General features: G+C 44.8%; 4 protein-coding genes across 6 annotated transcripts in view; all 4 read right to left on the bottom strand.

Moving 5' to 3' along the window:
• Positions 1–3874: 3874 nt before the first annotated feature.
• On the bottom strand, positions 3875–32766 carry SEC11C (SEC11 homolog C, signal peptidase complex subunit). The gene is given in 7 exon segments (XM_075262374.1): positions 3875–4189; positions 5859–5916; positions 18296–18415; positions 19807–19956; positions 20858–20967; positions 32580–32693; positions 32695–32766. Coding segments are annotated over 7 exon segments (678 nt in total). The 3' UTR covers positions 3875–4135.
• Positions 32767–43295: 10529 nt separating this feature from the next.
• Positions 43296–69153, bottom strand: LOC142196940 (O-acyltransferase like protein-like). The gene is made up of 15 exons (XM_075266945.1): positions 69006–69153; positions 58342–58481; positions 57992–58070; positions 57680–57818; positions 57394–57593; positions 53327–53497; positions 52986–53088; positions 49546–49647; positions 47911–48076; positions 47694–47773; positions 45941–46054; positions 45302–45428; positions 44916–45102; positions 43876–44018; positions 43296–43420 (listed from the first exon to the last, which is right to left on the bottom strand). Exons 1-15 carry the CDS (start codon positions 69151–69153, stop codon positions 43322–43324), a joined length of 1998 nt encoding a protein of 665 aa, XP_075123046.1. The 3' UTR covers positions 43296–43321.
• Positions 69154–74510: 5357 nt separating this feature from the next.
• On the bottom strand, positions 74511–118547 carry ZNF532 (zinc finger protein 532). 3 transcript variants are annotated; one of them, XM_075268394.1, is made up of 11 exons: positions 118487–118547; positions 111983–112490; positions 99197–99337; positions 94172–96501; positions 90131–90312; positions 87755–87931; positions 82809–82971; positions 82147–82431; positions 77527–77639; positions 76918–77065; positions 74511–75051 (listed from the first exon to the last, which is right to left on the bottom strand). In XM_075268394.1, the coding sequence occupies exons 4-11, from the start codon at positions 96473–96475 to the stop codon at positions 74557–74559; spliced, it is 3867 nt and encodes a 1288-aa protein (XP_075124495.1). In that variant the 5' UTR covers positions 96476–96501; positions 99197–99337; positions 111983–112490; positions 118487–118547; the 3' UTR covers positions 74511–74556. The 3 variants fall into 3 exon arrangements, with proteins under 3 accessions (XP_075124495.1, XP_075124489.1, XP_075124504.1); XM_075268388.1 differs by lacking the exon at positions 118487–118547 and adding an exon at positions 114371–114453; XM_075268403.1 differs by lacking the exons at positions 111983–112490; positions 118487–118547 and adding an exon at positions 111250–111490.
• Positions 118548–137148: 18601 nt separating this feature from the next.
• MALT1 (MALT1 paracaspase) overlaps positions 137149–144179 on the bottom strand; it is a 47651-nt gene continuing 40620 nt past the window's right edge. Inside the window, exons 12-17 of the mRNA XM_075262373.1 lie at positions 142825–142899; positions 142244–142371; positions 141618–141767; positions 139440–139597; positions 139109–139234; positions 137149–137739 (exon numbers count right to left, since the gene is read on the bottom strand). Of these exons, the coding sequence (XP_075118474.1) occupies positions 137155–137739; positions 139109–139234; positions 139440–139597; positions 141618–141767; positions 142244–142371; positions 142825–142899 (1222 nt within the window). The 3' untranslated portion in view covers positions 137149–137154. The remainder of the gene's footprint in view (positions 137740–139108; positions 139235–139439; positions 139598–141617; positions 141768–142243; positions 142372–142824; positions 142900–144179) is intronic.

Genomic DNA, 144179 nt, shown 5'->3' with positions numbered 1-144179 from the left:
ATTATAGTAGTTATATTCTTGTACATAGGAGGTAGTATTATAGTAGTTATATTCTTGTATATGGGAGTAGTATTATAGTAGTTATATTCTTGTACATAGGAGCAGTATTATAGTAGTTATATTCTTGTATATAGGAGTAGTATTATAGTAGTTATATTCTTGTACATAGGAGGTAGTATTATAGTAGCTATATTCTTGTACATAGGAGTAGTATTATAGTAGTTATATTCTTGTACATAGGAGCAGTATTATAGTAGTTATATTCTTGTACATAGGGGCAGTAGTATAGTAGTTATATTCTTGTACATAGGAGTAGTATTATAGTAGTTATATTCTTGTATATAGGAGTAGTATTATACTAGTTATATTCTTGTACATAGGATACAGTATTATAGTAGTTATATTCTTGTACATAGGGGGCAGTATTATAGTAGTTATATTCTTGTACATAGGAGCAGTATTATAGTAGTTATATTCTTGTACATAGGATACAGTTTTATAGTAGTTATATTCTTGTACATAGGAGCAGTATTATAGTAGTTATATTCTTGTACATAGGAGGTAGTATTATAGTAGTTATATTCTTGTACATACGAGCAGTATTATAGTATATTCTTGTACATAGGAGGTAGTATTATAGTAGTTATATTCTTATACATAGGAGTAGTATTATAGTAGTTATATTCCTGTACATAGGAGCAGTATTATAGTAGTAATATTCTGGTGCATAGGAGCGGTATTATAGTAGTTATATTCTGGTACATAGGAGCAGTATTATAGTAGTTATATTCTTGTACATAGGAGCGGTATTATAGTAGTTATATTCTTGTACATAGGAGCGGTATTATAGTAGTTATATTCTGGTACATAGGAGCGGTATTATAGTAGTTATATTCTGGTACATAGGAGCGGTATTATAGTAGTTATATTCTGGTACATAGGAGCAGTATTATAGTAGTTATATTCTTGTACATAGGAGCAGTATTATAGTAGTTATATTCTTGTACATAGGAGTAGTATTATAGTAGTTATAGTCTTGTACATAGGAGCAGTATTATAGTAGTTATATTCTTGTACATAGGAGCAGTATTATAGTAGATATATTCTTGTACATAGGGGCAGTATTATAGTAGTTATATTCTTGTACATAGGAGCGGTATTATAGTAGTTATATTCTTGTACATAGGAGCAGTATTATAGTAGTTATATTCTTGTACATAGGAGTAGTATTATATTAGTTATATTCTTGTACATAGGAGCGGTATTATAGTAGTTATATTCTCAACCATTTACCATATTGTATTCTATGTAACCCTCCACGTGTGTAAATGTTACTGACTCATCATAACTGACCTTGAGTTGTCTACCTGGAGATATCATAGACTTGGATAAACACTACAACTTCCACACAGCATGACCCTATATCCAGTTACGATAACATCTGTCGTACATAGAATCACACAATAACTTTGATATTTACCATTACATTGGTAGATTATTAACAGATAGACTATATTAGCTCCTGTGTAACAAATTGTACATGGCTGTTCTTGTTTTGACACCTGCCTCGGGTATCTAGGTGTCCCATTCATGACAAAGAGGAGGAGAGAGATATATTGGACATAGGGATGAAAGCTTTATGGTTGTACAAGGTCAGAATTCAACCACTGAATGACACCAATGAAAGATTGTGCCACAACCCTCCATTAAAGCCCCGGATATTGAGTGGTCATGGTTACCCACAAATATTTTTTTCATTAGTTACCATGTAGCGTTGCAAACTGTTGACATCGTACCGAGAATTCGGAAATACAGAGACGGCAGGTATATCAGTCCTTTCAGCAGAAACATTGTGCTTTGTTATCCAAATGTATTATGGAGAATTAGTTGAAGTTACAAGTACATAGATTATATAGTGGGATAGTAAAAAGTGGGGGCGCTAGAGAGCATTTCCTGGAGGCTTATCTCCATCTACTCAAGTTAAGTGCCTGTACTGGTCCTTGACCTAATGCTAATGGGAGCATCTATCCAAGGACTCCAAGGACCCTTAAGTGTATGTGCCAGTCCTTGAGCGAATGCTGATGTCAGCGTCTTTTCCTGGAATGTAAGGACCCTTAAGTGCACCTACCAGTTCTTGAGTTGTCCTGTATGGTCAAGCCATTTCATACTTCTATCAGCTTCTACCCTACTTTTCTAGAAATGTAATGCAATGTAAAAGTGCGTGAAAAATTTATTTTTATTTTTTTAAAACCAGAACAGTGCCACCCTTGGGCATGGCCGAGTCTGGTATTGCAGCTTAATACCAGAAGCTGGTCATGGACAACAAAAGTGGCTTATATATTAAGAAGCAGACCTGTTGCGATTCTGGCAAGGTAGGGGGCAGCCAATCTGATCAATCTCTGTAGCAAAATGGAGGCAATTCAGATTGATCAATGGATGGAGAGATAGAAAAAAAAATCTTCATTGTGTCCCATAAAAGGGTCCTTGACCAGACCTAACACTAACCTACCCCCTATGAAGTCCATATACTCTAAGGGGGTATATAGAATTGGGTTGTGTCTATGGGTCAACCTCACTTTCTAGGCTCCTACATGGCAAATCCATACACCTATATGAAAAGGTACGCAAAAAAAAAACCAAACCTCCAAAAAACAGGTATATTCACTCTATTCTGCTTTCAAGCTGTACACCACCTCTGTTCTACATTTTCTTCCTTCACACACAGCTGTACAACCTCCATGTTCCCTACATACAAAGCGCTGCAGTATCCATCTTCACACACTCAGCCATACTACATCCACATTTCTCCACCGTACACTCATTTCTGCTTCTTCCACCTTTCCCCCTATACACTGATATATCCACCTCTTCGTCCCACACACTCATTCAGCACTTCTACCATGTCTTTCTCTACAGACAGTCCTGGACAGCTTCCATACATGGAACTATTGTACATGTTCCGCTCCGACAAGTGACCGGTCATATGACTGTGACATCATTAAAGGGATCCCATCATTAAAACTCATTTTTTTCTGGGTACCACGTAGGAATAGCCTTAAGAAAGGCTATTCTTCTCCTACCTTTAGATGTCTTATCTGCGCTTCGGTATATAATCTGGTTTTCGCCGGTATGCAAATGAGTTCTCTCACAGCACTGGGGGCGGGCCCCAGAGCTCAAATAGCACTGGGTGTGTCCCCAATGCTGCGAGAGAACTCTCCAGCGCCACCTCCTTTATAAACGGGTCTTCTTAGTGTCTTCTTCCAGCGGTGGCTTCAAACTTCTAGGCCTCGGGCAAAGCCGACTGCGCATGCCCGCCGGCCACAAGTAAATGGCCGCTTACACAGTATTGTTAGCGGCCATTTTCTTATGGTCGGCAGGTATGCGCAGTCGGCTGCCCAAGTCCTAGAAGTTTAACGCCACCGCCGGAAGAAGACCCATTCCTGAAGAAGATGGAGGCGGCGCTGGAGATTTCTCTCGCAGCAGTGCTGCGAGAGGACTCATTTGCATACCGACAAAAACCAGGATTTCTACCAAACGGCGGCGCGGAGAAGACATCTAAGGGTAGGAGAAGAATAGCCTTTCTTAAGGCTATTCCTACGTGGTACCCAGAAAAAAAAAAAGAGTTTTAATGATAGGATCCCTTTAAAGGTCCTTAGTTTTGCTGGAAATTTGGAAGAAATTTCTCATCTTGGCTGGCAAATCCCTGGAGATGTTCCCCCATCTTCCCCCAGGAGTCATGTCCCACAGTTTTGGAAACAGGCGATGATAGAGGTAATGGAAATCATACGGTCAGTGACTCAGCTTTCCCAGACCCTGATAAAACGAAATGTCCCTGTTCTTTGCAGTACGACGCGGAGCAATAACCAGAGACATCTATTTTTGTCCATTTTATTAGGTCACATTTTTAGAAAAAAAGCATTGCATCATAAAATCTTGACATACAGCTCAATGAACCCTACAAATAAAATAAATACATAACAGGACTGTTGGGTTACTCTGCAGATATTTATTTGTACCGGTCGATGACTGTTCGCAGGTTTCGCTTTGCTTTGTGACAAAAATAAAAACCATGGAATATATTAAGATTTATTGGCTCGTTTCTCTCCTTCTTCCTCCTCGGAGTCTTCTCCACAGATTAGGATTCACGTTTTAAAAGTACAAAAGCTCCCATAATGGCCAAAACCGCATACTGGGAATAAAAAGGGAGGGGTATCAAGATCATGTGACAGTATACGGCACGAAACCCTACAGAATGCAGATAAAGGGAAAGGCCCAGGATGGCACATGCAATTCAGCGAGCCCCAACTAGGGTGCCATGGCCTCCAGTGGGAACATGGGCGCCACCATTCAGGCAGCTAGTGAGGTCTTCTCCATCAAGCTAGAGTACAGAATGTTCCATGGAAATGTGCCACTGGGGGGAATTATATAGTGTACTGGGCGACCCAGGAAGGTTATACTTTGTTGAGTTCACTGGGGAGCATTATACTGTATATAAGGGCCACGTAGAAGCATTATTGAGTGTGTGGGGCACTGAAGGGCCTCAAACTGTGTACAGTAGCCACTGAGAACCATTATACTATGTTAGGGCCCACAGGGGAGCGTTATACTGTGGAAGGGGCCAATGGCGAGCAATTTACCGTGTAAGGGGGCTACTGGGAAACATACTGTGTGAGTGAGTCACTTGGGAACATTGTACCGTATGAGTAAGTCACTGGGGAACATTATACTGTGTAAGGGGGCTACTGAGGAACATTATACTGTGTGAGTGAGTCCCTGGGGAACATTGTGCCGTGTGAGTGAGTCCCTGGGGAACATTGTGCCGTGTGAGTGAGTCCCTGGGGAACATTGTGCCGTGTGAGTGAGTCCCTGGGGAACATTATACTGTATCAGTGAGTCACTTGGGAACATTATACGGTGAGACGGGGCTACTGTCAAGCATTTTACTGTGTAAGGGGGCTACTGGGGAAGTGTGTGGGCAGAACAAAGAGGGGCATTTTACTTTGTTGTCCTTTGGGGAGCATTAGACTGCGCGTTGGGTGACTGGAGAGCTTTATACTATGTGAGGACCACTATACTGCAAGTGGAGGCCACTGGGGAACATTATACTGTGTAGGTGGGCCATTTATAAGCATTATAAAGTGTAGGGTATACTAATGAAGCATGGTGATAGCGAATTTACTGTGAGTGATGGGTGATGGTATAAGATGAATTTTGGTATGTGCTGGGTGGGTAGTACAGGGTGGTGTACCTTTGAGCGTACTTTAAGGGTATGTTGACACTGAGTCTTTTGGAGCGGATTTTGACGCGGAATCCGCTTCAAAATTCGCCTCCAAAAATGTCTCCCATTGACCATGTGAACATACCCTTACACAGCGCAGCCGCAATATGGTTTTCCAGTTTTACAACTGAAACATTGTTTCAGTTGTACATTCAAAAACTGTTCCGAAAATCCCAAGCCATCGGCCTGATGAATAGGAATTGTTTGCACCTGAGGAAGGGCGTAGTGGATGCCCGAAACGCGTTGCTCCTAGACCATTTAATAAAGCTATTCTCTATTACTAAGACTGACTTTCGGTAAAAATGATCTCACAGGTTGGGAAACACTGACCTAAAGTATCGGAATACCAGAGCTGCTCCTATTACAAGCAGGACCTGGTGAGCTGGGAAGAAACCGATTCTCTATTGCACCAGTATACGAATCCCTATAAGGGGTCAGAGCAGCGCCCTTCAGTAAACGGAGACCACATCTGTGTCAGCCGTCCGACTATCAATGAGAGATGGGGGCGAAACACAATCTTCCATAATCAGCTGGGTATAGCGATTACGGAAAATGACATACACATGTAATATTTAGTTACCTTGAATTTCGGATAATCGTTCATCACAATGGTTACCATTCCGACATACGGTAGAAATCTGAAATAAAAAGACAAAAACTGAGTATTAATAAGGCATTTTTACATATTGTGGTACTTTTTATTTTTGTGACACTATCCAGATTTTTTTTGAAATTCGGGAATTTTCACTCTGGCCAATGAGTCTTACAATAGTCTGATACTTCCTGTTCTGTGGAGATCACTTCTCAGCAGGTTTACAATGTCAGGTAATGTCTACCATTCACGATAGGTTGTGTCAGATCTCTCCTACTTCCTCTCCTTGCACAATGACCTCTGCATCACCGAGCACGCCCACAACAGTCTCCCAAGAGAGTCTTTACATCCCATGAATCGGTGGAGGCGCAACTTATTTATGGACAGGACAAGTCCTCGAAAATCAGGTGCACCCTCTGTCGGGTTGTGCAGGCTTGCAGCTGGCATAGATTTCAGGAACCACCACTCCTTCCAAGAAAGGGGGTACAAAGGTGGAAAAAAAATTGCAAATTTTTGCACAAAAAAAATAGTATAAAAAGTTATCTATTAATGTTTATTGCTTACGGTTTGACCCAAGGTGGTCCTCAGAGTCACAGAACCTCCTAAAAACACAAGCCCAGGATGTGTAGTTGCGTTTCGGAGGGGGGTATCACATGATCTTTTTGGTGCTTCCTACCGGCTAAGGCCAACCAAAGCAACAACCGGGTTAAAACACACGGTGCAAAGTAGACGTCGCCTTCCAGATGGATTTCAGCACAAATTATGTACGTCCCAAAGGAACGTCTCACAAAATAGTGTTTGGCGATGACTTAAAGACTCTGCTCCCGATTCTTCCTCCGAATACGGAGTTCTGTCTCTTTAGCTCACATGGCTGCTCCGCTCCGGGTGCGACATGTAAAGAGTTTCACAGGTTTCTCGAGAGAAGAGCTTTTTGTGTTTTCTCTTGGGCCCGTCACGTCATTTGCTCGGTAATTCGCGCAGGATTCGCTACGTCTTACAAATTGTCCTTTGGAAACCTCTAAAAGTTGTTTGGCGAGCCGTGATTTATACAGTCACTGGAGGCCAGGCGGCCAGCTCATTGCAGGCTCCATTAAAGGAGTAGGATTTCTAAATTCTTACCTTGGAAAGGGTTTACTTAGTGAAGCGCGGAGATAAGTGGATAGAAGGAATGTGGCAGAAGCAGAATTTAAAGGGGGGGGTAGGGAATCTGCTCTGTACCGCTGACAGTATGGTCTATAACATGTAGAATAACCGCACCGGGAACCAGACGCAACCAAGAAAAATCCCCACGGTCTGTGCTTGGCCAGTGGAGAAATCGTCACTCATAGCTACTATGACTCTGATGGGGGGCGCGTGTTGGGACTTATAGGGCATCCAGTTCATTTCCTATCAGTGGGGTCTGACAACTGGCACCCACGCTGATCAGCTGTTTGATGGGGCTTCAGATCTCTTTCGATTTTCTTATCCTATCCTCCCAATCACTTCTATAGAACGAGAAACATTGGTATGGGAACCACAAATAAATTCCAAAGACACGAGACCTCCCATTACCATCAGATGCAATGCTTGGTGGCAAAGAACCCCCTAAAAATATACCGCATGCACAGTAAGCACGGTCACTACTCCACATAGTCAAGGGCAAATGACCCTTCCCCCAATGGCATCTAGTGTAGAAAACCAGGAACCTGGACATTGAGAGACACAACCATCCATCCTCGAAGGAGTCAGCCCACCCTCATCCACACATCGCACATCTACGCTGTCCTGAGAGAAGTAGAAAACCCAAAGATTTACGCCTTGCCGTCTACGTATACAGAAGTTTTAGGAGCCAGGATAAGTGCAGAATATGGGGGAGACCCGAGTCACTCTTCATCTGTTCTTACTCATCATTCTTTCTCAAAGAACACTTGAAAAGGAGAAGACTTCTTTAGATATCAGGAGCAGGGACCCCCGTAATGGAGGGTGCATGGTAAATAGGACCCTACTGGTGCTGTACGGAGCAGGCCACATCGGAACAGCTCGATAAAAGGGAAAAACTGGGCAATAAATGGTTAATGGTATTTTCCTTACGATAGGTCATCAAATTGGTGGGGTCTAATAACCGGGAGCCGGCCGGTCAGATGGTTGAAGTGACCTCTTCACTATGTACCAAGCACATATTGTAGAGTGATTATGTTTGCTAGTGCCTGTGCATTCACTTGAATTGGGTCATGTGACCAATGAATGTGACATCACATGGAGCTGATCCGTGGGTGTATCAGACCCTGCTGATCTTCAGGTGATGACCTTATTGATGGGTTTATTTGTGTAAAACTGTTGTGTGGTGCGTGGGAAGAAAAACTCATTCAGGCGTCAGCTTCCCGTCTGACATTCCCACACACATGCACACTCGGCTCAGTCATGCACTGGTAGCAGCTTCTAATCCAAAGAGCAAATGAACCAAGCGGTCGAATTCCCACTCTTACCTCCCCGGAGTGCCAGAAGGCCCCTGTACACTTAGATGGTTGGACAAAATTGGTGGATTTGGCTCATACCCATCTAAAATGTATGACCACGTTGAAAAAAAAAAATCCATACATGCAGCAGGGCAGGTGCAGAAACTAAAAATGCACTTAACCCCTTAGAGACACAGCCCAAAAGTGCATTAACCCTTTCCCTGCCGAGGGCGTCAGCTCTACGTCCTCCTAGGGTGGCACTTCAGCAGCGGAGGACGTAGTTAATACGTCCTCACTACTAATGCCGATATCTCTGGACTGCCTGAACAAATCTTGATGCTTTATAATTCATTTTAAAGATGAGAATCTCATTTTAAAATGATATCAAGGACTTCATGATAGAATTTATAGTTTTAGAGCAATTCACTATTGAAAACGCTATTTGGCATTGAGATCCAACTGCAGATCTCAATTGCCGACTGCAATTCAACAGCGAATCGCTCCAAAATTTTAAGTTCTATCATCAAGTGCTTGGTATCATTTTAAAGATGAGATTCTCCTCTTTAAAATGAATTTTAAAGCATCAAGATAACTTAATGCAGCCCAGAGATATAGAGCTTTAAAGTGTCCCCCCCTCCTGTCTCGGAAGCATTAGTGAACTGTAGCAGAAGGGGAGGGGGGAGGAGCAGCTTGCAGCGTGCACAGTGATAATGAATGATGATCATTATCTGTGCTAACCTGTATATGACACCAGGAGGGGGGTGGCAGGGACTCTTCTGTCCCTAGTAACCCTTCTCCTGCCAATCAGAGAGCATACTATACTGTTGCTCTCTGATTGTCACATACAGGTATGATGTAATTTCCCCCGGAGCCTTAGTAGTGGGGTATTCTTATGTAATATCCTCTAAACACAACCAGGAAGTTTATTGGCGCTGTGACTCAGACGTTTACCATTGTCCAGGTCGCAGCACCAAAAAAAAGTCGCACCAAACACTTACACAACATATACACAAAGTCGCAAATAAAGTTTACATTTCACCCAATCCCTGTCCTGTCCATACCTGAGCTTTCTACAGTAAAATACGTCTCTAGTGATATCCGTTACACGCTAAAATAATAGTAATAATGATTATCACTAGAGATGAACGTATAGCTTGTTAAAATTTTCATAGGGGGATGGAAAATAATATTTTTATGTAAAGTTCTATTTAATTTGCATGCACAAAATGGGATGGCGCGTTTCTGAGATTTTGGCTTTATCACCCGCCCCTGTAAATATATACATGTGTGGTATGTATGAACTCCTCACATATTGCAGTTTTATGTACAGTACATTATGTTTGCAGAAAGGGATTGCTTGAGCCGCACTTTAGTGACAAATTTGAATTTTTGTGCAATTTTTGCTTGTAAACTCTGTTTGCTGCAAAGTTGCATGAAGGTGGTTGCATATATGAATTATTAAATTGTGTTTTTATATACGGTATGCTGTGCAATCTGAAAAAAGTTAGATTTTAGTATCACAGTCACAGTTTGGTAGGTGCAGTATAGATTTTTAACATAATAGTGAATAACAGCAAAATCCTGCCTGTCTTCTGTATTAGAGTTTTGGGAGTCTGAGCTCTTGTTGTAGTTGATGTTTGGGGTACATATAGTATATATAAACCTTAAGCTATTATTTTACATGTATTTTGTATATGAATGTGAGATTGAACATGAGTTTTAGGTGCAAATATGTGTTTTAGCGCATTTTTTCAAAAAATTTATTGTGTTTGTCACAAAGTTGCATGAAGGTGGATGTGGCTATCGATGACCCATTAAGACATTTGTAATCTTCAGGTTGTCTACTTTAAAAAAATATAAAGGGTTTAGGGTTTCACTTACTTTTCATGGTGTATAATCCCTACATTTTATAGGATGATACTTACGTAACATTTCCAACTTCAAAGCAGATTTTTGTTCTTTCTGGTGATTTTCTGAAGACACGTGCATGCGGGTGTAGGCCTTGGTGATATGTATGAGCTCTGCACATGTTGAACTCTTATTTTTAGGAGGTTTGGTGCATTTAATTTTTTGTTTGGTTTCCGCTTTTAGCAACTAATATACATTTATTTGCATGTTTTCATAAAACATTCACTTTAACCCCTTAGCGACCCTTGACGTAACTGTACGTCATGGGTCGCATGGGGATGTATGGAGCGAGCTCACACGCTGAGCTCGCTCCATACACGGCAGATGCCGGCTGTATCATACAGCCAGGACCTGCCACTAACAGCAGCGGTCGGTGCCCGAGCCGATCGCTGCTGTTAACCCTTTACACACTGCGGTCAAACGTGACCGCAGTGTGTAAACGGCGCCGGCGGCATGGGCACCGCCATGTTTCGCCGATCGCCGCCCTCCTGAACGTCACATGAGGGCGGTGTTCGGTTGCTATGACAGCCGGAAGCCTATTGAAGGCTTCCAGGCTTGTCTCTGCATGAGATCTATTACAGGATGCCAGAGGCAGCGTCTAATAGAAGTGCTGCGATTTTCCTATTCACTGCAATACTGTAGTATTGCAGTGAATAGTATGAGCGATCAGACTCCCTAGGTTTCAAGGTACCTAAGGGGTCTGATCATAAATGTAACAGAAGAAAAAAAAAAGTTTTTAAAAGTATTAAAAAAATAAAAAAAATATAAAAGTTCAAATCACCCCCCTTTCCCTAGATTAGCTATAAAAGTAATTAAAGAACATTAAACATAAACATATTAGGTATCCCCGCGCTCCAAAATGCCCGAACTATTAGAATATTAAAACATTTATCCCGTACTGCGAACGGCGTAGCGGCAAAAAAAATAAAAACCGCCAAAAAGCGTTTTTTTTCAACACTTTGCCTCCTATAAAAAATTGAATAAAAAGTGATCAAACAATCAGATCTTTCCCCAAATGGTATCAATAGAAACGTCATCTTGTCCCGCATAAAAAGACACCACAACCAGCTCCATACATGGAAATATGAAAAAGTTACAGGTGTTAGAACATGATGACACAAATTTTTTTTTCTATTTTGCAAAGTTTATCATTTTTTTAAAAGTATCAAAACATTTCAAATACTATATAAATTTGGTATCACCGCGTTCGTACTGACACGTAGAACACAGGTAACATGTCATTTGTACCAAACAGTGAACGCTGTAAAAATTAAACCCATAAGAAAATGGCGCAAATGCATTTTTTCTCCAATTGCACCTCATTCTGAATTTTTTTCCAGCTTCCCAGTACATTGCACAGCATATTGAATGATGCCATTACAAAGTACAATTTGTCCCGCAAACAATAAGCCATCATGTGACTCTGTGAACTGAAAAATGAAAAAGTTATGGCTCTTGAAATGTGAGGAGGGAAAAACGAAAATACGAAACCAAAAAATGGCCGGGTCCTTAAGGGGTTAAATCAAAATTGCATGAAGGTGCCTGTTCGTATACTGTACCAAGTGGCATTCTGACAGTGCTGCAGGTGTCTACTTTAAGAAAATATATAGCTATGGGGGGGGGGGGTTGGATGCTTTTTTAATATTAATTTAGGTTTGATTTGTCCGTCTCAAAACTGTGAAAATTGCTCCGGCTACTAGAGGTGCAAAATTTCCAGGGACCCTTGGCAGTGAAAGGGTTAAGGACCAAGCCTCTTTTTTCAAATCTGACACATGTCACTTTATACGGCAATAACTTTGAGACGCTTTAACTTACACAAGTGATTTTGAGATTGTTTTCTCGTAACACATTATACTTCATGTTAGTGGTAAACACTAATCAATATTTTTGTATTTATTTATAAATAAAATCGGAAAGTTCATGGAAATTTGGAAAAAATTGCAATTTTCAAAATGTGAAATTCTCTGCTTTTCAGGCAGATAGTCATACCACCCAAATACATGAATAAATATTATCTCCCATATCTCTGCTTCATATCTGCGCCATCTTTTGATTGCCTTTTAATTTATTTTGGATGTTACAAGGCTTACAAGTGTAACAGCGATTTTCCAAGAAAATTCCCCAAACTAATTTTTTAGGGACCACTTCAGTTCTGAAAGGAATTGTAAAGGCCTATATAATAGAAACCCCCATAAATCACCCCATTTTCAAAACTGCACCACTCAAATAATTCAAAACAGCATTTGGGATGTTTGTTAACCCTTTAAGCATTTCATAAGAATAAAAATAATATGGAGGTGAAATTTAGACATTTCATTTTTTTTCCACTAATACATTTATTTAGACCTAAAATTAACACATTTACAAAGGGTTAAAGGAGAAAATGCATCTGGGAGTTTATTATGCAATTTCTCCCGTTCACAGAAATACCCCACATGTGGGTGTAAACTGATTTCTGGGCGCACGGCAGCGCATGGAAGGGATTGAGCGACACTGGACATTTATAAAGCAGATTTTGCTGGAATAATTAATGCGCCATGTCTCATTTGCAGCGTGTCTAGAGTACCAAAACAATGGAAACACCCCCAAAAGTGACCCCATTTTGGAAACTACACCCCTCACAGAATTCATCAAGGGGTATAGTGAGTATTTTGACCCTACAGCTGTTTCACAGATTTTACTAAACTAAAACTAAACTAAAATGTCACTTTTTCCCCAAAGTTTTCATTTTCCACAAGGGGTTAAAGGAGTAAAAGCCCCCCACAGTTTGTTAAACAATTTCTCCTGAACACGGCAATACCACATATGTGGCCATAATCTGCTGTGTGGGTACATGGCGGCGCTCAGAATGGAAAGAGCGATATTTGGTTTTGCTGGAATAGTTTTCTGGTGCCATGTCGCATTTGCTGAGCCCCTAAAGTATCAATACAATAGAAACCCCTCAAAGGTGACCCCATTTTAGAAACTACATTCGTCAAGGAATGTATCAAGGGGTATTATGATTTTGAGACTAAAAATGCTTCCCAAAAATTGAAATTTGTAAAGAAATATGCCATTTTGGAGGCCAATACATTGCACCCACTTTGTGTTGTCAGAGACCTGCACTCCTAAAACTATTACGGGGCCATCCCGAGGGGCAAAAAATGATATATGTGGGTGTAAACTGCTGCTTGGGCACACAGCAGGGCTCAGAAGGGAAGGAGGACTGCGCTTTTTAGCTTTTGGGGTACAGAGTTAGAGGGACTTTCTGGGTGCCATGATGTTTTTGCAGAGTCCTGGAGGTGACAGTAAACTGGAATTCCCCAAGAAGTGACCTCATTTTGTAAGGGCAATTTTAGGGTCTCTGCAAAAGGGTCATGGCATCCAAAAACCAAACCGTCTAAGTCTGTGCTCCAAAAACCAAATAAGCCTTCTTTCCTTCTGTGTCCGGCTGTGCCCCAATATCAGTTTATACCCACATATGACATTACGAACGTTATCCGGGGTACACCAGTGTCATACATGTGTCATACATGTGGCATAAACTACAGTTTGGGCGCACAGCAGGGCGCAGAAGGGCAGGAGCGCTATGCGGCTTTTGGAGCACAGATTCAGATGTTTGGTATCTGAACGCCATGTCATGTTTGTAGAGCCTGTAAGGTACCAGAAAAGTGGATTCCCCAAAGGAGTGACCCCATTTTGAAAACTGCACCCCTCAAAGAATTTATCAGGGGGTGTAGTGAGTATTAGTATCCCAGACTGCACAGCGGATGGTGAAGAGGGAATATATAAGCCGTGCGGAGTACATTGGGAACACCACATTCCCTACTATGTCCCAGTAGCTCCTATGATTGGGGGAGTCACACTAGGGTCACTTTGGGGGTCACTTCTGGTATATTTTCCCTCGTAAACTCTAAATCTGGGGTGTCCCCTGATATCCGCTCACACAGCTTATATATTCCCTTCCTGCTGCAGCCAGTTGTGTTCTGATAATTTTGCGATTTTGGGGTTTTTTGTCTTCACATTGTTAGATACTATATTTTCTTTATTTTTCCAGTGATGCGGCCATATAAGGGCTTGTTGTTTGCGGGATGAGATGCATTTTGTAATGACACCAATATTGGGTGCCTACATGTTATTGAATACATTTTATTAACTTTTTTTTTTCTGGATTTAAAAAAATAAATAAATTAAAAAAAATCAATTCTGGTATTTTACATTTTTCGCCATGCAGTATACAGTATAAGTAACATGTGTCCTTTATTCTGCGGGTCGGTAAGGTTACGGTGTACAGCAGGCATGTCAAACATGCGGCCCGCGGGCCACATGCGGCCCTTTACAGGCATATCTGTGGCCCGCACAAGAGTCTCAAACTTTGTCTCTAAACTTTAGAGACAAAGTTTGAGACTTTTGTGCGGGCCGCAGATGTACAAGGAAAGTGAGCGGTGGATTGAGGCGGCCCTGCTGGACGCTCGAGCGGCCGCCCCTCACCCTTCGCAGACAGCAGGTCTCCCTGCCTGCTCTGCTCCGCTCTCTCCGCCCCCTCCTCCCCACACACCGGGTGACGTGGCCACGTAATCAGGCCCGCACCCGACATGTGCCTGCGTCCTACGGATAGGGGATAAATACTAGACTTATGATGATGTGTGGGGGGGGGGAGTGTTGTAGTGCTGGGGAAGGGTTGGGGTGCTGGGGGAGGGGGGCTTTTTGATGTCTGTCTGGCCCTTCCTTGGGCTTGAGGACTGTTTTTTTTCCCCACACACCTTGTAATTCTTTCACTTGGGGGTTAATTGGAGCATTACAGTCTGTAGTGCTCCTATTAACCCCCAAGTACAAGAATTGCAAGTGAGTGGGAAAAAACAGGGAGGGCCAGGCATCCAGAAGCCCCCCTCCCCCAGCCCCCCCCAACCCCCCCCCCCCAGCACTCCAAAACAATAATGGTGTCTGCCAGCTTTAACTGAGGTGCCATTTTACCGGCAATCGCAGGCACCCGGAGCAAGATTCAGGGCCTGCGTGCATTTTTATGGCAGCCGGGAGCCTTGTGAGGCTCCAGCCTGTCATTCTATACTTTCTATTGTAGGCTACTCTATGTAGCCTGCAATAGAAATGCTAGATTTTTGCGATGCATGGTATTAGTGATCAGTCCCCTAGGCCCTAGCCATTAGCTGCTGTGTGCGGCCCTCGCAACAACCTTTTGTTACTCATGTGGCCCTTGGGGTACCCTGAGTGTGACATGCCTGGCGTACAGCATACGTAACACATCTTTATTCTGTGGGTCGGTACGGTTACGGCGTACAGTATAAGTAACATGTGACCTTTATTCTGCAGGTCGGTACGGTTACGGCGTACAGCATACGTAACATATCTTTATTCTGTGGGTCAGTACAGTTACGGCATGCAGGGTACAGTATAAGTAACATGTGACCTTTATTCTGCGGGTCGGTACGGTTACGGCGATACCTCATTTATATTATTTTTTTTTATTTGATACTAATCCTGCAGAACAAAAACACATTTGAGGACATAAATCAATGTTTTTTGCATCGCCATTTTCTGAGAGGCGTAACATTTTTATTTTTCGGTTGACAGAGTTGGTTGAGGGCTTATTTTTTGCGGGACAACATGTGCTTTTTATTGGTACTGTTGTGTGGTGCATATGACTTTTTGACCACTTTTTATAGCATATTTTGTAAGGTGAGATGGCGAAAAATCATTACTTTCCTGTGATCACCGTGTACATTAAATATTATTTCAGTTTTATTGTACAGATTGTTACGGACGCGGCGATACCAAATATGTATTGTTTTTATTAATTTTTATGATATAATTCATTCTCTATAGAAAGAAGAGGATTTTGGGGGCTTTATAACTTTATTGTTTAAAAACACAATTTTTTTTCCCACTTTTTCACATGTCCCTATGGGACACTTGGATCAGTGATGATTTCATCACAATTATGCTCTGTGAGACACAGGCTGCACGTGTCTCACAGGGCATAACAGGAAGTTGAGCTGTGGCACAGCTCACTTCCAGAAGACCCAGCAGGATCAACCAGGTAACGGGAGCTCAGGGTAGCCTGGGGTCACTGGCCAGACCCCAGGTTGCATAGTTAAACATACCGGCACCCCCCACGGCGAGATCTCACCGTGGGGGGTGCCGGGGAGGATTGAACAGCGTAAAACCCTTTGTTTACGGTGGTCATGTTTGACCATCGCAATCAAAGGGTTAAAACCTCTGATAGGTAAAAGCACCGACCGGAGGTTATGGAAAAGGGTGAGAGCTGTCGGTAACAGCTCTCACCCGCTTCCGATTCCGACCGCTCAGCTAGTGAGCGGGCAGAATTACCATGACGTAGTATTACTTCATGGTGCACAAAGTACCTAGTAAGGGGTTAAAAGCACCTGCATCCTCAGAACTTGGTTTTGTATACAGAACTGAAGGGCCGAAGTGTCAAATCTTCAAATGCTTATTTGTAGGATTTAGACAAAGCTGCATGAAGGTGCCAATAAATAGAAAGTTTCCGTAAGGTGCCAGAAAATATCTGCATATGGAGGCATAACAGGAGTTTTGTATTCATCGCCCTGGCTGTAAAATTTTATAAGAGGGTGGCAGGTTAATATCAGCCTTGTTATAGGATCACAGACAGGACGGTATCCATATGACGCGTCCTTAGACTTGGCGTAGAACTTTAATCGCTTTCCTTTCATGTATCCAGACGATAAGCCAACTGCAAGTGAATCCCGAGCCGGAGCCCAGAGAATAGTTAATGCATCCTTGTAAAGGAGACGAGCGGCCACTTAAGGCAACGTTATTTTCATTGCTCCTTAAGAACAAGGCGACGCTGGCGATTGTTCAGCTTGGCGTCGGTGGAGCCACTAAAGCTGAAATGATGTTTTATTCTATTCAGGCTGGGAAGGATTTCTCCGCTTACATAATGCCTGCACGCAACGCTGAATAACATAAAAACGCAATTACCTTTATGGAGGCCACAATGAATGTTAAAAGAGCTGCAAGGACCTTTATTACGGTGACTGCACCAGACGGAGCGAGAAGGAGGAGAGGACTGTGAACAGCTTGACGGATTGATACAGGTATATCACAACAGGACAGGTGCCGCAGTCATGGAGGACTCTCTTAAAGGGAACACGTCCACTTAAAGAGTCAGTAACTCTGCAGCTAACTCAATCTCGTGTAATAGATCGCGTGATTCTAAAGCAAGTTGTAATGCACTTTATTAGGAAATATTGCAAAAAACTCCCGTCTAACATTCCTACAACTAAGTGTCTCGCTTCTTGCTAATTTGCTGTTCCCTCCCTGTTACCAGGGAAGTTCTGTCTTTAGAAACCAAGGCTGAACACAGGAAGTTGGGTGGGGAGGGACAGGTCTCTCATCAGACACTCTACATATCTATACACAGCTTTCCCTGCCTGTACACTACACAGTATGTGTAAGGAGAGTCTATCTACTTCTGACTAGCTGTTTGTGTTTTTGCTGATGGGATGTTAGTCAGCTGTCCCGAATGTACATAGATTTCTCACTTCTTCTGTGTCAGGGATCTTTTTAGCTGCAAAATAACCTGGATTTGCAAACCATTGTCCCTGAATCTCCTATGTTATGGTCATTTGGACTTTGTTTGCAAAGTTACAGTTACTCCAGGCAAAATGACATGCAAAGAAACCAGTAGTAGTAATAATGGATGGGGTACTAAGGAATAGTTTAAATAAACCTGCCCCCAAATTATCATGGAGGTCTATGATACTCTATAGTGCAGAACACATCAGAAGAGAACAAAACAAGTGCAATAGAAGTGATACAGTTGTCAACCAATCTGGTTGTGGCGTTTTTATTTTCTAAAGAGCCTCTAAAGAATAAGAGCTAGAATCTGATTGGTTTATACAGAAACCTACTCCAGCTTTTCTCTCCATTTTGGCTAGGGGTCATAGCAACCTCAAAATATTTCCCTGTAATGGAAATTAATACACAACACGTAAACCAGAGGAAAGTATAAAGGTCAGATGAGAACAGAGATAACCCGAGACCCGAGTAGTAGTTGCTGTGAAGTCGGAGAATGACAAAGATGAGAGGCAGCAGCCCACTACTCACCCTCGTGCTCTGCCCACAACGTCCTTCTTCTCCAACCAGTTCTGTCCTTCCTTATAGAGGCCTCGATCGTCAACTTCATTGTTATCTCCCTTAGTCAAGAACTTAATATCTCCATTCTCTCTAAAAATGTGAAGAATAATCTATGAGAAATTGTGTAATATGCAAATATCCTCTTAATATAATCTACAATCCAGAGTCACAGTAAAAAAAACATTACATTGCTGATCCTGTATTATACTCCAGAGCTGCGCTCACTATTCTGCTGGTACAGTCACTGTGTACATACATTACATTACTTATCCTGTACTGATCCTGAGTTACATCCTGTATTATACTCCAGAGCTGCGCTCACTATTCTGCTGGTACAGTCACAGTGTACATACATTACATTACTTATCCTGTACTGATCCTGAGTTACATCCTGTATTATACTCCAGAGCTGCGCTCACTATTTTGCTGGTAGAGTCACTGTGTACATACATTTCATTACTTATCCTGTATTATACTCCAGAGCTGCGCTCACTATTCTGCTGGTGCAGACACTGTGTACATACATTACATTACTTATCCTGTACTGATCCTGAGTTATATCCTGTATTATACTCCAGAGCTGCGCTCACTATTCTGCTGGTACAGTCACTGTGTACATACATTACATTACTTATCCTGTACTGATCCTGAGTTACATCCTGTATTATACCCCAGAGCTGCGCTTACTATTCTGCTGGTACAGTCACTGTGTACATACATTACTTATCCTGTACTGATCCTGAGTTACATCCTGTATTATACTCCAGAGCTGCTCTCACTATTCTGCTGGTACAGTCACTGTGTACATACATTACATTACTTATCCTGTACTGATCCTGAGTTACATCCTGTATTATACTCCAGAGCTGCGCTCACTATTCTGCTGGTGCAGTCACTGTGTACATACATTACATTACTTATCCTGTACTGATCCTGAGTTACATCCTGTATTATACTCCAGAGCTGCGCTTACTATTCTGCTGGTACAGTCACTGTGTACATACATTACTTATCCTGTACTGATCCTGAGTTACATCCTGTATTATACTCCAGAGCTGCGCTCACTATTCTGCTGGTACAGTCACTGTGTATATACATTACATTACTTATCCTGTACTGATCCTGAGTTACATCCTGTATTATACTACAGAGCTGCGCTCACTATTCTGCTGGTACAGTCACTCTGTACATACATTACATTACTTATCCTGTACTGATCCTGAGTTACATCCTGTATTATACTCCAGAGCAGCATTCACACTTCTGCTAGTGAAAAATCACTTTTCAAAATGCTAATCACTATGTCAAGCTCTGAACAGACATTGTATCAGCTGCAAATATTAGGACCTTTATGCAGTGAAGCTTGCAGTATTGTGAATGCAGCTCTGGAGTGTAATACAGGAATCAAAGGATAGACAACTGTATTCTGCCCTATATTTTCCAGATACCCAAGAGGCTAAAAACAAGGAGAGGCAGGTTACTTTTCATGAACTTTGATGACTCTGTGGACTATCGGGATATCTCTGCCTTCCACTTTAAAGACCACGATCTCTCCGGCACGGATTGGATCCTCCTGGAAGTTGGTGAGGAACAGCAGGTCTCCTCGGTGAAAGGCCGGCTCCATGCTGCCACTGTGGAGACACCAGAGAGGTCACCATCTAACAGAACGCACAGTAACGCAGACACAAGACCTGGCAGCTTCATATAATACAGATATAGCAGCGCCCAACTGGTGACTGAACGTTTTAGAAATGAGAATCTTGTACATTGTGCAGTTAAGGATAAAGATGATGTACTAGGGGCTCCGAGGTATGGCGGTATTATTAGTGCACTGAATGTTGGTACTTACAAAATATGGTTATTTATTTCTAAATTGTTAAGTGGTGCAGACTACATTGGCGCTATATAAATAAAGATCATTATAACTATTGTATGGTAGTATTATACACACTGTATGGGGGTATTATTTAGGCAATGTGTGGCATTATCTCCAAAACATATCACATATTATGGATATGTACAGTATTATGTATGCACCATATGGTATTTACAAACATGTGGCAGTATATTACTGTATTGTATGGTGATATTATATACATATGTATTTTTTATGCACAGTTTGGTGGTATTTATGAAACATTTAGTATATATATTATGGGTATTTATGGTAATATGTACACAACATTTGTAGCTATTATTTATAAACTATACTGTCATATTTATTAAACATTATGGTACAGTATGGTGGCATTATGTATGCACTGTATGAATGCATTATTTACAGACTATATGGTGATACTTACAAAACATATGGGGGGTTTATAGTGGTGTTATGTATGAACTGTATGGTGGTATTTAGGAAACCTATTACATATTATGGTATTATATGGTGGCATTATATATGCACCGTATGGTGGGATTATGGGATTATATACATATCTATATCTATCTATCTATATACTCATCCTATTGATGTACCTATTATTATATCACCCCTATATAGCCCATCCACAACACCCAGCCAGGACCTACCTCAATACAACAACAATGGGGCTCTCACTCCCTGTGACCACGATCAGACCTTTCCAAATCATTAGGGCGGACGATACAATCATGGCAAAGTTAAGGACTTGATAGTAAAGCTGGAGAAGAAAAAGAAAAAGAAATGAAACACAGAAATGAGATCCAGCGATTGATAAAATGTCAGAAAGGATCGGTAACTTCTATAGAAAAAAATGTGACCATTTCTACCTTCATCTATTTCTTTCCTTTGATCCTAAGTAGGCTCAAAATACAATGAAATCTGTGAGAAATATGTAAGAGAAGTAAGGTCAAACTGTCTGCAGCAGGAGCCTCCCCCCACTGTATACTACATGGGCAGGGCTGTAAATAGCACTGTATACTACATGGGCACTGCTGTATATAGCACTGTATACTACATGGGCAGGGCTGTAAATAGCACTGTATACTACATGGGCACTGCTGTAAATAGCACTGTATACTACATGGGCACTGCTGTATATAGCACTGTATATTACATGGGCACTGCTGTAAATAGCACTGTATACTACATGGACACTGCTGTAAATAGCACTGTATACTACATGGGCAGAGCTGTAAATAGCACTGTATACTACATGGGCACTGCTGTAAATAGCACTGTATACTACTTGGGCACTGCTGTAAATAGCACTGTATACTACATGGGCACGGCTGTAAATAACACCTATATACTACATGGGCACTGCTGTATATAGCACTGTATATTACATGGGCACTGCTGTAAATAGCACTGTATACTACATGGGCACTGCTGTAAATAGCACTGTATACTACATGGGCACTGCTGTAAATAGCACTGTATACTACATGGGCACGGCTGTAAATAACACCTATATACTACATGGGCACTGCTGTATATAGCACTGTATATTACATGGGCACTGCTGTAAATAGCACTGTATACTACATGGGCACTGCTGTAAATAGCACTGTATACTACTTGGGCACTGCTGTAAATAGCACTGTATACTACATGGGCACGGCTGTAAATAGCACTGTATACTACATGGGCACTGCTGTGAATAACACTGTATACTACATGGGCACTGCTGTAAATAACACCTATATACTACATGGGCACTGCTGTAAATAGCACTGTATACTACATGGGCACTGCTGTAAATAGCACTGTATACTACATGGGCACTGCTGTGAATAACACTGTATACTACATGGGCACTGCTGTAAATAACACCTATATACTACATGGGCACTGCTGTAAATAGCACTGTATACTACATGGGCACTGCTGTAAATAACACCTATATACTACATGGGCACTGCTGTAAATAGCACTGTATACTACATGGGCACTGCTGTAAATAGCACTGTATACTACATGGGCACTGCTGTAAATAGCACTGTATACTACTTGGGCACTGCTGTAAATAACACTGTATACTACATGGGCACTGCTGTGAATAACACTGTATACTACATGGGCACTGCTGTAAATAACACCTATATACTACATGGGCACTGCTGTAAATAGCACTGTATACTACATGGGCACTGCTGTAAATAACACCTATATACTACATGGGCACTGCTGTAAATAGCACTGTATACTACATGGGCATGGCTGTAAATAGCACTGTATACTACATGGGCACTGGTGTAAACAGCACTGTATACTACATGGGCACTGCTGTAAATAGCACTGTATACTACATGGGCACTGCTGTAAATAGCACTGTATACTACTTGGGCACTGCTGTAAATAGCACTGTATACTACATGGGCACGGCTGTAAATAGCACTGTATACTACATGGGCACTGCTGTAAATAACACCTATATACTACATGGGCACTGCTGTAAATAGCACTGTATACTACATGGGCATGGCTGTAAATAGCACTGTATACTACATGGGCACAGCTGTAAATAGCACTGTATACTACATGGGCATGGCTGTAAATAGCACTGTATACTACATGGGCACGGCTGTAAATAGCACTGTATACTACATGGGCACTGCTGTAAATAACACCTATATACTACATGGGCACTGCTGTAAATAGCACTGTATACTACATGGGCACTGCTGTAAATAGCACTGTATACTACATGGGCACTGGTGTAAACAGCACTGTATACTACATGGGCACTGCTGTAAATAACACCTATATACTACATGGGCACTGCTGTAAATAGCACTGTATACTACATGGGCACTGCTGTAAATAGCACTGTATACTACATGGGCACTGCTGTAAATAACACCTATATACTACATGGGCACTGCTGTAAATAGCACTGTATACTACATGGGCATGGCTGTAAATAGCACTGTATACTACATGGGCACTGGTGTAAACAGCACTGTATACTACATGGGCACTGCTGTAAATAACACTATATACTACATGGGCACTGCTGTGAATGGCCATTTATATATATTATATCAGCAGATACGAGTCCCTGACCTGACCAGCGGATACTCAGAGCCCGATATTCCTATCGAGTGTATTTTTACGTGATCAGCGATGGCTCTTTATGAGAAGTTGTTTTTCCGCAGCTGGCACCGCGCCCTCCGACTCCGCTACTGTTAATGAAAAGTCATTCAATAATTGGCGCCGGAATGAATCATTGAAGTTTGGCAGGAGCGGTGTGCGGATCTCAGGCTGAATGCTGATGAATGACTACAGTCCTACAATGGGCCGTGTGTCAGGCCTCACCACAGACACTCAGATTTCTATTCTGATATTATAGATCTGTAAACCCGATACAGCCAACGTGAGGACGGGAAAACCGCGCCAGCTCCAGAGTTACCCAGGAAACGGCCCTCATTACAGCCCGTCTGTGCCAGCGCAATTTATAGGACACGCTCAGGACAGCGCGGTCTACAGAGAGTAGCGGCACATACTAGTTTAACTCCTTGTAGCCTGCGTGTGAATAAACCTAATAGGGGTTTCCGTAGCTGGAGGATGGCGGTCTATGTGCCCTATTAGATTGTAGGGTTACGCAAGAGTACGATTAATAAGCCCCATTGTATATGAGGCCAAGCACGGGTGCAAACCCGCAGTGCAAGGCCAGGTCTCGGCTTCGGTTTTTATACAGGCGGGTTTATGGAGAGGATTTTGAAGCAGAAGACCATGACAAATTCCTTTCTAAATGCCACGTTGCGAACGTAAGCTAAGGGCGTGCGCTCACGTACCAATAGTCGTCCTCATAGCCTATGGTCCTGGAAGTCCATTTTAGTATTAGCTCTGCAGTGTTTCACAGGTGTGACATGGGTGCAAGTGCTAGAAATGGGTGACCGGATCGGCAATAGCAAATTTTTAACTGCAGTTGGTGCAGTTTCCAGGACCTTTGGTGAAATCATCCTCACAGGCTAAGGTCCTGGAAAGTCAATTTTAGTGTTTGCACTGCAGTGTTTTGCAGGTGTGATATGGGTACAGCTGCTAGACATAGGCACAAGTACTAGTTGGTGCAGATTCCAGGACCTTTGGTGAAATCATCCTCACAGTCTAGGGACCTGGAAGGTCAATTTTAGTATTATCACTGCAGTGTTTTCAGAAAAAGGTGCTAGACAGAGATGACATCAGCAATAGCAAATTTCAGAGAGCAAATGGTGCAGTTTCCAGGACCTTTGGTGAAATCATCCTCACAGTCTAGGGTCCCGGAAGGTCAATTTTAGCTCTGCAGTGTTTTCAGAAACAAGCTCTGGACATAGGTGGCCATGTCAATTTGCAAAAGCAAATTTTAGGGTGCAACTGCTGCAGTTTGCAGGACCTTTGCAGAAAGCATCCTCACCCTCTAGGATCCAGGAAGGTCAATTTTAATATTAGCTCTACAATGTTTTGCAGATGCGACATGGGTACAGCTGCTAGACAAGGTCAATTTTAGTATTAGCTCTGCAGTGCTTTGCAGAAACAGGTGCTAGACCAGAGGTGACAACATCAGCAATAGCAAATTTTAAACTGCAGTTGGTGCAGTTTCCAGGACCTTTGGTGAAATCATCCTCACAGACTAGGGTCCTGGAAAGTCAATTTTAGTGTTTGCACTGCAGTGTTTTGCAGGTGTGATATGGGTACAGCCACTAGACATAGGCACTAGAGGTAGTGGGTACAGCTGCTAGACATAGGCACAAGTACTAGTTGGTGCAGTTTCCAGGACCTTTGGTGAAATCATCCTCACAGTCTAGGGTCCTGGAAGGTCAATTTTAGCTCTGCAGTGTTTTCAGAAACAAGCTCTAGAAGACATAGGTGGCAATTCAATTTGCAAAAGCAAATTTTAGGGTGCAATTGCTGCAGTTTCCAGGACCTTTGCAGAAATCATCCTCACAATCTAGGGTCCAGGAAGGACAATTTTAATATTAGCTCTACAATGTTTTGCAGATGCGACATGGGTACAGCTGCTAGACAAGGTCAATTTTAGTTTTAGCTTTGCAGAAACAGGTGCTAGACCAGAGGTGACAACATCAGCAATAGCAAATTTTAAACCGCAGTTGGTGCAGTTTCCAGGACCTTTGGTGAAATCATCCTCACAGAGTAGGATCCTGGAAAGTCAATTTTAGTGTTTGCACTGCAGTGTTTTGCAGGTGTGATATGAGTACAGCTGCTAGACATAGGCACTAGAGGTAGTGGGTAAAGCTGCTAGACATAGGCGCAAGTACTAGTTGGTGCAGATCCAGGACCTTTGGTGAAACCCTCCTCACAGTCTAGGGTCCTGGAAGGTCAATTTTAGCTCTGCAGTGTTTTCAGAAACAAGCTCTAGACATAGGTGGCAATGTCAATTTGCAAAAGCAAATTTTAGGGTGCAATTGCTGCAGTTTGCAGGACCTTTGCAGAAAGCATCCTCACCCTCTACAGCTGCTAGACAAGGTCAATTTTCGTATTAGCTCTGCAGTGCTTTGCAGAAACAAGTGCTAGACCAGAGGTGACAACATCAGCAATAGCAAATTTTAAACTGTAGTTGGTGCAGTTTCCAGGACCTTTGGTAAAATCATGATCACTGTGTAAGGTCCTGTAAGCTCAATTTTAGAATGAGCTCCGTAGAGTTTTCAGGAAAACGGTGCTAGATAGCAATAGCAAATTTCAGAGAGCAAATGGTGCAGTTTCCAGGACCTTTGGCAAAATCATCCGTCAGTCTAGGGTCCGGGAAGGTCAATTTTAGTATTAGCTCTGCAGTGCTTTGCAGAAACAGATGCTAGACATGGGTACAGGTGCCAGACATGGGTAACAGCATCAGTAATAGCAGATTGTAAAGGCCGGAGTGTTGCTTTAACACTAGGGGTATTCAGGGCTTTCAGAGCTATTGGAAATGTTATGGAACTGAAACACAAAGTATATTAGACAGTCGATTCATGAAGACGTCGCCTTTAAGAAATGAAGCCAGTTGATCGTCCTATGACGGAATAAGTAGAAATGAATTATTACCTGGTGGACGCCCTGGGTCCAGGACAGGGCTATGATGTCCATCAGTCCTAGCAGAGCTTACAGACGGGGGTATTACTGGCATTTGTCTGGGTAAGGACACTGCAGTACAGGCTGAGATGACAAATCTCTAGTACACTGCAAAGGCTGATGCCAGATGAGGGATCTCCAACCTTCATCTGTCAGGTCGGGCAGCGGGAGACATTTACAACCGGCGGTCTTGGCTGCACTGCAGCTGTCAGACATTGAGCGTCGCTGAGAAATGCATCATTTACTGTCTGATATTATGTATTACATCTGCTTATTGTACAGCAAATGGACATCCCGTAATAGGATAGCACCCACTGGGCTCGTACGTCTGCAAAAAACTGAGATATACCAAATATTTCCCTGTAAAGCTATATACCATCCGCTCAGGTTCTCCTGCGGGTATATAGACATCAAGCACAATGTGACAGACCCTCTGTCGAAAATTATGCAGGTTACCCCAAGTCTCATGCCACAGCTCAAGGACACGGTAACCAACAAACTTTGCATAAATCAATAGTGTAAGTGAATATAAGAAACTTTGTATTAGATCTTATCCACTTATCAGACTCCATTCCCTCTTATGAATCCATCTTGGTCTTCCAAGACGGACTGTTAGTCCACTGAAGTCTTAGATTGCATGTGCCCTGCATGGTGAGACAAAGAGAGCAGAGACACATGCATAGATATGTTGCAGCTACTAATATGTTCTTCTCTCTCACCCCAAGTGCTTCATTCTAGTCTGTTGAATCTCATCGGACTCCTCTCTGGTGCTCCCGGTGCCTGCACAATTCTTATATACCCAGACTTTACTGCTCATGCGCTGGTGTGTTGCATGCCAACTGAAGCCAAGGTGTAGGCCCATCAGTATAAAGGTATATCTATTCCGGACACATATGGCTTTACTACAAGGCGATATGGGACGCTAAACCCCCCCCCGGTCCGTAATGTCCCAAATCGTCCCTTTAATACTGCTCAGGCCTGCTGTATAATGGCCCCCATGCTGCTGCTGTCTCTAAGTTTCTTCTCCATGTGCAGTCTATGGGAGACATCTTGGCAGCTAGCCTCCACCACCAGGTCTAGGAAAACCGAGAATTAGAGATAGGTCCTGCAGATGGGAAAACTGCGAATAAATGCAGAATATTCGTCATATAATGGAAAGACATCGTGTGATCTCGCACACATATGGCAGCGTTATTTGTACGTTTAGGTTCGCCCTATCCATCTGGCTTGGCACGAGGAATATTTATATGGCCATACATTAGGTTGGGCTGGCTATTATAAATGAACTAATGCATTGATAAAGTGACCCAACGGTCTGTGTGCCATATAATACCGCCCTCCATTCCTCATGCAGCGACACAGCCTCCCCAATGACAGTGACGGATGGCGGCTGCTTACCGCCAAGTTGCAGGTTGTTGCACAGATGATACAGATATTGATTGTTTGGAGGCTGAGCGGAGCGCCGCTCTGTGCCACGAATGACAAACACTCTCATTAAGACTTTGTCGTCTAGTCAAGTAGTGACATAATTGGGGTGACCCTCCCCGGCACCTCTTATATACTTTCTTCTAAGCCACGGACGGTGCCCCGAGCAGCTCAGGTCTGGCTTCTATAACCTCCGGTCCACGACAAGGGGCGCTGTGTTGTATTGAAATGTAGTCCCATCGACGGTCCCATGTGGAGGATACGGGCTGTCCAAAAGAGAGGTCACGTGTCCGACTATTTTAGGGCGCAATTTGGCGAAACATTGCGTGCGATTTTGGTTTCGCAACACCTATCAGATATCAAAAGAAATTTGCAGACGTATCAAGACCTTTACGTCGCCCCATTAAAAGTCGCCACCAGAGTCGCCATCTTGCGACAGCGAATGTACACGCGGATATTGTAGGATTCTTAATTAACCCTTCATTATCCATCTTCCCCTGCACTGACACCAAGCACAGGTCTTGCCCCCTGGCAATAAAACCTTGTGCAGCCGCCCTCGATGTCCCTGCCTGACCCTGGCCTGCCACGTCGTAGGGGGATACCGCTAAAGCAGCGCCGTAGCACGAGTTTGTTTTACTCCACGCTGACAGTCTCCTTTTCTTCATCCCGCAGTAACTAGGCAGGAATTATTTGTGTAAAAGCCTCTTTAGAGCAGCTCCGCGGGGAGAGCGGTTGAAAAGGCGCCGAAAACAATACAAAACACTCCGACGTTACCTGCATTGTAATGCGGCTAAATACATCAGAAAACGAGCGCCGGCCTGCTGAGACTTGAGGAACGGCTAAGAAGTCTGTGATAGATTGCTTAGTGCCAGGCGACTCACCGGGGGCTTTAATCATAGCTTACGGCAGAGGTCTGGGCCCACGTCGCTGCCGCCGCTGATATAGCCGCAGCGCTCTACGCCGTAACATTAACAGGGCTGTCCGACTGAAACACCCCCCTTTCCCAACCATTGGGAGGTTCGGCTACTCAAAACTGTGGCAAACAGCGGCCACAATTCCCCCGCAGCGTCAAAATACGGTATTATATGGTCGCCTGTCGACAGGTAAATGTTTAATGGGGGGGTGCAAAGGAAAACTCAGATTTTCCAGAACCGATTTATTATATTGCACGTTGAACATTTGCAAGATTTGGACTCTGTTCAGGTCCAAAGCTGCATTCAAAATTCTCCAGGGTTCTTTAGGATTTAGTCTCTGATCACACTCAAAGCTGCATTCAAATTTTTGCAGGTTTCGTAGGGATTTAGTGCACATGGCAAGCACACCGAGCCAATCATTTCACCAAACCCTGCATTTTCACGGCCCAATGCAAAACTCAGGACACCTTGTTCATCCATGTGTCATACATCACAGTCCGAAGACACGCAAGTGGTCGTGTGCATGTTCAGGACCAAAGCGGCATTCAACATTTTTGCTGGGTTCTTCAGGATTTATCCTCTGTTCACAGGCAAAGCTGCATTCAAAATTTTGCAGGTTTCTTCGGGATTTAGTCTCTGGTCAGGACCAAAGCTGCATTAAAAATTCTAAATTTACTTTGGGTGTGAATAGAGAAGACCCAACGTCAGTGCAAGATGACAGTCAGAGGATACTGAAACTGTATCATTGCATGTAATTATGGCACTGTTCATCCAGATCCTCCTGTAACATAATGCCTATAGTCAGACAGATTACAGAAGGTAGTAGGGGTGGAGGGGACTGCAGAAAGCTGGGTAATGACTTCCACATGCACGGGGTTCTGTGACATTTCTGGAGGATCCATTGTCTATAGGCATCATAATCAGTAGCCGAAGCTCAGAAAAAAAATGGCCGCACACCTTAAAGGGAGTGTGTCATCAGAATGCAGCCTATCAGCCCAACCCCGCAGATACATAGGTTGGGGTCACCTGAATCAAACCATGTTTTCCCCGTACGAATCGGTGTCTCCGCTGCCGAGATATGGCCGTTTTGTCAATATGCAAATGAGCTGTCAGGGGCAATGGCAGCCTCCGCGTTACTTCAAAGAGCTGACAAAAACAGCGATATCTCCGCAACGGAGGCAGCGATTCACAAGGGGAAAACACTGTCTGAATCAGGTGAGCCTAACCTATCTATCTACAGGGCTGGGAGATACGCTAGGGTCTGGTTACACACTCCCTTTAAGTAAGCTTAACTCAACACCAACGTCTACATGGGAAAAGGTGCCTGTGTGTACAGGTGTGTATATGAACAGGGAAAGTCAAGGACAAGGCTCCTCATTGTCCAGATCTCCACTTGCCACCGGCGAATGGAAACCGGTCCTGATGAAGGACAACTGACAAAAAGGCGCGGGCTCCATTGATCCATACGTGGCGGATTTTTCTGCTGCAAATCCGCAGGCTCACTAAAAATTGCTGCAAGTCTACCAGAAGTGTCGACCATGCCGCAGCGGGTGACACTACTGCACACATGGGCAGCACAGCTCATCCAGGGTCCGCCCCTTTATCGCGTCCACGTGGGGTTGTTTTTGTGACATTCCCCTTTAAGCAATCCGGTTTTCCTCGGCTGTTCGCACCCACAGACATCCCTGCCTCCTTGTTAAAAAAGAAAAACAGGCACAGATGACAGCAGGGGGGCGAAGTGGAGGAGAAGAGCTCCAGCAGAGACATTTTTGGATGTAGGGTAAAGCACACAATGCATAGACGATCGACTCCAATCACTCCACATGCTGCAGCATGTACTAGAATAATAAATGTCCGCTGTATAAGTTATGGCGGAATATTAGGCGGTTCTACCCTATAAACTATGAGGCGGTTCTACCCTATAAACTATCATGGCTTTTATGTGGCATGCTGGGAAAATTATAGACATTATGGATGATGCGTGCGCGGCGCAGGAGAAATCTACGGAACGACTCTAATGTTCCTGAAATTTAATAAGGCCAGACGCTGATACGATACAGGGCACTCAGTCATGGCGGGCGGAAAGGGGACGAACGCGGCGGGATATTTCCTATTAACCATCTGTACGAACAAGGGCGTACGCTGCTGTATATAAGGGAATTGCACAGGGCTCACGTATGGAATATCAGGCGCCATATGGTGCGATGACCACCATGCCCTGTGTGTATTGACACCTATCGCCATCAGGAATTTTTCAGCAATATGCTTTATGTGTGATTGGACCAAACAGGACAGCCTTCACTCCGAACACATCAGTGAACCCGGGCCGCCCGTGATGTCCTCATAACAATTAACTTGCATGGGACTGACCCCATGGAGTAACGCGCCGCTCATTCTGACACGTAAACACGTGTCAGAGCGAGGCAATTCCAAACAGATCCCATTGACTTCAATGGCTGCCGGCTTATGCGCGCTAAACACTGAACTCAATGGGAGGCTTTTTTACCTATTGCCTTCAATGTGATACACGCGTAAGCCGGCGCCCATTGAAGTCAATGGGATCTGTTTCAAAGCGCCGTGCTCTGACACGTGTTTACGTGTCAGAATGAGCGGCACGTTACTCCGTGGGAACGGGGCCTAACAGGTCATGTGATTGATGAACGTGACATCACTGACCTGTGAAGCTGAAGTGGCTTTCACTGGAGCAACGTGGACACTTTGATCAGCTGATCTGAATCGGACCCCACTATATATATATATATATATATATATATATATACCACTCTTGACAGGCAACATTGACAAAGATTTAGGCTATAATTAGGGTTGAGCCGATCTTGAGATTTCAGGATCGATTTTAAAATCTAATTTCTGATCATTTTCCAGCCGATCCCGATTGTGAAATTAACTCCATCACCGATCGGGATCCGATCTTTCCCGATCCCTCAACCCTAGTCAATGCTTCTCTATGGGAAAAGTCACTTTTAGGGTTGAGCCGATCTTGAGATTTCATAATCCGATTTCCGATCATGGTGGCTCAGTGGTCAGCACTGCAGCCTTGCAGCACTCGAGTCCTAGGTTCAAATCCTGCCAAGGGCAACATCTGCAAGGAGTTTGCGTGGGTTTCCTCCAGGTACTCCGGTTTCCTCCCACACACCAAAGACATACTGACAGGGAATGTAGATTGTGAGCCCTATATGGGACAGTGACTGTCAATATCTGTAAAGCGCTGCGGAATATGATGGCGCTATACAAGTAAGCATAATAAATACATAATTTTCCAGCGGATCGATCCGATCTTTTCCGAACCTGATCGCTCAACCCTAGCTATGACCACAAGGTCCAGGCCTGCGGTGACAGACGAACACATGATTTTGACGGTACTTACCCGGCCACTCCAGATGGGTGGGATTTAGGTAACATACAGGCACTGGATCATATATACTTACCCTTATGGTTCATATGTGTTTATAGGCACTATATATATATATATATATATATATATATATATATATATATATATATATATATATATATATATATATATATACACACGTATGAACCATAAGGCTAAGTATATATGATCCAGTGCCTGTAATATCTATATACATACATACATATATATTGTATTTGAGACAGATAGAGATATAAGGTGCAGACAGGAGTAATCTAAAATATATAACATTATAAGATCATACATATATAGACATAATATATATATATATATATATATATATATATATATATATATATAGAGGAGTGATCTATTACATGTAATAAGATGAAATATATCCCATACAATACAAGATACCAGTAATAATACTATACTATACTATATATATTCCAGCAGTGACCAGTGCCAATGATAAAAGTTACTGTTGTGTGAGTGTGGCTCCTGAGTGTGGCCCCTGGTGTGTGGCCCCCGGCCAGTCCTGTCCCTCACCTGCCGCTTGTTCATTCTCCGTAGATCCCCGAACACATCCATGTCTATGGCTTGCATGGATCTCCAGAGCCGGGGGGTTCGGTGGCAGCTGCTGCCACTATCCAGGAGCTGGCAGGAGGAGAGGAGGCGCCTGCCGCTGCCAACATCCCCTCCCCGGCACCCCCTGCTCCATGTGGTACTCGTTCATAGGCCGCTCGCAAGGCGTCACGGGAAGTGTAGTCTTGGCGGGCGGTGGCTGTGCGCTCTAGAGCCCGGGAAGAACTACACCTCCCATGATGCATTGCGCGGGTTTCACTACATAAAGGAACCAGCGAGGGGAGGGGGTGGGGGGAGAGAGAGGGGCAGGTGCAGCCCGGAGAGTTGTCATGGGAAGGCTTCTGGTGCCTGGGAAAGTTGTGTGGACTGTAAAACGACTCTCACAAGGCTGGGCACCCAGCTTTCCCAAGCTCAAGAACAGAATATTGGGCTAGACTGCTGTAGGCACAATGGCAGGTCAGGAGCCTGGGAATGTTGGGTGACCCCAGACTATAACACTGACATAAACATTCAGGGAGCCGTCACACGGAGTAAACACGCGTGTATTTTTGCAAAATACACGTGTAAAAATAAGACTCCCATTGACTTCAATGACATTTTACAGGCATATTTTTACACGTGTAAAAAATATCATTGAAGTCAATGGGAGTCTTATTTTTACACGTGTATTTTGCAACAATACACGCGCGTTTATTCCGTGTGAAGGCTCCGCAGTTTGTGGAAACAGACTAGGACCATGTTCACACATATTTTTTTTCAGTGCAGTTTTCAGCATGAATACCACAATGACAGCCATGGAGAAAACGCTCTTGCGCTGAGATCTGGAGGGGGACTAAAACAATGGCGTCCATGTGTGACCAGCATGAAAAACACGGCAAGGGCCACAGGGTGACATATATATATAATAATAAGAAGCCACGGCACTTTAAGGGCATCTTCACGCCGTGGAATTTGGTACAAAGGAGTCCAAATTTGTATTGTTCGGACCCCTCTGCCTCAAAAAACTGACCCGATCCTCCATGATAGACCTAAACTCTCGCATTGGAGGAAACGTGATGTGAACACGGTCTAAACTGCTGCAGAAATCCAAGGGTCAGCCGGGGCGGCAATCTCTGACAGTCCTATGGAAGTGAAACCAATTATGTGTGCCATGGGGCACTATAGCGCTCCCATCCAAGTTATTTCGGGGGGGGGGGGGGGGTAGTAGTCAGGTCCTCGGCGATCAGTCATTTACATTCTGTCTTGTGGATGTTATTAAAGGGATCCTATCATTCAGATCGAATTTTTTTGTCCCTAACACGTAGGTATAGCATTAAGAGAGGTGATTTTTCTCCTACCTTTCATTCCAGCACAGGCGGTGAAACTTTTTGGCCTCAGGCAGAGCCAACTGCGTATGCCTGCGGCCACAAAAAAAAATGGCCACTTACACAGTAAGTAAGCGGCCATTTTCTTGTGGCCTGTGGGCATGCGCAGTCGGCTCTGCCCAAGCCCTACAAGTTACACTGCCTGTGCTGGAAGAAGACGCGTGAAGAGGACGTTCCTGAAGAAGATGGAGGCGGCGCTGGAGAGTTCTCTCACATCATTGGGGACGCCCCCAGTGCTGCGAGAGAACTCATTTGCATACCGGTGAAAACCAGGATTTCTACAGAACGGCAGCGCGGAGAAGACATCTAAAGGTAGGAGACAAATAGCCTTTCTTAAGGCTATTCCTACGTGTTAGGGAGAAAAAATTTGATCTGAATGATAAAATGAGAATGCTGTAATACGTCATGCTTCCTGTGGTGGCGCTGCAGGGAAATTAGACACATGCTGCCAAGTTCTATCACAGATTACAGTGGTTGGTTTAGTGTTCCAACTTGCCCTGACAGGTTCCTTTTAAATGGGCTGTACCAAGTTTTCTTATCTATCAACAGGATAAGGGATAACATCATGATCGGTGAATGTCCATCCCTCTAGTTCCCAGTCCTGATGGCGCATCAGTCCGAGTGTGCACCTTACCATTGCATTTATTCTATATGGAGTACCAGGGATAGGCAAGTAGTGTACTCGGTCACCTGTCATGAAGTTATCCACTAACCTGTTGATACAAGTCGCCCGAAACTCAAAGTGTCCGGGTACAGAGGAGACAAAGTTGGCCAAAGCAGTCAGGGTGCGATGGTTGTTTTTGCATGCAGCATATAGTAAAGATGGTGGGGGAAAATGGAACATTAAATTTACTTCCATTTCAGCATATGTTTTTGTTTTTCCTTATATAGTTTTTCTTTCTTTCTTATTCTTACACAGATCGAATTGAAGGGTTATTCAACCGTAACATAGGATATCGCTAGTGTATGACATCGCTTCGTGATCGGTCATGGTCGTCTGGCAGAGGTTCTAGACATTGGTGAAAGTTTACACAGGTAGGACTTCAAAAGACGTCTTCCAGACACCGTTTCATTTCTAGGTACCTTACCTGTTAGAACTCAATTTAAGATAAGAGATAAGATAAGATAATCCTTTAATAGTCCCACAGTGGGGACATTTCAGAGGTATTTTAATAACTTTAAAAAAAATAGCTATACAAAAATCACTGTTGTTTTGATCATGTCTAAAACACCCACAAATGTGATCCAAATCTGTACCTACTCTGAAATGGTACCAATCACAACGCTAAGTTCTCCCACAAAAACCAAGTCCTCACACAGCTCCATCGACAAAAAAGCACAAATGTTCTGGTTCTTTTAATGCGGTTAATGTTTTTATTGTGCAATGGTAGGAAAAAAAAGTGTAGAAGACTACAGAAATGTGTTATGACCCAAGTAAGATAAAATAATCCTTTAATAGTCCCACAGTGGGGAAATTTCGGTATGTTACAGCAGCATAGTAATACAGATACAGAATAATACACAGTAATATATTACAGACGTAGGCACACAGATGCTGAGAAGAGAAGATATACTAGGAGTCCATAGCAGCTAAGGAGGAGAAGACAGAAGGAAGACTTCAGGATCATTTAGTTCTCTGTGCGGAGTGATCTTCGCTTGGTCTGATGTAGATTATACAGCCTGGTCGCTGTTGGAAGGAAGGACTTGCGATAGCTCCTTCTCACACTTGGGGTGAAGCAGACGGTCACTTACAGTGCTGCCAAGTCCCATCAAGGTCCCATACATGGGGTGGGATTTGTTCTCCCGCATGGAGGTCACCACAGACAGTATCCTTCTGTCACCCACCACCTGTACTGGGTCCAAGGGGCTCCCCAGGACAGAGCTGGCCCTCCTGATCAGCCTGTCAAGTCTATATCTGTCCCTGGTTGATATACTGCTCCCCCAGCAGGCCACACCGAAAAAGATGGCTGAGGCAACCACAGAGTTGAAAAAGGCCCTAAGAAGTGTCCCCTGGACTCCGAAGGCCCTCAGCCTCCTGAGCAGGTAGAGCCTGCTCTGGACCTTTCTGTGCAGCGCCTCCAGGTGGTCAGCCCAGTCTAGTTTATTATTGAGGAGCACGCCCAGGTACTTATAGGTCCTGACTATCTCAATGCATGTCCCTTGGATCTCCACCGGGGTTGGAGCACTTCTTTGTTTACTAAAGTACAGTGTATCAGTACAAGCTCCTCATACCATCTGCCCACCATAGTGGTGGAGGGGGGTGATTTGAGCTTGTTTTGAAGCGACAGGACGGGGTGGTATAAACACAGACTAGACATTCTGAAGATACGCCAGATTTATCATTCGGACTTGACTAAATAAATAACATATGTCAGCTCACCCACAGATCTTCTGATTTAAAAAGAAAAAAATGTCCATTACCTTATGAAGAAAGGAAGGTGCTCGGAAAATTCGGCCTCTCAGCCCAAGGTGTAAGTACAAGCGTCCATGAATTGAAAAAATCCAGCATCTATTCCTTTGTATAAAACGTAACTTTTATTATGAAAAAGTTTTCCGGAGCATGAGCCGCTCCATAAAATCAAATACAAGTATGCATGATGGCAGAGATGAAATGACGTCTGACTGACGCGTTTCGGGGCGTTATTGTAGCCCCTTAATCATAGTCTAATCAGACTATGATTAAGGGGCTGCAGGGCAGCTTGAACTTGTTTGGATGTTAGTCGATGGATGTTAGGGAGGTTAGCCACAGTGCCATGGGCTTTAAACTTCTTGATGACACTGCGCACGGTAGACACAGGAACATTCGGGTCTTTGGAGATGGACTTGTAGCCTTGAGATTGCTCATGCTTCCTCACAATTTTGCTTCTCAAGTCCTCAGTCTGTTCTTTGGTCTTCTTTCTTTTCTCCATGCTCAATGTGGTCACACACAAGGACACAGGACAGAGGTGGAGTCAACTTTAATCCATTTCAACTGGCTGCAAGTGTGATTTAGTTATTGCCACCACCTGTTATGTGCCTCAGGTAAGTAACAGGTGCTGTTAATTACACAAATTAGAGAAGCATCACATCCACCCCCTTTTTTATGTTTGGTATGGAATTATATCCAATTTGGCTTTTTGACAATTCTTTTTGTGGTTTTCCATTGAAGACAAATTAAATGAAGATAATAATACCAAAGAATTTGTGATTGTAATCATTTTCTGGAAGAAAATGAGTATTATATGACAGAATTGCAGGGGTGCCAATACTTTTAGCCAACACTGTAGTTTTTGTTACATACATGGTGACCCGGTGGAATCTGTTGTGCATCCTTCATCTGAGGTTGGATTTACCGAATTTTAAGACCTAACGACCAACGTTTTTATCCTATCCTGATACTTAAAACCATAGAATTCCAAGATGGTGGACTTTGTTTTAGCCGTGACTGTATATGTGTGGTTTTGTTGAAGGCCTCTTCTTGCACAGGGTCCTTGGAACGGGGCCAACCAGTTGCTGCTATTCTTCTATACCCCAAATACGGTAGACTTATCGAGGTTTCTTAATTACCAAATGGAACCTTGTACAACATAATATCCAGACAAGAAAATAAATCACCCCCAACCCTCGATGTCAAAGATAAGGAAGAATTCCGAAGACAGAAAAAACCCCACAAAAATAATACCTAAAGGTAAATGTGATATTAAGTGGAGTGAGAAGAATGAGTAATGTTCTGTTGATTCATAGAAAGGTTATAAAGTTTCCAATATTAAGTGTACACTTCGTCCAATTTCTCGGCTGTTTGACAAGATTTTAGCGCTAAACTATAATTACCGCCCCTGAAATCTGTCCCGGCTCTTTTGCGATAGAAAAAAGAAAGCTTAAAGGTCAGAGTAATATCAGTGTTATTGTAGTTAAGTATGTCTGACATCCTGAAATCCCTACAGAGGAGGTGGGGAGGGCCGCACTGATATTTGGTTGGTCTGGAGATCACATACTGATAGTGACGGAGAGATGGTTTCAGTGTAAAAATAAAGAACAGGAGGGAATGACCTTTTACGTTTTTATTATTATTTAGTGATATTGAATGGATTTTTATTAAAGTTTTATGTTGTATATGGAGAGGTAACGACGGGAAAAAGTTTGGAGTCATTGAGAAATTGTAGCGTGGGAGTAGGTGACCATGGGGGGCAGTCTGAGAGGGAGGAGGGGACTATGGGGGCAGTCTGAGATGGAGGAGGGGACTATGGGGGCTGTCTGTGAGGGAGGAGGGGACTATGGAGGTAGTCTGTGAGGGAGGAGGGGGCCATGGGGGCAGTCTGAGAGGGAGGAGGGGACCATAGGGCCAGTCTGCAAGGGAGGAGGGGACTATGGGAGTAGTCTGTGGGGAAGGAGGGGGCCTTGGGGGCAGTCTGCATAGGAGGACGGGACCATGGGGGCAGTCTGAGAGGGAGGAGGGGACTATGGGGGCAGTCTGTGAGGGAGGAGGGGACTATGAGGGCAGTCTGTGAGGGAGGAGGGGGCCATAGGGGCAGTCTGAGAGGGAGGAGGGGACCATGGGGCCAGTCTGCAAGGGAGGAGGGGACTATGGGTGTAGTCTGTGGGGGAGGAGGGGGCCTTGGGACCAGTCTGCAAGGGAGGAGGGGACTATGGGGGTAGTCTGTGGGGGAGGAGGGGGCTATGGGGGCAGTCTGAGAGGGAGGAGAGGACTATGGGGGCAGTCTGCAAGGAAGGAAGGGCCACGGAGCAGTCTGCGAGGAAGGAAGGACCACGGAGCAGTCTGCAAGGGAGGAGGAACCAAGGGGCAGTCTGCAAGGGAGGAGGGGACTATGGGGGCAGTCTGTGAGGTAGGAGGGGAGCAGCTTGCAAGGAATGAGTAGGCCAAGTGGAGCAGTCTGACAGAGAAGAGGACTATGCAGAGCAGCCTATGAGGTATGAGTGGGCCAAAGGGAGCAGTCGGTGAGGGAGAAGAGGATCATGGAGAACAGTTTGTGATGGATGAGTGGGCCATGGGGAGCAGTCTGTAATGTCTGAGTGAGCCAAAGAGAGAAGAGGATCATGGGGAGCAGTCTGTAAGGGATGAGTAGGCCAGAGGGAGCAGTTTGTGGGGGAGAGGAAGACCTTGAAAGATAGTCTGCAAGGGAGGAAAAGGCCATGGAGCCCATTGTGTGGGGTAGGAGAAGACCTTGAGGAGCTGTGTCTGAGAAAACAAGGAGGGCATAGGTGAGAAGTCTGTCAGGAAGGAGATGGCTAATGAGCTCAGGGTGTGAAGTGAGTGAAGGACTTGAGGAGCTGTGTCTGAGGAGCAGTCTGTGAGGAAGAAGATGGTCATCAACCCCATTCGGCAGGGTAAGAGAGGGCCATGGAGCCCAATGTGTGAGGTAGGAAATGACCATGACATCCCTTGTGAGAAATGAGGGGGTTATGACATCACAATCAGGTCACTGTGCTGAATTATGACATCGGTGTATCCGTGATAACTCAGTGTGATTATGACATCATGTTATTGGTAGAGCTGGTACATGTTCTTGTAACATATGGACTACATTGATGAGTATTATTGTGACTTCTTCGAAAGAGGATTTGATTGTGACATCATAATTGGGGTCACTGGGTATGATTGTGACATCATCAGTGTATCTGCTAAGTAGGTGGAACCATGACATCTTTACATTGATGGATTTTTTAGGTGTTTTTGTGATGTCTCGATTGCGGAAAGGGACATGATGGAGAGCAATTACATCATGGCTGAGTCACTGGGCATCGCTGTGACATCATCAGTAAGTGTAATTGTTAGGTCATAGTTTAGATTGTTGGACCTAATTTTAATTTCCTTGCTGGATCATGTAAATTTCAACTCATTGGAGTTGGCAGTCATGTCCCTCGATGGTGGTTCTTGCTTTTACTAAATCAGATTTCCAATTTTGGGATTGAAGATGATATATCTGTTGGCGTCTCCGAGGAGCGCCTGCTATGTATTACTTTCACCGTTGGTCGCTTTTTAGCTCCGAATTTGGCCGGTTCAGCAACATTTATCTAATTTGCATGGCAAGCTTAAGCGGGCAGACTGGAGATCTGCATTAACCCCTTAGACTACCCCTTATGTACCAAAACGGCAAGCTGTCTTCTATTTAATGTGGCCTTATGGTTATTTGTGTTTGTTACTATTGCTGCGTTACATTCCGTTTCCTTCCTTACAGGTTCCGTTCTCATTCTTATCATTCATTTTCGGCAAGCGTTCTTCTTGTTGTCAGAGCACCGCTTTATTGCTGTAGATTAAATGAAAGTGCTTTCTTGAGACAGTTTAGAGCGTCTGTAGTTTTGCTACGGTTACAGAAAAGCAGACCCTGGATATGCGTTTGATTAGCAATTCTGAATAATTGATAGTAAATGTGTCATTAAAAGGACATTATACCTTGAAATGAATGAGAAAAATGCAGATTTGATGGGCCGGATGACTAAAAGGTTGTGGGAGGAATCAGGTAGATATACAGACACCAGCCTTAGTACTACAGATCGTGCAGGAAGGGAAGCTTGCCTGATCTTTATAGCAGCGGGTGCAGGTTTATGCGGCAGTAAATGTCCCAATTTGTACATATTAGAGCTGAGAGGAAAGACTATCCGAGATACAGAAAGAACACAATGAGTCTGCATGTCTGTTTCCATATGTCTCAGAGACCATACTGGTGAAGAAATGTAAAAGCAGATGCTATGAAGGTTTCCAAAAGCTTTGATTTGTGAATGATATATATATATATATATATATATATATATATATATATATATATATATATATTATTTATTTTTGTGTGGTCTAATAGTTTAGGTTCTCCTAAAAAATGACCTTTTAATAAATATCTAGGAACCCTACAGTTATCTTAAATCTTAAAAAAATGTTACTTTTTTTTTATTAATGGTTTCTGTTCAGAAGACTGACTGTGTAGTCCTCCCCCTATAACAGCAGTCTGGTATGTAGTCTGGACCTCCCTATAACAGCAGTCTGTGTAGTCTGGACCTCCCCCTATAACAGCAGTCTGGTGTGTAGTCTGGACCTCCTCCTATAACAGCAGTCTGGTGTGTAGTCTGGACCATCCCCTATAACAGCAGTCTGTGTAGTCTGGACTGCCCCCTATGACAGCAGTCTGTGTAGTCTGGACTGCCCCCTAAAACAGCAGTCTAGTGTGTAGTCTGGACCTCCACCTATAACAACAGTTCTGGTGTGTAGTCTGGACCGCCCCCTATAACAGCAGTCTGGTGTGTAGTCTGGACCACCCCCTATAACAGCAGTCTGGTGTGTAGTCTGGACCACCCCCTATAACAGCAGTCTGGTGTGTAGTCTGGACCACCCCCTATAACAGCAGTCTGGTGTGTATTCTGGACCTCCCCCTGTAACAGCAGTCTGGTGTGTAGTCTGGACCGCCCCCTATAACAGAAGTCTGGTGTGTAGTCTGGACCACCCCCTATAACAGCAGTCTGTGTATCTGAACCTCCCCCTATAACAGCAGTCTGGTGTGTAGTCTGGACCTCCCCCTATTACAGGAGTCTGAGTAGTCTGGACCTCCACCTATAACAGCAGTCTGTGTATCTGGACCTCCCCCTATAACAGCAGTCTGGTTGTGTAGTCTGGACGTCCTCTATAACAGCAGTCTGGTGGGCAGTCCTCTATAACAGTAGTCTGGTGTGTAGTCTGGACTGCCCCCTATAACAGCAGTCTGGTGTGTAGTCTGGACCACCCCCTATTACAGCAGTCTGGTGTATTCTGGACCTCGCCCTATTACAGCAGTCTGTGTAGTCTGAACCACCTCCTATAAAAGCTGTCTGGTTGTTTAGTCTGAACCACCCCCTATAACAGCAGTCTGGTGTGTAGTCTGGACCTCCCCCTATTGCAGCAGTCTGGTGTGTAGTCTGAACCACCCTCTATAACAGCAGTCTGGTGTGTAGTCTGGACCATCCCCTATAATAGCAGTTTGTGTAGTCTGGACCTCCCCCTATAACAGCTGTAACATCCTCACCCATCCGGGCTTTGGCGCCATCCTCAAGCCACATGCTGCATCGCAGGAGGCATGTCCATCTATGATTCCTTCCTTTTGGTTCTTCTTGTATTGTCTGAACACTGTCTTATTGCCTCACCTCAGTAATTGATTTTCCAACCACACCCATCTCCTTCACCTTGGTTTCTCTCTGCTCCTCTAATAGTTAATTTTAGCCTATCTGTGTGATTGACAGTCTACCGTCCTATCGAGTCAGGGGCGAGTTCTTCTTTCCTATTTATCATTTGTTCACATTCACATTGGTGCTTGCTATTGCCTTGTGTGTGCTAGCTATTTACCATTGCTGTTTTGTTACCTGTATCCATATTCCTGACCTCTGGCTTTACCTTTGACGATTTTCTTGGATTCTGATTCTGTACTGTGTTGCTTAACTATTGGCTAGCTGACCTCCCTTTGTTGTTGTTTGTCTTGTCTGTGCTCTGTGTCATCATCTATATCTAGGAAGGGTTTTGATGCCAAGTTATCCTCTGCCGCCTAGGACAGTAAGGCAAGTAGGAAGGGAACTTCAGCTTAGGGCTCACTGTCTTGTCGTGACCAGCAGCTACTGGGGAATTGGTTTTCTAGCAATTCCCTTACAACAGCAGCCTGGCTTTGTAGTCTGGACCTTCCCTTATAACTGCAATCTTGCTGCATAGTTTGGTCCGCCCCCTATAATAGCAATCTGGTAAAGTAGATTGGACCTTCCACTATGACATCAGATTGGCCGTGTAGTCTGGACCTTCTCTATAGCAGCAGACTGACTGTTTAGTCAACCCCCCTATAACAACAGTTTAGTAGTGTAGTCTGGACCTCCCCCTTATATCAGAAGCCTGGTTATAATTGCAATTGTCCAACCCTTAACTTTCAATGAAAAATTCCTTTTGGCCATTGCAAATTTTCAAGATATTAGAAGATTATTATCAGGACTGAGATGTCAGGAATCACAAGGTGAGCAAAACTGTTGTAGAAAACCATCGTCTGATACTTTGAACTTCGAATGGTATGGTCACTCCTTTGAGGTTCTCTACTCGAGATGAGTTTACCTCTCGAGAACTTGAACATTGCGGTTGGGTGTCTAAATCTATTATGGGGGCGTCTTCAAATTTTTCCAGCAGAACATTGAAGAGCAGTGAACACCTGACAAGTCAGGGCACATTAGAAAAAACTTGTGGTGCACCAATTTTGGAATCTGTTGCATTATTGGTCTGATACTTTAGGTTCTTCACTAGATCTCAGTGATACTTGTATAGCTCGTCTCTCTTCTAAGGTGTATTCCAGAGACGTGTAGTTCGTCATGATCCTTCTGTACATTGTGGCGCGAACGTTTATCACTGAGCTAAACGTGCATCAATCTTTGGAACGGTCTTTCAACCAGAACTGTCAAAAGTAGACCAACGACGAAGGTCAATACGGAGTGTCCGATGAAGAGGTACAACTGGTGGAAGGAAAACGAGAGAAATCCTTGGGTTAATGATATTTTTGGGCTCGGAAGCTGCTTCATTGGAAAATACTTCAAAAAGTTGTAATGTGTTTGATCGACTTATCAAACATTTTGATCTGTGGGGATCAAAGGGATCCCTTAGCGGAGCGTTGTGACTATTTCTTTCTGCTTGGCTCTCCTCTGCCATATATTTGGCTGATCTCTGAATCCCGAACTGACTTGATCTTGGAAATTATTGGGACTCAATGGAGCCAGAGACCTATGACAAACATTTTTGGAAATCCCAAGTATGGGGCACACAGTACCAAGTTTATAATAGGGCTCTCTACGTGGCAAAGGCTCCGTTTGGATTGGTCTAGCACCAGGGCCTAGCTGCAACCTGCTACCTCTGCACCCCACAAGCCATGCCCCTATTCTCACTGATTTAAGGGAACCAAATAAACACTCACCATGTTAATATCCTGATAGTGGAAGAGCGACTCCTGCAGGCCGCAGTACAAGATGATAATGATAGGGTGGGTCAGATAACAGGCATAGCTTATTTTGGAAAGGAAACTCCATGCACGGCAAGACAGCAACGTGTTTAGGTGACCTGCGAACAGAAAGAGAGTGCTGTGATGATATTCACATATGTAATGAAACGCAGCTAAAAAACACATCGCGGTTCTTCCTCAGTATTTTTCATTGTGTCTTTTTCAGCATTTTTCAGACTGGATGGACCGTCCATGTTCAGCCTGTTTGCACCCAGCGTGAATGCGGAGTGCGAGAAAGGTCCTGATGACCCCTTTAAGATGGTTATGCACATGAGATGACCTTCCGCCGATTTTGAGGAGACGGGCTAACTATCTGATATACACAGTCCAGTTATATTAATGTGACCACCGCCTACTTTTGACATCAACGTTAAATACCCAATAGCAGAGGCCACGTGTCATCAGCCATCTGGGTGCACTCATCATTGTGGAAGGCACGATGGATCAACACAAGTATGCATCTATCCTTGCGGACCATGTTCACCCCTACATGTGAAATGTTTTTCCTCAGGATGATGGCATCTACCAGCAGGACAATGTGACGTGTCATAAAGCTCGCAGTGTACGTGCGTGGTTCAAAGAGCACCAGGATGAGTTTACTGTACTCACTTGGCCAGCAAATTCCCCGGACTTGAACCCTATTGAGAATCTGTGGGACCACTTCCATTGGTTTGTTCGCGCCATGGATGCTCAACCGCGTAACCTAGCGCAGCTGGCCACGGCACTGGAGTCGGCACGGCTCAACATCCCAGTGACATCATCACAACATCCCCTCTCTTCCTGCACGTCTCGCAGCGGTCCGCTCTGTCAAAGGTGGTTATTCTGGATTTTGACCGGTGGTCCCATTAATGTGACTGGACTGTGTATAAAGAGATATCCTGACCATCCCTCGACTTCAGCTTTCAGAGGAAACAAGGGTTGGTCATGTTGTATTTCAACACATTTACATCCTTTACCTCCATATTCTTCATGGCATAGAACAAGGATCAGGCCAAGAGCCACAGCCCATAATGTACGGTGAAATCCTTGATAAAGTGCAGCCATGATGGAGTAAGAGCTGGGAGTGTCATCCAAAACAAAAGCCAAGGTTATGACTGTGAGCATGATGGCCAGTGCGGAAAACCATCCGAAGACAGCCTGCGCCTATAGAAGAAAAACATACAAAGAAGATGAGGAACAGAAGACCCAACAACTGAGCCTAGAATTGTCTAGAAGAACCCAGTTACAATCTCTGGATATACACAAGACTCCATATTCTCTGACTGCAAGCAGAGATCTGGAAAATGGTGAGGAATTCTAAGAAGTTTTTGCATAACATGAACCCATTTTTGCAAGCACTTACCGTGTTTTTAATATAAGGACATTGCTTTTTGGTAATCATAATGGCAAGAACCATTCCAACTAAAAACGGTCCATATCGGCAATAGGGCTTCGTGTAATATTCCACCCAATAATTCATCCGAGATTGGCTGCGAAAGAGATTATTTTAGGTAAAATCTCCATATAAAATCCCTCTCTCCCTCTGTTTCTGGACTGAAACGGACTTTGAAAGGGGAACATTCCCATGGAAAGGTGCCTAACGCTTCTAAACGTTACACAAATGTATAGTACAAGTGAATATATGAAACAACAAAGAAAAATGCTTCTATCTCCACTTATCAGGCTTCTTCCCTACTCCTTCTTCTCCTAAACGCTACAATCACTCTGAAATCTCTACTTAATATGTCTTGTTCTTCCAAGATGGATTGTCAGCTCAAAGAGAGATCAGATTACTGCTGGCCATAGAAGTCTATGGAGAGGGGAGGAGGAGCATAGTAAGATATGTGGTGCTGCAGCTAGTAATAAGTTTTCAGTCTCACCCCAATTGCTTTATTCATATAAATATTGGTAAGTACTCCGTTATAATGTCCTTACTGTACTGGCCCCGAAAACTTAGGTACCCTTTAAGCGTAGCATCAACTATAGAAGTGATTACATTTACCTTTCACCTTTTGGGTAACGGATTGAAAGTTTTAGATAGTACGAAAGCAAAGTGGAGGTGATGATGCAGGCAGCGGAGGTCAGCGTCACCACAGCGATCATGACACGTTTAGCTCTATACAAGAGAACAATGAAGAGGATGTTAAAGGGGTTGTCTGGGCTTATTTTTTTATGGCCAAATGTGAAAACGTGTGTCCGAACCAAGTGGCAGCCACAGTGGAGCACCTTCTAAGAAGCCACCTGTGGCAATGGCCTCGGGTGACGCCTCATGGAATAAACAGGGGGGCAGAATTTTTTTTTTTTTTTTTAATCAGCAGCCACGTATATTATTGCAATAATTGGCTGCCGAGAATTTTTACTCACCTGTCCACGTCCCTGTCTTGATCGCCCTCCACTGCCGCCTGTAGGTGACGCAACACTTACATCATGACGCTGAAGAACACAACGATGCTGCTGTATGTACAGGACCGGGTGGCCAGGACTGGAATTGGACAGGTGCGTAAAAATTGTCATTCGCTACTGGGTGGTGGGGGGTGGGAGTGTAAATGGTTGTCATATACTGTGTGGGGGCCATAAAATGTGGTCATATACTGTGTGGAGGGCGTAAAAACGGGTCATATACTGCGTGGGGGCCATAAAAAGGTGTCAGATACTGCGTGGGGGCCATAAAAAGGGGCAGATACTGCGTGGGGGCCATAAAAAGGGGTCAGATACTATGTGGGGGCCATAAAAAGGTGTCAGATACTGTGTGGAGGGCATAAAAAGGGTTCAGATATTGTGTGTGGGCCATAAAAAGGGGTCATATACTATGAGGGGGCCATAAAAAAAAAATGGGTCTTATACTGCGTAGGGGCCATAAAAAGGGTTCAGATACTACGTGGGGGCCATAAAAAGGGTTCAGATACTGCGTAGAGGGCATAAAAAGGGGTCATATACTATGAGTGGGCCATAAAAAACGGGTCTTATACTGCATGGGGGCCATAAAAAGGGGTCAGATACTGCGTGGGGTCCATAAAAAAGGGCTAGATACTGCGTAGAGGGCATAAAAAGGGTTCAGATACTGCGTGGGGGCCATAAAAAGGGGTCATATACTATGAGGGGGCCAAAAAAAGGGGTCAGATACTGCATAGAGGGCATAAAAAGGGGTAAAATACTATGTGTGGACCATTAAAAGGGGTCAGATACCACCTAGGGTCCATAAAAAGATGACATGGCTCCCGAGTTAAGCTAGGTTTTTTTTAACAAATTTCGATACACCGAGCTCTTAAGATTAACCCTTACTGCCTATCCTATCTGGGGGACTGAGTCGATATCCTGGGTTCTGGTTCACACTCCCTAAATTTTTGAAAAAAATCTGGCATTTCCATTACTTAATAGAATTAAGACAAATTTGCAGATGTAAAAATTGATGTCTTGAAACCCATCCAATGCGTTGTAATAGATCTGCGGAGGATATTGATGGTCGGAGTAATAGCCGGCTGTAAGATTTCTACAATTAGACAGTAATTGTGGTTATTAGTAGTCTCATCTCGCTTTAGTCATGGGCCACCATGTTCTGTATACACAGTAGTCAGTGGCTGGAGGGAAGGAATTACGCGCGGGGTGCTCAGACATAGCGGTAAGGCTGAGCTAACGCTGCTCTGCGGCTCTGTGCTCTCAGTGATCTATGTTATTAATATCGCCAATGACCGGAGACCACTGAACCCGAACACAGTAATGTCCACATAATGACATGAGCCTGAAGACACACTTACCGGACATAGAGGAAGATTACAAGAGGGGTCGTAAGATGGAACTGGAAATCAGTGGAGAGATACCAGGCCCATCCGGTGCACTGCAATAGACGACAAGGACACGGATCATTATCTCTTGATGGCTTTAGAAAATGTATAGCAGGTAACATATAGGGCCAAATGTATAGGACCGTCACATTGAGACTAGGGATAAGAAATAATGGACATAGATACTTACAGAATCCGAAACCGACACAAAGTTGGTGATGAGCAGGGCGTTCGCCCACCATACCCGCCTGCAGCTGTCCCACTGATGCTTGGGCAACTCCCAAAAAGCGCCCCATTTTACTAGTGAGATCAGTCCAATAGATATAGGGATGGAAGCCAGGTGTAGAGGTTGTAACCTACGGTACAGCCAGAACAAAAACCATCGATACATAAGAAAGAAGACTATGGAGGGTGGTGAATTATCTGAGTTGTTACTATGATTTCAGGATTGATTTTAAAATCCGATTTTCGATCATTTTCCAGCCGATCGCAATCGTGAAATCCGATCTTTCCTGATCCCGATCGCTCAACTCTATTCATGATATATACATGAATAGGGTTGAGCCGATCTTGAGATAACCTCTGACCTCGATCCCGCCGGAAAAGATCGGGATCGGAATTCCGATTTTGATCGTGAAATCTACTCGAATCCGATCTTTTCCGATCCTGATCGCTCAACCCTAGTTGTTACTGGTGCATAGTATTGTGATATCTCACTAATACAACCCCTAACTATATGTCCTAGTAGGGTATATCAACATCATAGAGGTGGTCCTCAACTTGGGGACTGCACGTTCTTTATATTACAAGGATGGTCATTTGTCAAAATGGACAACATGTAACCCTACATTTTTTAACACTAGTCATCTTTACCTGACTACGACTAAAGTCTCCACCAGCTCTATCCTCTTCCGGTCCACCATTATTAATACTATGTCTACCATTACCAATTACAATACTATGACTTTCATAGTACTAGTAGAATGGAAGTCAATCCTTGACTATATCCTAGTAGGATATATGAACATCCACTTGAGGACTGTGTTGACTTGTATTACGAGGATGGTCATTTGTCTAACCTATATTGTTCAACACTACATTGATAGTCACCCATTTTATACCTGACTACGACTACCATTTCCACCAGACCTAACCTCTGTCTGTCTACCATTACTGATATATGCATCCTGGTGTCATCTGCTGGGGTAGTGATCCAGAGCGAAGTCTCAGATCCCTATATAGGGGTTCAAGGGTGGATTCGGGAATCACTTAGATTCTACTTATGGGTTTAGCCCATCATCAGATCCACTGCAATTTTGTTGAATGTACTTGAGGCATGCTACATAAAATACCATCCTAGGTGGAGTTTACGTATTAGTCCAGGTAAGGAAACTCTATGCTTGGAGCCAAACTTGAAATACAGTTTCTTGAAATCTTGCTGTAGTCTAAGCACCCAGTACAATGGGTCAATGGTAGGGTTGAGCAATCGGGATCGGAAAAGAGCGGATCCCGATCGGCAATTGAGCAAATTTCATGATCGGGATCGGCTGGAAAATGATCGGAAATCGGATTTTGAAATCTCAAGATTGGCTCAACCCTAAAAGTGACTTTTCCCATAGAGAAGCATTGACTAGGGTTGAACAATCAGGATCGGAAAAGATCAGATACCGATCGGTGATCGAGCAAATTTTGGGATCGGCTGGAAAATGATCGGAAATCGGATTTTAAAATCGCTCCTGAAATCTCAAGATTGGCTCAACCCTAGTCAATGGCCTATAAGGGCAATGTCTTATCCTGAACCAAGAATAACATAAGGGGCACTTACCGTCTTAACCTTCTGTAGATATACATCATGACCATGGCCAGTGTAACTTCCTGCCCAGAGTTCTCAGTTAAAATTAGAAACGATTTTGCTCCCAGAAATCCACTAAAAAAAAACAACGCAAGTTTTATGACGCTTAATGGAGTCAGCAGTCAGACCCATCTGTCCCGGGTGTTCTGTTATCCAATTTTGGTGTCCATTCAGGCTCATGCTGGGACCTCATTGCTGGAAATCCTGCACCCTACTTGATAGAAGGTGCAGGACTTCCGACTCCGAAGCCACGGCGGATAACCTGAACGTGTACAAACACTGTTGACAGATAACAAAGCATCGGGGAAGTTGAATGGCAATTTTTGGACAACCCCTTTAAGGCCTGTGGTACCTCTTCAGTAGTGTCGGGTGATACATTCGGAACACTGAACAAGAAGGAGACGTACCAGATTTGAGCTCAGAATTGTGATAATGGATAAACTAGGAATAGTAGAGAGACCTAAGGGATTTGCAAACTTTTTTTGAGAGTTGTAATATGTTTTTTAGAGGTGAAGCGATGATTCATGGCGCTCGAGGACCTGAGACAATGGCAGTGGGGTGACAGTGATTTCGGTTGGTGAATATTTTTATATCACAATTAGCGGCCTCCGGAACTCCATTACCTTTCCAGTCTGCCCTCCTAGATTTATCAAAATGCCATCTTGGATCCCACCTGGGAGAAGGCCACAATTAAGTCCTCCTTCTCTATAGTCATCACCCGGTTACATTTTCTTTCCTCGCAGCCACCGTGACCCTATTAAGCTGACTGTTTGCTGACATTTTAGGTTAGATATTATCATATTACACTTCATCATTTCCCCCACTAGAACAGCAGGACATGCCGAGTTCTCTTTTTATCTCCTTATCGAGGACAGGAAGGAGTCCGGGCGCAACTTAACCTTAGTAATTAGAGTCTTTAGAGCGAGGCGCGAGAGGTGGTGGAAGGTTCACTTGTAAATTTCAACAACCATGAGATCAGACGGGGCATTGCGTCGCTACTGAAGAGCCCGGACCAGACGGAATTAAACTCTTCGGTCTTAAATGCTATGTGGATGGCGACTTTAACGGCGCCTTGTCAGATGGGCAGTGGGAAACATGGTGTTGACGAAAGAAAAGCACTGGAGCTATGTTTTTACTGTGAGTAACTAATAAGAGTTCATTCTCAAGTCATACAAGGGGTAAAAACCAATAAGCTCATCTCATGGTAATACCCTCCGGGCGACTTCGTGAAGGCTATGTTTTCTGTAAACCGCCACAGGTATCAACCCATGGAAAGATGTGTACATATGTATGTGTACGTAAGGGAATCCTGGTTATGTGTTACTACAGTCATCATTGTATTCTTCCATTTTACTGGTCCTGGTGGTGCAGTTTACCCACATGCCCAAGGCATCATTCATGACACACATGCAAAGCCATCTTAACATATTGGTGGGCCCTGTGCACCACCACCACGAAATACCTGACCCCCCCAAATTATAATGCTCTCTCAATGACCCCCATATAGTATAATGCCCCTTAGTGGCTCTCACACAGTATAATGGCTCCTTAGTGGCCACCCTTATGATCTGCAGGGTCCTGGCAGTGGGCCCCTAGAAGCAATTCCACTGAAGGTCCCTGGACACACCCAGTCCGCCCCTGTCCTCACCCTAGGTTGCCCCCACAGTATCATGTCCCCCCACCCGCAGGTTGTCCCCCATAGTGTCATGTCCAGACTTCCCCTCATACAGAGGACGCCGGTGAGTTGATGGTGCCTTGGATAGTGGGACAGCAAATGTAAGACTGTTCCGCCTGGTGCAAGTGGACCGTTGGGCCTATGGTTAAAGTGGCCCTGCACACATGAGAATGCGGGATGCTATGTTGGTCCTATAAGGTAGAGTTATGGGATGATGTAAGGAGTTGCCTTCCATCCTGTGGGAGAGGGTGTAAGTATGTGATGTTCAGTGCTGGGTTGTCTGGACTGTGACATGGCTGAAAAAAGGGGACTGAGAGGTGCAGGTGACTGGCTCAAAGCGTGCAGAACTGGGAAGCCAAAAAACACAGAGAGCAAGAGGAGAGGAGAGGAAGGAGACTAAGAACCTATTTACACGACCAAGTTCTTTGGTGTGTGCTCTCTGTGATCCATGGAAAAAATAAACAGAATATGGACCCAATTTATTCACTGAAGGAAATAGGTCTACGAAAGAAATGGAGCCAAGAATTGTCTTATAAGAGTGAGTTACATGAGAGACTCATGGATATAATATACCAGAGAAGAGGCGAGGACAGATCCCTGGCCAATTCTCCTAAAACGATCCTGGCATTAGAGATGTTCCAGACTCCAAGAAGAGCAGGTGAACTTCCTTATTGCCAGAACGTCTTTATACCCTACTGACCCCTCTGGCCTTAGGTCATGGTCTTTGGTGGCACCTGGGAGTGAAGAAAACTGTAGTAACATGCAGAGGTACAGGGTCTACACTATTGGTTATAGGTCTGCTCCGGAGGTCTGGTGTCTATAAAGAGGAAAGTTAAGTCTGGGATCTGTATAAAGGGGGGTTTGTATATAGGGAATTTGTTGTTGTGTCTGTATAAAGCAGGCTCTATACTGGATTTACGGAAAAGTCTGGGGTTTGTATACATGGGGACTATGGTATAGGGTCTGTATAAAGGGGATCTGATGTGATGTCCTGGGTCTGACTAGGTTGTTCTGGGGGCTATATATTTATGGTTAGTATGTGGTCATTTGTTTATGGGGTCTAATTTGTGGACTCTATTTATATTGGGGTATGCTGAATGGGGGTCATGCTATATGGAACGGCCTCTTCACGCGTCTCCGTCAGGCACTGGGGTCAAGCTTCTACGCATGCGCAAGTCGGCTCTGCCGTAGGGCCTTGGGCAGAGCCGATTGCACATGCGGGTGCCCATTTTTTTGGCATGTTGAACTACAGGAGCGTATTGCGCATGCTAGCATAAGTGGCCACAAAAAAATGGACACCCGCATGTGCAATCAGCTCTGGCCAAGGTCCGACGGCAGAGCTGACTTACGCATGCGTAGAAGTTTGACCCCAGTGCTGGAAGAAGATGCGTGCAGAGGCCGTTCCAGGAGAAGATAGAGGCGTCGCTGGAGAGTTCTCTCACGTCATTGGGGACGCCCCCAGTGCTGTTTGAGCGCTGGGGCCCGCCCCGAGTGCTGCAAGAGAACTCATTTGCAAACCAAAGAAAACCGTGATTTCTACCAAACGGTGGCGCAATTTTGTCCACGTGTGTATATGGGGTTTAACATTGCTTTCTTTTATTGTGCCAGTCTTTGCAGGCAGATATCTCTAATGAAGAAGGCCAGCTGAGTCAAGAGTTGCACGAAAGAGGCCATATGGTTCCATATTGGTTATAGTCTGTGGGGGTAGGTTTTTGTCTAGCGAAAAAGATGTTCTTACCTTAGAAAAAAGAATGAATCCACCCCCAGGTACACAGGGCCGCTCAGAGTGTAGAAGTACAGCGGCTTCTCCAAAACTCTTGACTTCCATTCAAAGGAGTTATCTGCAGTGAGACACCAAAATTCCAAACATTATCTGCAGATACATCCTCACTGTTCCCTTGAAAGAAAGTGGACTTTTGCACAAGAGTGATAGACAAGGGTTAAGTATGCCATATGCACTGCAGATCCTTACCTGCACATTGTCTATATCACATACGTATGGGGATTTGGGGAATCCATATTGGTTCCATGCTCAGGTCTTCACATCATACCTAATACTCAAGGTTATTACATGCTCACCAATGTTGAAGACACTGGCCAGCTGGCTGGTATGTCCTGAAATGATCCACAAGAGGCTGAGGACTCGGACGCCATTCAGGGTGGGGAACTCGTGATTCTGGGGGTTCATGGACATCACAGCTGGGAGATTCACTTGTATTGCAAAACTCTTCAGAAGTCGATCAGTATAAGCTGGAAATGGAAGATATTTACTGGACGTGTACACATTCAATGACTCCAATAGATTAGAATAGTGGTCTGCACTCTATGACCCTCCAGATATTGGGAAACTACAACTCCCAGCACAGCACAGGTTACAATCTCTTGCTTTAGGACATATTGGACAAGTTGACTCTACTTGAGAAAACCCCTTTAAGTCAAGTAGGCATGTAATACAAGGAGGTCCCTGACTTTCACTTCATGAGGACCTATAAACTCCACGAGGGCCCCATAGATTTCAAGGACATCTGGGAGGACTGGGAGGAGTATTACAGAGTCTTATTAGTATATAGACTATATACTGTCTTATACTAGTAGAAATATTGGTTATTAGCATGGCTAGAGGGGTACAAAGGTGGCAAATAGAATTGGTGCCCCCAAAATGGCAGCATGAACTAGTAGACATATTGGTTATTGGCTTATCCATAAGAGTGAAGAAGTTGTAGGTAAAGATGGCGCCAAACATGGCAACATGAATTAGTATTTGTATTGTTGGCATAGGGGCTACAGTAAGAATGGTTTCCAACATGGCAGCAGGCACCAGTAGACATATTGTTTATTGGCATAACTATAGGGTTGCAGACCTGGACTAGAAGGACCCTGACAAGTAAGACTGGGAAGCTACAGCAATAAAGTAGAAATTGGGGCCTAGAACTGATGTTTTTGGTGTTAAAAAGATAATTGTTACATTACAATACAATGAGGAGTATTGGCCTGGCTAGTCTATCATGTCTATAGTAGGTGGTGGAGAGTATTGGCCCGGCTAGTCTATCATGTCTATAGTAGGTGGTGGAGAGTATTGGCCCGGCTAGTCTATCAGGTCTATAGTAGGTAGTGAGGAGTATTGGCCAAGCTAGTCTATCAGGTCAATAGTAGATAGTGAATAGTATTGGCCTAGCTTGTTTATCATGTCTATAGTAGGCAACGAGGAGTATTGGCCTGGCTAATCTATTATGTCTATAGTCGGTGGTGAGGGGTATTGGCCTGACTGGTCTATTGTATCTATAGTAGACAGTGAGGAGTATTGGCCTGCCTGGTCTATCATGTCTATAGTAGGCAGTGAGGAGTATTGGCCTGGCTGGTCTATCATCTCTATAGTAGGTAGTGAGGAGTATTGGCCTGGCTGGTCTATCATCTCTATAGTAGGTGGTGAGGGGTATTGGCCTAGCTGGTCTATCATGTCTATAGTAGGTAGTGAGGAGTATTGGCCTGGCTAGTCTATCAGGTCTATAGTAGGCGGTGAGGTGTATTGGCCTGGCTGGTCTATCATCTCTATAGTAGGTAGTGAGGAGTATTGGCCTGGCTGGTCTATCATCTCTATAGTAGGTGGTGAAGGGTATTGGCCTGGCTGGTCTATCATCTCTATAGTAGGTGGTGAGGGGTATTGGCCTGGCTGATCTATCATCTCTATAGTAGGCGGTGAGGTGTATTGGCCTGGCTAGTCTATCAGGTCTATAGTAGGCGGTGAGGTGTATTGGCCTGGCTGGTCTATCAGGTCTATAGTAGGCGGTGAGGTGTATTGGCCTGGCTAGTCTATCAGGTCTATAGTAGGCGGTGAGGTGTATTGGCCTGGCTGGTCTATCAGGTCTATAGTAGGTAGTGAGGAGTATTGGCCTGGCTAGTCTATCATGTCTGTAGTAGGTAGTGAGGAGTATTGGCCTGGCTGGTCTATCATGTCTATAGTAGGTAGTGAGGAGTATTGGCCTGGCTAGTCTATCATGTCTATAGTAGGTAGAGAGGAGTATTGGCCTGGCTGGTCTATCAGGTCTATAGTAGGTAGTGAGGAGTATTGGCCTGGCCAGTCTATCATGTCTATAGTAGGCAATGAGGAGTATTGGCCTGGCTAGTCTATCATGTCTATAGTAGGTGGTAAGGGGTATTGGCCTGGCTAGTCTATCATGTCTATAGTAGGCAATGAGGAGTATTGGCCTGGCTGGTCTATGATGTCTATAGTAGGCAGTGAATAGTATTGGCCTAACTGGTTTATCACGTCTATACTAGGCAGTGAGGAGCATTGGCTTGGCTAGTCTATCATGTCTATAGTAAGTGGTGAAGAGTATTGGCCTGGCTGGTCTATCAGGTCTATAGTAGGCAATGAAGAGTATTGTCCTAGCTAGTCTATCATGTCTATACTAAGTGGTGAGGGGTATTGGCTATCCTGCCCAGTAGCTGGTACATACCAGTGGCCCTATGACGTTTATAACTGAGGTCCCACTGACACCTGATGAATTTCTCTGTATTACAGAAGCTAATTTTGCAACCTTCTGCCCTTTATCCCATGCGCCCCTATATAGCATGTCTGGTGCATAATACATGACTTCCTCCTAATTGATGTGATGAATTATTGATTGTTGGCACCGCGTCCCCAGCGCCGTCCCCGGATGAATCCGCCTGATATTAATTCATATCACAGCCGCGGCTCGTCTCAGGGGAACATTTGTTACCGTCATTAACCTGCTAATTCTACAGCTTGTACTTCTATTCACCGTATTACACAGACTGGAAAAGGTTTTATGCGGCTCCTCGAAGGAATTAACTGCTTCTTACGACTTATCTTACTCTTTTGTTGAGAACTTTTCCAGCAGGTTGTGTCTCTCTCTAGGGCTTCTTTGGAATAAAACTGTATTTAACCCTTTCCAGCTTGCATACTTTTCAAAGAATGAGGATTTTCAAGTCTTAATTTATTCCCCAACAGGTACCTGACTTGCTGGAATTACTAATGCTTATCGGGAACTGGCGCAGATGTGTGATATAACATACACATGAGTTATAGTAAATCTGGGGTGTCCCTGCCAAGGCCCGTCTTCATTCCGTCCCATTCTGCCCATTATCTAAAGTGGCGAGCAGGGCGCAGGAACTGAGATGTGCCAAAAATATGTCAAGTTGAGAGACATTTTTGGTGCACATTTGCGTAACTAGAAACTCCTGGGCCCTAATACAAAATCTGTAACAGGATCCCGTGTCCTATCTAAAGAGACATTTGGGACCCCCCAGCCTCCATGGCCTGAAAGTGACTGCTACCTCCCCCTATAGCTACACCCCTGATTATAACCACCTACCTACTATTATATAAGTCACCCTCGACCAACCAAAACAGCTCTGGCCCAACAAGGTATGACCTACACAAGGCCTCTCACTGTGTCTTATGCTATTTGTCCCATTAGACATCCTCAGAAGATCCTCCAAAGGCGTTTTTTGGTCCTGGAGGCGTTTTTGATACTGGTGACCTATCCTCAGTCATCAGTATTAGATCCATGGGGGTCCGACACCCAACTCCCACAACGATCAGCTGTCCAAGCTGTCAGTCATGTGAATGAATGAAGATCTCCAGAACCCCAGTATGGCCATTAGACAGTGTACAGAGCCTTTTGCGTCTATCTTCACACACTCTATAGTTCCTAAAACTGCTCATTGGACCCCAGCAATAGGTCATTGGCATCAAAAAAGACCACAGGACCAGGAAATGCCGTTATGTTACTATGAGGGGCCTCCATGGATCAGTGAGACTCGGGCACTTATGGCACTTTTGATAGGTACCCGGATCACCGCACGAGACCTGCTGTTTTAGGGATGCTTTGATATGGACAGGTAGCCCTATCGGCATTGGTTAAGTGGAGGTTCTAGGGGAGTAGCCTGCAATATGGCGGCACATGTAGCGACTATGGCCAACTCTGGGTCCTCATAAATCCTCCGAACACCTGACATGGTCTACAGCTAACTTCTCCTCTCTACTTGGCCTGCACCAGTGATATATTCTATATTCTCCAAATGGAAAGGCTTGTTCTCTAACTATGACTCAATTTGCGGAATAAACTACGCAATTCCCAGTGATCTAGTGAGCGGCGTGTATAGTCATCTCCGGATATTACTCTGCTTCTTCTCGCCGCCGTATGCCTCCTCCAATGGGAAATTTGATTTTCCTTCAGGCTTATCACGCTCCGGAGTCCTCTGTTTCCGATGTAAAATGATGGTCCTGCACTGCTCAAATGATGATGAGGCTTTGGCGTTAAGAAGAGCGCTGTAAATGGACGCAATTACGGGCAAAATGACGAACAAGCCACTGAGGCACCTGCCGAAAGCGAAGGTTATTAGGACAGAGTTATGGTCATGAGCTGGAGCTTATAGAGCCATGATGGACATGAGGCTCGTACTTACAGGCAAATGATGGCGAATGTATCAGACGGGAAAAGGCCCCGCGAGCAGAACGTCTCCGCCACAACCGGAATGGTTTCATTCTGCGTTACGAAATTAGGCAAAGGGTCCAGGAATGATGCCCCCCTGTATTTAAGGAGATCTGTAGAAATATATAGTATCTGAAAATCTAGAGACCACACATCATCTCACATTGACACCAAAGTCCAAGCCAGTGACCGGCTCATCCATGGCCACACAGCTTGGACCTTGTGTCCTGGTCTGGACATGGTCGTGTGAATTGGCCCTAAAAGGCTGAGAAATGTTATGTCTTACCCATAGACGCCATTGTTGTAATATCTCTGCTGCTACAAGAATCTGGAACACAAATCCCAATGACGAATTTCACTCCTTCCTTAAGATAAAGAAAAAGGGGAAAAGTAGAGTCCTGTCTTCTAAGAGCGGACTTATACTATAATGCAGTACATGGCGCCATATAATGCATAAGGTACAAACTTGCAGATCCTCCAGACTTTATATAGACTCTTCTCGAACCATCTTATTGATGGAGGTTACCTATGTAGGAGTCCTGATAGCTGAAAATGTACTAATAGGGTATTAGACAACCTAGATAGTCCCTTCGATGCAATGTCCAGTCTGATATAATACCAATAAACATGTCTGACCTGCTCCACATGCATCTTGCAGTATTCTCCTTCAAACTTCCTCCCGGGAGCTTGAACTGAAAGGCATTCACTATAAGATCCGAGGCGGTCCACATTCCCATTCACTATCCCGCTTCCTTGCTTTCCTAAAGCATCATACACTGTAAGAGAATAGAATATATAACATGTGGGACTTAGACAGGCTGTGCTGGTGTAGCAGTGCGCCCCTTGTAAATTTCCAGTATACAGTGTTACACCCGGCCTATCCGTCATGCTGAGACTTGCATTCGGCCTCAGTCACTTGACTATACCAGTGCCGTGGCCCTTCATTCTCAGGATTAGTGGACGTCTCAGAGATCAAACCAGCACTGATCATTAAATAATGGCTGATCCCAGCAATGTATCATCACTGTGCAAGATGGGAAGATCCCGGTATAAATAATACAGGGATAGAACTACAGGGTAACAAAGAGAAAGTGTCACAAATGGCCTTGGTGGAGACCCCTGGAAGACTCATTGATATAACCCTAGGCCACAGTATAGGGATAATACACACAGTGATGTCACAGTACAGAGATAATACACACAGTGATGTCACAGTACAGGGATAATACACACAGTGATGTCACAGTACAGGGATAATACACACAGTGATGTCACAGTACAGGGATAATACACACAGTGATGTCACAGTACAGGGATAATACACACAGTGATGTCACAGTACAGGATAATACACACAGTGATGTCACAGTACAGGGATAATACACACAGTGATGTCACAGTACAGGATAATACACACAGTGATGTCACAGTACAGGATAATACACACAGTGATGTCACAGTACAGGATAATACACACAGTGATGTCACAGTACAGGATAATACACACAGTGATGTCACAGTACAGAGATAATACACACAGTGATGTCACAGTACAGGGATAATACACACAGTGATGTCACAGTACAGGGATAATACACACAGTGATGTCACAGTACAGGGATAATACACACAGTGATGTCACAGTACAGGGATAATACACACAGTGATGTCACAGTACAGGGATAATACACACAGTGATGTCACAGTACAGAGATAATACACACAGTGATGTCACAGTACAGGGATAATACACACAGTGATGTCACAGTACAGGGATAATACACACAGTGATGTCACAGTACAGGGATAATACACACAGTGATGTCACAGTACAGGATAATACACACAGTGATGTCACAGTACAGAGATAATACACACAGTGATGTCACAGTACAGGATAATACACACAGTGATGTCACAGTACAGGATAATACACACAGTGATGTCACAGTACAGAGATAATACACACAGTGATGTCACAGTACAGGGTAATACACACAGTGATGTCACAGTACAGAGATAATACACACAGTGATGTCACAGTACAGAGATAATACACACAGTGATGTCACAGTACAGGGATAATACACACAGTGATGTCACAGTACAGGGATAATACACACAGTGATGTCACAGTACAGAGATAATACACACAGTGATGTCACAGTACAGAGATAATACACACAGTGATGTCACAGTACAGGGATAATACACACAGTGATGTCACAGTACAGGGATAATACACACAGTGATGTCACAGTACAGGGATAATACACACAGTGATGTCACAGTACAGGGATAATACACACAGTGATGTCACAGTACAGGGATAATACACACAGTGATGTCACAGTACAGGGATAATACACACAGTGATGTCACAGTACAGGGATAATACACACAGTGATGTCACAGTACAGGGATAATACACAGTAATGTCACAGTACAGGGATAATACACACAGTGATGTCACAGTACAGGGATAATACACACACAGTGATGTCACAGTACAGGGATAATACACACAGTGATGTCACAGTACAGGGATAATACACACAGTGATGTCACAGTACAGAGATAATACACACAGTGATGTCACAGTACAGGATAATACAGTGATGTCACAGTACAGGGATAATACACACAGTGATGTCACAGTACAGGATAATACACGCAGTGATGTCACAGTACAGGGATAATACACACAGTGATGTCACAGTACAGAGATAATACACACAGTGATGTCACAGTACAGGGATAATACACACAGTGATGTCACAGTACAGAGATAATACACACAGTGATGTCACAGTACAGAGATAATACACACAGTGATGTCACAGTACAGGGATAATACACACAGTGATGTCACAGTACAGAGATAATACACACAGTGATGTCACAGTACAGGGATAATACACACAGTGATGTCACAGTACAGGATAATACACACAGTGATGTCACAGTACAGGGATAATACACACAGTGATGTCACAGTACAGGGATAATACACACAGTGATGTCACAGTACAGGGATAATACACACAGTGATGTCACAGTACAGGGATAATACACACAGTGATGTCACAGTACAGGGATAATACACACAGTGATGTCACAGTACAGAGATAATACACACAGTGATGTCACAGTACAGGGATAATACACACAATGATGTCACAGTACAGAGATAATACACATAGTGATGTCACAGTACAGAGATAATACACACAGTGATGTCACAGTACAGGATAATACACACAGTGATGTCACAGTACAGGATAATACACACAGTGATGTCACAGTACAGGATAATACACACAGTGATGTCACAGTACAGGATAATACACACAGTGATGTCACAGTACAGGGATAATACACACAGTGATGTCACAGTACAGGGATAATACACACAGTGATGTCACAGTACAGGATAATACACACAGTGATGTCACAGTACAGAGATAATACACACAGTGATGTCACAGTACAGGGATAATACACACAGTGATGTCACAGTACAGGGATAATACACACAGTGATGTCACAGTACAGGGATAATACACACAGTAATGTCACAGTACAGGGATAATACACACAGTGATGTCACAGTACAGGGATAATACACACACAGTGATGTCACAGTACAGGGATAATACACACAGTGATGTCACAGTACAGAGATAATACACAGTGATGTCACAGTACAGGGATAATACACACAGTGATGTCACAGTACAGGATAATACACGCAGTGATGTCACAGTACAGGGATAATACACACAGTGATGTCACAGTACAGGGATAATACACACAGTGATGTCACAGTACAGGGATAATACACACAGTGATGTCACAGTACAGGGATAATACACACAGTGATGTCACAGTACAGAGATAATACACACAGTGATGTCACAGTACAGGATAATACACACAGTGATGTCACAGTACAGGGATAATACACACAGTGATGTCACAGTACAGGGATAATACACACAGTGATGTCACAGTACAGGATAATACACACAGTGATGTCACAGTACAGAGATAATACACACAGTGATGTCACAGTACAGGGATAATACACACAGTGATGTCACAGTACAGGGATAATACACACAGTGATGTCACAGTACAGGGATAATACACACAGTAATGTCACAGTACAGGGATAATACACACAGTGATGTCACAGTACAGGGATAATACACACACAGTGATGTCACAGTACAGGGATAATACACACAGTGATGTCACAGTACAGAGATAATACACAGTGATGTCACAGTACAGGGATAATACACACAGTGATGTCACAGTACAGGATAATACACGCAGTGATGTCACAGTACAGGGATAATACACACAGTGATGTCACAGTACAGGGATAATACACACAGTGATGTCACAGTACAGGGATAATACACACAGTGATGTCACAGTACAGGGATAATACACACAGTGATGTCACAGTACAGAGATAATACACACAGTGATGTCACAGTACAGGGATAATACACACAGTGATGTCACAGTACAGAGATAATACACACAGTGATGTCACAGTACAGGGATAATACACACAGTGATGTCACAGTACAGAGATAATACACACAGTGATGTCACAATACAGGCATTATACACTATTTTATTACCATAAACTCCTAAGCTCCCCCTAGTGGCCGCTGTAGGCAGCTAGAATTTCTCCCTTTGATATCTTTATGTGTTCAGGGTATTTGGCGGTCTTTGCTCTAGAGAGATATATTATAAACTTAATCCTGGCAGAATTTTCGATCTATTTCCATAAAAAAAAGAAAATGGCTGACTGCTCTGATGTCTTCATATTGCCGGGCTGATCTACAGTAGTAACGCTAGAGATAAAATTGATTTACGGACGGACGCAGTCTATAAAGTAAACTAAATAAAATATACCCGTCTTTCTATTTTTACGGTATTCCCTGAGAAAAATTAGAAACACTTCCCCCCCTGTCATGTAGTAAAACAAATTGACTGAAACATGACTTTTTACACAAGAATCTCTGGTATAAAGCGTCTGCCTGCGGCTACAATGCCGGGAATCCCGATGAGACTCGTACCGCTCGTACCGCGCCTCCGAATCATTCTTTTCTTCTTTAACGTCGCAGTAAAAGAGATGATAAAAAGACGCCGCCAGTTATCTGTAATTCTGAGCGGAATCGGAGACGGGGAACGATTGGTTCCGCTCAGTAGATGATAGATGGTGGAAATTACTGACGGCTCCTAATCTGGTAGGATTAGCGCAAAATGAGTTGTGAATGGAGTTTATGGCGGATGATGAGACCTCCGAGGGCGGCTGACGTCTGTATGATCGCCTGTCTAAACCTTGCCTGTGTTTTTGATGTTTTTATATGTTTGAGGGTCTATGAAAAGAAAGAGTGGAAGGAAGGAAGGAAACCTATGGAATAATAATGGAGGAAGTGGGGTAAAATTAAAAACACGCAACCAGTACTCAACATTGACCCCCCTCCAACTCCTTCCGCCAAGGAGATCACCAAGGACTCCACATAGACAAGGCCATGATGGTTTATTACTACCCCGGATATGGGGGGCTTGGAGGACAGAGACAGATTAAAGGGCTCTCTCACTAGATTTTCGTGTTTTTAGCTAAAGATATGGCTATTCAGGTGTTGTTAATTGTTTGTAGAAAGACCCCCCCCCCCATTTTTGTTAATTACTGTGGAAATTGCTATGCAAATCAGCTCCACCGTGCACCCCATGCGTCATACCTTCTGGACGCCCACCACTGCCTCCAAGCCCTCCTCCTCCTGCTTATTCACCGCCTCCATCATCGGCGGTATCTATTGAAATCAGTAGCGCTCCCTCCAGCGTAATTCTGTCATTTTCCTGTAGAGAACATTGCGAGCTGACAATGGAGCATGCGCAGTAGCGCGCCGGAGGGAGTGCTATATGCGCACGCGCATGATTTCAATAGAGGCTGCCGACGATGGAGGCGATGAATAAGCAGGAGCAGGGCTTGGAGGGAGCGGTGACACATGAGGGTGCACGGAACGCCCACCATGCATAGTGGAGCGATTTTGCATATCGATTTTCACAGTTAATTAAAATAAACGGGGGGGGGGGTCTTTCTACAAAGGATTAGCAGCACCTTAATAGTGTTTTTAAAGGGATTGTACCACTAAGTAGCTATTTTTTCTGCTTTAGACGTCGGAATAGTCTTTAGAAAGGCTATTCGTCTCTTACCTTTAGACGTGATCTCCGCGGTGCCGTTCCTTAGAAATCCCGGGTTTTTTACCAGTATGCTAATGAGTTCTCTCGCAACAATGGGGACGGACCCCAGCGCTCAAACGGTGATGGGGACGTCTCCACTGCTGCTCAAGAACTCTCTCCAGTGACGCCTCCTTCTTCAGCTGCAACCTCCCATTCTCTGTTATCTTCCTTCTGCGTTAGCTCCGACGCCTGCTCAGTCGTCTCTGCCAGCGAGACACTAGTAGAGCCGACTGCACATGCCGGCTGGCGGCCATATTTTCGAGGCCGCAATTGCGCACACGCTCCTCGAAGTCTTCGCTGAACAGAGCGTTCTGCGCATGCTCAGTAAGGTCTGTACAGACCCTCCGAAGCCTGGATGACTTCACTCGCGCGTCGGAGGTCTGTACACACCTTACTGAGCATGCGCAGTACGCTCTGTTCAGCGAAGACTTCAAGGAGCGTGTGCGCAATTGCGGCCTCGAAAATATGGCCGCCAGCTGGCATGTGCATTCGGCTCTACTAGTGTCTCGCTGGCAGAGCCGACTGCGCAGGCGTCGGAGCTAATGCAGAAGGAAGTCCTCGGGCAGCAGTGGGGATGCCCCCATCGCTGTTTGAGCGCTGGGGTCCGCCCCCATTGCTGCGAGACAACTCATTAGCATACCGATAAAAACCGGGATTTCTAAGGAACGGCGCGGCGGAGACCACATCTAAAGGTAAGAGACGAATAACCTTTCTAAAGGCTATTCCGACGTCTGAGGCAGAAAAATACCTATTTAGTGGTAGAATCCCTTTAAAGGCTATTCAGGCATATCTTTAGCTAAAAACACAAAAATCTAGAGATAGCGCCCCTTTAACAGATTTGGGAATATTTGGTATAGAAAATAGATGTCTACGAGGAAACGTAATAACAATGTACAAATATATGACAGCGCAAAGAACTTTCTAATCATCCTTATACTCCTAGGCCTGTGACAGTGACAAGGGGACGTTCGCTACGTCCGGAGGAGAGAATATGTCACAAGTAACTTAGACGAGGATTCTTTACTGTAAGAGCAGCGAGGTTACGGAACGCGCTGCCTCAGGATGTGGTGATGGAGGAGACATTGTGCAGGTTCACGAAGGGCCTGGATGACTTTATCACAGAAAACGGGTTGTAGATTTCTGGTAAAGACAAGTTGATCCAGAGATTTATACTGACTGGTGGAGCCGAGAAAGTGATTGGCATCAGCTTCATGGGGTTGTTTGTCTTCCTCTGGATCGCTGTAGGGTTATAGGATAGACTTCATCCAGCCTCATCTATTATGTAACTATGTCCATGAGTGCAGCATATAAAGTGCAAGCTGTGTGTGAAGAAGCTCAATAATGTGATCGAAACATTAATACTATATGTTCAGATTGTTACCTCCGAAATAAACACGAATCTGCTGCTTACTGTCCTAGAGTTATACTATGACATCACTGTGTGTATTATCCCTGTACTGTGACATCACTGTGTGTATTATCCTGTACTGTGACATCACTGTGTGTATTAGCTCTGTACTGTGACATCACTGTGTGTATTATCTCTGTACTGTGACATCACTGTGTGTATTATCCCTGTACTGTGACATCACTGTGTGTATTATCCCTGTACTGTGACATCACTGTGTGTATTATCCCTGTACTGTGACATCACTGTGTGTATTATCCCTGTACTGTGACATCACTGTCTGTATTATTCCTGTACTGTGACATCACTGTGTGTATTATCCTGTACTGTGACATCACTGTGTGTATTATCCCTGTACTGTGACATCACTGTGTGTATTATCCCTGTACTGTGACATCACTGTGTGTATTATCTCTGTACTGTGACATCACTGTATGTATTATCCTGTACTGTGACATCACTGTGTGTATTATCCCTGTACTGTGTGTATTATTCCTGTACTGTGACATCACTGTGTGTATTATCCCTGTACTGTGACATCACTGTGTGTATTATCCTGTACTGTGACATCACTGTGTGTATTATCTCTGTACTGTGACATCACTGTGTGTATTATCTCTGTACTGTGACATCACTGTGTGTATTATCTCTGTACTGTGATATCACTGTGTGTATTATCTCTGTACTGTGACATCACTGTGTGTATTATCCTGTACTGTGACATCACTGTGTGTATTATCCCTGTACTGTGTGTATTATTCCTGTACTGTGACATCACTGTGTGTATTATCTCTGTACTGTGACATCACTGTGTGTATTATCCCTGTACTGTGACATCACTGTGTGTATTATCCTGTACTGTGACATCACTGTGTGTATTATCTCTGTACTGTGACATCACTGTGTGTATTATCTCTGTACTGTGACATCACTGTGTGTATTATCTCTGTACTGTGATATCACTGTGTGTATTATCTCTGTACTGTGACATCACTGTGTGTATTATCCTGTACTATGACATCACTGTGTGTATTATCCCTGTACTGTGACATCACTGTGTGTATTATCCCTGTACTGTGTGTATTATTCCTGTACTGTGACATCACTGTGTGTATTATCCCTGTACTGTGACATCACTGTGTGTATTATCCCTGTACTGTGTGTATTATTCCTGTACTGTGACATCACTGTGTGTATTATCTCTGTACTGTGACATCACTGTGTGTATTATCCCTGTACCGTGACATCACTGTGTGTATTATCCCTGTACCGTGACATCACTGTGTGTATTATCTCTGTACTGTGACATCACTGTGTGTATTATCACTGTACTGTGACATCACTGTGTGTATTATCCCTGTACTGTGACATCACTGTGTGTATTATCTCTGTACTGTGACATCTCAAATGCAAGACTGCTGTCTAGGCCCCTGCCTCCCGACTTTCATTATGTCAGTGGCCGAGAGAAACCTTCATCTTCGACCCATTGTCTCCAACCCCTAATCTTTGGCAATAGTGACAGCAGGGATCGGTAATCATTACTGATGCCTTCACACATGCTGGGCTTTCGCGCAGGCTGTAGGGACGATTGCCAATCCCTGCTGCCGCTAGTGTAAGGGATCAGAGTTTGGGGACAACGGGCAGGAGATGAATGTCCATCCTGGCCGGCTGCTGTTAATACTAATTATGTGTGGGGGCAGTAATGGGGAATTATACTGGGGGAAGGGGGTACTAAGGAGCACAATAATGGGGCACCAACGTCCCATTAGTGTCCACCACAGTATAAGGCTCCTTACTGCCCCCACCCACAGTTTAAATCCACATTAGTTCCCCCCCGCTTTGTATATTACCATGTTAGGAAATATTTTTTCATAATTTTACAATGATTGAAAGGTTTTTGTTTGTTTTTTACATTGAAGTGGACAATATGTCCACCACAGGCCACTATCCAGTGTCTATTTGGATTGATACGGAGAGCTTATTTTTTGTAGGACAAATTGTACTTCATAATGGCAACATTTCATATTCGGTTCAATGTACTGAGATTCTGGGAAAATCAGAAAGGGACAGACTTACTGAAACTGTTCCAGTTTCTTTTGTTTTGCTTTTACAATATGTAAACTGAATGCGTGGAATAGCCTACCCAGGAGCTAAGACTTCTACAGCCTTATTCACATGAATAGCCAAGAAATCTGTGCTGCGACACTAATGTCTGTGTGTCTATTCACACAGTCAGTTTTAACAGGCTTCCAAAAATAGGACATGTTCTAGACCGGGCCACAGGTCCTATTCCTGTCTGATTTTATGACCATGCTTCCATGGCTCCTAGCTCCTATTCATTGAATGAAATGGGCCATGGTAGTTGGTTACTACACAGTCATCTACAATCAGTTTAAGAGCTAGAAATCTATGGAATAGCCTACCTCAGGAGGAGTTTATTATTCCACAGATTCACAGCGCTTACACTAGTCTGCCTTGTTCGCTGGCTCTTTACTATGAGAGCAGTGAATCCATGGAATAAAGACCTAGCTCCTGGTGTAGGCTATTCCACAGATTCACAGCCATTACACTAGTTTACATTGTTCGCTGGTTCTTTACTGTAAGATCAGTGAATGTGTGGAATAAAGACCTAGCTTCTGGTGTAGGCTATTCCACAGATTCACAGCCATTACACTAGTTTACATTGTTCGCTGGTTCTTTACTGTAAGAGCAGTGAATCCATGGAATAAAGAACTAGCTCCTGGTGTAGGCTATTCCACAGATTCACAGCACTTACACTAGTCTGCCTTGTTCGCTGGTTATTTACTGTAAGAGCATTGAATCCATGGAATAAAGACCTAGCTCCTGGTGTAGGCTATTCCACAGATTCACAGCCATTACACTAGTCTACATTGTTCGCTAGTTCTTTACTGTAACAGCATTGAATCCATGGAATAAAGACCTAGCTCCTTGTGTAGACTATTCCAGAGATTCACAGCCATTACACTAGTTTACATTATTCGCTGATTCTTTACTGTAAGAGCAGTGAATCCATGGAATAAAGAACTAGCTCCTTGTGTAGGCTATTCCACAGATTAACAGCCATTACACTAGTTTACATTGTTTGCTGGTTCTTTACTGTAAGAGCAGTGAATGTGTGGAATAAAGACCTAGCTCCTGGTGTAGGCTATTCCACAGATTAACAGCACTTACACTAGTCTGCCTTGTTCGCTGGTTCTTTACTGTAAGAGCAGTGAATGTGTGGAATAAAGACCTAGCTCCTGGTGTAGGCTATTCCACAGATTAACAGCACTTACACTAGTCTGCCTTGTTCGCTGGTTCTTTACTGTAAGAGCAGTGAATCCATGGAATAAAGACCTAGCTCCTGGTGTAGGCTATTCCACAGATTAACAGCACTTACACTAGTCTGCCTTGTTCGCTGGTTCTTTACTGTAAGAGCAGTGAATCCATGGAATAAAGACCTAGCTTACAGAATACACTCTGATGTCACACTGACTGTTATCCGAGTGCACTCCACTGCAAACCCAGCGCCACATTGGTTGTGTGAATAGAACCTTACAATACAATTACTAATACTTATAAAATGTATGGTTTCTCCTTTAAAGCAAGTGGTTGTACTTACTGAGCATGGCATAAGTTTTAGGCTCCTTAGAGTTCAGATCCGACAAGTAATCCATGGTGTCCTGCAAACATTTGGCTGATAGATTTGCCGGAGCTGCAGCAACGGCAGCGAGGCTGCAAATAAATACAAGGATCCCGTCCGACAACATGGCGCAGACTACGACGACTTGCCAATGGCTGAGCCTTTATACACGACAGGGTCAGGGCTTGGGCAAATCACATGAACAATTTCTGTTTTCCAAGGCAGCTGTGGAGCGTAAGCTAAAATCATTATGCATAAAAAAATCAATTACCACCCCAGCTTTACCTGTGAATGGGAAGCGTCTCGTGTTTCCCGTCCCCTATGGAGTCTGAGCTGGCCGGACCGTTCTGGTGACGCAAATGCAACAACGGGTTACGATCTAAACCCTCCTTCGCCAGGTCACTGACTACCACCCCCCCTCCACGAAATACACAACTTTACAGAGCCAAATACTCCATGTTTATTTACATGTGAAAGATCTTCAATACATTTAGAAAGACACCGAGTGTATAGGGCGGAGAACAGCAGCAAGACTGGACGACCACGCAACGTACTCATGCACCTTCAATATATACACAAAATACAGAGATAGAAAATCAATACAAAATGAATACAGAGATACAGAATAGGTAGAAAATCAAAAAAAATAAAATAAAAAATCATGTAAATGAAAAGGCCCTAAAACTCTCACAGAGAAATAGGTTTGTCGTGAAAAAGGACAATACCGCACGTAGTTGTGCCCCCTCCCTCCCCTCAATAATACACGTTAAAATAAGTTAGAGCAACTTCACGAGGAACTGTGCAAATGAGATAAAGGGACCTCGTTGGGGTTAGACACCATTGCAGAGAGTTCTTTGCTGGCGGCGATGGTCCCTGTGCATTGTCTTATTGAAAAAGGCAAATACTAGAACAAGTGCTGGTTACGGAACTGAAGGATTGGGAAATTAAAGGGGTATTCTGATAATATGTAAAGTGCCTCTCTGTCCCTTGGTGAGGAATTGAACCTCCATGATGTCCCTGGCCTACGTAGTGTTGAGGCTTTGGATCTGAGGATAGGTCAGCAATTCTGGGGCAGAGTTACGAAGACTGGGGTTATCAACACGAGAGACCTCCCAAGATTTGGGTCCAAGAAGGTCAAACTAGTTTAGATAGAACTGGAAGTCAAGATTGTATTGATTCATTCCGAGCTGGATTTGACCCGAATATCCCATATTGCACCATATTGCATGGGTGGCTTGGCCTAACGTGCAGGTGATCGGAATGGGGCAGAAAAAAAGATTGACTGTATTGAAATCCAACAGGGAGGGGAGATTTAAGACAACCCCCCACCCCTCCCTGCAGCGGAACATTAGATAGTTGGTCAGAGGAAAAAATTTCGATATTGACCTAGGACCATCCACATGACAGTCCACACTTGGATCTGGGCTTCATGCACGTCACCATTTGCAGAGTACGGGTCCGTAAAACCGAAATGGATCGCGCGCGGATTGGTATAAATGTACTTGCATAAATGGATAGGACAGGACTAGGATGTGCTCCGTATTTTGTGCCTCTTCTCTACAACCTGTACACATCCATTCAATTCTATGGGGCCATACAATTGAATGGGTCTGTATTACTAGGCTGCTGTAACACGCTGAAATTTCCCCACTGTGGGACTATTAAAGGATTATCTTATCTTATCCACATATTATGATCAGGTACATTGTAATACCACCTCCCACCTGTAGGAGTGATCTGTGGTCGATCCTACAACAAGAACAGCCGATCTATGGGTCTTTCAGTCGCCAGAGCCATGGCGTTCACGTGTTTGCCAATAGATCTCATTTTAGAGATCGTGGGACAACCCCTTTAGATTATATTATCGGAATACCCTTTTAACATTTTTTTTTTCTTTTCAATTTTTACATTAATCGGTTCCAGCAAATAAAACACAGAAAATGTGTATAAAACAGTCCTACAGACATCTCCTATGTACATACTGGCTTATTCTACGGTCCCCCTACGCCGTCATTCGGAACTCCGCACTCTGAAGCCTATATCCAGCGACGGAACTGAAACCATAAGACAAATGGGCAGACATCACAGATTTATGAGGTATTTCGCTGCACACACATTCAACATGGACCGGGCCCCTGTGGACCATTAAAGATGCATATAGCTTATTAAAGGGTATGAATAATTTTGCAGCCGTGTTTTATTGTTCTGGAACATCTACCATTAAAAAAAATGAAATAAAAATGAAACAACCGTTTTGTGTATGCAGCTGCGGTGCGGGCCTATGGGTCGTCAGGGTTACAGACTACAAAGCCTAGGCGTAGTCTGATCCCACAGACACACTCCTTGCCATCTGTGAATGTGGGTCAGGGACAGATGGAAAGGAATAGGACTACGGGATCAGACTGAGCGACATTTGTAGTCTGTTACGATGGGGACAACAGATTTTAACGTTGCGTTGTTGTTTTTACTTGTAGATGCATTGGAGTCATAAAGAAGCATTGTCTGCAAAACTATTCATACCCTTTAAGGACATATTTAGCTACAATTTCCCTTTTAAACAAGACTGAGATACGCTGTATGGATACGTCAACGGGTTCGGGATTAAAAAGAGCCCCCCTCCAAATTAAAAAAACATTAAAAAAAAAAAAAAAATTATTAAAAATTCTATACAGCTACTTCTTTGTTCTGATCGGGCTTTACCTACACAAACATGGCCGCTCATTGGGATTTATCACCCAACTTTCCTAGAGCCCCGAACCTTAAATCATCCTGGTCAGGTTATGGAGCCGGGGACGCCTTTCAGGAGTCTTGGAAAGCGAGGTGATCACGAACAAGGTTGTATAATCTTGCCAGGCTCGTCAAGTTTGGTGGGGAACTTCTGAAGGTTTTCCGTTTAGAGCCCAGCTTTTCTAGAAACGGATAACACTGAAACGCAGTTGAATGGAAGTTTCGGAGGTTGATTAGTAAGGGACAGATGAAGCTGGCTAAGGCCCCATGTGGCGAAATAGGGATGCGGGATAAACCGCGTCGGAAACGCATCACGGTCCTTCCCGCGGCGCTTTAGACAAAGTTCACAGGTTTCCTCTGCGGACTTTCTGTTTAAATTATACCTACGGGAAAACTTCCACAATTTCCTTAAAGGGATTTTACCATTAAACTACATTTTTTTTCTAATTACCACGTCGGAATAGCCTTAAGAAAGGCTATTCGTCTCCTACCTTTAGACGTGGTCTCCGCCGCGCCGTTCCGTAGAAATACTGGTTTTAATCGGTATGCAAATGAGCTCTCCGCAGCAATGAGGGCGGGCCCCAGCGCTGAAACACCGATGAGCGCATCCCCATTGCTGCCCAGAGCTCTTTCCTGCGCCGCCTCCTTATTCTGCAGCAACTCCGCCTCTTCTGGCTTCTCTTGCTCTTGTAGTTCGATACAGGAGCATAGAGAGGCCACCCCAAAATGGCCGCCGGCCATTTGTGTGGAAGCCGCTCTTGCAGTACAATACAGGAGCCGGCCGCCGGCCATTTTGGGGTGGCCTCTCTATGCTCCTGTATAGAACTACAAGAGCAAGAAAAGCCAGAAGAGGCGGGGTTGCTGCAGAACAAGGAGGCGGCGCAGGAAAGAGCTCTTGGGCAGCAATGGGGACGCGCTCATCGGTGTTTCAGCACTGGGGCCCGCCCTCATTGCTGCGGAGAGCTCATTTGCATACCGGTTAAAACCGGTATTTCTACGGAACGGCGCGGTAGAGACCACGTCTAAAGGTAGGAGACGAATAGCCTTTCTTAAGGCTATTCCGACGTGGTAATTAGAAAAAAGTAGTTTAATGGTAGAATCCCTTTGACTATAATTGACATGCTGCGATTTCCAAAACCGCAATGGTTTTGGAAATAGCAGTGCGCCCTCTGTGCGTTTTCTACCACAAAGTGGGGATGGGACTCTTTAGAATGATTCTTTTCCGTGGCGTTGACGCCCTACAAGGCCCTGACCTAAAGGAGAATCTTCTCTATGTTGCCCATACAACCAATCACAGCTCAGCTTTCATTGTTCAAGTGCATAATACGAAATGAGAGCTGTGCTGTGATTGGTTGCTATGGGTATATATAGTTTCATATATCTGCCCTTTTTTGTGACCTAGACAACATTTCAAAGACTTCAGGAGGGGAGGGGGCTTATTAAAAGTAATACAACCCCCGTCCTGTCAGGAGACCGCCTCAAATTCCTCTTCGTTTTTCATCGTATGAATGGCCCCTTAGTCTTCCCCATCGACCCCGCGCCTGTAGAGACAGTACAGAACGATGGTCGTCACCTTACAACCCAATCCCCCCACACTAGTCATCACCAATTACAGCTCCTAGTAGGCCCCGACAGCCAGCTGGTACTTGTAGTTCTACAACTACAGGAATGCGATGGAGACCATTGCCGTATACTATAGAAGTATTTTTAGGAGGACCTTTTTATCTGTTTCTGGAAAAGCTGGGTCCCAACATTGCGACGACCCCTAACACTCCCCCTCCCCAAACCCGCGCTGACCTCTATTGACAGTACCATTGACAGTACCTGACTAGACAACGCTTCTCCATTTGTCTCCTAAGATGTAGCAGAACGTGAATATCAGAGACCCCCTGGCAAAATCTACAACATGGCCTCCGTCTCCATCACGATTTATAATACTGGTATCTTTCCAAATGGCATGAGGTACGACTTCTACCGCTGCACCCGCCATAGATACACCCCTTTCCTAACCTAAACGTCAATAGTTGTCCACTGCTATGTAATGGATAAGATATGGGTGCCATGACTTTTGTACATATTTCGATGGGGCGGCAAGATTTTTGCAACGGTTGTGTAAAATGCGCGGGTGATAACGAAATGATACATTCAGAATCTTATAAAAATAACAAGAATATAAAGTTACCCCGGAGCACCAAAGAGCAGCACATTAAGAGAACGGGATGGCGTGTGAAATATCCATACTGGTTTGGAAGAGAAGTGACGGCTCCACCTCGCTATGGGTTACAGCAAAGTCTTCCGATTTTCCATATACTTTCCCCTGTATCTCTAGTCATGGTATATATATATATATATATATATATATATATATATATATATATATATATATATATATATATTTATATAGCTATGTCCGTTCTATATTCGTTCTGAAGCATTCAGAAATAGCCTAGGCAGCACATACCTGTACTACCGTTACACTGCCAATATTCATCTATCACGGAAAGCAGACTGGCAGGGGTTAAATATCCTTCTCATCTAGGAGATATCACATATATTAAAAAAAAAAAAAAAAAATCTACATTGATACAGTCACAGAGTATAAAAAATTCTTAGATATTTACATCTTCTTTACATGAATACTGCCTTAGTAGTGAAGTGTGAAGGGATCATAAAGGCCGGTAAGATACACCTAAAATATTGCCACAAAAATTTTCTTTTTCCTTTCGTTCGGTCCTCAATTTTTTTGTTTTTCCCCAAGTAAAACACTGTGAACATCAAGAATGGACCACCATGAGTTCACCGGTCATTTTTCGGTGGAGGTCATCCTTTTAGACTTGATGAAAGCCATCCCGTGAGTCCTCATGTGGGTGTTTAACGCGGCTTCGGTTTCAAAGGTCTTAGAGCAGACTTTACACGTCTTATCCAAAGACCCGCTGTCTGCTACCTCGCTCCCAACACTTTGTTTGTTCTCCTGTTGACTGTCCTCTCCAGAGCCGTTCTGCTTGGTGGAGGTTTGAGGTTCCTTGAGCTTATGGACAATGAAGAGATGTCTGGAAAGGGAGACGTGAGACGTGTAGCAAAGGCCGCATTCTTGGCACTGGTAAGAGGAGCCATCGGACTTGTGTTGTGGGATGTGTTCGTGGAACTGGAGGAGGTTCTCGGTGGTGAAGCCACAGACCGCACACTTGTGGACCTTGAAAACGTTGATTTTCAGTTTCTTAAGTGGTTGGGTGATGGCACCCCTCGATGATCGGAACTCCAGAACCGGCTCTTCCAATTTCCGTTTTGGTGTAGGCTCCTAGTGAAATCAACAGTCATTGTAAGCTCAGATGGTCAGTTATCTTACTATTAAATTGTGTATAATAAAAGGAAGGAAGAGAGGGAGGGGAGGAAGGAAGAAAGAGAGGGGAGGAAGGAAGAAAGAAAGAGAGGGGAGGAAGGAAGAAAGAGAGGGGAGGAAGGAAGAAAGAGAGGGGAGGAAGGAAGAGAGGGAGGGGAGGGAGGAAGAGAGAGAGGGAGGGAAGGAAAGAAGGAAGAGAGGGAGGGGAGGGAGGAAGAGAGGGAGGGAAGGAAAGAGGGAAGAGAGGATGGGAAGGGAGGAAGAGAGGGAGGGAAGGAAAGAAGGAAGAGAGGATGGGAAGGGAGGAAGTAAAGAAGGAAGGCAGGAAGGAAGAGAGGGAGGGAAGGAAGGAAAGAAGAAATAGAGGGAAGGAAGAAAGAAAGAGAGGGAAGATAGGAAGAAAGAGAGAGAAGGGAGGAAGAGAGGGAAGAGAAGGAAGGAAGGAAAGAAGGAAGAGAGGGAAGGGAGCAAGGAAAGAAGGAAGAGAGGGAAGGAAGGGAGGAAGGAAAGAGGGAAGGAAGAAAGAAAGAAAGAAAGAGAGGGAAGACAGGAAAAAAGAGAGGGAAGATAGGAAGAAAGAGAGGGAAGGAAGGAAGAGAGGGAAGGAAGCCAGAAAATAAAAAAGGAATAAAAGATAAAAGGAAAGGAATAAAAAAAAGATGGAAAGAAAATATAATATGAAAGGGAAAAAAATAAGCAAAGGAAAAATGCAAGGAAAGTAAAAGGGAGAGAAAAGAAAGGAGTTAAGGAAAATAGAAAATATTTGGAAAGGAAAGGGAAAAAAACAAAGTGACAAAGGAAAAGAAAAAAGGAAGGACAGCGCATAAAGGAATAAAAGAAAATACACTAAAGGATGGAAGGTAGGAAAAGAAAGAAGTGAAGTAATGTACAAGAAAAGAAAAAGGAAGGAAAGAAAGAAAGAAAGAAAGAAAGAAAGAAAGAAAGAAAGAAAGAAAGAAAGAAAGAAAGAAAGAAAGAAAGAAAGAAAGAAAGAAAGAAAAAAAGAGAAAAATGGAGGAACGGAAAGAAGTGAAAAAAGTACATGCAAAGAAGGAAAAGGGAAGGGAGAGAGGAAGGAAGGAAGGAAAAGTACATGCAAAGAAGGAAAAGGGAAGGGAGAGAGGAAGGAAGGAAGGAAAAGTACATGCAAAGAAGAAAAGGAAAAAAGAGAAGTAAGGAAAAAAGGAAGGAAGAAAGGGAGAAGAAAGGAAGGGAAAAATGGAAACAAGTGAATAAAACTAAATAGAAAGAAAGGGAGAAAGGAATGACAAAAAAAAAACAATAATTGAAGATTTATGGAAGGATGGATAAGAATGAAATGAAGAGAAATAAACATAAGGAAGGGAAATGGGAAGAAACAGGAAAATACATGAAAGGAAGGGAAGAAGAAAGGAGTGAAGAAAACTAATTTAGAATGGAATGGAAAGATGGAGAAACAAAACAGTGAATGAAAATAAATGGAAAGAAAGGAATACGGAGGAAGTTCGGGAAATACATAGATGAAAACAGAAAGGAAAAATAAAGAATTGAATATACTGTATATATAAATATTAAGAGCTGTCCGTCTAATGGTCTGTCAGGAGACCAGGAAAAAACAAACAGATCCTAAGAACCCGCACTGACTATAATGGGGTCCATCGGGTGTTTCCGTCTTTTCACCGAGATTGGGCTTGCAGCACTTTTTCGTCTGACAAGTTATGATGGATTTGCAGTGGACGGACAAGCAGTGCAGATGTGAACGTAGCCTTAGCGGGTAACTTCCAGGTGTCTTCTACAGATGCAGATCATTGCTGTGTAATATTAGGGATTCTTTGTACATCTTACCTCTGGCTCTTCTTTGACTTCAGACATCTCCACATCCTTGGCTTCTCCTCCAGCTTTCTCCTCGGGTTCTTTGATGCCATGCATGAGCTGGATGTGTTTTTCTAGCATCAGACGCTTAGTAAAAGCTCGCTTGGAATCAGGACAATGCCTGCACAGAGAAGAACAGACTTCGGTCACCCGATGGTTGGAAACATGTCTGACGCTTTATATGTAGGTCTGTGATTTTCCAGGATTTTTAATTTTAGAACCAAATATGCTAATTAGGTTCCCTGTTGTCAGGTGGGCGGTCCTGGGCTTGGGCAGACAGAACATGTTACAGTTACGACAGCTGGAGATGGGGGTGGTGAAAGGTCCTCTAAGTATACATAGATCCTGGTGCATGTATATACGGTCTATATGCATGTGATCCTGCATTAACCCACGGCGGACCAGGGAAGTGTTCTGTACTAATTTACTCATCCTGTCCATGTGACTTGCAGCCTAAAGGTCAACCTATTTAGGTAGATTTGTCATGGGGCTTATGTATTGTACATAGAGATAGAACATATACAAGTAATATCCTAAAGGGCTTAGATATTCTCCATGGGGGTCACCGGGCACAATACTCACGGGCAGGTGTAAACTTTGCGGATGCCTTTGTGTTTGATGCGATTGTGTCGACATAGACTGTGCGATGAACTGAAGGACTTGTCACACTGCCGGCACGGGTGCTTCTTCATGTGCTGCGGAGAGACAGATACCGAAATAATGGAGTCAATGATCGAGCGAGTAAAGGAGGATCGAAAAAAGATTCCTCTAAAAGAGGCCATCACGACTGAATGGCAGCAATTGTATCCGACACGGCATATACATGCCTGGTGGAAGGCAATAAATGGGGGTATAAAAAGCAAACAAACAATGTCTAGGGGCATCTAAGGCATGCGCTGTATACAGGCACCTAGGACAGACACGAAATACCGGTATCAGTGACGGGCACTAAATGGTGCATATACTCGGACCAGTTGACAAGGACTGCGCAGATCCATGGAAGATTCATTGCAAACTCTTTATTCCAGAAAAACACCAATTCAACACACAACGCGTTTCGGGGACTTAGATGTTCCTTTATCAAGTGTACATCACACTCCAACTTTAGGGGTCTCCATAGTTTAGAAGGATGCCAATGACAGCGGCGATACCTTGAAATTTCCGTTTTGCTTATTTAGTTGGTTGTGGCTCTTACTCAACCCTAAAAGGTGCGAAGCTATTTGTTTCACTGTCATACTTCACCTTTAAGTGATTGTGCAGCACTATGCACTGCTCGGGGATTCTTTTCTCGTTTTTTGGGCACTAAATGGTGCGATCTTTGCAAGGTACTCTTACAGAGAGATGTCTCGGGAGTAGTAATTGATTTATCTGGTCCTGGGGATCACTTATGATGGACCGAGGGGGCGAAGTGGCCCACAGGGTGGTAGAACGCTGCACCGTTCCATCATAAGCGATCCCTGTCCTCTCTGGACTACGCCTTTAAAATTTCCAGTCCAGGAAGGTATATATATTCTAGCATATATAGCTTCTGTACATCATTAGACAAGTTCATGTGAGGCGATTAAAACACGCGGACAGATTTTCCTTCAGTCCCGGGCACATCTAAGTTCGGTCTCCGAACCTGGATATGCCGATGATGAATGCAAAAATTGCACCGAAATGGTTTCATTTTTCTCTAGTTCCAGTAATGGCTTCTTCTCCATGACCCATCTTCTATCCTCAGCTGAACTACTTTAAGGGTGATTTATTTTTTACCTAGCCCCCTCCCATTCTCAATCCCTGGTAGGGGTTCAGTAATGGAGAATCGGTGACTTCAGATAGTACTTGATGCCTCTCATTAATTCTGTTCTTGTCTGGCCTCGTAAGATGTAGGTCAAACTCTACTTTCTTCCCGCCGGCTCCTTTATAGTCTATAAAGCAGCCGCCACCCTCGGAGAATCACAGCGCTTCCCTGAGTTTTGTACTCCAAGACTGGAAGCGCAAGCATAGCTGTACTTTCCTTGCAAGCGGCGAGTCTCCCATTGAAGTCTATCTGTAGAACAAGATACTTGGAAGACACAATGTAAGACTTCTTTGTAGCTCAGTGGTGAGCTCATCTCTCACCTCTCTCGTTCCCGGCACCGGTTACATCTCCATTGGCTTTTACTCAGCTTTTAGATGGTGAATAAGGCATTTCATGAAAGATTAAGGAGCACTTTAGCGATGCAGCTGTTAAATCCTGTGCGATGGCTCGAAACTCGCAAGACAACATGTAATTCCTTTAAGGTTTTTTTTTTCTCCCTGCAAATGTATTTCTGCTTGTTTGGTCATTAACACCAGCAATTCCAAACTAACCTTGCCTATGAAAATAGACTTTAGCGTTAAAGAAGCGCTCCGAATTGGTAGGGAAGGTATCACGTACTGTATTTGAGAGTTATATGCTCCCTTCTGGTCCTCAGCGGTGTCATGTGACCAGCCATAAGACTACAACTGGCATGGTGAAGACTGGCATATTGAACGCCATCTTAGTAACCCCGCCACCAGTAGGAGTAGATGCACGGATTTTCCTAAATGCAGTGGCTCCTCCACCATGCTGGGGTGTGCGCCAGCTTGTAGCACAAAGCGGCAACCCAAGGGTTGCAATTTTTTTTGGTCCTTTTGTCCATTTTTCACTGGCATTTGTTGTCCATGGTTGTGCAAATGTAGCTTTAATTTGGAGAGTCTTATTGCAGATCACATGATACGGCTGAGGACCAGAAGGTAGAGGATAACTCACAAATACAACTAGGCACTTTGGTCCCACATCCTCCTGATCCGTGGAAGACCTGAAATTTGGCCCCCAGCGATCAGACACTTATCCCCTATCCTGTGTCCATAACGGGACAACCCCTTAAATTTAATCGAAAATCTAATTTTAATCATTGACCTACTCTCCATGGCCGAGAATAACTGATCTAAACCAGCCAATGACAGCCGTAGTTATAGGGATCACAATGTACATTTTCCCCTATCAGTATGTCTTTGTAGTATGGGAGGAAATCCACACAAACACGGAGAGAACATACAAACCTGCAGATGTTGTACCTGGCAGGATTCGAACCCAGAACTCCAGGGCTACAGTGCTAATCACTGAGCCACCATGTTGCCCCTCATTGGCTTTCTGAGTAACCTCTTGGACCATGTGAGCAAACCAGCCAGTGACTGTTCTAAACTAACTACGGCGGCCATTGGCTGGTTTAGATCAGTTACTATCAGCCATGATCGAGAAGAACGCCGCCATTTTGAGCAATTCGTTCAAGTTTTGTGAAATCTGAAGAACGTCAAATTAATTTGCTTATTTCGGGTCACAAAGCGGGTTATTCTTTGCAGCATTCTGCTTTCTGTCTATTTGAAGAATCCTCTCCTATCGATGTATCCATTTATCTATGGACAACTCCTATTCGCGTTATGCGCCCCATGGAATATAGAGAGAAGTTTTGGGTGATGCGGACCCCTACAAAGCTGAATATTATGCAGTGTGACAGCGCTGACTGCCGAGGACATTAGAGAAGTAAAATCGCAGATCTTCCTTTTTCCTCCTTAAAAGATTCATGATCCGGGGAACACACAGAAGGAGCGCAATGGGGGGGGGACGTCTGTCACATTGGTGAATACCGCTTTGTTCCAGATTGTTTTGTGTTCTAATTTTCATGAGAAAGACGAGTGAACTGAGTGGCGAGGGGAACGCGGTGCGAAGCGTTACTCCACAATATGATTGATTAGCAAAAGGGATTAAAAGGGGAACTCTTCCTATATGTATTGGATGATGGGTTATGTTTGGCACACAGACGTCTTTTGTTGGTTTTGCAACCAGGTCGACCATACTGTGGGGCGATCCTCGCAAGAGTTGTCTAGGGAATATTTACAGTCACGTTTCGGCCTTGTTCGGTCCAAACTGGAACTACTTTAGTATCTTGTTATCACCATGGAAGGGACAGATCAACTCTTCCATCCTCAATCAGTGTCCAGGGATGGCCCCTGGATGATGTCAGCAGCCCCGTGGGGCGCGCCAACATCTTCATGCTTAGACGCAAGCATCATAAAGTTGGCCACCTCCAATGATCGCGGAGTTCCCCAGAGTTGCTGTCATGTTTTAGGCCGAACTGATCCGAAATCAGAATCAGATGCCGCGATGAAGCCCAGGAACGGAGTTTTTAATGTTCCGCACCTTCGCTTATTATACTTTGGAGTCTAAAGAGATCACAGAGTATAATAATGTATCATGAGTGGCAAACCTCCAAAATTTTGGAAAATTTGGAACGAACCCGGCTCCTTACAGTCTATTCGCTTATCCCTACTCAATACATTTCACGAAAGTTGGTGGAGACCACTGCAGGCCAAGGCGAGGATGGTTTGGCCCCACAAATTTACTATAACTGACGCCAGAAAACAGGCACGAATCGTATCCGAAATTTACGCAGAAGTATTTTACCAATGTAGACACATCTCCCACCAGTTAGGGAATGGATTAGACCAGACACATGGCTGTCCCCATAACCACTACAGAGGATGATGAGGGGGATACCAGCGGCTCATGCTATAGGATGATGAGGGGGATACCAGCGGCTCATGCTATAGGATGATGAGGGGGATACCAGCGGCTCATGCTATAGGATGATGAGGGTGGTACTAGCGGCTCCTGCTATAGGAAGATGAGGGGGATACCGGCGGCTCATGCTATAGGATGATGAGGGCGATACTGGCGGCTCCTGCTATAGGATGATGAGGGTGGTACTAGCGGCTCATGCTATAGGATGATGAGGGCGATATCAGCGGCTCCTGCTATAGGATGATGAGGGCGATACCAGCGGCTCCTGCTATAGGATGATGAGGGCGATACCAGCGGCTCCTGCTATAGGATGATGAGGGAGATACCAGCGGCTCATGCTATAGGATGATACCAGCGGCTCCTGCTATAGGATGATGAGGGTGATACCAGCGGCTCATGCTATAGGATGATGAGGGCGATACCAGCGGCTCCTGCTATAGGATGATGAGGGCGATACTAGCGGCTCCTGCTATAGGATGATGAGGATGATACCAGCGGCTCATGCTATAGGAAGATGAGGGGGATACTAGCGGCTCCTGCTATAGGATGATGAGGGCGATACCAGCGGCTCATGCTATAGGATGATGAGGGTGATACCAGCGGCTCCTGCTATAGGATGATGAGGGGGATCTTACCTTCCCATGCTCCTTTCTCATGTGTGATATATAGGCGTCTCTCTGGTTGTAGAGCTCATCACAGTCCCAGCAGGTCCAGCCCGGGCTTGCGGTTTTCTTGACCAGTTGACTTGTCTTCTTCTCCGGCACCACGGTTTTCTTTTCGACTTTCTCGGTTCCATTTACGGGCTTTGCCTCCTCCTTTCCGGAGCTGTTGGAGTTCTGGATGGTGGGCTTGATGCCCAGAGGTAAATTAATGCCAAGTTTTGGAGGACCCTCCACGGTCTTCAATGTCCCATGCATTGACTGCAAGGCAAAAGAAAAGCAATTTTACAGGGTCCGAAGGTAGAAATAGATGTGACAACCTTATAGAGAAGCCTGTGGTTAGTAGGCAATGTGACTGTCAGATATACCTGGACTAGCCCCATGGTGACAGAAAAGGAAGGGAAAAAAGTTTGGCAGACGTCATGTCCTTCCCCATCTCATCCAACTCTATTAATCAGATTTTTCTCAAAATTTTGGTAAATTTTCCCCCCTTATATTTGCTGGCACCTTTCCATCCACGAGGGAGTTCTTCACTGCAAGTCTTTAAGTGACTTTGGTTCATAAACAGAATGCCAGAAGAACTGTGAAGACTGACACAGGCAAAACAATGGAAGAAATGGAGCAGCTTTTCCTCCTACCTTGATGTGATCCATCATAAGCTGCTTCTGCGCATACAGGAGGGAACAGTCCGGACATTTAAATACTGACACTTTTTGGTGCTCGAGATGTTGATCGAAGTGACGATAGAGCAGCGGCTGCATCGTGAAGACCGTGTCACACATGGAGCATTTGTAGATAACTCTGGAACAGACAGAAGGAACGTTCTAGATAATGACAACTTACTGATCACACAAACATAGACATAAGACCATAGAAGATGGAAGCCATGCAGTTCGGGCCGACTCCGAGTTCTCGGACTCCTTCATATACAGCTGACAACCATGGTCAGACAGAAGCGGCAAAGACCCTTTAATTCATTATTCCGGCTATTTCTTAAAAATATAGATTATGACATGGAAAATGAAAAAAAATGAAATTGAAAATTCTTAAAAAGCTTTAGAAAAAAAAATGGGTACGGTGTAATAACTACAGCGAGGTTTTGTCAGACTTCATGGCACTTAAAGGGGTTGTCCAGGCAGTCACGTGATCAGACCCAGTACCTGACCCCTATGGCGGTCCACCTCTCTCCTCCCCCCGTGTACGCCACTAGTTACATGTTCTATGAAGACTGGCTCTACAATACTCTGCCAGACCTAATTGGGCGGGAGAGGAATTAGGAGGTAGAGGCAACGCAGGAGCCAGTTGCTAGTTCCGATCACATGACCCAGGGTTAGAACCAGCTCGGAACGCCCAGGTATATCATCAATAAGAAAAGAAACAGAGCATGGAAATAAAATAAGACACCTATAAGGACAAATTGGCATGAGGGTCTAAGAAAGAGAGAAATCCTACAAGCAAGGTCTTTATGTCTGATTGCTTTAGTAATCAGATTTTTGCAGATCCTTAGGGAAGGACACCAATTTCCAACTCCCGTTACATGCTCCAATCAGTTGGTTTTCAAGCTCCATCAAAGGGATCCCACGTAGGAACAGTCTTAAGAAAGGCTATTCTTCTCCCACCTTTAGACGTCTTCTCCGCGCCGCCATTCGGTAGAGATCCAGGTTTTCTTCGGTATGCAAATGAGTTATTTTGCAGCACTGGGGGCGGGCCCCAGCGCTCAAACAGCACTGGGGGTGTTCCCAGTGCTGTGAGAGAAATCTTCAGCGTTTCATTTATCTTCTTCTGGAATACCCTCTCCCCTGTCCTAGGTTTCAATCTTCTAGGCCTTGGGCTTCAGCCATTTTCTTGTGGCCTCGGCGTGCGCAGTCGGCTCTACCCGACGCCCGAGGCCTAGAAGATTGAAACCTAGGACGGAAGAAGACGCAGGGAGAGGCCGTTCCAGAAGAAGATGGAGATTTCTCTCGAGGCATTGGGTATGCCCCCAGTGCAGCGAGAGAACTCATTTGCATACTGAAGAAAACCGGGGTTCCTACCGAATACCGTCATGGAGAAATCATCTAAAGCTAGCAGAAGAATAGCCTTTCTTAAGGCTATTCCTATGTGTTAGGGAGAAAAAAAGGGTATCCAATGATAGGATCACTTTAAGCTGATAGGGAGGGATGTTAAAGTTTGGATCCTCCCCCTCGTGTACTTTGAGTTCTAAACAACTTTCCATAAATGCGTAGTACAGTGGAAAAGAAGAAACTTTTTAATATATCTTATTCATGAAATGTGTTTTTTTCTGCACGTTTCAGGTAATTTATCTCTATTGTCTATGGAGAGGGGAGGGGGATTACAAAAGATGCTCAAATAATTGTTGCTTCTATACTCTGCTTTTTTTTTTTTTAGACTGCTAGTTTGTAGATAAGAGGCTACGAGTGCACAGAATAAGACAATAAATCAGCTCACTCCCTACTCCATAGTGTTTTATGTTCGATGCTGAATACAGAGATGGATATATTGTAAACAAGCAATCAAATTGAACATAAGAAGCCGGAGAACCACTTAAGGAAACAGAGCTCCTTAATACGCTATAGGACAAACAGTGGAGTAACTATCGGGTAGCAGCAATAGCAGCTGCCACAGAGCCCGGGACATTAGAGGGCCCGGCGACAGCCACTACCACTGGCTGGGTAACGGGCCCTATTTACTTACTGATCCTGGCAGAGGCCTGGATTGGTAAGTGACGTCGCGGGCCCCACAAACACTATTAGTATACTCGGGGGTCTTTTCAGACCCCCAAATATAATGATCGGAGGCCCAGGAGGGGTAAGAGAATATAAAAAACACTGTTACTTACCTCTCCGGGCTCCAGGCAGGCTTTGGTCCTACTTCTATGACGTCCCTGACGTCACATGACCAGGGCCTGTGTCCCGGGTCAGGTGACGTCTTGGGCGTCATTGAAGATGGCCGACACCACCGAGGAGTGCAGCGGAGCCGGAGATAGGCAAGACCCCACAGTATAATAGTTGTTCATGGGTGTCCACAATGGGGCATAATATTGCGTGCAGGGGCCGCTATGGGGCATAATACTGTGTGCAGGGGCCACTATGGGGCATAATACTGGGTGCAGGGGCCACTATGGAATATAATAGTATGTGCAGGGGCCGCTATGGGGCATAATACTGTGTGCAGGGGCCACTAAGGGGCATAATACTATGTGCAGGGGCCACTAAGGGGCATAATACTGTGTGCAGGGGCCACTATGGGGCATAATACTGGGTGCAGGGGCCACTATGGAGTATAATAGTATGTGCAGGGGCCGCTATGGGGCATAATACTGTGTGCAGGGGCCACTAAGGGGCATAATACTATGTGCAGGGGCCACTATGGGGCATAATACTGGGTGCAGGGGCCACTATGGGGGATAATACTGTGTGCAGAGGCCACTATGGGGGATAATACTGTGTGCAGGAGCCACTAAGGGGCATAATACTGTGTGCAGGGGCCACTATGGAGGCATAATACTGTGTGCAGGGGCCACTATGGGGATAATACTGTGTGCAGGGGCACTATGGGGCATAATACTGTGTGTAGGGGCAACTATGGGACATAATAGAGTGTGCAGGGGCCACTATGGGGTATAATACTGTGTGCAGGGGCCACTATGGAGGCATAATACTGTGTGCAGGGGCCACTATGGGACATAATACTGTGTGCAGGGGACACTAAGGGACATAATACTATGTGCAGGGGTCACTATGGGGCATAATACTGTGTGCAGGGGCCACTATGGGGCATAATAGTGTGTGCAGGGGTCACTATGAGCATAATACTGTGTGCAGGTGCTACTATGGGGGCATAATACTGTGTGCAGGGGTCACTATGGGGGACATAATACTGTGTGCAGGGGCCGCAATGGGGGACATAATACTGTGTGCAGGGGCCACTATGGGGACATAATACTGTATGCAGGGGCCGCAATGGGGGACATAATACTGTGTGCAGGGGCCACTATGGGGCATAATAGTGTGTGCAGGGGCCACTATGGGGGCATAATACTTTGTGCAGGGGCCGCAATGGGGGACATAATACTGTGTGCAGGGGCCACTATGGGGCATAATACTGTGTGCAGGGGCCACTATGGGGCATAATACTGTGTGCAGGGGCCACTATGGGGCATAATACTGTGTGCAGGGGCCACTATGGGGCATAATAGTGTGTGCAGGGATCACTATGGGGCATAATAGAGCGCAAAGGAATGTGGGGGGAGTCTCGGTCGGTCAGTCAGTCGAGGTCTAAGGCGTTGGTCGGGGGGTGGGGGGGACATCAGTTTGTCACGGGGCCCCGCCATTCCTAGTTACGCCGGTAGGCAACTTTTGATTCTCTACAGCTGTTGAAAAACTACAACTCCCAGCATGCATACTCGCTCTGCTGTTCTTGGAACGCCCATGGAAGTGAGTGAAGCATGTTGGGAGTTGTAGTTTCTCAGCCACTGAAGTGCCGAAGCTTGCCGACCCCTGACCTTATACTTTTCTTTTATGAAATCCTATTTATAACTGGAGGTGCACTGTAAATTGGAATACCCCTTTAAAAATAGCTTGCATAATAAAGCTACAAATTTCCTCCGATCCCCCGGTGACATCAAGTGTAAATCGAGGCTGTAAAAAACCCGCCATAATTACCGTGAAATGCGGAATCAATACTTATTTAACATCCCTGTTAAAAGCAGAACAATGTTTCGCCTCCTACAGTAAGCAATATGCATTTTTCTGTTAAATCCGCTCGTGTTCCTTCTCATCCGGAGCATTTTCTTAAGAGTTTTGCATTTTTTATAAAGAAGAGAGAAACAATTAAAGATGGATGAGCCCTCCCCCGCAGTCCCTCCTATAACCTGGCGGAGAGAGTCCACAAAGAGTCTTCTCCTGGCCCGAGCCTCCTCTTATCTGTATTCTTGGCGAATTCCTTGGGGTTGTCTTAGATTTCATTTAATGGCAATGTGACCTTAACTGGAACATAACCAGCAAATCACGGTCACCCACCGCCAAGACAAGCCAGAAAACCTACAAGAAACTTTTCTAATGACTTGAGCGACTCCTCATTTTCTTTGCTCCGGGTAGGAGAAAGGATTTTACGTCTTCTAAATCAAACCAATTTTCACGGTGTCACCAAATGCCTGCCCCTCGTAATATTCTGATTTGATGTCTGTTAGACATATACAGTGGGATGAATAAAAAAAAATGAAGCACCACTTGGTCATATTAACTCCTTAAAGGGACGAGTCCCCCAAAAATGAGCCGATTATGTTATTTTTAATAAAATTTTAAGCGTTATTTAAATGTCTACTGGCCACTAAACCTAATAATAGACTGAGACTTGCCACCTTCTTTGCAGCAGTCACCTAATTTGCATCACATGGACGAAGACAGGATTACAATAGAAGATAACACCTTTATAGATAACACCATTGGGCCATCATTGGGCTTATCTCTTCCCCTTCTTGCAGGTACACCCACAGCCCAAAAAAAACTGCTACACATCAAGTACATTTTTCTACCTTTGCGTATCCTAAAAAGAAAATTAAAAAAATTTGCACCATACATACTTGGGCTCTCCTATCTTCACCCCCGGGTGCTGAGTGTACGCGTGGGAATGGGTGCTGGGGGCAGATTTAAAAGCCATCGGACAGATAGGACACTTGTAGAAGACTTCACAATGGGAGCCTTGGATGTGACACTTCAGGGCAGCGATCTCTGAATACACCACATTGCAATGAATACACCTAAAAAGTAAAAAAAAAAAAAAAAAAAACCTCTTAAATAGGTCTTACAGAGGACCTTTTGCCACCTCCACCAGCTCTTTACATCATATAATAGCTGATACTCTGCTGATTCTGGCACAGTTTGAATTTTTTCTCTAGCCCCCACCATTCCTGAGCAATCACTGATATTAGTTTTGGTGCCTGATATGTTATAGGCTCTGTACTCTCAGGAGGGCGGTGTCAGCCAGGAGCACACAAGGGGTGTCATTCTGATCCCTGACACTGGCTGCCTCCGATTGGAGCTCTGAGTCACGTCCCCTGCCTGACACCGCCCACCTGGCATTGCAGAGCTTAAATAGCACATTAGGCATCAAAACTACCTGCACTTGTTACTCAGGAGTGGTGGGGGCCAGAGAGAAAATTCCAACTGTGCTGGAATCAGTGGAGCGGCGCCTCTTAATAGATGCTAAGAACTAGAATTGGTGGACGTGGTGAAAGGTCCTCTAATTTTATTAGCTAAAACATATACACTGCTCAAAAAAATAAAGTGAACACTGACATAACACCTCCTAGATATGAATGAATGGAATATTCTCATTGAATACTTTTGTTCTGTACAAAGTTAAATGTGATGACAACAAAATCACACAAAAATCATCAATGGACATGAAATTTTTTAACCAATGGAGGCCTGGATTTGGAGTCCGCCCCCCAAAAAATTAAAGTGGAAAAACACATTACAGGCTGATCCAACTTTGATGTAATGTCCTTAAAACATGTCACAATGAGGCTGAGTAGTGTGTGTGGCCTCCACGTGCCTGTATGGCCTCCCTACAACGCCTGGACATGCTCCTGATGAGGTTGTGGATGGTCTCCTGAGGGATCTCCTTCCAGACCTGGACTAAAGCATCTGCCAACTCCTGGACAGTCTGTGGTGCAACGTGACATTGGTGGATGGAGCGAGACATGATGTCCCAGATGTGATCAATCGGATTCAGGTCTGGAGAACGGGCGGGCCAGTCCATAACTTCAATGCCTTCATCTTGCAGGAACTGCTGACACACTCCAGCCACATGAGGTCTGGCATTGTCCTGCATTAGGAGGAACCCAGGGCCAACCGCACCAGCATATGGTCTCACAAGGGGTCTGAGGATCTCATCTCAGTACCTAATAGCAGTCAGGCTACCTCTGGAGAGCACACGGAGGGCTGTGCGACCCTCCAAAGAAATGCCACCCCACACCATTACTGACCCACTGCCATACCGGTCATGCTGAAGGATGTTGCAGGCATCAGATCGCTCTCCACGGCATCTCCAGACTCCGTCACGTCTGTCACATATGCTCAGTGTGAACCTGCCTGCATATGTGAAGAGCACAGGGGGCCAGTGGCGAAGTTGCCAATCCTGTGGCAAATGCCAAGCGTCCTGCACGGTGTTGGGCTGTGAGCACAACCCCCATCTGTGGACGTTGGGCCCTCGTACCATCCTTATGGAGTTGGTTTCTAACCATTTGTGCAGACACATGGACATTTGTGGCCTGCTGGAGGTCACTTTGCAGGGCTCTGGCAGTGCTCCTCCTGTTTCTCCTTGCACAAAGGCGGAGGTAGCGGTCCTGCTGCTGGGTTGTTGCCCCCTCCACGTCTCCTGATGTACTGGTCTGTCCCCTTGTAGCGCCTCCAGCCTCTGGACACTATGCTGACAGACACAGCAAACCTTCTTGCCACAGCTCGCATTGATGTGCCATCCTGGATGAGCTGCACTACCGGAGCCACTTGTGTGGGTTGTAGAGTCCGTCTCATGCTATCACGAGTGCGAAAGCACAACCAACATGCAAAAGTGACCAAAACATTAGCCAGAAAGCATTGGTACTGAGATGTGGTCTGTGGTCCCCACCTGCAGACCCCTCCTTTATTGAGTGTGCCTCCATAATTGCCAATAATTTCCATCTGTTGTCTATTCTATCCAAATCTGTTCAGCCATTCCAAAGATATAAGCCCTGTTCGCGTGGGTGATAACACTGCATGACAGAAGGACTCCCTGTGTTACCGCCCACTTGGTCAGCAGACCCTTATTTGTATCCCCATTAAAAGGGGCTTATATCTTTGGAACGGCTGAACAGATTTGGAATAACAACACTCTAGTATGATCAGGGTGACAGCACCGATGATAGACGTCATTGTTCTTCTCAGACTCGGGGACAGGTCCTGAAGGATGAACTTACCGGAAGCCGATCCTGCGAGTGTAGTGCAGACAGTTCTTGGTGATGTGCGTCTGGAAATGTGCCGACCTGCAGATGGCGCCGCACTCGGGGCAGGTGAAGGGGGACTTGTGTTGATGGATTCGCTGATGACATGCAAAGCTGCACTGGTTCGGTAGCAGCATCATACAGACGCTGCACGTCTTCTAGAAAATAAGACCCCAATACTCAGTTAGTGAGCGACTACACCAATCTACATTCTGTGTTGTACAAGTTTTTTGGGCGTTTTGCAATTTTTCTCCCAATCAATATATATATATATATATATTTTTTTTTTTTAATGTAGATTGTGAACAACATATAGGGATCACAATGTACATTTTATTTTCCTATCAGTATGTCTTTGTAGAATGGGAGGGAATCCACACAAACACGGGGAGAACATACAAATTCCTTGCAGATGTTGTTCCTGGTGGGATTCGAACCCAGGACTCCAGTGCTGCAAGGCTGCAGTGCTAACCACTGAGCCACCATGTCACCCTGAATCCCAAATCAATATCTGTATTAGCCTGCAAAGTAAAGTAGTGCGCAGCCTGCAGGGGAAATGTAGTATTACAGGGTGACCAATCACATCATGTCCACCCGAGTCTGTCAGAATGGGAGCAGAGGGCCCCCCTAACACGTAGGAATATCCTTAAGAAAGGCTATTCGTCTCCTACCTTTATAAGTCGCTCCGGCCCGCCGTTCGGTCAAAAATCTGTTTTTTTTTGTTAGTATGCAAATGAGTTCTCTCGCAGTACTGGGGGCGGGCTCCAGCGCTCAAACAGCACTGGGGCGCGTCCCCAATGCTGCCAGAGAACTCTCTCCAGCGACGCCTCCATCTTCAACAGCAACCGATGGCAGAGCCGACTGAGCAGGCGTCGCAGTGTGACCCCAGCCAGAAAAAGACGACAGAAGAGGCGGTTGCTGTTGAAGATGGAGGCTTCGCTGGAGAGAGTTCTCTGGCACTCCCCCAGTGCTGTTTGAGCGCTGGAGCCCACCCCCAGTGCTGCCAGAGAACTCATTTGGATACCAACAAAAACCAGATTTTTGACCAAACGGCGGGCCGGAGGCGCCTTATAAAGGTAGGAGACGAATAGCCTTTCTTAAGGCTATCCTGACATGTTAACTAGAAAAAAAAAAGTAGAACCCCTTTAAGGTCACCCAAGGACACTACATGGTGTCCCATTTAAAATCATGCAAATTAGAAACGGACACAGCTAGTATCCGATGCTAAAATCTTCCGTGGACATTAGCATCGGACACGAACGCTAGTGTGAACCCAGCTTTAGGGAGATAAGTGGCTGCCAGGAATATCATGTAACGCTTATCCCTGATTTGCACCAAAACAAAGAAAACCTGAAGGTCAATGGCCAGCCTATTGTATATTTAATCGACTTGGGACACTAAACCACCCACGGCTCCTTATAGACCAGGGTTTGGTGTCCTAAATCCAGTACTCCTCCGGCTTTACTGAGGAACTGCACCAGCGTCAGCACTACAGCCGATAGAGGAGTAAATGACTTTTATATTTTTATATACACTTTGCATATCAATTCCTCAATGTAAAGTTGTTGGTTTTTTTACCATATAAGTCACAACTACTGGTTGGTTGAATAAAATGGATATAAATGGCCAAAGAAATAAAGGAAATATTGGCAGAATAGAAAATAAACTGAAATGCCGCTTGTGGCCAGCAGGTGGTGCTATTCCCATTGTTATATGATCGTATAATACAGACAGGTCTATGGAATCCTTGTGGCCAATGATGGGGTTAATCGATTATTTCTCACAGAATTTTCTGCATTTTTCGTGCAGAATCCGAGCGGAAACCACACGGACCTCATTATAGTCTATGGGGTACGCGGGTTTCCTAAGGTAACCGCTTCTTTATGCAGATTAGATTTCCATTCAGGGGTCCAAACGGGGCCTAATTAATGTGACTGTTACAATATGGTTTCCACATTGTCCAGTTTCTCGGGCAGAAGACGGAAACCCACAAAGCGTAGACTGGATGCAGGTGTGAACCCGTCCTCAATAATAGTTGCCTACTGTCCCAAATTTGCTGGGAAGGTCCCTCATTTTTGGAAACCCTCCTGACCATAAAAGGGGTGTAGCCTACAAAATGGGCATGTCAGTCCCAACCCTCCCAAATTGGGGTGGACTTAGATGGGTCAAGGGATATGTCCATGGCAGACCAGGAACAGGGGACTTATTAATGGACAATCAATTGAAGATTAACGGGGGTCCCACTCCCAGGACCCCCATGGATCCTCGGCCACTTCAGAGTCACAGGCTATGTAACATCACACTCGTCATCACAAGGCCCGTTTGCAGTTACGGCCTATTCAAGTGAATGGGCTGAGCTGTAATACCAAGCACAGCCACTATGCAATGTATGGCGCTGTGCTCGGTAGATAGTAAATAGTTTCTTCAAACAGCTGATCCCAGATGTCAGATCTTCTATTAATGACCTATCCTAAGAATAGATCATCAATCATTAAAGGGATTCTACCATTAAAATCAATTTTTTTTGGCGATCACACGTAGGAATAGCCTTAGGAAAAGCTATTCTTCTCCTACTTTTCGATGTCTTTTCCGCGACGCCATTTGGTAGAAATCCCGGTTTTCGTCGGTATGCAAATGAGTTCTATCGCAGCACTAGGGGTGGTCCTCAGTGTTCAAACAGCACTGGGGGCGTCCCCAATGCTGCGAGAGAACTCTCCAGCAATGCCTCCATCTTCTTCAGGAATGTGCTCTTCACGCGTCTTCTTCCGGCACTGGGGGTCAAACTTCTAGGCCTTGGGTAGAGCCGACTGCGCATGCCCACAGGCCACAAGAAAATGGCCGCTTAATTATTGTATAAGTGGCCATTTTTCTTGTGGGCGCGGGAACGCGCAGTCGGCTCTGCCTGAGGCCTAGAAGTTTGACTCCCGGTGCCGGAAGAAGAGGACATTCCTGAAGAAGATGGAGGCGGCGCTGGAGAGAGTTCTATCACAGCATTGAGGACGCCACCAGTGCTGTTTGAGCGCTGAGGACCGCCCCTAGTGCTGCGAGAGAACTCATTTGCATACCGACGAAAACCGGAATTTCTACCGAACGGCGACGCGGAGAAGACATCTAAAGTTAGGAGAAGAATAGCTTTTCTTAAGGCTATGCCTACATCTGATCGCCAAAAAAAATTGATTTTAATGGTAGAATGTAACATCTCTTCCTGTTCAGGTCACTGCGCCACCCTCTGCTGGCATGCGGCGGTGCAGGAGGCATGTGCAGTTTAGTTCCTAGTTTAGAGTTTTTGGTTGCACTATGTGAACATGGCTCTAGTTCTTTAATTGAATTTGCACCACACCCGTCTTCTGCCCTTGTCTGCCTCTGTCCATGAAGTAGCTAAATTTGGTCTTGCCCTGTGATTGACAGCCTGCCTTCCTGTCAGGTCCAGGGCGGGTTCATCCTCCACTATTTACACTGGTGCCTGTTATTGCCTCGTGCTTGCTGGCTTCTCTTGCTGTTTTGTTACTTGCATTCTTATCCTCACCTTGGCTTTTCCTATTGACTATTCTTTTGGACTCTGATTTGGCACTGCATTGCTCAACTGTTACCGAACCCTGGTTAGCTGATCTCCCTTTGTTGTTGTTTGTCTTGTCTGCATTTTGTCTTTCACATACATAGGAAGGGATCGTCTCCAAGTTGCCGCCTATTACATAGGATAGGGCCTGGCAAGAGGAAGGGACAGTGGGGGGCTTCAGCTTAGGCCTACTGTCTCTTGTGCCCCTTCCTCCAGGGTTCTCCAGCAGCTACTGGGGAATTGTCATCTAAGCAATTCCCTAACATAGAACCCTTTTAAGCCTTAACCTCCCTATTTCACTTACTTTGCAGTTGACAGCTATGTCTAATAATTTTTCTCTATACGATGTCTGTTGTCATATGAAGACGAGTCACCGATTTTATACAATGGCAGCCGAAAACTGACCATCCATAGGGCAAAATTGTGTAATGACTGAGAGCATATATAGCATATATACCTACCTGGCCACTTGTGTCCACCACGTGTTGATAATGAGTCGCCAGGGAAGTTTCATCCGGGAACACTTCATTGCATTCCAAACACTTGAGACTATGCCGGCACAACTTGGATGAATCTTCATCTAAAGGCATAGCTGGCGTGGCTGGGGCAGTGACGGGAGCCGATATCACCGGGCTGGAAGCCCCCGGCGGCACCTTTGCTACCGTATGTGCCACCACCGCAGCAGGGCTCTGTCGAGGAGCCGGTGTCGTTGGAGTAGACGTACTATTCTGGGGCGAAGCAATCATCTGATCGACTGGGACCGGCTTTAGGATAAGGTGCGAACATTGCATGACAACCCCTTTTTCTTTATGTCCACGCGCATGCGACAGAAGACTGCATTTATTATAAAAAACTAAATTCTTTGTGCAATGGTTGCAGGTGACTTCTATGCGTACACTACGACGGTCATAATGTTGCAGAAGACTCTTTTCCAAGGCAAAAGCGTCTCCACATTCTAAACACTTATATCCACGGGCTGGCAAGGTAATTCCTGAATTGGTTGGTGGACTGAGATTGGGAACGTAGACGGGAACCGGGTTAACACTACTCAATACTTTATTAAAGGCTTCCACCACCGAACTTTGGGAGGAAGCCACAACTTGAACTCTGGACACCTTTTTGGTCGGTGTCACCACGGTGGTGGGCACTAGCGTCTGCTTGATTTGTTGTTGAGGCTTAGTCAACACTTGGCGAAGCTCAGTAGTTCCTTGAGAACCTTGAGGCAAGAGGTTGAGGTTGGCAAAATGCACCGTCTTTGGCACCAGTTTCGCATTGGCAAGACTCGAAGCCGGAACCACCACCGTCTGCTGTTGAATGGCGTTGGCCGCCTTGATAATCGCATTGCTGGCACTTTGGACCGAGGCAGCGGATATGACGGTGGCTTTCACTGTGGTATTGTTACCAAACTTCAAGTTTATGACTTGCGAGCCTGCCGTTTTTACCGCAGATACCGGCAGGAAAGCTGTGGCCACTGGTTTGATGGTGACCTGTTTCGGAGGAGCATCTGTAGACGCAACAGGGTTGTTGGCGGGGCTTGTTTGTATGGAGGCTCTCGAGGGAGATGAAAGCACAGCCGCAGCAGATGTAGGGGATGATAAAGCTGGTGAGGCTACCATAGAAGGTGACTGGTCAGAAGGTTGTTTGGTCCCTTCTGCTTCGAAGTCCGGCAACACCCTGGTAACAGTCCTCTTAATTTCACCAGATGACGTCTTAATGGTCTTTATCCTTACTTTTGGGATGGCTGGAGTTGAACCTCCAGAGGAAGGTGAACCTTTGCTGCTATTCTCACTGGAGACGCTCCTTGGGCTATCGCTTGGTTTCATCGGAGTCTTTTTCGTTCCGTCAATGAGGCTTTGCACAGTCAACTGAACATCGGGACACTTGACATTTGCCGATGGACTATCGCTAATTTCCTTTGGCACCTGAGATGCCTCCTCGGTGTTGGACTGCATATCCTTCGGATCATAGGCCGCTTTCTTAGCACTGAGGGCAGCGATTGCGGCAATGCATGAAGACAGTTTTGCAGAAGACTTTAACTTCAACTGTGATAGGCTTTCCCCGTTGACTTCCCCTTTCTCCGATGGCACTTTTCCATCCAGTATTCTCTGGGCACCGTCTTTCAGTTTTTCATCCTTCTTGACTTTCAAGTCGTAGACATTTAGAGAGGTCGTCTCAAAGTCTTTTTGGCACTCTTTGCTTTTGCTGCCATTGCTAGGAATGGCATTTCCCGATTTTATCAAGTGTTCCACCGCGTGCATCTTATCTCTTTCATATGGGTGCTGAGCTAGTATGTTGGAGCCAAAACCTGTGGTGAGGTCAATACGATCAGGGGGATCATCCACCTCAATTTTTTCATCCTCGTCGAATTCCTCAGCGCTAGAAATAGGACTGAATTGGTTGAAGACAGAGTCTTTTTGAATATTTCCAGACACCAGTGCTTTCTCTTTGAGGGATTTTAGGCCTTCCTTGTTAAAACGGTCAAGATTTGAGATAGTAAGAAAGCCATTATGTAAGCCGTTACCTGCGGAGTGATGAGAGTCCTTCTCGGAAGGTTCTGAAGATTCAATGGTCCTTACGTTTTTAACTATGACGCTTACGCCAACGTCAGAAGAGGATGGGGCATGAGCGTCGTCGTCTCCTTGGCCGTTTTTATGACTATCGTGCTCGTCATGTCCAGACTCTATAGCTGCTTTCGGATCTACCATGTCAGGAATGTCAAAGGCTGCAAGAAGGTCATCAAAGTCCGGGGTCTTCATATCTCCCATGATCACACGCTTGTATTCATTCAATCCTGTCATACAAGAGGAAGAGGGAATTTAGGAAAGCAGAATTTACGATATTTCACTTTTTTATGCGAGTAAGAAGCTTGTGCCTGTACATCAAGTGAATTGTACAACTGTGTCGGGACTGGCCCTCCAGAGGGACCAGGGTCTAAGACAATAATGGTCCAACTTTGAGGGCTATTATGGTCATTCCCTTGGAGGGTGGGCCCTCAATCATTTTATCTGATGAGCTCAAAGAACCTCAGTTTGACACTGTCTTAAGCACCTAGTCAAAAGCATCACTGATCTTAAAGAGATATTCACATCTGATGAAGACTTCTAAAGATGGGCAAACTTCTCAAGATTCGTTTCCAGTTGGAGTGATTAAGGACCAAGATTCGGTACTAACCACACCGTAAATTGGCTTAAAACATAGTATATACGGTCAGGGCTCCTAGGAATCTATCTATAAAACATAGTGTATAACACTGTCAGGGCTCCTAGGAACCTATCTATAATACATAATGTATAACACTGTCAGGGCTCCTAGGAACCCATCTATAAAACATAGTGTATGACACTGTCAGGGCTCCTAGGAACCTATCTATAATCCATAGTGTATAACACTGTCAGGGCTCCTAGGAACCTATCTATAAAACATAGTGTATGACACTGTCAGGGCTCCTAAGAGCCTATCTATAAAACATAGTGTATAACACTGTCAGGGCTCCTAGGAACCTATCTATAAAACATAGTGTATAACACTGTCAGGACTCCTAGGAACCCATCTATAAAATATAGTGTATAACACTGTCAGGGCTCCTAGGAACCTATCTATAAAACATAGTGTATAACACTGTCAGGGCTCCTAGGAACCTACAGTATCTATAAAATATAGTGTATAACACTGTCAGGGCTCCTAGGAACCTATCTATAATCCATAGTGTATAACACTGTCAGGGCTCCTAGGAACCCATCTATAAAACATAGTGTATAACACTGTCAGGGCTCCTAGGAACCTATCTATAATACATAGTGTATAACACTGTCAGGGCTCCTATCTATAAAACATAGTGTAGACACTGTCAGAGCTCCTAGGAACCTATATATAAAACATAGTGTATGACACTGTCAGGGCTCCTATCTATAAAACATAGGAGCCCTGACAGTGTCGTTCACTAGGATCCTATCCATAAAACATAGTCCCAGAGGGCAAATTCCCACTAATTACAATATAGAATACTGAAATATTATCGCTATATGACATAAGAATACCCATTTAACCAGGCAAATGACCTATTTTTCCAAAATATGGCACCCTGAGCCTTTCTGTGTGCTTGGTTGGAGGTTAGACACAGGGTTGTGTACTCGAGTGCAGTAAAATTCTGTGTCCCAGCAGCTGCCACTAGATGGAGCTTAGGAGCATATACATTCTCTTATGGACTCCAATGGGAGCTGCAAAAATCTAAAATCCGCACAGAATTTTTGAACTAAAAAATGAAACAATGTTGATAGATGGAGGAATATTTTAAAGTTCTCTCCGCCATACTTTACATTTCAGGTCTGCTTGTTTGCTTTGACTCTAATGTATAAGTCCAAGATCTGTCCTGGTAGTCGGTGTATGGGGAGCAGTTCTAGAATAATTATGACTTGCAAGCAGTTGGGAAAGCTGGATGACGATACTACAGAAGTTGTTCAATGCGACTTGAATAGACAGAATCTCTAATCCCTGCTGTTCCTTTTAGACATGGCACAGTGAAGGTAGAGCGCCATCCCCCACCCCGCCTGCACAGGAAGGAGGCCAGGCCGTCTGCCAGGGTCCGCACTACTTCTCCAGAATACCAAAGAGATGACACATTTGTATCCCCCGGAGGTAATGCAAGACGGTTCATGTGCAGAGGCAAAAAACCGAAGCACCATGTACATTCTTACTAAGCGATTTCCTGCACTTGTTATAGTGTAGCCAAACTTCCGAGCCGTGTGACGGTTTCAACAAGGGACGTCACCCAGCTTTTCGAGGATCCTGATTATATTTACAGTGATACATGTATATCTCTGCATTGTAATTGCAGTTTAGGGGTCTGGAAAAGCTACATGGCACTCCTGCAGAAACAACGGTAGTATCACTCAGCTCTCCCAGACTTCTGAATGGCAGTTCTGCTTAGATTTACAGTAATACATACTGGATTCGGGAAAAGCCACATGACATTCCTGTAAGAACTAGAATGGAGGTCACTAGTGCTGTCACCAAGCTTTCTTAGGCTTCTGATTAGCAAATATAATGTATCAATTCATATATAGACCAAGCCTGGAAAAGTTGATTGACACACCAATAAAAACTGTAATGGAGGAAATTGGCGCGGCCACCCAGCTTTCCCAGACACCTCAATGGTAAATCTGCTCAGAAATACAATACTCCCTGCAACTACCTATATACAGGGACGGAGGTCTCTGTGGTACAATAGCCATCGGGCCCTGGACAATGAGGGTTCCCAAAGGTCTATGTACAACATTATGGCATCATAGATAGCACATGGTAAGTGGGGACCCCTTATAGATTTGCACTGGGGCCCATCTGCATATATAGACCTATATATAGAGATAGGAGAGCTATCAAGGAAGTCAAGAATCGTAACCCAACGGTTTGTATCTTTGCATCGAGGAGCACCTGGCACATACACAGGCAATATGGCGATACGGAAGAGCTCGCTCGTCACTACTCACTGTAGTTTAGTTATCGCCGTCCTCTTGCACACATGGGTGGATTTATTGCATCCAGATGGACAGCAGTGGCTTCTATCAGTGGGTTCCTCCAGCTCGCAGGATGAGCGATGACCAGGTGCATGACACGCCCTTCATTTTGCACTGCAAACAGAGAAAAAAAAATAATAAAATAGGCCATTACCTGTAAGAATTACATTCAGACTATGCATCAAAAACTGCCTTACGCAGAAAAAATTAGCTCCGATGAGCATTCCCACGTAGCATCCCATAGCGCCCGCCCAGACAGGCCATTATTATGGACTGTAAAGTGCACCTATATAGTGATTGTTGCTGTGGATCATTGATGTGAAAGCCATGAGAAAGCATGCGATGGAGGAGAGGGAGTCTCCCTCCCCGCTGGGAACACGGCTGAAGATTACTGCAAAGCTACTGAACGTTCTTGTGTCCATTTCTACTTTACCATAGACTTTTAAGTAAATTATTTGTCCCATAGTTGCCCCTGCACACAGTATTATGCCCCATAGTGGCCCCTGCACACAGTATTATGCCCCATAATTTCCCATGAACACAGTATTATGCCCCATAGTGGCCCCTGCACACAGTATTATGCCCCATAGTGGCCCCTGCACACAGTATTATGCCCCATAATTTCCCATGAACACAGTATTATGCCCCATAGTGGCCCCTGCACACAGTGTTATACCCCATAGTGGCCCCTGCACACAGTGTTATACCCCATAGTGGCCCCTGCACACAGTATTATGCCCCATAGTGGCCCCTGCACACAGTATTATGCCCCATAGTGGCCCCTGCACACAGTATTATGCCCCATAGTGGCCCCTGCACACAGTATTATGCCCCATAATTTCCCATGAACACAGTGTTATGCCCCATAGTGGCCCCTGCACACAGTATTATACCGCATAGTGGCCCCTGCACACAGTATTATGCCCCATAGTGGCCCCTGCACACACAGTATTATGTCCCATAGTGGCCCCTGCACACAGTATTATGCCCCATAGTGGCCCCTGCACACACAGTATTATGTCCCATAGTGGCCCCTGCACACAGTATTATGCCCCATAGTGGCCCCTGCACACAGTATTATGCCCCATAGTGGCCCCTGCACACAGTATTATGCCCCATAGTGGCCCCTGCACACAGTATTATACCCCATAGTGGCCCCTGCACACAGTATTATCCCCATAGTGGCCCCTGCACACAGTATTATGCCCCATAGTGACCCCTGCACACAGTATTATGCCCCATAGTGGCCCCTACACACAGTATTATGCCCCATAGTGGCCCCTGTACACAGTAATATGCTCCATTGTGGCTCCTGCACACAGTATTATTCCCCATAGTGGCTCCTGCACACAGTATTATCCCCCATAGTGGCCCCTGCACACAGTATTATCCCCCATAGTGGTCCCTGCACACAGTATTATGCCCCATAGTGGCACCTGCACACAGTATTATGCCCCATAGTGGCCCCTGCACACACTATTATGCCCCATAGTGGCCCCTGCACACAGTATTATGCCCCATAGTGGCCCCTGCACACAGTATTATACCTCATAGTGGCACTGCACACACTATTATGCCCCATAGTGGCCCCTGCACACAGTATTATGTCCCTCAGTGGTCCCTGCACACAGTATTATGTCCCATAGTGGCCCCTGCACACAGTATTATCCACCATAGTGGCCCCTGCACACAGTATTATCCACCATAGTGGCCGCTGTACACAGTATTATGCCCCATAGTGGCTCCTGCACACAGTATTATACCCCATAGTGGCCCCTGCACACAGTATTATGCCCCATAGTGGCCCCTGCACACAGTATTATCCCCCATAGTGGCCCCTGCACACAGTATTATTCCCCATAGTGGCCACTGCACACAGTATTATGCCCCATAGTGGCCCCTGCACACAGTATTATGCCCCATAGTGGCCCCTGCACACAGTATTATGCCCCATAGTGGCCCCTGCACACAGTATTATGCCCCATAGTGGCTCCTGCACACAGTATTATGTCCCATAGTGGCTCCTGCACACAGTATTATGCCCCATAGTGGCTCCTGCACACAGTATTATCCCCCATAGTGGCCCCTGCACACAGTATTATGTCCCATAGTGGCCCCTGCACACAGTATTATACCCCATAGTGACCCCTGAACATAGTATTATGTCCCATAGTGGCCCCTGCACACAGTATTATGCCCATAGTGGCCCCTGCACACAGTATTATGCCCATAGTGGCCCCTGCACACAGTATTATGCCCATAGTGGCCCCTGCACACAGTATTATGCCCCATAGTGGCCCCTGCACACAGTATTATACCTCATAGTGGCACTGCACACACTATTATGCCCCATAGTGGCCCCTGCACACAGTATTATACCTCATAGTGGCACTGCACACACTATTATGCCCCATAGTGGCCCCTGCACACAGTATTATGTCCCTCAGTGGTCCCTGCACACAGTATTATGTCCCATAGTGGCCCCTGCACACACTATTATGCCCCATAGTGGCCCCTGCACACAGTATTATGTCCCTCAGTGGTCCCTGCACACAGTATTATGTCCCATAGTGGCTCCTGCACACAGTATTATCCACCATAGTGGCCGCTGTACACAGTATTATCCCCCATAATGGCCCCTGCACACAGTATTATGCCCCATAGTGGGCCCTGCACACAGTATTATCCCCCATAGTGATCCCTGCACACAGTATTATTCCCCATAGTGTCCCCTGCACACAGTATTATGCCCCATAGTGTCCCCTGCACACAGTATTATTCCCCATAGTGTCCCCTGCACACAGTATTATCCCCCATAGTGGCCGCTGTACACAGTATTATGTCCCATAGTAGCCCCTGCACACAGTATTATCCCCCATAGTGGCCCCTGCACACAGTATTATCCCCCATAGTGGTCCCTGTACACAGTATTATGCCCCATAGTGGCCCCTGCACACAGTATTATGCCCCATAGTGGCCCCTGCACACAGTATTATGTCCCATAGTGGCCCCTGCACACAGTATTATCCCCCATAGTGGCCCCTGCACACAGTATTATCCCCCATAGTGGCCCCTGCACACAGTATTATCCCCCATAGTGGCCCCTGCACACAGTATTATCCCCCATAGTGGCCCCTGCACACAGTATTATCCCCCATAGTGGCCCCTGCACACAGTATTATCCCCCATAGTGGCCCCTGCACACAGTATTATCCCCCATAGTGACCCCTGCACACAGTATTATCCCCCATAGTGGCCCCTGCACACAGTATTATCCCCCATAGTGACCCCTGCACACAGTATTATGTCCCATAGTGGCTCCTGCACACAGTATTATGCCCCATAGTGGCTCCTGCACACAGTATTATCCCCCATAGTGGCCCCTGCACACAGTATTATGTCCCATAGTGGCCCCTGCACACAGTATTATCCCCCATAGTGACTCCTGCACACAGTATTATACCCCATAGTGACCCCTGAACATAGTATTATGTCCCATAGTGGCCCCTGCACACAGTATTATGCCCATAGTGGCCCCTGCACACAGTATTATGCCCAATATTGGCCCCTGCGCACAGTATTATGCTCCATAGTGACCCCTGAACATAGTATTATGTCCCATAGTGGCCCCTGCACACAGTATTATCCCCCATAGTGACCCCTGCACACAGTATTATGCCCAATATTGGCCCCTGCACACAGTATTATGCTCCATAGTGACTCCTGCACACAGTATTATACTCCATTGTGGACACCCATGAAGAATTATTATACTCGGAGGTCTTTTCAGACCCCAGAGAATAATAATCATAGACCCAGGGGAGGATACAAATATAAAAGCACTCTTACCTCTCTCTGGCTCCTCTGAACTCTCCGCCGCTGTCAGACATCTTCAATAATGTCTGGGACATCATGTGATCGGGGGGCTTGCATATCGATGCAGGCCCCAGTCATGTGACATCTGGAACGTCACGCAAGTAGGCCCGAAGCCTGCCCGGAGAGGTAAGTAACACTGTTTTTTATGTTCCCTTACCTCTCCGATCCAAAAGACCCCCCACCCCAGTATAATAGTGCTAGTGGGGCCTGCGGCCCCGTAGTTACGCCCCTGTCTGCGAGCCAGATGCAGCCATCAAAAGAGCCACATCTGGCTAGCGAGCCATAGGTTCTCATCCCCTGGCATAGCCTAACGATAGGCCATCAATATACAGTAATATATATTTTACTAAACTGAGAATATAATGCAAGATCAACAGTTAACCATGACACAAAAAGGTAAAAGTCCCCAAATGGACCCCACGAACTGAAACCAGAACACAGGTAGCATCAAGGATCAAGAAGCATGAAAATCATATTGCGAGAAGTCACACAGCTCCAAGATAGAGACAAGCAAGAAAAGTTGGACGAAGGTCAAGAAAAAACACACATCATACATTTCCTGACATACAAGTTCTAATCTTAGAAGTGCAATACTAAAAATATACCCATAGTACAAATACTGGCTGCTTTTTGCTCATGCGGCAGCCTTTTTTTTAGCCATATTAACAACACCTAAAAGGGTTTTCCCACAAAAGCAAGTTATCCTCTTATCCATAGGACAGGGGATAGCGTGCAGATCAGTGGGGGTCTGACTGCTCACACCCCCACTGATCAGGAGAGCGGGGGACTTTCTGAATGGAGCGGTGGTCAGGCAGCAGGTGCACCACTCCTTTCTTTACAATGGGAGCGCCAGAGATAGCCAAAGTGCGTCATATCGTGAGTCATATCGAAGGTAAGCAAGTGACAGATAAGTGACATAGAACGGCTGTTCCCCAACTCTCGCTGTATGGACATTGATGTATGATATGTAATGTGGCTCAAATCTGTCTCTCCTGCCTCCTTCTTGTGATAAGTTTCTCCCTGTCAGCTCTTATAAGCATGAGGCAAAGCAGAGCAGTGTGAAACGGCATCTTATCGAAATACAGTGGAGATTCTGCACACAGCACTCACAGATAACATAGATAATGCAGATCGGAAGAGTTTAGTGCAGCACTCTATATATAGAGGACATACAGAGTAACAAGGAGGGTGGGTTTTAGTCTGAAGGATAGCCGTCTGACAGCTGGCTGGAGGGATTTAGCACATGGGTGATGATATCATCCTCCCAACAGGAGAGAGTGACATCCAGGAATTGGATCCAGAAGGTGGCGCTGGGCGAGATAGCTGTGCTATCTTGTTGGTTCAAGTGACAATAACTAAATATATATCTTCTAAATGCAACCCTAAGGCCTCATGCACACGGCCACGCTCTTCCAATGGGGTATCTGATGCTCTGTTGCAATTACTATAGGGCAGGTCCTGTCCTGCTCTGTGAAATCGGAACAGAACCCCAATTGAATTTAAAGGATCACAGAAGGCGCCCAGATTACATTCAGATGTCATCGAAGTATTGGAATTTACTCAGTGGTGTGCATGAGGCCTAACCCTTATTCACCTGGTTTGAGGTGGACACGGGAGGTCGTACCTAAAAAACAGTATCAGGAAGTGGCCGAGACCGCACATGCTACTGGATCCCGCTAGGCCGAAACTACTTTTAACTAACTTTTAATGCAAGGGTTTAAAATGATGGCTCAATGATGAAACAAGTTACACAGCGGTCCACCATACTTTACACTGCAGTTAACACAGATTTAAAGGTGCATCAATAATGGAGGAATTTAAAGATTTGCTTTAAGCAGCCCATAAGAAGCCTACCTCCCTGCAGTCACGTAACCTGTGAACACAGAGCACAGTAGTGATGGGCGACGTGTATTTATAACTTGCAGAGCTGCACAGAGTCGACGTCAGCACGGTAAACCAGAGCAAGACACATTCCAAGACTGAGTAACTCCAGATAAATAAGGACAGGAAATGACTTGTGCTGAGCTGTCAAGAATGCAGCTGCAATGCAGAGCGGCCATGTAAAATCTGCGGCCTTCCAACCATTGTGGAACTACAATTCCCAGCAAGGATTTATCAGGGCCCACTGGGAGTTGCAATTTAACAGCAGCCGGAAGCCACGGATTGCAAACCACTGTTCTAGGTTAAGTGCGTGGGCTGACTTTAGAGTCCACAGCGATGGCGGTGGTGATTTAATGCACCATCCCTAAACAATTGTAGGGTCTGTATGGGTGAAAAACAGAACGGATAGCGGATAGCGTCTGGACCAGGGGTAGGGAACCTTCGGCTCTCTAGCTGCTGTGAAACTACAACTCCCAACATGCTCCATGAACAGCAGAGCAAGTATGCATGCTGGGAGTTGTAGTTTTGCAACAGCTGGAGAGCCGAAGGTTTCCTACCCCTGTTCTGGACCATACACTTACATGAGTGGGCCTGCACCGCAGAAAGGTCAGGAATAAAGTATAGGACCTGCTTCATATTTTGTGGTCCAGGTTTATGGCCCGGCACAGATCCCTAAAAAACATGGTTGTGTGTTTGTTGGGGGTCTTGAGCCCCCAAGAGTGGGGGCTCAAGACCCCCAACAGGGTCATAGAAATCAATGGGTCTGTATACTATCAACCAGACCGGCACATACAGTATAAAAGACTGCTAGCCTGCAGATGCAGGAGCGTTCCTCTGGGCCTGGGAGAGTAGCCCATTCTTCCAGGAATCTGTGAGGCCTCTTTTAGGGAACCTCTTGGACGTTGCAGGAGAGGTGTCTTATGGGACAGAGCCCCATCATTCTCAGGACGGGTGGGGAATCCAGAAGAGAGTTGCGTTAACTGCTTGTGACCCAGGACCCCATTTTAGTGTACATCCCTTTTATTAGATTTTAGGCCATCTACATGATTTTGCTGCTTTTTATGACTGCACGTGTTTTTTTACATTAAGATTCAATTCAATTTTACATAATTTTTAGAATTTTTGAGAAAATAAGTTGGTTTACACCTGCCCGGACCTTATGTTTTTTGGGGTAAGTGAAGTCAGGTTAAACCCCGCCATGACCTTCTACTCTGCAACCCATAAATCATGTGATCGGTCACTTGACTTCCGGGCCTTTGCCATACACATCACCCATCGGAGAAACAAAAGCAGCGAATGCATGGCTTCTTTACGGGATCTCATGGTGCATGTGTACAATGGCGTACATGGCAATCTGAGTTCACGTGTACATAATAAGGACGAGTTTTATGGCCCCTAGTCTCCCTGAACCAAAATTTGATCACTATAGGACCCTGGTGATGTATGGGCGACTGTCTACACCGAAAAACCTGTTTTAGTTGCCCCTAGCAGCTTTAATTTGTCATGAGCAGAACACAAAATGAAAGCCGCCCTGTAATTGGTTACTAGGGGGAACTAAAACAACTCCATATACCTGACCCATTGGGCCAGTGATCAGGAGGACCAGGGAGCCAAAGGAGGCCTCCGTGTGAATGGACTTGTGTGACCGGCGCGCCATACACCTCTATGGGGCTGCGGAGATTACAGGTCCGGCAGCCCAATACAAGTTAATGGAGCGCCGATCACACAAGCGCACTGCCACTCTATGGGTTGGCTGGATTGACACAGGGATTTTTAGACCAGATTTTGACACGGAATCCGCTTCGGAATCCTGTCCAAAAAAAACGCCTTCCATTGACTTCAATGGGAGCTGTTCACTTCTTTTTTCTGCTAGCGGTTTTGTGCCGCTCGCGAAAAAAAGAAGCAACCTGCCCTTTCTTGCTGCGGATTCCGCAGTGGAATCTGGCGCAGCGTCCGTGGCGCGAACACTCCGACACCGACTAGGCACATTCATTTGGGCCTAATCCAGAGCAGAATGCCGCGACCAGTGCACCAGCATCCAGTCGCGATATTCCACTCTGGATTAGGCCCAAATCAATGGGACTAGCCGGGAGGGGAGTGTCGCGCCACGGATTCTGCAGTGGATACCGCCGCGGCAAGAAAGGGCAGGTCGCTTCTTTTTCGGTTTCTTCCCACTCGCAGAAAAAGGAAATGAACGGCTCCCATTGAAGTCAATTGGAGGTGTTTTGTTGACCCAGATTCTGACGTCAAAATCCATTCCAAATAACCCCGTGTTAACCCAGCTTTAGGGGGATTTTCAGTCCTCCATCCTCCTGGTCACCGGTGGGGGAGGGGGACACCGGGTAATCGGTCACCCAATGATTAGATACTTATCTCCTGTTCTGTGGATAGGTGGGATAAGTATCCATAACAGGACAACCCCTTTAAGAACAGGGCTTGTTTCACACGCAATACCGCTTTGTGACATTTTACGGAGTTTTCAAACACATTGCAGCCACATGTTCCTTTGAGGCCCCACGGGACGTCCCGCAGTAAAATAGTGCGGCGGGAAAAACTGTGGCGGCAACGCATCGGGGTTCTTCCCACTTTAGACAAAAAGTTCACAGAGTTTTCCTCCACGGGCTTTCTGTTTCAATTATACCTATAGGGAAACCGCCCGCGCTTCTCTAGGTGTAATTGACATGCTGTGATTTCCAAAACCACTCCGGTTTTGGAAATCGCAGCGGGTCCACATGGCGGTTTTTACCACAAAGTGTCCATGGGATTCGCTAGAGTCCCATCCACTTTGCCTGTATTGTAAAACGCCAAATCACAGTGTTTCTGTCCCATTGGGCCCCGGCCTAAAGGAGTTTTTCTGGGACTTAGAATAGGTCTTTAATATGGGATCAGTGGGGGCCAACATCAGGAAGCAGTTCCTAACCATGCGGGCAGCACGGTGGCTCAGTGGTTAGCACTGCAGCCTTGCAGCGCTGGAGTCTTAGGTTCAAATCCTGCCAGGAACAACATCTCCAAGGAGTTTGTATGTTCTCCCCGTGTTTGCGTGGGTTTCCTCCGGGTACTCCAGTTTCCTCCCACACACCAAAGACATACTGAGAAGGAATTTATATTGTGAGCCCTATATGGGACAGTGACTGACAATATCTGTAAAGCGCTGCGGAATATGATGGCGCTATATAAGTAAGTATAATAAATAATGTGAATAGGGAATAAGCTGCAATACCAAACACAGCCACTATACAGTGCATGGCGCTGTGGATGATATTTAGCTGATTGCGGTGTTTGGATGGGCAATACAGCTAATGGGTGTCGGACCTTCTCCCATCACCTATTGATGGCCTATCCTCATGACAGGTTATCAGTATATAAGAACCAGAAAACCTGTTTAGGCTGAGGCCTCACATTGCCGAAACAACTATTTTTTTGGTGCAGATTTTGCTACTTTTTTTTTTTTTTTTAAATGTATATTGTGAGCCCCACATAGAGCTCACAATGTACATTTTTCCCTATCAGTAGGTCTTTTTTTGGAATATGGGATGGAAATCCATGCAAACACGGGGAGAACATACAAACTCCTTGCAGATGGTTTTTTGCCCATGGCGGGATTTGAACACCAGGACTCCAGCGCTGCAAGGCTGCAGTGCTAACCACTGAGCCACCGTGTGGCCCCCGCTACGTTTTTTTTTAAGCCAAAGCAGGAGTGGAGCAGAAGGTAGAAGTATAACAACTTCCTATATATTTCGCATTCCTTTTATAGACATTTTTGGCTTTGGTTCAAAAAAACTGCAGCAAAATCTGCAACAAAAAAAGCTGTGTTTTCCGCAACGTGGGGCCTCAGCCTTAAAGCCTATATCCTATCCTACTAATAATATAAATCCTACTAATATTATAAATGTGAAAGCTTGGATGTTTGTGTGTTTGTTCCTCAATCACACAAAAATAGCTGAATGGATTTGAATGAAATTTGGCACATAGATAGATTGCAACCTCGATTAAAACATAGGCTATGTTTTATCCCGGTAAATGACATGGCTTCACGACTGTTATGAATTTATGTTCACATACTATATTACACTGCACTTATCTCAGCTTCTGGGAAAGTCAGGGCTGTTATCTCTCTGTGTAAACACACGCTAACCCTCAATGGTTTGTGTTCACACATTTGCATATTATCTGATCTGTTCCAGGCAGTGCTGACAAACTGACATGGGCAAAAACCTTTAATCCAAATTGGCAGTTTGCCAATTTTTAACATGCCTGGAAAAATAAAATCTAAACAACGAGAGTTATTAAGGTAGCCAGAAGTCACAGAGTTCTCACGGAGCGGAGGGGGATCATCGACACCAATACTTGAACAATCACGGACACAGCGTGAGGAAAAAGTTCAGCGGCATGACAGCTTGAGAGCTGCCGAAATGCCGAAGCAGGCAAACCATTGATGGCAGCAATTTGCTGAATATAGGCGGATCATCGACGCCAACAACACGCAGACCAAGTCGCGGGCAGAGGCTAGTTGAAATATAAATACATTACACGTATATCGATGGTTTTTGGCTTTTTATTTTTTAATAGGACTAGAAAAAAAAAAGGTTTACATAAAAGTCACTATAAACGGATGCAAACAAGCTCCATGGAACATGCTGGAAGCTCAGGATGTCTTCCCACAAAGCTTTTAGCACCGGCCGCACCTCAGATTCTTATTTTGTTTCATATTTTGCTGCGGTTTATTGAGCCAAAGGCAGAAATGGAGTAGTCGAAGTCCTTATGTGATATTTACTTGGCATTGGCTCAAAAAAATTGCAGCAAAATCTGTAACAAATAATGTAGACTTACTGCAACGTGTGGCCCGGGCCTTTGGTTCGAAACACACATGCTCTTTTTGATGCAATTTTTCATCCCAAAAACTGCATGAGCAAGTCCAGCCTCATGGTGTCCATGCACATTGGATGTAAACCAGTCAAATCTACTGATTTTGGTGGGAACGGGCAACTATCTGATGTGTGCGGACCATAGAAGAATGGGGCATGTTGGATTTCAACATGTCCCATCCTTTGCACCCATAGGAAATCCGGCAAGAACGTATTCTCCTGTCTCCATTGAGAACACATGCACGCTCTGCTCCATAGCTCTCAATGCGCCATTAGGTCAGGGCCACACGTAGCGTAAACGCCGTGGCAAAAACCGTGGCGTTTTACAGTCGCTGCAAGGCGATTGGGATTCCCATCCACACATTGCGGAAAAATACGTGCAGCGGACCTGCTGTGATTTCCAAAACCGTTGCGGTTTTGGAAATGGCAGCAGTTCCCCTATAGGTATTTAGGAAAACTCTGTGGACTTTCTGTGAAAAGCGCCGCGGGAAAAACCACGATGCATTGACCCTTTTTTTTGCTGCGGCCCGCTACGTTAGGCCTCAGCCTTAATCTGCTTTTGCATGACCAAGTTTTGGTTGTGAAACTCGGTCCCTATGTGCGCCGGACTGTCTGAACGTAACGTTGGGAGACGGAGCATTAGAGTTACCTACAATGCTAGGAGTCCCTACCTACCCGCGAAACCTGGGTAGGTAGGGACTCGGGACCGAATAGATGGTAGTAGTCTCTCCCCCCACGGTCATCTGGATCAACCTTCATAGCCCAAACTCGGTTATGCGTTTCCCGTTTCCGCCACATTTCCCTCCGAGAAAACTGGGAATGGTCCTATATAGTACGAAGGGAAGATTCCTGCATCTCGACACTGTCCCATAAACCTACGTCAGGCGCTGTATGTCCGCGGCCTCCTAATACCTCTTAAACTAGACAATCCCGATTTACATTCAGCCAACATTCGGAGCAATTGTGTGGCAAATGATGGTTTCTCCGCTCCCCAATTGTCTGGAGCTCTGCATTTGCACATGTGTAGACAATCACAACCTCCATCCTCTCACCCATGGAGACAGATTAGACTTTCACTCCAGCATTCGGATGTAAACGTCGCCGCCAAACAGTCACCAATCCATGACCTACCTTGATTTAACCCATGCATATCCATACTAAGTCCATGTATTACATAAAGCATCTCTATAGAAGAGGTCTAGACTCCCTACTAAACATAGCAAGGCCCCTCAGACACACAACAAAGACCTCTGCAGTGTCAGAAGGCCTGGATTTCTCCAAACAAGGCCTACTCCCCACCAGGCCGTGCACAACACAAGGAAGCCTCCAAGTCCCTGATCCTTGCACTTAACCCTTCAAGGGAAAATGAAAAAAAATGTGATTCCCGCGGATGACGGCACTTACATTTTCCTTTTAATTATTCGTGTCATCTGGTCACCTCCTCCAGCCAAACTATAACACAGATTTCATGTGGGCCGATGTTGGTTCCTGCACGGATACAGCTGTAGGCAATGACTGTGGAGAAGAAGGGGGGGACGAATCCAGGCAGGGCCTGTCTCTGCAAAGCCAGCAGTAAACAAGAGGCCCTCAAATATAAATCCAGTGTCCTTTACGTGAAGCCACCTACATGCATGTGTCTCCAATTATAGCTTACATGGTTCCCCCGTGAAACCTTGGCAGATGCTAAGGTGGTGGTGATGGTGGGGGTTGGGGGGAGAGGTAGGTTTAATAGGGAACCATCCGCCGAGTAATTGATGAAAAGCCAGCGCCACAGCACATAATGTAAATGCAGAGGGACAGGGCTTGCACCAGCAGCAGCAATGCAATGAGGGCCTTCTCGACAATCCTCCCCCTGAGGTGTCTATGCAAGCAGCCAAGGAAACACAGACAAACCTGACAATAGCACATCACACATGATACACACTCATCATTGCTAACCTAGAAAAGCCCAAGGTTACGTAAAGCCTTGAGAAGCTTCTCCAGGTTAGAACCAAAACCCCATAAGACACAGAAGCAAATTGCTATCTGGGAAAATAGAAAAAGACAGAGGAATGCAAGGAATGTCCTAGTCCACATCATGGAAAACTGCAAACCAAGACAAGGTGGCTGCACCCTAGTATTAGCATTGACCACTTACCCAGTGCAAATATCTCCAAGGCTCTATGGGCTGCCTTAGGGTGAGGAGCCTAGTGTCACATTGTGGAGACATTTTCACTATTGTTCTCCATTTTTCTTGATTGAAGCTATTAGAGAGCCAGCAGAAGGCTGGGGCTGGCCAATAGACTGAGCGTCAACCAGGGGGGCTGCTGATTTCCTGTTCTAGGAAGTAACCAGAGATGTCTCCAAGGCGGAATATGTTAGAGGTCCATCCTTAGAGCCGTGCAAGCCTTTGTTCCTGTCTTCTTCTCATTCATTACAGCTGCCTCTTGTGTGTCCCTCGTCTGCCACGCTCTCTCGTCTCTCCCAGGCCTCCAGCTTATAGACAAGATGCACAAGCCAGCTCACATGAATGCATGCACAATTTTTTTTTTTTTTTTTAACAAGACAGGTTTTTCTTTTTCATTTGCAGCTCGGATATTGGACGTAATTCGGACACAGGTCGTTATTCATTCCCGGCATTTTCCAAAAAGTGAAACAATGGGAACCTGATAAAGAAGACAAAAATAGAATTAGAAAGGGCATTTGTTACAGTGTGTGCTTGTTAGGAGATGGAAATATACGTTGGCGTGTGGAAGGATGAGTTTTTTCGGTGGTGGGAATGTAGGGGTTTAGCGACGGGGGCCGAGGATATTAATAATAGATCATAGGACGTGTAGGATTTGCTATAACGTGATGTAATAGATATGTTACATATAATACACAATATGGGCTTATACAACGGCATGAGTTGTATGGATGGGAACGTATGGGTTAACTGATGGGGACCACAGATCATAAGGAGCGCAGTATTGCCACATGATAGGACGTAATAATGTAATGTAATAGATATGTTACATATAATATACAACATAATATATACGCTATAATGGATTACATTAATCTGTTAGCAAATATATAATGTATACGAGATAACGCACCACGTGACGTAATGTATATGATGTTATTGTGCATCATATGTAGGATCTACATAATTCACGTATGATATGCAACGTATCAAATGTTCATGTCATGTACGGTATGTAATGTATCAGACGTATATACATCACGTATGATGTGTGATGTATCACATATACTTAAGTTACTTAAGATATGTCATGTATCAGATTTATATACATCACGTATGATGGGTAATGTATCACATATACATACGTTACTCATGATATGTAATGTATCCATATATATACATCAAGTATCACATATACATGCGTCACGTATGATGTGTAATGTATCCATGTATATACATTATGTATCACATAGACATGCTTCATGTATGATGTGTAATGTATCACATATACATGCGTTACTCATGATATGTAGTGTATCCATGTATATACATCATGTATCACATAGACATGCGTCACGTATGATGTGTAATGTATCACATATACATGCGTTACTCATGATATGTAATGTATCCATGTATATACATTATGTATCACATAGACATGCGTCACGTATGATGTGTAATGTATCACATATACATGTGTTACTCATGATATGTAATGTATCCATTTATATACATCATATATCACATAGATATGTGTCACGTATGATCTGTAATGTATCCATGTATATACATCATATATCACATAGACATGCGTCACGTATGATGTGTAATGTATCACATATACATGCGTTACTCATGATATGCAATGTATCAGATGAAATGTAATGTATGACGGAATCAGATGTAGCAGAGCAGAGTTTGTCATCTGACCCTGTGACCATATCACAATGCGTTCGTTACCTGCGGTTCTACATACGACTCCAGCTCAGCTATATCCTGATGAAGTCGCCGAAGAGTTAAATAACAAATCCAGCTCTGCTACCTCTGCAAAAACGTACAGGTAGCCACACTACATACAACATACATGCAACCACTGGCAATTCCTAACACGTCCAGTCACGCCCTTTAAACTTTGACCTTCCAATATGGCCCTGCAGTGGCTAAGGGGTTAAACGCCCTCTGACGCGCTGCCGTAGCACGACACAGCGCATTAGATACGTGACATCATACAAGTAGATTTAGTCATACATGTGTAATGCAGCATAAACCGGCACAGACACAGCATGCACATCATGTACAGAACATGCAATTCAAAATTTTTACGCCCCAGGTCCATTCGCCGTTTCCCGCCTCGCTTTCTACCTGTACAATTTGCTGCTATTTCCAATATATTCTCCCCCACCCACCCTATTGCTTCTAGAACAATCCTAGAGACCTGAGCTTTATGGCAGCAGAATATTACATGTAAGCCTCCCCGCCCGCTGCAGAAACGCACAATAATGTGTTTTTATTCTTGCAAATGTCACGTACCAGTGCTGTGTGTCTTACAGTTAAGTGCATACTAAGTGGAAGAGGTACCTTGTTGCAATCTCTTCTCCCTGCCATGTAGGATCTATCCCAACGCAGCTCAGTCACTGCATTGTTCATGAATCTGATCTGCCTCAAACCAGTTCCAGCTGGATCTGGACACCCTACATAAAAGGGGCTATGGCATCCCTAGGATACAAGCCATTAGTCCCAAAATCATAGGCCTATGCTTATCTAATTCCAGCAAAATTTTTGCATTATCCCCCCCCAAAGCCGTTCCCCCCTCCCCGGGAGTATTAACCGTTTAACCTGCATTAATAATAAGAGGTTTTGCAGGGAAGGACGGAGCAGAGCGGTGCAGGCCCCCTCGTCGCCAGATCTTGCTGCAGTGTCTGAGGCTCCTTTTACAGCTGGGAGGGAAATTAAAGGGGGTTATTATAAGAGCAGACGGCAGGGCTCGTGTTTACCTGAGGTCTGGAATTAATCGGTTGCAATCTGAATTTTATGTACCGGTGGTCACTAACCCCTGGCGGAACTGCAACCAATGGCTATGCAGTTATGGCGGGACTACAACTCTCAGCAAGCGATGATATACGTAACAGCTCGGAAACCACGATCATATACTAAGGTCTTATTCGTCAATAGCAATTTATTGAAGGTATTACTAGAAAGTCACGATTTTTGGGGTGATTTTATGATACTTGATTGTGCGATTTCAGTGAATAGTCCCAATATACCCTAAAGGAACACATTTGGGTAAACGAAAATCTGCCCGACAAAGAAGGCATAGTATAATGGTGCCTGTATTGGCGGTGGTGGTATGTGGGTAAGGTTTCGGCTTCCACTACGTGAGCATGTATCCCAATTTATATAGGACACCCCCAGGCTAAGGCGGTAGTGTATACAAACACTAAGAAGTAAAGCAAACCCCATAACAGACCTTAGAACAAATACAGATGAGATTCACAGACCACGAAATCAACACAGGCCTCGGACCCGGTATCCGAAATATAGACTCCAGACCAGACCCCTTGACAAATATAGGCCTCAGACCAGAAACCCTAAATCCAGACCAGACCCCTTGACAAATATAGGCCCCAGACCAGAAACCCTTAATCCAGACCAGACCCCTTGACAAATATAGGCCCCAGACCAGAAACCCTTAATCCAGACCAGACCCCTTGACAAATATAGGCCCCCCCGACCAGAAACCCTTAATCCAGACCAGACCCCTTGACAAATATAGTCCTCAGACCAGAAACCCTAAATCCAGACCAGACCCCTTGACAAATATAGGCCCCAGACCAGAAACCCTTAATCCAGACCAGACCCCTTGACAAATATAGGCCCCAGACCAGAAACCCTTAATCCAGACCAGACCCCTTGACAAATATAGGCCCCAGACCAGAAACCCTTAATCCAGACCAGACCCCTTGACAAATATAGGCCTCAGACCAGAAACCCTTAATCCAGACCAGACCCCTTGACAAATATAGGCCCCAGACCAGAAACCCTTAATCCAGACCAGACCCCTTGACAAATATATTAGTGCCCAAAGCAAACGCCCTAAATCCAGATGCCATAACCCTGCCTAAGCAAACTCAGGCCTACATAAAGTTAGGCCTATATAAAGTTAGGCCTAAATAAAGGCCGACAAAGACCCCTAACTGGAGCACAGGCCTTGTCGTCCATAGCAAGCAGTCACAGCGGGACAGTTTACGAAACAAATGCTATGGACAACAAGGCCGCTCTTTCTTTTCCGCCATAATTATTGCGCTAGATTGATAGCATCTAATAAAGTTTTACTAGGTATTCAGCCCGTACACATTTGTACAAGGATGGGGTGACATGGGCGTTACTATCAGGCGGCTATACCGTAATATTCCACTGAAATTGTGCTAATCCTGCGGTCACATAATCTGGAATCTCGCAGGACAAGACGCTGAAGACGGATTAGACCTACTTATTAGTAATAAGGCTCTTATATTATATTATTAGACATGGGGACGACATTTGATTTTTTAATCTGATCTACTTTTCTCGGACCGTTTGATAATCCGGAATATAAAATAGTAACGTCGTCACCGTCTCATCCGGTGAATAAGTGAAATTCCTATAATCCGGCATCCATGGGACCTGATATCGCTCTACTTACCATGAGGATCTTACAGTCTCCTGCGCCGCCGCCTCTGCAAAGACTGAACGAAACAAAGGCCTGCCGGGTCTGCGCCCCCCTCCCCCATCATCTTTTCTTTTTGCAGGAAGATCCTTAAGGCTACTGTTTGCATAGGCAAGGACAAATACTCAATGGGCATAGTCAAGGGGTCGGGTAGAAATCACCACAGTTTTACATGCAAAAATCATCGATTTATCGTGTTTCACTGTAAAAACTGCAGCTGCATCAAAAACACATGCATTATTTTCAATGCAGCTGTACAATCTGAATACACCCAAAGGCTACAGCACTTGATAAATGTATTATCCTAGGGCCACGTAACTATATAACATAGCAATGCTGTGCTACGACATGCCTAACCCTAGTGAACGGGGTCACGTTGTCTTCTGCAAGGTGACCCGCCAGTTGGCGGAAATCCAACCCTGTTGTTTTCTGTGCTCGTGCACTCACATGACATGCAACGTTTTCATCTTAGGCCTCATTCACATGACTGTGCCATCAAACTGGTGCAAATGATCACGGAAATCCACATTAGCGACAAGCTGGCATAGCGTACAGCACAGACATATGGCCCGGCAGGGGAACGGATGCTAGGTTCACACTAGTGCCAGCTCTCTGTTATTCGGGTACCCCTATGGATCCAAGCAATGGAGAGCCGGAACGTTAAATAGTAGTTACGCATGGAGCCCAGTGGACCCCATTGACTATAATGGGGGTCCATTGGGTTTCCGCCATTTTGAAACTGAAAACGGCAGAGAGAAAAAAGGACTTCTTTCTTCGCCGATTTTCGTCGGTCTCTGCAATGGAGTCTCCAATGGAGACAGATGTGTACCCAACCTGAGGCAGCTCTTACACAGGGAATACGAAGATGGGTGTTGAATACACCATTCTTCATAAATATGCGCCTACACCAAAAGTCAACGTGTAACCCTAACCTACGGGGCCATACAGTCCAAGAAGAGAAAGGGATGGATTTACATGCAACCACGTGTGTCGTCCGATGGGGGGCCCCGATCGTCCAGTGGCATGGACTCGGGGTGACATCTAAGTATCTTCCATCATGCACTGGCTTCCGATCCGTTCCAATGACATGTACCAGGATAGGATCTGCTCTATTTTCATCGGACCAGACAGGAACATTGGGCGCGCCCTCGGGAAGGCCTTGACCTGTTCACATGAGCATTGGTGACTCCATTCACCGCCTTTGTGCGCTCCATATAGTACACTTTTTGCTATACAGAGCACGGTCAAGATCTGTCGAAGCGTCATGGCTTCCTTTATGAACGGATTTAGGCCAAAGGTCCATGACGCTGGCCCCTGACTATATTACCTTGTGCAACGTACACGTGGTCACATGCAACGTAAACCATTGAAAAGCATGACATTTTTGGATACCAGGGGATAGCCCTGTATCTTGGGCCTACTGAGTAACAATGAAGCAGACACGCAGCTGACCTAACGCCATTTGCTGCATCGGACAGGTTCACCATCTTCATCTCCATTTTCTCTGTGCTCAGGAAAGCTGCGCCGCTAAGAATCTCATTCACATGCATGAAGCAAATCCCTAAGGACGGGGGCAGGGAGGAATGTATGAAAAGAAGCAGGGGAGGGGAAGTTGTTATACCTGCATTTGCAGATATGGACAATCTATATTACGGCATGATGTGCCCATACATTGGCGCAAAGGGTGGAAGAGAAAAAAACAGTGAAAGTACAACAATTCATTTCAGTCTTAAAAACGTGAAAATGAGAAATGGCGCACAAACGGTTACAGATTTAGTGCAGCCGTAACCTAGCAACACTGACTTTTTCGCAGGCACTCGTGTCATTTTCGTCTATCATACCTTAGAAATATCTGCATTAAAATCTGCAGATGTAAAGGTCTCGGTGCCCCCCACCCCATAGCAAACAACGAGGGTGCAATGTTCTAAGGCTACGTGACTAATGGCGACAAATCCTCCAAAGTAAATGCTCACGTTCCAACCACCTACCTGCAGATCTGTCCTGGAGAAAGGCTTATATACCCTGCTGGAGGAGACTGTCATGGGAGGGAGGGAGTCCTGTGCATGTGCAGGAAGGAAGCCCAGGCCTGGGCTGACACAAAGGAGCTGCGGCTGCCTGCAGGCCATCCCTCCGCAGCCATGGCCGGGAAACATGATCTGTCAGGACCACTCAGGTTTCCACAGAAAAGGAGTCTCCATTTGCAGGGATTAGGCCTCAGGCGGCGATGGTGGTTTGGATTATTTTAAAAAAAAACAAAATATGTTGGCCCTATTCTAGTTTATGGGCTTGTTCACACGCCGCTGGTTTTCCAAAAATCCTACTTGAATCTGTATGAACAAATCCAGACGGCATCATATTGTATGCAGCACCATCCATAGAATTATGTTGTTGATGTAGGATGCAAAAAACTCGCCATGTTGTATTTGTATATATGGTGATTTTTTTTTTCAATTGCAGTAAAATATTAGAATTTAATTTTTGCATTATATTGCTCCTGTGTGTTCTCACCAGCACAGGCCTGGCCCGTGGACCCCCATAGACGATAATGGGGTTGATCAGGTTCCTGCCATGTTTACACTGAAACCGATACAGAGATGTCATCTGCACAGGATTTCTCTCTCCGCCAATTTTTGATGTTTTTTTTGGGCCGGATTTTGGTGCAGAATCCGCCTCCCATTCAAATCAATGGATGCCAGTCATTCCCTTTTTCCAGGAGCTGTTTGTTTACACATGTATTATAGTCAGACCAAAATAAACCCAGATTACAGGAGACCAATTTCCATTAAGGATGCACTAAAGGCTGCCATTGCCACAATACTTTCTTGCAATCTGCAGCCTTTGTCAATACAAAAGAAAACCCTGCCTGGAAAATGATCAGGAAGACATTAGGGCAGAATAGATAAGACTAAGCACACTCTGTGTATACAGGCTGTTACATGGTTAGCAGTGACAATGCACTATTAGCATAAAGAGTATAGCTATTCATGTCTGGCTCTAGTCTGGGTGTCTAGAATGGTTGAGACTCTCTGGTGTATTCACACCTGGCAGTTTGCTTTCATTTTGCACCTCATTGCATATAGCAAATCCATAGGGGCATTATTTTTATATATGCTGAATTATGTGCAAACCATCTATGTGCAAAAATATAACTACTATAATATTGCACCTGTGTACAAGAATATAACTACTATAATACTGCTCCCATGTACAAGAATATAACTACTATAATACTACCTCCTATGTACAAGAATATAACTACTATAATACTGCTCCTATGTACAAGAATATAACTACTATAATACTACTCCTATGTACAAGAATATAACTACTATAATACTGTCCCCTATGTACAAGAATATAACTACTATAATACTGCTCCTATGTACAAGAATATAACTACTATAATACTACTCCTATGTATAAGAATATAACTACTATAATACTGCTCCTATGTACAAGAATATAACTACTATAATACTGCTCCTATGTACAAGAATATAACTACTATAATACTACTCCTATATACAAGAATATAACTACTATAATACTGCTCCTATGTACAAGAATATAACTACTATAATACTACTCCTATGTACAAGAATATAACTACTATAATACTGTCCCCTATGTACAAGAATATAACTACTATAATACTACTCCTATGTACAAGAATATAACTACTATAATACTGCCGCTATGTACAAGAATATAACTACTATAATACTGCCCCTATGTACAAGAATATAACTACTATTATACTGCTGCTATGTACAAGAATATAACTACTATAATACTGCTCCTATGTACAAGAATATAACTACTATAATACTGCTCCTATGTACAAGAATATAACTACTATAATACTACTCCTATGTACAAGAATATAACTACTATAATACTGCCGCTATGTACAAGAATATAACTACTATAATACTGCCCCTATGTACAAGAATATAACTACTATTATACTGCTGCTATGTACAAGAATATAACTACTATAATACTGCTCCTATGTACAAGAATATAACTACTATAATACTGCTCCTATGTACAAGAATATAACTACTATAATACTGCTCCTATGTACAAGAATATAACTACTATAATACTACTCCTATGTACAAGAATATAACTACTATAATACTGTCCCCTATGTACAAGAATATAACTACTATAATACTGCTCCTATGTACAAGAATATAACTACTATAATACTACTCCTATGTATAAGAATATAACTACTATAATACTGCTCCTATGTATAAGAATATAACTACTATAATACTGCTCCTATGTACAAGAATATAACTACTATAATACTACTCCTATATACAAGAATATAACTACTATAATACTGCTCCTATGTACAAGAATATAACTACTATAATACTACTCCTATGTACAAGAATATAACTACTATAATACTGTCCCCTATGTACAAGAATATAACTACTATAATACTACTCCTATGTACAAGAATATAACTACTATAATACTGCCGCTATGTACAAGAATATAACTACTATAATACTGCCCCTATGTACAAGAATATAACTACTATTATACTGCTGCTATGTACAAGAATATAACTACTATAATACTGCTCCTATGTACAAGAATATAACTACTATAATACTACTCCTATGTACAAGAATATAACTACTATAATACTGCCGCTATGTACAAGAATATAACTACTATAATACTGCCCCTATGTACAAGAATATAACTACTATTATACTGCTGCTATGTACAAGAATATAACTACTATAATACTGCTCCTATGTACAAGAATATAACTACTATAATACTGCTCCTATGTACAAGAATATAACTACTATAATACTACTCCTATATACAAGAATATAACTACTATAATACTGCTCTTATCTACAAGAATATAACTACTATAATACTGCTCCTATGTACAAGGAGGGGCATAATACTGTGTGCAGGGGCCACTATGGGGCATAATACTGGGTGCAGAGGCCACTATGGGGCATAATACTGTGTGCAGGGGCCACTATGGGGCATAATACTGTGTGCATGGGCCACTATGGGGCATAATACTGGGTGCAGAGGCCACTATGGGGCATAATACTGTGTGCAGGGGCCACTATGGGGTATAATACTGTGTGCAGGGGCCACTATGGGACATAATACTGGGTGCAGAGGCCACTATGGGACATAATACTGTGTGCAGGGGCCACTATGGGGCATAATACTGTGTGCAGGGGCCACTATGGGGCATAATACTGTGTGCAGAGGCCACTATGGGACATAATACTGTGTGCAGGGGCCACTATGGGGCATAATACTGTGTGCAGGGGCCACTATGGGACATAATACTGTGTGCAGGGGCCACTATGGGGCATAATACTGTGTGCAGGGGCCACTATGGGGTATAATACTGTGTGCAGGGGCCACTATGGGGCATAATACTGGGTGCAGAGGCCACTATGGGGCATAATACTGTGTGCAGGGGCCACTATGGGGCATAATACTGTGTACAGGGGCCACTATGGGACATAATACTGTGTGCAGGGGCCAATATGAGGCATAATACTGTGTGCAGGGGCCACTATGGGGCATAATACTGTGTGCAGGGGCCACTATGGGGCATAATAATGTGTACAGGGGCCACTATGGGACATAATACTGTGTGCAGGGGCCAATATGGGGCATAATACTGTGTGCAGGGGCCAATATGGGGCATAATACTGTGTGCAAGGGCCACTATGGGGCATAATACTGTGTACAGGGGCCACTATGGGACATAATACTGTGTGCAGGGGCCAATATGGGGCATAATACTGTGTGCAGGGGCCACTATGGGGCATAATACTGTGTGCAAGGGCCACTATGGGGCATAATACTGTGTGCAGGGGCCACTATGGGACATAATACTGTGTGCAGGGGTCAATATGGGGCATAATACTGTGTGCAGGGGCCACTATGGGACATAATACTGTGTGCAGGGGCCACTATGGGGCATAATACTGTGCGCAGGGGCCACTATGGGACATAATACTGTGTGCAGGGGCCACTATGGGGCATAATACTGGGTGCAGAGGCCACTATGGGGCATAATACTGTGTGCAGGGGCCACTATGGGGTATAATACTGTGTGCAGGGGCCACTATGAGGCATAATACTGGGTGCAGAGGCCACTATGGGGCATAATACTGTGTGCAGGGGCCACTATGGGGCATAATACTGTGTACAGGGGCCACTATGGGACATAATACTGTGTGCAGGGGCCAATATGGGGCATAATACTGTGTGCAGGGGCCACTATGGGACATAATACTGTGTGCAGGGGCCAATATGGGGCATAATACTGTGTGCAGGGGCCACTATGGGGCATAATACTGTGTACAGGGGCCACTATGGGACATAATACTGTGTGCAGGGGCCAATATGGGGCATAATACTGTGTGCAGGGGCCACTATGGGACATAATACTGTGTGTGCAGAAGGGCAGAACCATTTTGGGATGTTTTTTCTGACTCAGACACTCTTGTGCCATCATCTTCACTGCATGATCCAAAGCAATGGCTGCAATTTGCTACTGTAAAGCAGCAACACTGCAATAGACCTACAGAATAACAGGAGGACTAGTAGACTGAAGTTAAGTTAAATTTTTTAACTGTGGGATAAATCATAGGAGTGGGGGGAGGGAAAATTTCTGTATTAGGCTAAAGTGTCAGTTTGAATGCTGTTTGCACATACACTGGACAGTTCACCCTTTCATTGCCAATAATCTTATTTTGTGAAGCTTGTTTTGCAAAAGAGTATTTTTTTGTTATATCACAATGCCCAATTCTGATGTCACAAAGGCCCATTGTCATGTCACAATGTCACTTGTTCATTTCAGAATGCCCCTTGCAGATGTCAACACTTCCTTTTTGTATGTGTCACAATGACCCACTGTGTTGCAATAATGCCCCATTGTCATTTCACAATATCCCATTTTGGTGTCAAACCCCCCCATTGTGACCATTGTGACGTAACAATATCCCTCTGTGATCTCACAATGTACCAATGTGATGTTACAGAGCCCATTGTGTTGTCATAACACCCTATTCTGATGTCATAGAGCCTATTGTAATGAAACAATGCTACATTGTGATGTCAGAATGCTGCACTGTAATGACAACATGGCTTTTTTTTAATGTCCTAATGACCTCTTATTATGTCACAATGCCTTACAGTGATGACCCAGCTCCCCATTGTGATGTCACAGGTTCCCAATATGATGTCACAGTTACTCACATTGATGTTACAATGTCCTGTTGTGATGTCACACTGGGATGAAACAAAGCTAACTGCCATATTGCAAAGACCTATTGCATACCTCCGCCCACTTTTATGTTGACTCCGCCCATTCTCATTCATTATAATTATATTCATTATTGCTCTCATACAGTATAATGCTCGTACAGTCACCCGTAAATTATATGTTCCTCCTCCATCTCCGTCCCCAGTTTCATGTCCCCCCATCTCTGGCCCCAGATTCATGTCCCCCCATCTCTGCCCCCAGATTCATGTCCCCCATCTCTGCCCCCAGATTCATGTCCCCTCCATCTCTGCCCCCAGATTCATGTCCCCCCATCTCTGCCCCCAGATTCATGTCCCCCATCTCTGCCCCCAGATTCATGTCCTCTCCATCTCTGCCCCCAGATTCAGGTCCCCCCATCTCTGTCCCCAGATTCATGTCCCCCCTCCATCTCTGCCCCCAGATTCATGTCCCCTCCATCTCTGCCCCCAGATTCATGTCCCCCCATCTCTGTCCCCAGTTTCATGTCCCCCCATCTCTGCCCCCAGATTCATGTCCCCTCCATCTCTGTCCCCAGATTCATGTCCCCTCCATCTCTGCCCCCAGATTCATGTCCCCCCCATCTCTGTCCCCAGTTTCATGTCCCCCATCTCTGCCCCCAGATTCATGTCCCCTCCATCTCTGCCCCCAGATTCATGTCCCCTCCATCTCTGCCCCCAGATTCATGTCCCCTCCATCTCTGTCCCCAGATTCATGTCCCCTCCATCTCTGCCCCCAGATTCATGTCCCCCCCATCTCTGCCCCCAGATTCATGTCCCCTCCATCTCTGCCCCCAGATTCATGTCCCCTCCATCTCTGCCCCCAGCTTCATGTCCCCCTCCATCTCTGCCCCCAGATTTATGTCCCCCCATCTCTGTCCCCAGTTTCATGTCCCCCAGCTCTGCCCACAGTTTCATGCCGTTCTTCCCCCCCTTCATCTGCCCCGGTTTCATGCCATTCTTCCCCTTCATCCGCCCCCAGTTTCATGGGCCCCCTTCATTATGTTCCACCTCAATGTTTAACACAAAAAAACCACTTATACTCACCTTCCAACGCTCCCCCGCCACTCTCTCTGCAGCTTCACTAACAGAGTTGTAGGCGCGATGTGACGTCATTACATCGCGCCTACACATCCACTAACCAGAGCACATTGGCTAGTGTATTCAACTCACATATGTATTCAACTCAGACCTGCATCCTCCGGATGCAGATCTGAGTTGAAACCGGGACATACCTCCCGTCGACCGGGACCGTGGGACAGTTGGGAGGTATGCCATTGTGATAATAGAGAGGCCATTGTGAAGGGATATTGCCCTTTTGTGTTGTCACAATTTTTTCATGTCATTATGACAATTCTTATGTCACAATGCCCCGTCATGACGTTATAAAGCCTCATTGTCTTGACACTGAGCAGACAGGGCACATGGAGGTGAAGGGGTGAGATAAGGGACAGTAGATGGGGTCTCTACGGTGGTTATAAACATAGGTAGACAGGGAGGGGGGTATCCTAAAGGACAGGAGAACTGTAGGGTAAATTTTGTCCTGCCCGCCCTCCCTGGATTTTAGGTGTTTTTTTCACGACAAGGACGTGCACAGGAGGGGTCTTTGGAGGCAGAACGGGGACGGAGGACCAAGGAGTCAACTCCACCCACTTGACAGTATGGATGCTGGTTGGGGAGCCAGTATGGTTGGTAAGTCCTGAGGTCAGGATACCCAGGACGGATTGACACTCCAATGTGGGTGCCCCTGGGCTAGGTGTAACACGGCCGGGGGTAATAGTCGGAGTTTAGAGGCTGATGGTTGTGGGAGATGGCCGGTTTGTTCTGCACTCCCATTCAGACATCAATGATTGGAAACTTCTTCTCCCCAAACTTTCTTTAAGCCAAGGCTCCGATAACACTGCTCATCCTGAGCCTCCTGGTTCATGAATATAATTCCAGAACTACTATGACACTTTACATATCAGTATATTCAGTTCTATATCCTCTCTAGATAGGTGACTTATGAAGCGTTTCTAGGATGTATACTGACCTGTCCAGCCCAAATGATAGGGGTTTACCAAAACTGGAGACAAAAGAGCTGCAAAATTCAGTGCTCTGACTCTGCCCCCTGGTGGACAGCTGTAGAATGGCAGCCAAGATTTATTTAAGACTTGGTTTTGTGTATAGGAAAACTAGGCAATGGATGAAAACTAACCTGGACATTGCTGTATACACTCTATATATTGTCAGGAGACAATTGTAAAGGTCCGATACAAGATGCGGCAAAGCTCATGGTCAGAAATTGTCTGGTGTGAGGTCTCTGCACTGACCCCTTCGGTATTTGTTACAGATATTGCAAAACAATTCAGGTTTGGCAGAGCCCGAAATATTTGGGGTACACCATCCACGAACCTTTATTATACTCTGGACCCAACAAATATTCTTGTCGTGGGCCCATGGCCCAATTTTCAATCCTGCTTCCAATCGCCTCTGCTTTCCCTTCTGCCCTCAGAGGACCCCCGTATGTCCCATATCAGTGACTTGATCTCATGGGACTCCCGGGGTCAACTCGAGTACAGAAGGCAAGCAGAAGCGGCTGTGAGCAGGAATGGGGACTGGTAAGTAAATAAGGCCCAATACCCCAACAGTAGGGTTGAGCAATTGGGATCAGCTGGAAAATGATCAGATCCCGATCGGCGATTGAGCAAATTTCACAATCGGGTTCGGCTGGAAAATGTTCAGAAATCGGATTTTGAAATCTCAAGATCGGCTCAACCCTAAAAGTGACTTTTCCCATATAGAAGCATTGACTTGGGTTGAGTGATAAGGAAAAATCGGATTCCGATTGGCGATCGAGCAAATTTCACGATCGCGATCGGCCGAAAAATTATCGGAAATTGGATTTTAAAATCGATCCTGAAATCTCAAGATCGGCTTATTAAAAACAGCAAGGACACCGTAGCAGCTGCTATGTGATTAACTGATGTGGCTTGAGGGTAAATTCACACAGAGATTTTTGGTCGGGATTTTGAGGCCGTATCTACCTCAAACTGACCAAAAAGATGGCCGGTTTGTTCCAGTTCCCGGAAAAAGTAGCGACATGCGCATTCTTTCAGGCGGATCCGCCTGAAGACACTCCCTCCCGACTAGGCCCATTCATTTGGGCCTAATCCGGAGCGGAGTGTGTGATCCAGTCGCAGCTACCCGTATTTTGGACTGGAACCTTAGATGGCCTCCACCGTCTAGTAGCGGAAAAAAGAAGTGAAATGACCCTTCTCGACGCGGATTCCGCAGCACGAGGCTCCTTCCCAATTAGGCCCATTCATTTGGGCCCAATCCGGAGCGGAACGCCGCGCCGATTGTTCTCACGCGGAATGCAAATCAGCTGTCTGAAGAGAACACAGAGCTGTTCCATGGATACAATTGCAGCTGACGGTTATCAATTGTGTAATGTCTATAGGTACCGTACAGGGGTTGTCCAATAGTATATACTCATTGGCAAAAAAAAAAAGAAGTTTTCTCAGATATGTTGATATTATATGGAGGTGTTGGCAATATTACAGCCAAAGGAGAAGTTTATTGGGAAACTCAAAGTCTATGAACTGGGCAAAATGTCTTTGAGTGGATCATAGAGACATGTCTAGCAGTCAAAGATCTCACACCAAAAGGTAGACTACCCAAAAGTAACCATTACAGGGCAGCAAGAGAAGCCCCTTTATGTCTTCTTGTGATAAGACGCAGTGTCTAGTCAGTCCACACCCGTCATCATTGACATACTAGTCTGAGATATAACTGCATGGCGACCATTGTGGAAATCCAACATTTCTATCTGACTGTGTCATTCGTTTTGTCAATGAGTGTATGTGATAGCGCCAAACATCTCTATAGGTTGTGCCCGGTATTGCATCTTGCTTGACTCCACTAAAGCAGCGACGTTGAACTGCAATACCGCAGAAGACCTCTAGACAGAGATGGCGCTGTTTCTAATTGAACGCAGCCATGCTTTGTAATGTTGGAAAATGCATATCCTAAATCTAATGTACAACAGGGTGGGGCTGGGTCACTCTGCTCTTGTGGGCTTATCAAAGTGATGTAACCCATTATGTTCCAGCTACAACCATGGATCATCACAATCGATTTACATAACTGTTTTGGGCTTAGTGACTGTTTCGCCTATGACCAGCAGAGGGCAGCGACATACTGTGTAAATACTAGCGCAAAGCTTTCGCACGCTCATAGAACTTTGTGTATACTTGTATGTCTGCAAATGTCCATGATAAACGCTACAAGGAACAGCTAAGACGTCTTATACTATCATGCCGTGGTCATATCTGTATACTGATAATACTATACATTATTATAACGGTGTAGTTCATTATATTATAGGGCGGGTTTATCCCTGTATATAATATGGCCATTATCTGGGACAAATATTTGTGACGTTTGGACGGAAGCCATCCTTGTAAAACCAGTTGTTCACGTTCGATGGAATTTCCCATCAGTTCCTGTATATTACAGAGGAATTCTATAGGATAGAGCGCGACATCTGATGGGGGACCCTATAGAGTGTCTGTAGAGACCGTCACCATATAGGTCACCATACAGGGGGCTTGCTATAAAGCTAAGACCTTGGAGTAGGGTTATCACGCTGCAGTCAGCCATATACACATTACAGCTACGTACTGCAGGTTTTTCCCTGTCCCTATTTTATTATCTTTATGTTCAGGTGTTATCTGATGGAAAGTTACAGACTGTAGGCTCCTTGTCACGTAGGCCGGATGTTCCTGGGGAATCCCTCATGTTTTTGCTCTTCATATTTCCTTATGATATTACGTCTCCTAATTTGACTCGATGTTCTTGTCTGAATAGCAATTATAGTTTATGGCGGGTTATAATAGAGTCCGGAGCTGTTATTTTACTGCTTTAGTGGGGGAAGGGAGGACTGGAATAGAAATAAGGCTGGAAATATTTCTGGCTAAGTGATATAATATTATACAATGAAATAATACGTAAGAAATGATCACCAAGAATAATATAACAACATTAGAGGACACCATTATACTATACATTATATATCCTGTACTGATCCTGAGTTATATCCTGTATTATACTCCAGAGCTGCACTCACTATTCTGCTAGTACAGTCACTGTGTACATACATTACATTACTTATTCTGAGTTATATCCTGTATTATACTCCAGAGCTGCACTCACTATTCTGCTGGTACAGTCACTGTGTACATACATTACATTACTTATCCTGTACTGATCCTGACCTACATCCTGTATTATACTCCAGAGCTGCGCTCACTATTCTGCTGGTACAGTCACTGTGTACATACATTACATTACTTATCCTGTACTGATCCTGAGTTACATCCTGTATTATACTCCAGAGCTGCACTCACTATTCTGCTGGTACAGTCAGTGTACATACATTACATTACTTATCCTGTACTGATCCTGAGTTACATCCTGTATTATACTCCAGAGCTGCACTCACTATTCTGCTGGTACAGTCACTGTGTACATACATTATATTACTTATCCTGTACTGATCCTGAGTTACATCCTGTATTATACTCCAGAGCTGCACTCACTATTCTGCTGGTGCAGTCACTGTGTACATACATTACATTACTTATCCTGTACTGATCCTGAGTTACATCCTGTATTATACTCCAGAGCTGCACTCACTATTCTGCTGGTGCAGTCACTGTGTACATACATTACATTACTTATCCTGTACTGATCCTGAGTTACATCCTGTATTATACTCCAGAGCTGCGCTCACTATTCTGCTGGTACAGATAATGTATGTACACAGTGAATTACTTATCCTGTATTATACTCCAGAGCTGCGTTCACTATTCTGCTGGTACAGTCACTGTGTACATACATTACATTACTTATCCTGTACTGATCCTGAGTTACATCCTGTATTATACTCCAGAGCTGCGCTCACTATTCTGCTGGTACAGTCACTGTGTACATACATTACATTACTTATCCTGTACTGATCCTGAGTTATATCCTGTATTATACTCCAGAGCTGCGCTCACTATTCTGCTGGTACAGTCACTGTGTACATACATTACATTACTTATCCTGTACTGATCCTGAGTTACATCCTGTATTATACTCCAGAGCTGCGCTCACTATTCTGCTGGTACAGTCAGTGTACATACATTACATTACTTATCCTGTACTGATCCTGAGTTACATCCTGTATTATACTCCAGAGCTGCACTCACTATTCTGCTGGTGCAGTCACTGTGTACATACATTACATTACTTATCCTGTACTGATCCTGAGTTACATCCTGTATTATACTCCAGAGCTGCGCTCACTATTCTTCTGGTACAGTCACTGTGTACATAAATTATATTACTTATCCTGTACTGATCCTGAGTTACATCCTGTATTATACTCCAGAGCTGCACTCACTATTCTGCTGGTACAGTCACTGTGTACATACATTACATTACTTATCCTGTACTGATCCTGAGTTATATAATGTATTACATCCTGTACACCAGTAATCTCCCACAGCGCCTGCAACCCTAGAGAAGTGAATGCAGATTTGGTCACACAAGTGCACTGGTACTCTGTTAACAAGTAGGATTTAGGGACCCTTTTGGTTCTCTGGGCTCCTGATTGCTGGACTCCCCATTGATCAGACATATTCTTTCTGTGGATTATCTTGCAGTTGGTGAGGAAGGTGGCAAAAAATTTTCAGCAAAGGCAAACAAGTCAGTCTCATGTGGAGAGGCCTGAAGGGAAGGGATCATCAAAGAAAATGTTCTCATGGAGCTCCTGGCATCCTCTGCATTTGTTAACATGGGTATTTTCCTGTTCTGTTTTACTACAACTACCATGATGCATTGCGCTATGCTCAGAGCTTACTCACACTACCTCCCCATCCCTGCCACCCGAGCTAGCCTGCCCACTAGTAGCCCTTCCCTCGATCCCATTATATTTACCTGTCTTCTTGTCTGGATCTTCTGGGCACAGGACATCACTTCCTTTTGGGCCGCCGCCTCCTCGTCTTCTTGACGTCTCATCTGCTGGCGCCTGCACAATAGAGACCGAGTCTCAGCATGCACTGTAGCCAGTACTCCAGCTCTATAGCACAGGCGTAAACGACCAGCAGAAGACGTGGGGAAGAGGAAGAGCCAGCCTCCTACAAGGAAGTGATGTCTCATGCCCAGAAGATCCGGGCAGGAAGACAGGTAAGTATGATGGGGTGGGGGTAAGGGTTAGTGTAGGTGTCTTCCCAATGATCTAAACATAGAATTTTGGAAACTAAGTATATGCTCGGGTATAAGCCGAATTTTTAAGCACACTTTTTTTTTTCTTTTTTTTTTTTTTTTTTTTGGGGGGGGGGGTGTCTACGACCAGCTGCAATAGTAATGTATAGAATCTCCCATAAAATAGTGAAAATAAAAAGAAGCTTTAACCCCTTCCCGCCGATGGCATTTTTTGATTTTCGTTTTTCGTTTTTGACTCCCCTCCTTCTAAACCCCATAACTTTTTTATTTCTCCGCTCCCAGAGCCATATGAGGTCTTAATTTTTGCGGGACAAATTTTTCTTGATGATGCTACCATTAATTATTCTATATAATGTACTGGGAAGCAGGAAAAAAATTCAGAATGGGGTGGATTTGAAGAAAAAATGCATTTCTGCGACTTTCTTACGGGCTTTGGTTTTACGGCGTTCACTGTGCAGCCAAAATGACCTGTCCCCTATATTCTGTGTTTCGGTACGGTTCCAGGGATACCAAATTTATATGGTTTTATTTACATTTTGACCCCTAAAAAAAATTCCAAAACGGTGTTAAATTTTTTTTCTAAAAGTCGCCATATTCCGACGGCCGTAACTTTTTTATACATAGGTGTACGGGGATGTATAGGGCGTCTTTTTTTGCGGGGCCGGGTGTACTTTTTAGTTCTACCATTTTCGGGAAATGTTATTGCTTTGATCACTTTTTATTCAAATTTTTATCAGAATCAAAACAGTGAAAAAACGGCGGTTTGGCACTTTTGACTATTTTTCCTGCTACGGCGTTTACCGAACAGGAAAAATATTTTTATAGATTTGTAGAGCGGGCGATTTTGGACGCGGGGATACCTAACATGTATGTGTTTCACAGTTTTTAACTACTTTTATATTTGTTCTAGGGAAAGGGGGGTGATTTGAACTTTTAATACTTTTTATCTTTTTTTATCTTTTTTTTTACTTTTTTTAAATTTTTTTTTGCATTTATTAGACCCCCTAGGGGTGTTGAACCCCAGGGGGTCTGATCACTAATGCAATGCATTACAATGCTAATGCATTGCAATGCATTTCAAAAAATCATCATCTCTTTTGCAGGATGTATACACCAGCCTGCAAAAGAGAGAATTTGCAGACCGGCTGGGAGCCTTTAACAAGGCTCCCGGCTGTCATGGCAACATGACGTCGGCCCTGGAGCATGCTCCAGGAGCCGGCGATCCTTGCCAAAATGGCGGCACCCATGCGCCGCCGGGAAAATGGCGCCTCCGGCGCCTTTGACAGCAGCGCCGGAGGGGTTAATGCCTCCGATCGGTCCGGGAACCGATTGGAGGCATTAGAGCCGGTTGTCTACTGCTTGAAGCAGTAGACACCCGGCGGCTATGACGGCCGCCCGGCTCCCGGGCGGTCGCCATAGTTACAGACCCGACACGCGCCGTACTATTACGGCGCATGTCAGGAAGGGGTTAAAAATATAATTAAAAAAATAAAATAAATAAAAGTTGTAAATCCCTCCTTTCCCTAGAATACATATAAAAGTAGAAAATGACTGTGACACACATACACATTAGGTATCCCTGTGTCTGACAGTGCCCGGTCTACTGAATACAGGGGATCTGCAGAGCTCCTGTTCCATCAGGAAGGGGTTAATAGGAGCACTGCAGATCCCCTATATACAGCCAGACTGAATTCCAAGTGGGGGGAAAAAAACCAGTCCTCAAGCTCAGGGAAGGGGCAGACAGACAACCAAAACACCCCCTCCCCTTCCCAGCACCAGCAACTACTGCACCCCAAAACCATTTTAATTTTTTAAATTTTCCAGTAGCTGCTGCATTTCCCCCCTCAACTTATACTCGAGTCAATAAATTTTCCCAGTTTTTTGTGGTAAAATTAGGGGCCTCGGCTTATACTCGAGTATATACGGTAAGTAAGAAGATAGGTGTGTGTGTGTGTTGGGGGTGTTTAGCTTAGAGTAGAAACATCATTTTATAGCTCTGCTACATCCGTATCCCCAGCATCAGCGATCATCATCAGAAAGTCATTTCCTCCAGGCCTGAAGTCTCATCATCACGTCAGGGCAGAATCCATTGAAGCGACCCTGGGGACCCAGCTGGATATTGGCTGTATGGGAGCAGATAGTAGTTTCTCTGGTCCTGACTGTAGTTGAGCGACCATGTGATGCAAATGGCTGAAAGTGAATCTGGTGCGTGAAGTCTAATGATGGAGATCAATGAGGCTTGACCTACTCTATAATCATATACAGTATGGCGCTGCCTGCACTGCCAGAGACCAGGAGGGTCTGCAAAACCGAATAAATGCTGCAAACTTTCTTCAGACCTCAGAGTATAATAATCGGAGGCCCAGGAGAGGTGGTACCTTCCCTCTCTCATGAGCTCCCTTCCAGCATAATTGGAGCAATAACAAGGAGCTTTCACCATCTCCAACTGTTTAAATCCTTCAATAGGTGGCGCTCCACCAGCTACAGCACAGTTGGAATTTTTTCTCTACCTCCCACCGTTCCTGAGCAATCAGTGCTGGTAGTTTCAGCATAATTTTGGTCTCTGCTGAGAGGTGGGCGGTGCCTGTCTTTCCGCTCTAGTCTAGGACCACCCACCTGACAGGATAGAGCATAATTGTTGCTGAAAGACTCAGAAGTGATTGCTCAGGATTGGCGGGGGCTAGGGAAAAAATTCCAACTGTGCCGAAATCAGTGGAGCAGCACCTATTGAAGGATTTAAATCGTTAGAGTTGGCAAGGGTGTTGAAAGGTCCCCTTTAAGACATATTTTCACAGGTAATTTCACAGTCTGTGACGTAGATACTTCCGTAGCGGCTGCGACAGGGTCTGTTAGGAAGGGGCCACTATCCTGTAGGGGTTCAAGTCAAAAGCTTGCTATGGGGTCTAGTCTTTGCTGGTCCCATGCATATATTTCTTGAAAGAGATGAAAAAAGAACCCTAAAAATGGATCTTTACTGGGTCCCATAAGAAGAAAAATGCAAATAGGTCCTGCTTTATTTAAAGGGACAGACCCCTTTAAATTAGTGCACCCAGAGATCTTCATGTGTTGCCTACAGAGGTCCCTCTCATGCCATGTGGGCTAGAAATGTGCTTAGTATGACTCTCCCAGTACCAGTCTGAGTGTGGGAAAGGTTGCGTAGAATTACGTAGGCTGAAGTGAACTCATACGATCCTACGGTAGGTCAGTCGTCACCGATCAGTGCTGTATAACCAGTGCTTCCACTTCTGGGAAATGAGTGTGACCGGGTTACTGCAAGAATTTATATGTGAAACAGAAAAAAACAAAACAAAAAAAAATAACCTGACGCTTGTTAGGAGGATGCACTATGACCCTGCAACGTGTGCCTTTGCCGTGAGCGGGGTCAGTGGTGCAGTGTGAAGGTAGTTTAATGGAAACTGGAACCCTCAACTTAATATTTGATTGCACATTCTTTGGGAAAAAAAACCCTGAAATCATTTGCGTCCTATGCCCATGAACAAGCTTCTAACACCTCTCAAATGGAATTTTTGGGCCGCCCTTCTTTTGCAAGCTGCTCCGGGTCTCTCATTTTGGGGGGCGCCTTCTTTTCTCCCACCAGCAATTGTAAGATTGCTCCAGAGGTGTTCAATTGGATTTAGATCTGGATTCATTTCTGGCCACTTCTGGGCTCTCGAGGGCTTTGTTTCCATCCTTTTCTGAGGGCTTTATGAAGTATGTTTGGGGTCATTGTCCTGCTGGAAGACCCATGACCTAGGACACAAACCCAGCTTTCTGCCACTGGACCCTACATTGAGACCTCAAATCCCTTGGGAATCTTCAGATTTCAGGATACGTTCTACACAGTCAAAGCAACCAGTGCCAGAGGAAGGCAAACATCCCCAAACCATCTTTGACCCCCACCACCACCATATGTGGCTGTTGGTTCTGGATTTTTAACCTTGAGATTGTTGATATTGTTGCATAATTTTGGTTCTCAAGTCCTCAGACAGTTCTTGATTCCTCTTTTTGTTCCTCATACTTAGCGTGGCAAACACAGACACAAGGCAAATAATGAGTCAACTTCTCTCCTTTATATTTGGTTTCAGGTTTGATTTTTATATTGTCCACTCAATATACAGGGGGCGCTACTGCACATTATACTGTGCGAAGGAGCCATTATGAGATATTATACTATTTGGAGGGGCCACTATGGGACATTACAATGTGTGGAGGGGCCATTATGGGACATTACACCATGTGGAGAGACCGCTATGGGTCATTATATTGTGTGGAGGGGTCACTATGGAACATTATACTGTGTGGAGAGGCAGCTATGGGATATTACAATGTTTGGAGGGGCCACTATGGACATTATACTGTGTGAAGGGGCCACTATGGACATTATACTGTGTGCGGGGGCCACTATGGGACATTATACTGTGTGGAGGGGCCACTATGGGACATTATACTGTGTGGAGGGGCCACTATGGGACATTATACTGTGTGGAGGGGCCACTATGGGAGATTATACTGTGTGGAGGGGCCACTATGGGATATAATACTGTGTGGAGGGGCCACCGAGGACATTATACTGTGTGTAGGGGCCACTATGGGACATTATACTGTATGGAGGGGCCACTATGGGCATTATACTGTGTGGAGGGGCCACCGAGGACATTATACTGTGTGGAGGGGCCACTATGGGACATTATACTGTGTGCAGGGGCTGCTATGGGACATTATACTGTGTGGAGGGGCCACTATGGGGCATAATACTGTGTGCAGGGGCCATTATGGGACATTATACTGTGTGGAGGGGCCACTATGGGACATTATACTGTGTGCAGGGGCCATTATGGGACATTATACTGTGTGTAGGGGCCACTATGGGATATAATACTGTGTGCAGGGGCCACTATGGGACATTATACTGTGTGTAGGGGCCACTATGGGATATAATACTGTGTGCAGGGGCCACTATGGGACATTATACTCTGTGGAGGGGCCGCTACGTTACATTATACTATGTGGAGGGGCCACTTTGGGACATTATACTGTATGTAGAGGCTGCTAAGAGACATAATACTGTGTGGAGGGGACACTATGGGGCATAATTCTGTGTGGAGACCACTTTATAGTGTGCATAAATGGGACGTTCTATTGTGTGCGGGTCAACCATTTGTTACGAAGCCCAATGTTTGCTAGTTACGCCCCTGGGCTCTGTTATGGGTAGGGGGCCATTTTGAATTTTGGAAAAAAAAATTAGATGGAGATACAGTACAAAGTATATTGATATAAAAAGTTTGTACCCCCTTATAAAATTTACCAAACATGTATAGATTCTAAAATTAAAAAAAATACACTTCATTGCAATTTTGTCACAATTGTTTTATAACATCAAGTCACAAATTTACATTAAAAAAATGATGGAAATACAATGACACAATTTCGATACCATAGAACTATGTAGAAGGGGGTTATTTGGCACCCTGGAGGTTTAGTGTACATGTGTAAACATTTACAAAACGAAGGAGCTTTGGTTCTATCATGGTTGCACAGGTGATGCCACTTTTTTTGCAGTATTTGCATACGTATAGAAAAAAATAAAAAAAAATACAGTCAAAAAATAATATATATTAAGTCTCCTGAAAATATATTTTTTGTATTTACTCCCTTGTATATATACATTTATGAGTATTTTGCTACCTTTAACAGTGAAATGTGAAGCAGCTCTCTCTGACTCTAGCACAGCGGGAAGTCCCAGTGTGATCATAAGCACCAATTCATACTAGAGTCATACCCAGCCAATTGTATCACCTCCCACACAAATGAGCCATATTATACGCTCTGCAATTATTTTTGTACACTATTTTTGTAATTTTTGTGTTTTTTCTGGAGGTGAAACTTCCAACCATCCAATCATCTTAATGGCCTGCCATCTGATACCGTAGATATCACCACAAAAACAAGGGTGCAGTACAATCAGGCCATGATAACCCAGCTAAAAAACACTTGTGGACCCACTATTAAAAAAGTGAACAGCCTGAATACTGATAATATTATATTAATATATTAATAAGTGAAATTAATTTAGCACCCGTCACTTTTAGTAACCATAGTCCGAACAGTCCTCTGTGCTCTCCTCTGGTACATTGCTATGTCTTGGCATTGGCGGGTTGCCATATGGTGATCTCTGTTCTGCAAAGTGTCTCCTGAACGGAACTCCCAGTGATGAGCATTCCCAAGGGTCTTGGTACCTGTCAGATTGCTGCCAGCTTCTTAGCCTATGTGGCTGGTATTCATGCCCCGACTTTGGTCTTGTGGAGTTTGTAAAAAGATGGTTGGGTCTGGGAACTGGCAATGAGACTGCGGCAGTCTCTGGTCTGTAACAAGGACTATGACGTATATGAGTGGGCTGAGAGCCAGGGTTAAGAGGTAAGTGAGCGGGCTGAGCGCCAGGGCTAAGAGGTAACTGAGTGGGCTGAACGCCAGAGCTAAGAGGTATGTGAGTGGGCTGAGCGCCAGGGCTAAGAGGTATATGACCGGGCTGTATGCAGGGACTTCGACGTCCAGAGTGAACGTTCAGTTTTGCAACCAGAGGTTTTCCCACGTCGATTTTTTTACTTTCGGCCACCATATCTTCCAAGCCATTATACATGTAGGTTAAGCATACTGTGAAGGTCAGGTTTTCCTGAAGGTAAAAAACATGAAAAAACTATAAATGTTTGGGCTACTGGTCAGCTATTTGTGACTTGTGCTGGTTATCAGGGCTTTACTTTGCTAAGTTCCCATATAAGAAAGGCGCCATCTTACCATTAAAGAGAGGTACAGACTGATTTTGGATGGACTGGATGACTATCTTGTGTGTAGTTGTATCCACGGTGTGGAGGGAGACATAGTGGTGCAGGCTGTGTGTGAGTAAGAGGGGGACATAGGGGTGCAGGCTGTGTGTGAGCAAGAGGGGGACATGGGGGTGCAGGCTGTGTGTGAGCAAGAGGGGGACATAAGGGTGCAGGCTGTGTGTGAGCAAGAGGGGGACATAGGGGTGCAGGCTGTGTGTGAGCAAGACGGGGACATAGGGGTGCAGGCTGTGTGTGAGCAAGAGGGGGAAATGGGGGTGCAGGCTGTGTGTGAGCAAGAGGGAGACATAAGGGTCCAGGCTGTGTGTGAGCAATGGGGGAAGAGGGTGCAGGCTCTGGTGGGGGTGGGCACTGTTAGTACATAATACTGTGTAGGGGGCCACTGTGAGCATATAATAATGTATGGGGGAAACTGTGAGCATATAATACTGTGTGTGGGCCACTGGTGAGCACATAATACTGTGTGGGGTCCACTATGGAGCACGTAAAACTGTGTGGGATCCACCGTGGAGCACATAATACTGTGTGGGGTCCACTATGGAGCACATAATACTGTTTGGGGTCCACTGTGGAGCACGTAATACTGTGTGAGGTCGACTGTGGAGCACATAATACTGTTTGGGGGCCACTATGGAGCATGTAATACTGTTTGGGGGCCACTATGGAGCACATAATACTGTTTGGTGTCCACTGTGGAGCACATAATACTATTTGGGGACCACTGTGGAGCACGTAATACTGTTTGGGGTCTACTGTGGAGCACATAATACTGTGTGGGGTCCACTGTGGAGCACATAATACTGTTTGGGGACCACTGTGGAGCATGTAATACTATTTGGGGGCCACTATGGAGCACATAATACTGTTTGGGGTTACTAAAGCTGTATCCCTTTCAAGTATCTGAGATATCACTTCAACGCTCGTAACCGCCACTATCAAGAATTCGCTCTAGGAAGGGGGTAGGGGGCCCTGGACAAAAGTTTGCACCCTGGTCCACAAGACTTTAATTACACCACTGATCTGAACACCAGAAGCTACAACACTATGTGATGTCGTGGGGCTCTCCGAACAAGTATGTCCAAAGTAGACAATTCCGGTAAAGTCTTAAGACTTTCCTTTTTGTATTCACCTGCTTTATAGAATTTGCCCGGAGCTCTAAATTCTAGATTAAAGGGATCAATGTCTAATTTGCATACCTACCTTTAGCTTTTGCAGGGAGCTCAGACGGGTGTACAAGCAATGCTTCGGAAGGTCTTTAGATACCAAGAAGCTTCCGGTTTCTTCTGGAGTGTCTTTATTTGTTTCTTTTGGGTCTACGTATAAATCCTATGTGAAGGCAAAAAAGTTTGTAAGTTTTTGCAATGTGTTCCTAGCCTCCATCTGTATACACACGGGGCAGTTGTCAAATGCACCCCAGCAGAGGCGCAGGTATACAGGGTGCAAAGACAGCGGTTATGGATCCTTGAATATACACCCCAGTCATCAGACTAGACTTAGAGAAGGAACATGAAGTCTCTGCCCAGATACTCACCAATGGAAAGTCAGTGACATTGGCCGTACAGTGAGCGATGTTGTCAGGTTTGCTTATAATTTGGGAATAGATGATCATCACATTGGAGAATTCTGCAGCAAACCCCAACTTGATTTTGACCCCGCAATCAAATTCAATGCACATGCTGTCCGGGAGTTCTGGAGGTAAAAGAACATGATAAAGCGTAATAATATATCGATGCCTTTTTTTTTTTCCCTTAATAGGACGTTACTTGCTGGAGTAACCCACAAATGTTCAGACTTATGACAACATAGTGCCGTTACAGTTGGATTGTTGAATTCTGTGTATGTAAAAATACAGGTTTCCAGCAGCCAGCAACAGGGATTTCTTTGGCCTCTGACTTCATCATGTTTCTCACCCAGGGCCACAACTGCAAGCAGGGGATGTTTTCTCCCATCCACTTTGCAGGTCCTGTAAAATGCTGCGGTTTTTGCAAAGTGGGGCCCTGGCCTAATAGAATTTTACTTCCTTAGTTTATACAAAAACACTGTGGGGCCACCATTATGGTGATCAGAGTCTGCCCATATGTGCAGAGAAGTCCTGTGTAATGGACAGAGGGTTGTGGACCCATTGTGCCACTAAAGCAATTGAGTGGCCGTAGGCAGGGGTGAACCTAGCCTTTTTGCCGCCTGAGGCGGACGATAGAAAGCCGCCCCCCCCAATACCAACCCACCCACCAATCCCCATCCCCCCCCCCACAGCAAAAAGGCTAGGTTCACCCCTGACTACACAGCATGTAGTCCAAAAATTGTTTACATTTTTGGACCCCACGCTGTGTAGTGATTAACCCTCTCCCCTCCACCGGTGTCCGCTTACCTGCAGCTCCCTGTTCTTCTTGGTCCAGTCCTCTGTCCGGTCTTCAGAGCGCCCCCCTCCCCGCGTAGGACGCAGGCACACGTCGGGTGCTGGCCTGATTACGTGGCCACGTCACCCGGCGTGTGGGGAGGAGGGGGCGGGCGTAGGGGGCAGCATTAGCAGGCAGAGAGCAGGCAGGGAGAGGACCTGCTCTCTGCTAAGCGTGAGGGGCGGCCGCTTGAGCAGCACTGCGTCCACAGGGCCTCCCCAATCCACCGCTCGCTTCCCGTGCCGGGCTGCTGAGACGGTGACGCTAAAGCAGTCGCTTCAGGTCGCCTCATGAGAGGTGCGACGCTGGCTGTAGGCTACTCCTAAGGGTGTTGTCTAAGTAGTCTTCATGGTATTCACCCTTTAAAGAGATTCTACCATTAAAATCAAATTTTTTGTCCTTAACACGTAGGAATAGACTTAAGAAAGGCTATTCTTCTCCTACCTTTAGATGTCTTCTCCGCACCGCCATTCCGTAGAAATCCCAGTTATTGTCAGTATGTAAATGAGTTCTCTCGCAGCACTGGGGGCGTCCCCAATGCTGCGAGAGAACTCTCCAGCGCCACCTCCATCTTCTTCAGGAACGGGTCTTCTTCGCGTCTTCTTCCGGGGGTTGACTTCAAACTTCTAGGCCTGGGGCAAGACCGACTGCGCATGCCCGCCGGCCACAAGAAAATGGCCGCTTACACAGTATTGTAAGTGGCCATTTTCTTGTGGCCAGCAGGCATGTGCAGTCGGCTGCCCAAAGCTTAGAAGTTTGAAGCCACCGCTGGAAGAAGACGCGAAGAAGACCCGTTCCTGAAGAAGATGGAGGTGGGCCTGGAGATTTCTCTCGCAGCATTGGTGATGCCCCCAGTGCTGCGAGAGAACTCATTTGCATACCGGCGAAAACCGGGATTTCTACGGAATGGCGGTGCAGAGATGACATCTAAAGGTAGCAGAAGAATAGCCTTTCTTAAGGCTATTCTGACGTGTTAAGGACAAAAAATTCGATTTTAATGGTAGAAGGCATCTTAGTTGCAAGGAGGACACCAGGTCGGTACCTCTTGAAGTGCTCCCAGTGTTGATAAAAGCTGACCAGGCGGGCCAGAGACAATGGTGTAGGCCACTATACAAACAGGCAAGGGTGTAGTGTGAATATAGACCAAAATCATTACATCGTTTCATTACAAATCATCTCTCGTGACTCCAGCATATTGCAGACATACAGAACAACATAGTGCTGGCCACACAGACAATATACAAATGCACATTATAGTTGGAGCCCTGTAGCTTCTTACAACTTGATGCTTTGATATATTCCAGGGATCTTACCATTTGCTTTGTCCCACTGTAGATTTCTTGCCAAGGACTCTGGAGAACATGCTTTTTGCTGTATGGGGTCAGTCAGTGCCCTCCTGGCGGACAGGCTGCTGCGGATTTCTAGCGCTTGCATCCCTTTGGTGAGCAGACAACGTCCCATATCTGAAAAATAATAGATAAATAGATCATGAACCAGGCTGCATTGTAATACCCCGCAGGGGGGCACTCAGGAGCATCACGGAGCAGTAAAGGTTGTGGTCTAGCTGTCTGAATAGGTCATCAGTGTCTCAGTGTGTTCAGGGTTTGGGTGTCGGACCCGGACCGATCAGCCGATTCAGTAACGGAGCTGCAGTACCTAGCCCCACCACTATACAATGGATGGAGCCTTGTCCTGCACCATCTGTCTGGGGTAACTGTAGCCTTGTTCCTATTACTTCTTTTCGGTTCTGTGCCCAGAGAAAGCCGGATCAGCATGGTTTGGATGCCAGGACCCTGCCGATTTGGGGTCCAGAAAAATTTATTTTGGAAAGTAATTTTTGCAATCAAAAAGTTGGTTGTGGTCATCAAGCAAAATGTATCCTAACTATTGTAATATCTATTTTTTGGACGTCTGAGAATAAAATACGATATGTTCTCACCTTCTCCGACCTCGTCCAGCAGAACGGTGATCTTCTTCTTTTCTAATAAGCGTTTCTTAAGAAACTTCATGAAAATGCCATTTGCTAGATCTGAATGTTGAATCTCGAAGGCCTCTGCCCCCTGGCACCTAGACAGAAGTAAATACATATCAGGGATGACAAGGGAAAGCTCATTAACTAGACTTAGATTAATAATACATGTCAGGGTGCAGCCGACCTTATCACCAGCCGGATACTAACGGTGTGAACGCCTCCCTAGTGGCCAATTAAGGAGACGCTGATCATTTCTTACATACGGACACTGTAACATTGTGGTTTCCAAATAACAACTCCCTAAAGAGCAGGTTTGGTGGTCCGGGTACCAATAGAAGAACTTGAGTGGGCAAATGTACATAGAAGTAATGGGCGACTCAAAGTAAAGATCAAAATGGCCACCCCATTATGTTGCCAGGTGTCATCTTAAAGAACAGTAGGGCTTGGAGTTTCTTTTCTACGACCCTTGTCAATGACCCATCGGATACTGAAGTCAATATTCAGACACGTGTACTCTGCAGGCGACATTTAGGACAAGTGAGACTTACGTGGCGTAGCCAAAGACAATGTTCGCCGTCACCTTCAGGTTTTCTGGAATTAAGATGGTGTCGTCATACTGGTTCCTGTAATGAAGGATAGAAGACTGATATGAGCAATATAAGTAATTAAGATGTCCCCACTAAGGTGAAGTTCATATCTGCTCTTGGGTTTCCATTTGGACCCCTGAACGGAAACCTAATCTGCAAAAAAAAGGGGTTATTTAGGAAACCTTGGGGTTTCCATTCAGTTTCCACTAGGGTTGAGTGATTGGGAAAGATTGGATCCCGATTAGTGATCGAGCAAGTTTCATGATCGGGATCAGCTGGAAAGTGATCGAAAATCGGATTTTAAAAACGATCCTGAAATCTCAAGATCGGCTCAACCCTATAATAATAACAATAACCATTATTAGGATTGAGGGATCGGAAAAGATCGGATCCCGATCAGCGATCGAGCAAATTTCCCGATTGGGATCGGCTGGAAAGTGATTGAAAATTGGATTTTAAAAATGATCTTGAAATCTCAAGATCGGCTCAACCCCATAATAATAACAATAACCATTATTAGGAATGAGCGATCAGGATCAGGAAAGATCGGATCCCAATCGGCGATCGAGCACATTTCATGATCGGGATCGGCTGTAAAATGATCGAAAATCAGATTTTAAAAATGATCTTGAAATCTCAATATCGGCTCAACCCTAGTTTCCACCCAAGAAGGGTGAAAAATTCAGAGAGAAAAGCAACAAAATGAAGGCGGAGAAGAGCCAGGACAGGAGGACGTCGCTGGAAGAAGAAAGAAGAGGAAGGAGGGACCGAAGATGACGTCGGATCGTGCAAGACCGCCCCCTGTGCATGCAAAGGTATGATTTACATATATGTTTTTATAGTTTTATTTGAACAAGGGCGGGGGGTTTAAAATACGATTAGCGGTGCCTGAATAGACTTTTTAAAGGCTATTCACGCATATGTGGAGCTCATGCAGCATAATTTTGCTGATAGAGCCCCTTTAACAGAGGGAAGGAATCTCTTATTTAGGATTCCAGATTGCTAGACGGCTAACAAGACTGCGTCTTCCTTAGGAGGACCCAGCATATCTGTGCATTACATGGACATCCTGTGGATTTAAATGGACAGTGTGTAATACTTCATTTGGCCTTTGGGGGCACTGCAGGCAAACTGAACACCTACTGCTTTGTTCCTCAAACTGCTAGATACCCTGGAATGGAATCCTTCTAAGAAAAAGACATTGTCCAAAAGCAAATAACCTCTTCAAACTCTTCATTTTCTGAAAAAGTTGCTAAATAACAGACAATGTTCTGGATTTGATAATGAAAACTTCTATAGCAATTCTACCAACTCCA

Source organism: Leptodactylus fuscus, chromosome 1 (assembly GCF_031893055.1).
Source record: "Leptodactylus fuscus isolate aLepFus1 chromosome 1, aLepFus1.hap2, whole genome shotgun sequence".
NCBI lineage: Eukaryota > Metazoa > Chordata > Amphibia > Anura > Leptodactylidae > Leptodactylus > Leptodactylus fuscus.
The sequence above is the reverse complement of the archived record's forward strand: the minus strand, read 5'-3'. Positions and strand labels throughout refer to the sequence as shown.

What these genes read in the sequence shown, in the direction of transcription:
- LOC142196940 (XM_075266945.1), bottom strand. Translation starts at nt 69,153, where the DNA reads ATGTTGTCGGACGGGATCCTTGTATTTATTTGCAGCCTCGCTGCCGTT. An exon ending in TACAACAATGGCGTCTATGG is followed by an intron (nt 57,819 to 57,991) that starts GTAAGACATAAC and finishes ATATTTCTACAG; the next exon opens with ATCTCCTTAAATACAGGGGG. An exon ending in TTGTGTCGGTTTCGGATTCT is followed by an intron (nt 47,774 to 47,910) that starts GTAAGTATCTAT and finishes CGTCTATTGCAG; the next exon opens with TGCACCGGATGGGCCTGGTA.
- ZNF532 (XM_075268394.1), bottom strand. Translation starts at nt 96,475, where the DNA reads ATGGGAGATATGAAGACCCCGGACTTTGATGACCTTCTTGCAGCCTTT. An exon ending in GTGAAGATAGGAGAGCCCAA is followed by an intron (nt 82,972 to 87,754) that starts GTATGTATGGTG and finishes TGTCTGTTCCAG; the next exon opens with AGTTATCTACAAATGCTCCA. An exon ending in AAGTCAAAGAAGAGCCAGAG is followed by an intron (nt 75,052 to 76,917) that starts GTAAGATGTACA and finishes TGATTTCACTAG; the next exon opens with GAGCCTACACCAAAACGGAA.